Below are 132,839 nucleotides of genomic sequence, written 5' to 3'. Positions count from 1 at the left end.
CGTGCCATCCGATTTATTGCCGACAGGATCAGAACCGCGGCAAATTAAACGATTCAATTAGGAGCCTCCAATTGGTATTGTTTTATAACCGATATTAGGGACATTTGATCCCGTCCAAATTTATCTATGAATTAGTTGGGGGACAGCCCCAAGGCTTCATGCATTTTTGCTTTTTTTGGCCAGGACCTGCTATTCATCTTGGCCTTTGGTCATCGGCAACCTGTAATTTTCTTGTACTTGGCACGTGGGAAAACCTGCATGGACCGATGTCCCCAATTCCTATATATTTACTTAACTTTGGTCAGTTGGGGTGAAGGGTCGTTTTTCAGGGGTGAATCTTCCTGTTCATAGAGTCGAGCACACGCGAGGAATATCAATCTTATCTGTACAGATGTTATTTTAAGATTTGTGACAATGGGATTAAAAATCTCAAAAAGCCTCCCCTCGCATTTATCATAATTTCTTGCTATTGCTGACGGTACTCTATTTGGTCCAAAATATGCGTTACAGTGTCAAGTTGCGGGTAGGCGATGGCGCGTCTGCGTGCATGTCTTTTCATCCTCCCATTCTCTGGGCTTTTACTTTTTTTTCAAAAAACTTTTTTTTTAAATTGTAGAATTCTGATTATACGGGCATTTTGTTAAACACTCGCAGGTTTGATATGGTGAGCAATGAGTACGTATAACGTCTAGGTGACATTTCATTTGATACACCATATGGCCACATGCGGGAGGATGGTTTGACGGGGATCCTTTTAACTACTGTTTTATTTCCTCTTGTGCAATGATGATAGCGACTTCACTTCTCTGTAATTACAACGAAACAAGTCTTAAATTAGCCCCCTTGTTCTGGGTGAAAATTCCTAAATAGATACATTTGCTCAATAAGGAAATTTAATTTTGTATTGATTCCCTTCTTTTCTTAATTGATATTTTTTTTTCAATCGTTTTCTTCAATTAACCGATGAAATTGTCTCACTGAGTTATTAGCAGTAGTGAAATAAACATGGGGACTTAAGAACAGATGTACTAATATATATTTCAGTACATATGTTTATCAGCCTTCTTTCGAGAAGCAAAATTGTATTTGTTTGGCATATGAATTATATTTATATACATGCATATCCAATTGCTCTCTCTCTCTCTCTCTCTCTCTCTCTCTCTCTCTCTCTCTCTCTCTCTCATGGCAATTCTGATAAGTCGTTAACGAACTATGGAAAGAATCTATATGTTAATTCAAAATTTAATAAATAGAATTCTGGTTATGCATATCAGCTGACAATTCCACTTGCATTTGAAGAGGATCGGGGATGAGGGTCACATCGTATATGTATCCATCGCTCTTTTCTCTCTTTTTTTTCTAGCCTTCCTTTTTATATTGATACGTGCATTTTTTTTTTTAATATATATGAATGTAGACAGAACAATGAAATGTTCTCTATAAATGCAAAATAAATAATCCTAAAATTTAATATTTTAGGACAAAGTTACTTAATCATTGAAATCTGCCTTGAATTCCAAGGATGCGTTATTGTGTGTAAACTTAAGAGAACCACGCTTCAATGTAGTTAAAAATTTCTTAAAGGGGATGGAGACACATGTAAAACATGCTATAAGTGTTTGTCCAGTAAATATTGCAATATCAAACACCCCTCCTCAGTCTTTTAATGCTCTGTAGAGTCAAAAATCCGTCAATTATTACTAAGTCATGCACGAGGTTGCTTTGATATTGAAATAAATAAACATATTGCAATTGTCCATATGCAATGTTGAATCGAACGGGGCCGCCACTGCAAACAAAGTCATTTAATATTGTGCATCAACAGATCCCGATTTATGAGAGAGGACACAAAAAGGACCCTCCTAAACATTTAAATTTCTGTATGCTAATGAGGCGATGAATGGGAGAGAGTAAGAAAAGCCAGCGGACCCCCGCACTATGGAATAAATTGACCACCTGGTATTCACTTTGAAACTAGATGTGGCAAAAACCGTATTACCAAATTTTATATTTTTTAAATCTTCGATTTCACCGATTTAAATATTTTTTATCTGAGTTTTGTTTTTCCTCATAGTTTTGCAGAGCGTTTATTCTTTAAATCGTCGAATTCACACATGTTTTTTTTTTTTATCTGAGTTTTGTTTTCTTTCATATTTTTTTCAGCTAGTGTAGTTTTTAGTGTGTTTTGCTGAAAGAAAAAGAAGTACAAGCGAAATTTTAAGCTTTACTTGTACTCGCAACAAACCACATCAAACCAGTCGAGATGATTTCCGAACCGAAACGATTGAGAAACGGCATTTATCATTTGATATTAAAAGTCCTTACGACATTTATTGATTTTTTGTCGAAAAATTGTTTTAAAAGAGAAACAAATAGTTTATATGTAACTTCTTTTTTATTTTGATGAAGGCATATTCGATTTTCTTATAAGTTATAACGCCTTAAATATCGGATACGTAGTAATAACTGCATGTTTACTAGTAATTAATTTGGTAAAATTAAACTGAACGATTTGATTTATTTTGACATTTGCTTTGGACAAAGCGGTGTTGAAGTTTAAATGCGAGCATACTGAATCCCCTCTGCAGTGTAAATCTGTCGTAACGCATTGACAATCCAATCACTGAATTTCAAATAGATGATTAAAAATTGCTTTGAAAACGGTTCATCTTTCGCCTCTTCACGACTTCATCAGAATTAGGATTTAAAAGCCTAAAGTTGGTTAATCGGACGTCGATAACTGGGCATCTGGACATGCTTTAGAAATACATTCCTTTTTCTTAAAAGACTTCCATTCCAAAGGCACATTTTTGCGTGGCTCGCACATTTTCTTTTTATTCAAAAGCATGTTTTATCGATATTCTTTCTGTAGATAATTTTTTTTTCATTTACTTTAATCCCCCCAATCTTTTTGAATCCAAACACATGTATATTTTACGCAACACTTGCTTACTCTCTAATAATAATCATCCAACTTGAAAAAGGCCTCACTTTATTAGACACCGTTCGATTGAATTTTCAAAATGAATATCAAATAGAACGCGCGACAGGCGTAATTTTATACAAGCGATTTCCAATGTCAAAACGAATGTTTAATTATGAATTTATAATGTGTATCAAATTGTGCAGTGAAAGAAGTGCTCAGTGCTTTATGCCGTCAATGTTTTCACAGCGCGTGGTCAAACATTTCGCGCGAGTTGACCTTGATGACTTGAACGACAGCTACAGCGGAGACACCGCACGTGCATCTGGTTTGATGATATTTCTATTAAAACTTCAATTGTTCAGCGACATTTAACTTAACGAAAACCTAGTGCTTTCGTATGAATTGAATCGTTTGTGGTGACACAATTTGCGGATATTCATCCCCTCTTTTGTGTTACCGCTACTTGATTGTGGTAGAATTTCTGTACTTGCAACCACCAAATTTAATATAATCTATGTATAAAGATTATAGATATACATGTACATAATCAAATGACTACTTACATACACAACCTTTATACATTTATTCTAAATGTCTGAAGACATTTGAAGAGGTTTCCCCAAAACTGAAGCGTCTTTGCACTTAATTATTTTAAAAGTGAATGTATTTCGCTTTTTTTTTTTTACCTTTTCCGAGAAGAAAATGAAATATCAAGAGAAAAGCATTTCATATCCATTAATAACGAAAATCCTTCAATAGCGTTTGCATGTCTGCATGTTAGACAGGTCCCCTTATGAAACAGATGGACCTGCAGGACCTAAACAATAAATGTTTCAGTCTACTAGAAAATGCAACAAGGCTTCATAAATTTTTCCGACAAAGGACAAAAAAATATCTTAAAGATATCAGTTCCATTTGATACTGTTTGAGGAACAAGTGGTTTTTAAAAGCATTGATTTACCTGTACCGTTAGCAGGAGGGCGTGAAAGGTAAACCTTTGAGGGATTCACCCCCATCATAACTCTCACAATGCAAAGCGTAACCCGATACAGAGGGATTGTTATGACGTTAATTATACAAAAATTGGAGTGTAATTTGAATGAAACTACATTTTTTACATCCATTTTATTTTCAGAACGTTGCAGCTTAGAGATGGGAATAAAGCTATCTTGGCAAAGGGATATTCCTTGTTTCTTCCCTTGAATAGTCAGTTCAGGGTCTGTACCGTGTTCCGGTTGATCTGTTCTGTTTAATATCTTTAGATGACAAAAGATGGATTAGTTAAATACCATTTGATCAAGGGGACGTTCATAAAACGATCTATCCGATTCATTTGTTGTGATTTCAGATAGCCTCTTTTGATTCACTCTGTAAACATCGATATGTATCTCACTTTGACGTTTGACGTCTTGATTTCAATTCTCAAGCAAAAGAAAAAACAGTGTTCCGATATGCACGTATGTTAAATAATTACACGTGCAGAAATGTGATCCCCACAGAGTGGGTCTCGGGTACCTGCTACTCAGTTCTTAGCCTCACTGTATCCGTCGCCGCTATCTACCCTAGCGCCACGCGACCAACAACAGCTCTTTGACTAATGAGTTATGCAACTCCTTCGAGAAGGTTACCCAATCCTTTGCGTCTTTTCAGACCGTGATTTTCATAATAACCTTCCTTTTATGGCTAATCTTCGCCTTCACGCGCCTCTAGCACGAGTCGCTCTTTAAATAAAGGGAATGTATGTGGGGGTCGCGTTTGCTCTTCGTCGTCTTTGCAACGTAAACTTGGCTAGTTTTTGCAGTAACAATTTGTGCGGGTCCCGTATGGGTTCGTGTAATGGAAATGTGCCACGTCGCGTGCTGCAATGTGAAGAGTAGAATTCATTAAATTACTGCTGGTTTACACGTGCGTAATGTCAAAATTAGGACCAAAAGGCTAATTTGTATTTTAATACCTATATTCATGCGATAAATCATTGCTTCTGAAAGAAACCATAACAGAGGTTCATGGCAAGTCATTGGCGCATTATTTGTTTAGTATCTTTGTATTTAAATCAGTATGTTGTATTTGTATCTCATTCATCTTACTTCTAGAGTTATTTCCTAATTTTTATCTTTTTAAAGACAATAAATGCAGATTTGTAGCTATCAGTAGAATCAAATATTTCCTGTACATGCTTTGCATGAAAAAAATATCCATTAAAGAATCCTTTTTTAAATTTAAAAATCTACATAAAATTGATTGCATACATATAAATGTATATTATGATATCGTAATGCGTACTACATGTAGTAAGTATAAGTAAGACTTGCCATGAAACTAAAAGTAATTAGTTTGATTTAGTCACTAATGAACGGAAAAAATTCTGTGAGCAATTAATGAAAATATATTAGTAAATTGTCTTATTATATTTGAATATTTGCAAATGCCAAAATTTTAGATTTCAGCCTATTTGTGGCTAAAATGAAAATAGACGTACAGTTTTAAATCATTCATCTCCCCTTTTGGCAATTTTTCACATAATCGCATAGAACAGCTTAACAGAAATAAACTGCTATCTTCGGTAGGCTTCGTGTGTATGAAGGTACTAGTTACCTAGCGAACATCCTAGGAAAAATACAAAACGTTGACAAAATCAATATTTTTTTATTTGAACTTTGGTTTTCCTTTAAAACCTCGATAAAATTGATAACTATTATATTTATCAATTCTCATTAAATTAGACATTTTTAATGAAAATAATTTTTTTTAAAAGCCTTAAAAATAACTGACGTGCCTTCAGCTGAGGCAGAGTTACAATACAGAATTGAAAATTTTGAATGTAAGTTAAGCTGACTCGGAAAGAATGAAAGCGGATATAGGGTGATTTGAAAGTGATTTGAAGTTTGCTGCATATTGTGCAAGAGTAGTTTTGTTTTCGTTGTATACAATTCTGATTTCTGTACTTAGTTACGTTTTACTTGTCAACAAATTAATTTCAAACATTAAAGAAATATGTCAACTATGAACACGAAATGCGTATTTTAGTAATAATTCACGCTTGGACCAGACATGATATAATCGTTATTGAGTGAATGTAATCAATTGTAATGATTACGATTTAAAGTAATTGAAACTAGTCTGTAATCGAACAGATTTTTATTATTTGTAATTATACAAAAGACGAATAGTGCCATAATTGTTAACTCGTACATACAAAAAACATCTTATAATAATTTTTTATAAAGAGAAATCATCTCATAATCCCGAGAATTATCTTTTTATTTCGAGAAAAAAAAATGTCTTTATTATGGGAAAATGTCTTGAAATTATGAGATCTGGCTCTTTATTTTGTAGAACAGATATTGAACCATTAATTGCTTCGTTTTGCTAAAATAGGATTGTTTGCATCACAATCATAATAATATATCTACATGTGTATCAAAATCGGTATAAAAATTATTATTGTGTGGCAGATTCATTCATTTTGGAAATATTTACTTTATAAACATTTTATTTAATTATTACGTTTTTGAGTGGTAGTATAAGAGGCACGAGTTGGAATCTTGTAAGATTTAACTTTTTGATAATGACATTGGATTTGAGAGATTATCACCTTGCAGATTCGACCATATATGAAAAACTATGTACAATAAGATAACTGTTAGAACGTTATCTCGCAATAAGGAGACTAACATCTCGTAATACTACATAATTAGAAAGTATTCTATTTTTAATAATAACCAGATAAATGATTTGGTTTTTTATATGCCAATATTTGTCTTTCGTAAATAAAGAGCAGTATTTAGAAAATATCAATAAAAAACTATGAGTCGAGTTAATACTTTTTTTATTTTGACAATTAAAAATAAGCATACAAATAGCGTAATCACTGATCAAAATTGATGGAAATGGGAAACAAAATATTTCAATTTCTATAATGAATAAATGTGCCTCACAATCATTGTGACACAGATTTTGATGTAAATATTAATTTTAAAAAAATGAAACCTTAAAGCGATGTAAACAATCCAATTCAAAGAAAAATGGTATAAAATCTAGAAATATTTTTTCAAACCAATTTTTTTTAATGGACGAGTTAAACCTTATATTTTTGAGAAAGTTTCTTACAATAACCATATTTATTGTCATAATTACGAGATAATTATATCGAGATCTTTTTTTTTTCGTCGTAACAACTAGATATTTACTCGTTATATCGAGACAATTATCTCGTATTGCAAGACTTGTTCTCATTATATCAAGATACAATGTATTTTTTACATGACACTTTTCGTTTTCAAATCTTTTGTACCACTAAGTGAACTTTATTAAATATACTTTTAAAAAGATACTCTATGAGTTCATAATATGTAACCAAGATTTCACAAGTTGAGATATTCGATTATTTATCGATCACATCCTATATCGCAGGTTAACTCCCAGCGTGTTTCAGGTGGACTCCAAAAAATGTTGATAGTGCCTTGTGTGAGGACGCACTACTCAACATCAAGTGACCACAGCGGGACTTAAACCGGCGATCTTTGCGTTATAAGCTTCATGTAGAGTATAAAAGTGAATTTCAGACCAAAATAAGCTAAGATACCAAGTATTGTAAAAACATATTCACACTGATATACTGTATAAAAGAATAAAGCACACGAGAGACGAATATAGCCACATAAAAAAGTACATTTACTTGTAATTACGAGAAAAAGTCTCGATATAACGAGTTTATTCTCTCGTTCTTACGAGAAAAGATCTTGTAATAAGAGTTAATTAACTCGTTATTCAAGAAAAGATCTCGTAATAACGAGAAAAGATCTCGTAACACCGTGAGAAGATCTCGTTATTACTAGTTAATCATCTCGTAATTACAAGAAAATATATCGTAATTACGAGTCGATTATCTCGTAATAACGAGAAAAGATCTCGTTATTACGAGAAAAGATATCGTTATTACGACGTTATTATCTCGTAATTACGAGAAAATATCTCGTAATTACGAGTCGATTATCTCGTAATAACGAGAAAAGATCTCGTTATTACGAGAAAAGATATCGTAATTACGGGAGAAGATCTCGTTATTATGAGTTGAGAATCTCATATTTACGAGAAAAGATCTCGTTATAACGAGTAAATTATTTCGTTATAACGAGAAAATATCTCGTGATTTCGAGTTGATTATCTCAAAATTACGAGAAATGATCTCGTAATAACGAGTTGATAATCTCAATTTTACGAGAAAAGATCTCGTTAAAACGAGTTAATTATCTCGTGATTACGAGAAAAAATATCGTTATCATGAGTTGTTTATCTCGTAATTACGAGAAAAGATCTTGTTATTACGAGAAAAGATTTATATAAAATCGTGCGTTTCTGAAAAGACCTTCAAGTCGTCTGGTTCACTCTTTCAGTCTATCTTTTTCTTTCCAGAAACCTTAATTCAATTTTGATTAATTTTTAAATAACAACGGTCATTATTCAATAGTTTTTAGAAAAGTGGTCGGATTTGTCATTTTATCTTATATGACAAGGTGGAAAGAACTTCATGTAATTCTACTTGTTATCTTCTATATCATAATCCCGAAGTAAATACCAGGTAGTCTTAGTCGTAAAAACACAATTCTATTTGTTACAGATGACTTTAATGACTATATAGTTTCAATCATGGATATACAGAATTAACCCAAATTGTGTTTTATAAACCTATATGTATATTGAAAACAATTAATTTTGTATATTGACATTTTTGAGTCTAAAAACAAATTACATGTATCCTTCTGATTGATAAATAGTTTAATTAATTTATTAATCAACCTGCTTTGCCCCCTCTTCTGAAATATCTAAAAAACTGAATGGTCCGATTTTATATCAACTTTTGTGTATGCCTTTAAACGATGATTATGCTAAGTATGTGTATAATAAAAGACATTGCTGTAGTTCATATACTCCACATAAAGATCTTTTCTCATAATTACGAGATCTTTTCTCGTAATAATGAGATAATTAACTGGTAATGACGAGAGTTCTTCCTTGTAATAACGAGATCTTTTCTCGTTATTACGAGATTTTTTTATGGTAATGACGAGAACTTTTCGTTATACGTGATAATTAACTCGTAATAACGAGATCTTTTCTCGGAATAACGAGCTAATTAACTCGTTATAACAATATCTGTTCTCGTGATTACGTTATCTTTTCTCGTAATAACGAGATAATTAATTCGTAATAACGAGATATTTTACTCGTAATAACGAGATTTCTTCCTCGTAATAACGAGATCTTTTCTCGTTATTACGATATTTTTATCGTAATGACGAGAACTTTTCGTTATACGTGATAATTAACTCGTAATAACGAGATCTTTTTTCAGAATAACGACCTAATTAACTCGTTATAACAATATCTGTTCTCGTTATTACGTTATCTTTTATCGTTATAACGAGATAATTAACTCGTAACAACGAGATAAAAATATTTTTGTGGCCCTATTTGTCTTTCGTACAATTGAGATAAACAGTAAAACAAAAAATAACAGCACAATTCAGAGTAAAAGAATTTCATACTGAGATACGGATTAAAACAATTCTATTCAAACACTAATTTAATTAAGCGATAATAAAACTCCACACTGCGATATCGAAGAAAAAAAAGATCCCTTACAATGAGGTACTGGGTAAAAACAGTCCTTCAGATTTAGAAACTTAGTAAAACAAAACTATACAGCGGGATAACGAGTAAAACAATACACCAAATAAATACGCCACACTGAGATTATAAATTAAAATATATACCTCAGGCTGAGATACAAAGTAAAACAGTATTTTAAATTGGAAACTGAGTAAAAACAATACTTCAGATCGCGATACCGAGAAACAATTACATGTACTTTCAACTAAGATTCCGAGTAAAACAATGTTTAATACTGAGATACAGAGTAAAGAATATAATTCACTCTGGGATTTTGTGAAAAACATTAATGTTTCACACTGAGCTACTGAGTATAACAATACTTAACTCTGAAATACCGAGTCAAATACTTGAAACTAAAATACTGAGTAAAACAATTTTCCACAATGAACTACCGAGTTAAACAATCCTCACACTAAGATACCAGTAAAACCAATACTTTACGTTGAGATACAACTAAAACGTTAATTCACTCTGATATGTCGAGTATATACTTTTCATTGAGATTCTAAGTTCAAAATATACACTTTACTTCACACTACGAAACAAAGTAAAACAATACCTTAATTGAGATACCAAGTAAAACTATACTTCACACTAAGATACAGAGTAAAAATGGTAATTCGCACAGAAATACTTCAAACTGAGAAACTGTGTAAAAACTATTATTAACTCTGAGATACAGAGTAAAACAATACCTCACATTGAGATACGACGAAAACGATCGAAACTTCACATTGAGATACCGAGAATAAAATTGTTTTCCCGGAGATACCGAGTAAAATCATACTTCAGAATGAGACACTAAGAAAAAATAGATTTAAAAATCGAAAAGATAATCTTCGCTGAGTTTTAGGGAAAAAACAATACTCCAAACGGAATTACCGAGTTACACAATTCTTTACACTGAGATACCGAGTAAAACATATTTAAAACTACGGCTTTAAACAGAAATACCGAGTAAAACAATACTTCAAAATTAGGAACCAGGTAAAAAATACTTCATATAAAGATTCCGAATAAAAAGAATATATTATACTAAGATACTGAGTAAAACAATACTCAATACTATACACTGAAATACCGAGTAATACTATACTTTACACTGAGATACCAAGTTAAACAATTCCTCCAATACCTAGTAAAAATGATATATCACGCTCAGATACTGAGGAAAACATATTGTAAACTGGGACTCAGAGTAAAGCAATACTTTTCTCTGAAGTACCGAGTAAAAACAAAACTTCAAACCGAGCAAACTTAAAGTATATTTTACAGAGGAATACCCGGTTAAACGATACCTAAGTTGAAATAACATCATATACTGATAACAATAAAGAAATAATGAGTAAAAACATTCTTTTCAACATTATTTAAATACTGAGTAAAGCAATTCTTAAGACTCACTTAAAGGGGCATGGTCACGATTTTGGTCAAATTTTTATTTTCTGTTTTTATTATTTACAATGCTTTAGGAATGCATTTCTAATGATCAAATGAAATTTGGGTGCCAGTCAATTATTTTTAAGCAAGATTCAGGGCGCTCAATTCTTCGTCATGTAAACAAGGCTCGTGCCCTGTTTTTGTTTACATAGGTTCAATATACCGGTAAAAAATCTTTTTCAAACTGACTTGTCTATCTTCCTATTCATTTTAAGCATAAATAAACAGTTCCTTCATTTGAGGTCTTAAACTGGAATTTTCACTTCAACATTCAAAATAAAAACAAAAGATTTGTTTACATAGCGAAGAATTGTAAACTCTGTAACTCGCTTATAACTCAACAAATGACACCCAAATTTTGGTTGCCTATTACTAATGCCTTACTTAAGCATTGTAAACATTAAAATCGAAAAATAATTTTCGACCAAAATCGTGACCATGCCCCTTTAAAGAGGAAACAATCATGCACATCAACAACGACGATCTTGTTAAATAATGATTCAAGCTGATATATAGTTAAACAACAGTTGACAATCTTGTCCAACAACAATTCATGTTGAGATACACAAGAAAACAACATTGAAAATCTTGTCAAACAACAATTAAGAAGCAATGATGCTGTATAGATATTATAAAATACTAGGTAAAAACTTAAGAAAAAATTGGGTGGACAAGTCGTGTACAAGTACGGATAAGATAGTATATAATTAAAATATTAACAAATCTGATAATTCTTTTGATAAATCATTCAAAACAATGCATATTTCATATAACATCAATTTTGTAACCCTTAAATATTTTCATTGTTTAAAATACGTTGATTCAAACTAGCGTATGTGTATGAAAGCATCAGAAAAGTGTCATTTTTTAGAACTTCAATGTCTTTAATTTAAAGGAGTGGGTCTGTGCTCCATATATTTTTCATAGTCTATATTAGGTCTAATGGAAAACAAAACAAAATCGTGGAGAGATGACCCACTATACATCAAAAATATCATATTGTGTCCCAACAAATGAACATTTTAGAAAAATAATACAAGTCTTTAAATGCGTGGCCAAAGTTGTATACATGTACATGTATAGCATTTAAAAAAACGCAATTCGTTGTGACTGAAATGATTCGGTGGTTAGAGTACCAGACATTATGTAACCTTATAGAACAAGGGGTTTTAGGTTGTGGGTTCGATACCACCAAAACTTATGGCAATATCTCTTTTTCTAGTTGTTTGTTAAAATACTCAAAACTGAATGTAGTTCAAAAATGCAAACTTATGTATTATGATATTATTAAATTTTTAACCGGAATTGGAAATATATAAATTTAAAATTGTATTTTAAGACTGAACCAAATGGGCATTTGCGCTATCGAATTCACCCATCTTCTTTTTACCAAAGACTCTGCTTGGTAACATCTAAATAAGTAAGAGCGGATTTTGTTCAAAACTGTGTTTCTTCTTTCCTCCCGATCAGTTTTCTGTGGCGAAGGTTTCATTTATACAGAAGTTTTCAGAAAAGTATAGTGTATAGGGTGTGAAGTGAAAGTAAAGGAATATAGGATCACTACCAGATATATACATATCCTAGCATTCGACTTTAAGGAAACAAAGTGGTTTACAATTTACCCAACACAATCAGATGATTTTATAGTTATAAACTATATTTAGTAAAGAAAAGTTTCAAAAATATGTGCTTTATTTGAATGTTTCTCTATATCTTTATACGATTTTCATTCTCTTTTCGTCTCATTAAATGGACATGGAGCCCTAAAAATTATTTAGATGCATGCTACCTTCCTTTCCCCAGTAACAACCGAAGAAAGTATTTTATTGTTTCATGTTTAAGCGGAAAACTGGGGGGATGTGGGGGTGAAAATATGAATTTGGAAAAATGTCAACGGTTAGAGATAAATTCAGATAATTTAAAATAAAACAAATTTACCTAACTTGGGATTTACTTCATTGCAACAATATTAAGTCCATTCTGAACTTCATCTTTGTAAATTGGTCCCAATAATTTTTTTCCATTGAAACCTTTCAATCAGTACAGAGGCAACAAATGAAATTTTTGAGTTAAATCCAAACGTAATCACTACACTTTGGTTTTTGAAACATCGTCGCACAATTCTTAAACGTTATCATCAGGGCATCACGGCAATTTTCATTTTCATTGAATATGAAATAAAAATGAAAAACATGGTAAAAGATAACTGTTATAGATAAATTGATTATCGATTAGAACTCATGCAGATTCCAAGGTTTAGACAATTTCTTATTAATACTTGTATCAGGTATGCGTCAGCAAATACTGAGGACTTACGGATCATTAGATATGATTCTATATTACTTATTACATGTACTTGTAGTTTGTGTGTCCATTTTTATCCTTATGCCTTGTGTAAAGAGAGGTGTCCTCTTGTGTTATTCAACAAGTGCGCAAGGACAGTGCATGGAGGAGTTTAGTAAGTGTAATCGTTTTTGGAAGGAAGGATAAGTGTAAAATAGAAACTTCAAGCAGCCTTTCCACCGTCAAAAATTATTATTGGTAATGCATATTTATCAGAATAACGAATCAAATGGTTTTTATTGGTTAGTTGTAGATAGTCATCATACTTCTACCATTAATATGAACATATGCAGTCATTCTAAACTCTTCAAATGGCAACGGTATTATTTTCAAAGACTTCATTGCCATTTTTATTGTAGGGTCTTCTCTCCATATTTTTGTAAAAATGAACATTTTAAGTATGGTTAAAGAATATGCAGATCTTCATCTATACAAAAACTTGAGTAATGGCATCATTGTACATATCTTGTAGGGCATCTGAATATAATCATGTTTTGACTTTAATTGCTCATTTTGTAAAGGATGGGGGAAATAGATGAAAAAATGTCTCAAGGGATAATTTTGGAAGCATTTATAAGATTAATTAACTTTTTAAAAATAATGAGATCTTTTACAACATCTGGCAATTGTGCCTGATGTGAAATTCACGTGAAGCTCTTATAAAACTGACGACTACTGCGTACTAATATTTTGTCTTTGTCGTAATTTCACACACCGTACCCCCCCCCCCCTTAAAAATGCATGTTGTTCACATTCTGACGTTCTGTTGCATGCAATCATGTTAAGTAAATAAAGTTTTCAACAGAACGCATAAAACCAAAGGCCATTTTCTGGGTCTTATTCTCTTATATTCTTTGGGGGTAATTTGGAAAACAAAGATTGATAATTATCTTAAAATGTTGAATCGGTCCTTCACCACCCATTATGCTTGTAAAGATAAAAAGCTAATGGTAAGTTAAATAGCATCGTGTTTTATACCCACTGTGCAGTGTAGTGACCCTTTCTTTGAAACTACTTTAAATTTTATGCTACAAACGACACCCACTGAAAAGTTCTAGAGGAACAATCAAAAGAGTAAACAGGACAGCAGAAACATTTTTTGATTGAAATTTTTGAATGGGAGGGACTTGTTTGTTTGTTGTTTTATTTGTATATGGAGGAGGTGTCCTTTCGAAAAAATCTTCGCTCGTTTTGGGACGTCATCGATTTGTAAGGAATGGCGTCATATAAAGACTTGTTTGGATACATTTTTTGCATTTAACTCGTAATGCTTTCAGACCATTAATTTTTGCTCAGGGCAAGGGGGGGGGGGGGGGCTAAATAAATGGTTGGTTCAACTCACTTGATATTGGTTTCATTTGGACTTGACGAAGTCATTCAAAAGCATATTGGATAGTAGCTGCTTAAGGATATCTTTTGTTACTTTGTTACTCAAAGTACTATGATTTTTGGATAAAACTTAATTTATCTAAATTCTTGATATTTCTTAATGGAATTAAAAAAAAGTTTTGAGAGCTGTTTTCTGTCCCTTTCTTTTAATAACAAATATCTAAGTGTCGAATTTAATTTATTACTAGTATTTGAAATGATGGGCAGATTTTTTGTCGTAATTTCAAGAAAAATATGTGTAATGGATTAAATTTGAAATACTGGTACTTTAATTGTCAAAAAAGCGGTTAAGGTTAAACTCAACTTCTACGCAACTTGAAACAAAATCTGTTCATTGGTGTAACATTTTAATAGCATTTTGTCATTATCTTGTAATCTTAGGTGCCTTAATGGAGATAAAACCCTGATATTGCTCAGTTAATATCACCTGCAAAGAGCATCCTATTAAATTCCAGAAACTTATTGACTTTTGGGCCATATATCCTCTATGGTACTTCATTCTATAGAGGGTTTGAAGAATTAACAGAAAAAAATGGCATCACTTCTCTTTCTCCGTGTTTAAACAATAAAACAGTGAGATATAATATAGGAACCATTTGAACTCTTCTTAGACATTATTCGGTATTCAATTTTCAATTTCTGTAGTGTTTCTGAATTATCTATACATGTTTCTGTTTATAATTGCTGATATTCAATTTTATATTTTTAAAATGAAAGTTAGACAACCTAAAGATTCATTGTTTATGTGCTGTTTTATCAGTTGTGTTGATTCATTTTCCTTCCTCTCAATTTCACCGTTAGCCGCTAATTGTGAAGTTGAGAGGAAAAAAACCCGCGACCACTCAAATATCCGATGTCCGAAACCAGCCAAATGTAGAGGATTAAAATGCATTCAAATCATATCTTCATATATCATATACCCCAATGAAGACAGTTACAAGTATAGATTTTGGGGATTGATGAAATTTTAACTGAAAGTTCATGGATTGGAACGAGCCAGAGTATTATGCTGCCATTGTTAATGATGCGTATTGTAGGGTCACGAAATGTTGTGTAATAATTATAACCTTGTGAGGAGATATGGGGATAAAATGTGTCAGTGATTATATTTCTCAAAAACTTAGCCACCAGCAACGGAGCGGAAATTCGCAGTCACTGCATGAATACCCCTCTAAAGCGGACCAGTAGCGCGGAAAGGGGGTTGTCATAAAAAAAACGCCATTGGGTCCGAGGCAAACAATATTATATCAATAATTCATAACACTGTATCTATTGGATGATTTTGACATTTATTTGGCCTGGGATTTCCTCCACCCGATAATTACGGAGTGGGCTAATGAGGGGTGGGTGATTGGGTAACCAGAAATCACCTTGGTTGGTTACGCTGTATCGTTGCACAGGGACAATTTCAATTAAATCGCCAAGAATTCAATATGTTTCTTTTAAAGTACTTGACCAGTCAGGCGAAATCTCGTTATGATGCCACTCTCCGGCAGCTGGACGAGATTCTATTATGAACTCATTATCCAGTTATCCATTAAGGATACAATCTTTGGACAATCTTAATACTATTATATTATTTCTTGTTACATGAAATATTCGTCCCAAATTTAATTTTATTGTTATGTTAAGATATGCCAAAGCATCTGACCATAGTAATTTTATTCTTGATTGATGACGGAGTTCTTGGAATTTGATAAATGAAGTCGAGGAACCATTAGATTAAGAAACATTTTTTAAACAGATCAAAATTAAAAAAAGAAATGGGTAAAATTTTTGACTGAAATAAAATCTAAACATCAGAAAGTTCATTCTTAAATAGTATATATTACGCGTTAATTTTACTGCTTTTACATTGGTAAAAATGCGTTTTCAAAAGTTGTTGCACCAGTTTTTCTCGGGCTTTATAGTTCGGTACTTTTAATTTAATTTTGAATTAAGAATCAGGCACGTAGCATCGTTTTTGAAAGTGGGGGGGGGGGGGGGGCAGACTCATCCAAAAAATCTTACCAAGCAAAAAAAAAAAGAAAAAAAAAGGAAATTTATAATTCCCCAAAATCTTCAAAAAACCTAATCCGTGGGGGGGGGGGGGGGGGGGGCTGGTAGTATATAACTTCCATTTCACTCCTAATTTTCTAATTTTCATATCAATTTTTTGCATACTCCCCCCAAAAAAGTGGGGGGGGGGGGCCAACTCCATGATAATTCAATTTTTTATATGTAAATTTTAAAAAATTAGTTCCTGATGCTACGTGCCTGAGAATTTTATTCTTTTTTAGTTTTTCTTTATTTTAATTTAGAATTTTTAAATTTCATTATTATTATTGTAATTACATTTGATATAAATAATATGTTTTATTTGAGAACTTGTAACATGTAGAAAAAAAATCGTCTTAAAAAAAACAACGAAAAGGGTGCACTGAGGTTAAACGGTGTCGTCAGAAATTTGCGACATTTATTCAAAATGTCAGAAAATGGTAATTTAACCTGTAAAGGTAATGAAATCTCTACGATTTGTTGGCTTTAATTAGATGTTATAATTTAACATTTGTCACTTTTAAATGTTTCCTTGTCAGTTGTTTTGTTTACACTCCAAACAATAGATTTCAAGCCAATTGCATTCAATGAAAACTAACAATTTTGGAGGATGAATAGCAAATGTGGTTATTGACTTTATTGAGTCGCAGTTTCTCTCTCAGTCCTGTAAGAGTAGATCCATTTCATATAATGAAAAGGGGAAAGTGCAATGCCCTTATCAGATAAAAAGAAGAGGGCTGAGGAGTTGATTATTTTGCATCTCTCTCTCTCTCTCTCTCTCTCTCTCTCTCTCTCTCTCTCTCTCTCTCTCTCTCAGAGATAGAGGTGTCATTTCTTTAGTTACACGGTAATTATGAGATAGGGGATTCGAAACTACCAACCCCACCGCAGTGTGTGATTTTTGTGTGATTTTTATGCCTGAGACACTTGTTCCTGTGGCAAGGGCTTTTTCACCAAGTGTTACTTTGGTCACTTTTTGTGACAAAGTCCCAGCCTTCGTGTGTAGTTGCACTTAACTCCAGGCTTTGAAAAAGTGCCAATATGTCGGGCGTTCTATGCAGAAGCAATTTGCAGAATGCCCGTTTTCATTTTGTTCGAGAGAGCAGGTGATGACAGCTGCAGTGCTGATATTACCGATTTTGTTTGATATTAAATGATACTGATCACTTATTTCGTAACATGTGCATCTGATTTCCCGGCATACGTCGTTTTCAATGCAGAGGGGTCCCTACTTGTAACGGGTAAGATCTCGCTCCCCACGCGGCCTTCTGCTCTGCTTTTCTAAACACTGCACATTAGCTTGATATCTTTGTTTTCCTAGGAACCTCGAGTACTGCAATAAATCAAGACTAGGTTTACATGTGCATTTATTTGTGTGTTCTCCCTCTGAATTCTCTCGGTTTGCTCTTTGTTCTACTTTGTTCACCTGTCGAACCTCTAAAAACTCTTAACTTGTGCCAAGCAAATTTAACAATGGAAAGAAAAAGACTACTCAATAAATACCCTGCATTTGTTTTGTCTATTCCGTTCATAATTAGACGAAAATATCGGACATTACTGGCGGAACATTATGAAAAGTGCACAACAATGGTGGAGACAAGTAGCCCACCATTCTTGTAAGAAGTCATTTTACATAACTATCAAAACAGCTGCAGCATCACTAAAACAAGCCTAGAAAACAATATGCACCAAAATACCCTTCTTTCCGTCGGGCTGAACAAAAATAATGCAAGGCGGAATCAATACCATTGAAGAGGTACCCTTAAATCAGATTCTTTTCTGTTTTGATGAAAAACTATGTGGAAGTCACCATTGAATATGCAATACATGTCTTTTGAGGCAAAAATTTATGAAGTAATTACAACTTCTTATTGTTTTCTTTAAAGGTTTAATGCAGAAATGAAAAACTGCGTCTTGATATTTTGCGCGTGTTGTACTTTTCGATTTTCCCGCCGTTTTCTATCGATGTTCCGCAAAATATTTAGAGTTGCCGATCTTGAACTAAATATAGATTTTTATGAACGCTTGATGGCGCTCTTGTGTGACGCGTCATTGTTTACAAAGAAACTCGCACGTAGCAGATTATGGAAACATCCAACCCTTTGAGAGACCAAAATTTCGAGAAGAATCAACAAATTGATGTCGTTAAATAAAGCAGACAAAATATCTTAGGTCTGCAGATCGTTTTAATCATTGTAAAAATATCAGTCAAGAGCAGGCGTCTTCAACAGGTCAGCACGTGTACACGAAAACAGAACCAACCATATATCATTGCAAATTTATTAATGTTGTTATGAATAAATAAATTTTCAAAAGAAGTCTTGATTATTTCATTAAAATGTTTTATTTTTATATGTATCTATCTCTTTAACATCAAATAAGACGAACTAATAAGCTGATTTGATCTCGTATGTGGAAAATTCATTTGATAATTTGGAGGCATGACATCTGACATTTGCGCGCCTTGTGACGTAAAGTTCAAAGGTCAGGACGCAGAATAGGAAGTGTTTCGGTCGTCTGTCATGCCATGCTTGTTTACAAACATTCTGAACGCTGCAATTTCTTTGAGGATAAGTGATTATTTTTAGTAAGATTTTTTTTATTAGATATGTATTTGAAACGCAAGAGATTACGCTTTTGAATAAAATATATGCAAAGTTCCAAGAGTAGGAATTTCCTCACTGACATGTGCGATTGATCAGTTGATAATCGTTTACAACATAGCCTATATATTTGATAGTTACAATCAATAAGCTTATAAAACTTCAATTATTGGCGTGTTTAGCTGAATAAGATTTCGATTTGTAGATTTAAGACAGAAAATGTTCAACGCAGTAAAAGAATATTTAGAAAAAGGGGCAGAGAAGTGGGATGCAGACACTGAAAGATTTTTAAGACAGAAATTAGAAAATGCATGCGTTGTAAGTATAATTTATCATGAATTTAATTTATAGCATTTATTTTATGAAGAGGCCCGCATCAAGTGATTATTCAATGTTTATAATATGATATATATGGGTACTTTAAGGAATAATTTAAGTTATTTTCATATCTTGTGTATAATTACAGTTCTGTACTACCGGTATGATATTACATATAGTATATCGTTATACCCCCTACCCCCCCCCCCCCTTTGTATCGATATTCGTACATGTACTTTGATTTTTTAATTTATGCAGCAGTCTAAAAGATTTGGAAAGGATGCAGAAGAGCTTCGAAGTTTGCAAGAAATGCTGTATGTACTCTACACAACTCTATCAAACAGTGATATGGCCAAAAGGGTCAAGAAAGTTGGATTTGACAGAATGATAAGTATCTCTTTCAATTACATTCTTTAAAAGCGAATCCTTTTTGAATAAATGAGATTTCCAAGTTTGGCAGTAATTAAAGTTGTTTTAACTATAATATTGCGAGTCCAAGAGAAATGTTGAAATTCCGGATTTGATATAGAAGTTCTATTGTGAATTCAGCAATAAATACATATACTCAGAGCTATTCATGCATAGAATGAAAATATAATGTTTTTATTGTTTTTTTATACTTAGGAAAGTGTTTTGATGAAGCTCTTTCAAAAGACCACCAGGAGAGGAAAGAATGGGAAGTGATAGAGGAACAGCTCTTGGATGTTGTCAACGTATGTTTATTATCTTCTTAAAAAGCAATAAAATGACAAGTTGCTTTCAAGCCAATGGAAACATCCCACTTCTCATCTCTTTTCACATTTGAAAGAGTAGATTGTCACCCTTGGCTAGTGAAATTTCTCTCTGCCATAATAAAAAAAATTAATGATACATGAAATGTGTATAAAAACAGAATGAATAATTGCAGTAACACATAAAACCTAGCTGATATGGTTTGCTGGATACAATATTTTAATAAGAAGTTGCATTGTAGGCCATTGCAGAGGGCTTGACAGATGGTATGAATTGAAATAGTTCAAATTTAGCTTTAAGTTTTTTTTCTTGAAATTGAAAAAGTTTATGCAGTACATGCAATGTTATGCACTGTTTTTGTTAGAGTTTGTTGGATTTGCAGTGTAATTTTGTAACAAAATTAGACACAGCTAGGTATAGATATGAATTTACATTACAATTGTATAACAAAATTTCATTTATTGCTACTGACACTTTTTAATGAATTATCTTTATCTTTAATTTGTCTCTGTAATTGAATATTTTTCATGTGCATCCCGATGTTACATGTATTATCATCTGTGTGCAATTTAAAAATAGTCCATACATGTATATCAAATAGACAGAATTGTTTCAAACAAACTTTTAACTAGCTTGAATGCAAATTAAAAATTACACAATGTACATGCTTATATATGAATTATAATTTATTTTAATTCAGACAAAGACAGTTTTCTGTTGGAATTTTGTCCTAAGTGTCTAGACCTGGTCTTGAAAAGACAGACAAATTATCTTCATGGCATAGAGGTTTGTGTTCATGCAATAAAAAGTTTTAAAAACTAAATAATGGTTGTTGAATCTTATTGTTACAATGAACAATTTGTTGTGTCTCATGATTAACAATTGTTTGTGACTTTTAGGTTCTTAAAGGATGCAATATGATTCTTGAAAACTGCACATTGACTACCAAAGAAAAGATGTTACAGAGGACTGATAACGCTAACAAACTGTAAGGTTTAACAACATACCATAGCTATTAATTATTTCTTAGTTCTATAACTATCAACATGTTTTGGTACATTTTTTTTAGGAAAGCCATTGCAGCAAAATTAGAGGCACTAGGAGGTAAAGAATTCAATTATTTATGTCACAGAGCTTTGTACTTAAATGTTGGTTTGTATTTGCTGTGTTTAAGTTCATGCATAATTCAAAAAAAAAATGCATGTAAAATTGAATTCCTGGAAAATCTTTTGCAGATTATGAGTGTCAAGTTGGAATACTGGAGTGCTTGTTCAGAATTATTCCAAGGAAGCAAAGAAGAGAATATGCCACAAATTTCTTTCATAGCCAAACCATTCTTGACAGGTTCATGCTTATAAAAGATGCTCAGTTTGAAACAGTAAGTGATGCATATGATTCTCAATAATTTGTTTTCTGTGATAAGGGAGACAACTTTTTACATTTCAAACAAAGTCACTTTTACAATTGTTTTTCAGGACTGCAGAATCTTTTTGAATGAATACAATGCTTCCATACCCAACCAACTGTGAGTAGGAAGAAATATGAATTGTTAATCTATTTTTTATTGCAATTGTACTAAAGTAAGACTTAAATTGCTGTATAATGTATATTGCTATATTAAGTAATCAAATGTTTGCCTTGTACTTGCAGTGTTTATTCCATCCCTTGTACCCGTGTTGTATTAGGCAACAAAGAGGTAATTATAAAAGTGATTGATTTTATTTTGCTTTCACCATCAGATGGATATAGAAATTTAATTCTTTTTTCCTTTTAGCTGGTCAAGCCTAATGATGAAGAATATGAACAGTTTTGGGTAGATTTTAACACAGGAACAAAGAGAATCACATTGTTTTGTGAACAAAGCAGTAATTCAGAGGTATGTGCAATTGCTTTGCAAATTGGAGCATATTCATGGATATTAAGTACAGCATGCATGTACATGTATGTGAATAAATGTGTACCTGTACATTTTGTTTGTTTAAATATATTACTGTACAGTACCATTTATTTATTGATATAGTGTACACTTGATATTTTATTTGAAAAGATTTTTTCTTTTTTCAGAATGATTGTGACTTCTGGGAAACTATTTCTATAAGAAATGAAGATGTTGCAGAAATCAAACTGCAAAGTGTGAAAAATATTCAATTTTTATGTAATAGATTTATGTTATAGATATTTTAAGATACATGTACCAAAATACCAGATTCAGGAATAACTGTAGATTAAAAAAAAATGAAGTAAATTAAAACTTAAAGAATTGACAATAATACATGTATTTTCTAACTTCAGAGACAAAGATAACCACAGACCTTGAAATAGTGTTTGAAAAACCAATAAGAATTTTGTTTCCAAGTCAAACATCAGTAGATGGACAGCACATGCAAATCCACTTTGCATCTGAGACTGACATTGAGCTTGTGGTTGAACAGACTCTTCCAGATTGTTGTAATGTCATTCAGGTGAGAATTTCCCCCCACATTTTTATTATTTAACAACTGGATATAAAACAAAAAAAAAAAAGATATTTTAATTGCCCTCTGGTATTTTCATTAATTTGTCATGATTGATGACATCACGTATATTAAATACATGTATTAGCATTTGTCTGCTGTAGTAACAAAAAACTTTGACATTCTTGGAATAGATTTCTTTCATTGGTATAATATATCATTTGGCCAAAAATCACATAACAAATGTAAACAGGTAATTATTCTGTGAAAGGGTTATCAAGACCTCAGCATGACTATTCTTGGCATCCTATTTAACGTTTGAAATATTGATTAAATATAAAATGTGTACATATTTGAAACAATCACAGAGTTCACAAAAAGTTTCTACAGTGGAGTTTCCTGTAAAAATTCAAAGAGATTTCTCTCAGGTGAGCCTATACCTCTCATTAACTGCATTCCAAGTATGATGTGCATCATTTTTATTTTCTAATGTCTGTCAACAAGTATGCAGTGATTATAATTCTTTGAGCAATTTCTTTTAGTCTTTCTTACCGGTATTTATCAAAATATATAAATGAGGAAATTGGTAATCAATATCTACATGTAGAGGTTGATAGCAAATCTCCTGAATATTTCTTGCATGTAATACTTGGTTTACTGTTTGGGTAAAATGCACATTTAGATACATGTACAATGCAGATAAAAGTTTTTCTTACGTTACCCCATAAAGCTTTAAATATAGTTCCTTGCATCTGCATTCACCGCACTTCATTTTAAATCATCATAGGAAGTAACAATACCAAAACCTACGGAGAAAAACACACACAAAGCTTCCAGTCCCTGTACACCAATGCATCTTGTACAAGACAACTGGAGGAGGGAAAGAAAAGATAGTGGACCACTGCGCACAGATACTGAACGGGAGGAACAGAAAAAGAGACCGGTCAAACAGGCAGCAGTTAGAGTGAGCAGCAAGAAAGGATATAGTTCATCTGTATCATCAAAGGCATCTCGTACAGCATCTCCACTAAAGATATCATCAGCAACTTTCTATTCAAATGTTCAAAGCAAAAGAGAACATAAAGGTGTGACATTTTATATGTTTAATGCTTCTAAGAATTTTCATGTTTGTAGAATAATTTTACATGTATCTGTCTACATGCAACTTTAAACTTGTCTTCGACATATTTTTTTAACTTAAAAAAAATGAATGGTCATGCAAGGTCAAAGTTGATGCTAGTAAATGGTCAATGTTTTCATGGGACACACCATAGTGACTCTCAAAAACATTCTGTTGTAATGATTTTGTGTATTTTTTGTATAGTGTTTCTTGTTGTTGATTGGTTTGTTGATTCTTAATACAGTGTAATGCAATTTAATTAAAGTGACCACCCCAAAGATACCAGCTGTTGGTAAAAAGAAGAAAGTTAAAACACCTGTTGTAACTGTTACCCCACCAGTCAAAAAGTTTAAAACCAATGTTGAAGCTGGGAAAAGAGGGAGCACAAAAACTCTAAATGACAGGGAAAAGAAAACTGAAACAAAACCACAGAGACTTCAGAGTACATGTGAGTATCTTGTATAGAATGCATGACTAAAGTATCTTAAGTAAGGGTAAATGACAATATTTATAATGAAATAATTTCTGACTGGGTGGAGTAAAGAACATTAATAATTACATTTAATCTGATGCTGGAAAATTAAAAGAAACAGAATCTTGTTTGATCAAATGAAATGCTATAATTTTATTTGCTCACATGCTTTCCTGCAATTGACAATTTTTTCACTAAGGTGTTTTAGGTATTTTTGCAATTTCTGTTACATGTAATAGGATTGATAGTATGTTATTTTAGCCACAAATTCATCTAAAGAAAAGAAGGAAACAATTAGTAAATCAACATCCACAAATGTCCCTGAAGACAAGAATGATATGTCTGATTTAGACATTGATGAAGAGTTACTTCTCAGTGAAATGGATGATGCTGTTGAAGATCTGCAAATTCTTGACAAAAAAGAGCAAGGCTGGAAGAAAACTGACAGACCACAAACTAAAAACAGCAAAAATATGAAAAATATTAACTATACTGAGACAGGTCAATCAAAATTGAAGCATTCTAGTGAACAAGAAAAGGACACTGCTTTGGATATCATTGGGAGCAAATATTCAAATTCCGATAATCATATTTCTTCTAAAAAGGAGAATGTTTTACAAAAGGACATTTTTAAAATTCCTCCCAAAAAATTGTGCAACACTGGTACAGAATGTGACAAACTTGAAACAACAGTTTCCCCAGTGAATGACTGTAAAAGAGAAGTAAAACAAATTGCTAAAAGTGATGCAGAAGTTGTAGAAAATATGATTCAACCGACTGAAGTAGATTCTGTAGATTCTGATGCTGATGATTGTCTAATGACCAATGTTTGTGTGTATACAGAGTCAGATACAGAAAGTACCAGAGATAGTAATAGTCAACAAGAGACTGAAAACCAGCAATGTGCTGTAGGGAAAAGAAGTAGGAAATGTGTGCAACAAAATGTGTCAAATAACTCCGGTATCAATGAAAGTGAGGAAAAAGACAAAAAACTGCAGGGGAGAAAAAGGGGGCCTACCAAAACCTCCACTAAGAAGCAGATATCTCCTGTTGTAGAGTTACAAAGACTGGAAACAAGAGAGAGTTACCCTGTAAACAGTACAGTACCCACTAAAGATGAGGAGCCAATGGATAAAAAGTCTGTTCAACCCAGCAAGAAGCGTGGTCGACCAAAAGGTTCCAAGAAAAAAGAAGCAAAAGCACCCCCTGCATCAAGTAAAACACAAAAAAGCACTACTGGGAAAAGTCTCTATGCTTTAACAGATAAAACCAAGCAGTGTTTGGACAATCTTCCCATGACAGATACTGCTGTGTTTGAATGGAAAGATGAAGATGAGGAAGAAAGTAATGCTAAAGTTATTCAGACAATTTCAAAATCTGCTCCACTTGTGGATGTAGTAGATTCTGACCAAGAAAATGAAATAGATGTTATTCAAGAAAGCCAAGAGAATGCCAGATATTCAAATGACTGTGCGAGTAATAAAAGTCTGGCCACAGATCTTAGTTTTAAAGAAAGCCCTTGGTATAAGTGCATGCCTCAACATTCCAAATACAACACTAAATGGTTTAAGACATATGGCAAATTGAGGGGTAGTCAGAGAGTACCAACTGCAAATAATAAAGATGTTGATTTTTGTGGCGATAGCCCAGCAGTCAAGAAATACTCTCAGCAAGTCACAAAGACACTGTCAGTACAGATGACATACTCATCACAGTGTGTGTCCTCTCCAGGTGGAGATGCTGGTAATGACCCTTACATTTTTGATGACAATTGTTCAGAATACAGCAATAACTTAATGATGAACTCAAATAAAACCAAGCCAAAACAAATCAATCAAAAATCTGTGAAGAGAGGAAAGGGAAGGGGTAGGAAGAAGACAAATTCCCCTGATTATGTGTACAAAGATGTGCATACCAATAGACAGATTAAGTCAAACAAAGTTCATGGTGAGAGACAAAAAGCATCCAAGAAGGAAGACAGCCTGAACAGCTATGATGCTATAAAGCAGAGCAGGATCAGTAAATATAACCACACTGATGAGGAAAATATAGTTTCATTATATCAGATGGAAAATACCTGCCAATTGGAAAGACAACAATCTAAACCAAAGCCGAAGAATTCTGGTGCAAGTAAAACTAGTCAAAGGTGCAGTAACAGACAAAAAGAATCTGATGAGGATGACTATGCCATCTCCTGTATTCCAAGTCCTGAAGAAGCATTTGATGATGGTTCATTGTCAGGTTCTCCTTTGGAATCCCAGAATATCCCTGGGAGTTGTATGGATAATTGGAAACAAACAAAAGATTACTCATTTATGGAGGAAAAAAGTGAAGTACAGGTATGTGACTTTTGATGAATTAGAAATTTAAAGCAATTGGTGGATGTAAATCAGTTTATCATTAATCAATGAACATCAATGATAATGGAAATGTACAGTTCCTATCCTTAAATTTAATGAATTGCTTTGTTAAATGGAAGTATTATCAAAGATACAGGGTATTGCCAGTTCACCATACTTTTTTAGATGCTCAAACTGATCAGACTATTTTTAAAGTTTATAACACTTTCATACAATGACATAAACAACAAATCTAAATGTTTGCCTTGCAATCAGTGCTGGGATTTGGATTTATCTCTTGTAGCAGTATGCAATTTGATGCCTTGCACTCTTGTTTGTTGAAAGTAATAGTGGCCTTTTTATTTATCTTAGAAATATGCTGTTGATACAGGAGAAATGCCTAGTCCTTCTGAAAGTCCAGTCCCAAGGAAAAAGCAGAAAAGAAGGTATTGGTAGATCATGTACCGGTAATCTACAAATGTATATTTACAAATACCTGTAGCACTTATTTTGAGTCTTTGATTCACAGTTTTTGGTTTCTTTAGTAATAGGTCAAAGATGATACAGAATTCAGAAAACAGTCCAGCCAACACTGCCAAGCCTACAACCCCCGAGTCTATTTTATCAAAATTCAGACAGAGTTGTCAGGTACAGTAACTTAGAATTACAACTAATGAAGTTATGGCATAGTTAAAAGTTGCATAGATAATGGTGTAATGTTTGTTTTGTAGAAATTAGTCGAAGAATCATGTTGTTCAGAGGAAAATGTAGCCTCAAGGTATACTATGAGCAATTAAAATTAAACAATTTGAAGCATGTTAACTGTTTAACAAGATGCACTTCTTATAAATTAAATAACCATATTAGAATATAACACAGTACAGAGTACATGTTTTACTTATACTGTAACATTCTAGCCTTTGTAATACATTTATTGATGAATATTTTCCACAGACTGCAGACTCCCCTTCTAGCTGTAAGTCCCTATGTTGGGCGAACTGAACAAGATGAGGTACTGAATTTGAAGAGATTCTACATGTATTCATTATTTGCATCTGGATTCATATTGATCAGAAACATGTAGTAATGAACCAGTTAGGTCCATAGTAAAGAAAAAAATTGGAGTATGCATTCAATTGAACTGAAAAATCTTGCATATCAAAATTCAAAATCTGGAATATATCATGGATATACCAAATTGACTGAAGTCTAAATAGTTAAATTATTTCAATTTCCATTACTGGAATCCTCTGATAATTCAAAACCTCAAAACTTTTTTTTCAACTGGTATCCCCAGTGAGACCAAAAGTGAATTTGAATGTTATGGAGATGGCTTAATTAAATTCCGATGAATTACCTTATAGACAGAATATATGAACCTTTGTATGAATCAGTGCTTTACTGACTCCCCCTCCCCCTTCAGCATGGTATTTCATCTGAATTTATAAACATAAGGGGCATTCTAATTTTCTGCTCTGTACTTTATGTGCTTTTGCAGATAGAGAATGAGATTGATTGCTCCCAAAGATCAGAGAAAAGCCAAAGCCAAGGTAAATTTTGAGTTGTTACATCATTAGATAGAGATTTATGATGTTCACTGCTGATGAAATAATCATGTATACATCATGGACACTTTATATTCACCGGTATTTCTTTTTTCTCTTTTAGAATCCATTGAAAGTGAACCAAGATGTTTAAAAAGGAAGCACAAAATATCCTTATCTCAAATTTCAGCAGATTTCCGTTTATAAGTTGTTGTAGAAATTATTCAAAAGTGGATGCAATACTTTGTGCTTAATTTGCAAAACAAAATACTGATAGGAGAAAAGTATTTCTTATGTTCTTATCTCAATATTTTATCCAACAAAATGACACAATACTGGTGTTCAATTTTGTTATGTATCTTAATAAATAAATAGAGGAAAACATGGTAAAAAAAGAAAGAGTACAAAGAAGTCTCCTTAACAGTTTTAAGCAAAAGAAAACAGTTGTCTGACTGAGGAGGATATAGTTGTGGATAAAGGCTTGCAGATGAATTGGTTGCAGAGGATCCAGGCAGCACACACATACAAAACAAGTAAACAGAAATTAATTTTAATTTTCCAAAATGTAAATTAATTTATTATTGCATATACAATTTAGAAAATAATTTTGATTATTGTATAAATATGCTTTAATTGATAATTGTAGGTGATGATGACAAGGAAAATATGTCTATATCCATTAGTACAGCTTCATCCCAGGAAGTAGAAAGTGTTGTATCAGAAAAGATCAGTTCCTTTGGAGTTGAAATACAAAACCACATGCAGGCAAACTATCTTTTGAAATTTGATGACTGGTGCTTGAATGGTTTCAAATTCTTAGATCAAAGTTTCAGTATACTGGGGTTCAAGTGTGCATGTTGTTACCATATATCAAATCTTATGTTTATATAAGTACCTGTAGATAGTTAAATGTCAGTAGACCCAAAGAAAACTTAAGGTTACTGCTATATAATAATGTGGAATCATTAGATTTTTTGGTGATTCAATTTTCGTGGAATTCTTGGGTACCTTTTATCCAGGAATTAACATCCTCCATGAATTAATAAACTAGGATTATAAAGTCATTTCTAAAAGATAATACACGAAATTACATCCCCATGCATGAACCTGTAAAATTTAAGCAATCCACGAAAATTGGCCCCCATGAATTTTAAAGATTCCACAGTATACATGTGTATAGTTGTATATGTTACATTTAGTGTCTAAAATATTTGATTAAAATAGTTTTAGCAAGTTAGCATAGATTTAACTAACGGCACATTTTATTAAATGTGTCTGTTTAGGTAAACTGTTACACAAGAGATGTCCTTGATATAATGAAAGCTGCTTGTCGTTAAAATGTAAATACATGTAGAACACACAGTACTGGAAGTTTCAATGTGGTTGCCTTTATATGTGTTCTTCATAGTATGTGCTTGTTATCCTAAAGCCTTTTTTTTTTTTAATGATAGCACTTTTTATGTTTTCAACTGAATTTTTGTTTTTCTTCATGGTAGGCAAAGAAAAAAGAACTTGACTGCATGACAAAGGATGTTCTTAGATCTCTCATGAAAATATGTTCAAAGTCAAGCAGAGAAACAAGGGAACAGAGGTAATGTGTTTATTTTTTATTGATCAAGTAAAATGTTTATTACATGTAATTAAAAATCATTCCATATACATGTATGCAAATTTTTTTTTAAATTTACATTTTAGAACTATGTATATTGAAAAATTTCAACACATTGTGTTAGAGGAGCTGAAGGCAATAGAAAAGGACGTGTCAAGTTTGAAGAAAACAGAGGATGAATGCATGGTATTTCCTTGTTAAGTTTACTTGAGCTGAAGGTCAAGTTAGCTTTATTGATCTAAAATTGTCCGACTGGTTGTTGTTTTTGTTGGCATCATTGTTGTCGTTGTTGTTTGCGAACTCTTTACTAGTTCTTCTTTCTCCCAAGAACCACTGAATAAATTTGCAAAGTTATGTTAAATTTGCATAAAGCATCCTTGGGAGAAAGAAAAAAAAGCTTGTTCAAAATTTGTTCAAACTTCCAAATAGAGATGAATAAGAATGATATTTAAATGAAACTGTGAAAATGAAGTGAATTTCTCCTCCACTGATCTTAATTTCAGTCACTGGTTTAAAATTTTGTGCCCTCTGCGCAGGATATTGCACATTACTGTCATAAAAAGCAAATGCAAGGTAAAATTTTCAAATATACAGGTTATCATGTGACGTTTTTATTGATAAAAAAATACGTATCATAAAAATTACTTTTAGTGAAATGAATCATTAAAATAATGTTCAGAAGTATATATCATTTCGCCGCTTCTTCAAAATCGACGTTATCCATGTCGGAGTCTGACACCTTATGATGACATTAGTTGAGACTGACATTATCCTTCCATCGCTGAAATTTATGAGAAAATTGTATGTTTGTAATTTTTTTACATATGAAATTAAAAATGAAAACACCTTGTTCCTTTATAATCCTATATAAAATGTTGGGGATGATTCGAACATTCGACCAAAATTTGAGCGTGGCAAACAGATAAATTATCCAGTCAATTTACTTTATATTTTGCACATAGTTTACTTAGAAGTTGACCTTTCACTGTAAACAAAAATAAAAGGAAATCTTATGTTTGAAACATTCTCCCCTGTGACTCCTTAAATATTCTTATTGGCCATTATTAGAAATATTACTGAAACAGTTTTTCAACAAAAATACTCGGAACCTAGATTTTGAGAAAGACCAAACACTTTTAAATTCTGTCTGTCCTCCATCAACATTTGTACTTTTTTTTCTCTAACTTGTACATGTACCTCTGACCTTGACCCTATATCTGCATTTATATATATGTACTGTCACATTGACGGTTTGAGTGAAAATGAATTGATATAAAGGATCCTCCTAAATCACTAATATGATTTTTTGATAATTAATTCTTGTTATACTTTTTAAGACACTACATCACAAGATGGCGATTTAAACTTGCGTCGTGCGTTAACAATTTTACATTTTTAACATCTTAATTGTTACCTTTTTTGGTGTGAGGCATCTTTTTGGTAAGAGAAATCTAAATTGTGAAATTCATGGCTCTACCACCCCCGGGGCGCCACATGTGGGGCCAAATATGCAAAAAAAAAGCCAAATTTTAAAAAATCTTCTTCTCTACTCCCACACGTGAGGAAAAAACTGGTTGCATAGTTATGATGTCCATGAAGCCCTCTACCAAAATTGTGAAATTTATGGCCCCTGGGTCAGGGCTTCTGGCTCTAGGGTGGGGCCAATATGGCCATATAGTAAAAATGTATTAAATCTTAGAAAATCTTCTTCTCTACTCCCATATATATTTGTTAAAAACTAAATGCCTGGTTATGATGTCCATGAGGCCCTCTACCAAAATGGTGAAATTCATGACCCCTGGTTCAGGGGTTCAGGCTCTAGGGTGGGGCCAATATGGCCATATAGTAAAAATGTATTAAATCTTTGAAAATCTTCTTCTCTACTCCCATATATATTTGTTAAAAACTAAATGCCTGGTTATGATGTCCATGAAGCCCTCTACCAAAATGGTTAAATTCATGACCCCTTTAGGTTTTCAGGTTCTAGGGTGGGGACAATATGGCCATATAGTAAAAATGTTTTAAATCTTAAAAAATCTTCTTCTCTACTCCCACACATGTGGGCAAAAAACTGAATACATGGTTATGATGTCCACTAATTCCTCTACCTAAATTGTGAAATTCATCGCCCCTGGGTCAGGGGTTCAGGACATTGGGGGGGGGGGGGGGGGCAATTTAGTGTTAATGCATATAATGTTTGAAATTTTCTTCTCTATTCTCACACATCTGTATAAAAAACTGACTTATAATTATGTTTACCAGGAAGTCCTCTATTAAAATTTTAATTTTCATGTCCCCTGGAGTATGGGTTTTGACTATAGGGCAGGGCCAAAATTGATGTATACCGGTAGGTGTTAATGCATATAATGTTAAAAGATTATCCTCTTTACTCCCACATGCCTGAAAGGAAAACTGAATTCATGATTTTGTAAACCAGATCTTTAAGTTTTTCGCCAAAATGATAGGTTTCACTGTTCATTTTGAAAGATTTCAGGCAGGAAGGTGGTCGTCATTACAAATTTACAATTTTTCAACTCCAGAATGAAACCTAATTAATTAAATGCATATATGAGACTCCTCAACAAATTTGTGTATGGGTTATATGCTACTCAGGTGACTGTTAAGGCCAATTGGCCTCTTGTGAGAAATGAGAAACTATTTCAAAGTGTAGTGAGGCACCTTAATAAGGACATAATGTGAAGATTTTACATTTGCATGAATGCAAACATTGTTTATATATATGTTTATATATGATGTTCACCATGCAATATTTTTCAGCTTTATTTTGAGAAAAAACTGCAAGAGATCCAAAGACATACCTGTTCCCAAGAAAAGAGGTAAATGTATCCGAAAACCAATTGTATTATTTTGTTGAAAAGATGACACTTGTGCAAGATAAACATTAAATCCTCTTACCGCAATATTTTTTACAGTATCCATAATTTGATGGCAGCAAAAGAAGTATTTATGGAAGAAATGCATCAATGTGAAAAATGTACAGATAAATCACAGGTAACCTTGTGTTTAACTATATAAAATTGATAAGGAGTTCAAATTCAGTTGATTTAAGGTGGCTCACTATACCTTGTGAAATATTTCTTCAAATCAGCAAAAAACAACTTCATTATGATAGCATGATGTATGGGATGTAAATAAGGCAAATTGGCCAAAAAAGAGCAATTTTGGACACAAAAATGTTTTTTAAAATTTAGTACAGTAAATATGAACAAAAGTCTCGAGTAGATATATGAACTCAGAATCTGCAGTTCACGAACCAGATACTTTAACTACATGTAATAAGCTACAATGATATTTAATCAAATGATTAAAAAAAATCTAAAACTAAAGCACTCGTTATTTTAAATGATTGTACAGTGTATGTCTGTTTTGATGTACACTTTTGATGTACAAGTTTCCTTATTTGCAGTTGAAAGCACAATATTCCATCAAGAAAGAGCTTGAAGCAATGAAGACCAGATTAGTATCGAAAAATGTAAGGAAATATTTACCAGAAAAACTGTCAGCTCCTATGGTGATTATACGAGATAAATTATTTACTCAGGTCATATAATACGTACATGCATCCTTTTTTAGCTCACCTGAGCTGAAAAGGTGGGGCCTTAATTGGGGCTCGGAAGTTTTACATAGGAATATATAGAGTAGATCTTTAAAAATCTTCTTCTCAGAAACTAATCAGCCAGGAAAGCTGAAACTTGTGTGGAAGCATCCTCAGGTAGTGTAGATTCAAAGTTGTGAAAATCATGACCCCCGGGGGTAGGGTGGGGCACAATGGGGGGGGGGGGGGGGGGGTCGAAGTTTTACATAGGAATATATAGAGTAAATCTTTAAAAATCTTCTTCTCAGAAACTAATCAGCCAGATGATTCTTTATAATTGTTAAGACTTTGGCTCCTGGACAATTCTTTGGCCTTACAAGAAGGTTCAGAGTTTGATGTAGCTTTATATCCCATATATAAACACTCGTTAAGGATCTTTTTGAGAACTGCAATACTCAACATGTGATATGATTATAAAATCATCCTGTTAGAAAAGGGACTAATGATTAAAAACATAAGAATATCCAGGGGGGGAAATGGGTTATATTAATACAGGATCAACATGTATTATTGTACATTGTCCAGATTGTTTATATTACGACTCCATTAAGCTGATTTTATCATACCTATTGTTCCTCAGGTGAGCGATGTAGCCCATGGGCCTCTTGTCACATTTACCTGGGTTTTTCATGTTCTCTAATGTTATGTTTATTTATCTTTAGCAACAGGATGAGTTAGAAAACATAAAGAGATGTCTGCAGCAATCCTTCTCTGTCGGATGATAATGATCACAAAAGAGACAGACAAAATCTATTTGCGTTTTAATCATACTCAATAACAACACATTATGCAAGTATCTTGCATGAGAATCAATATGTTTTAAAATCACAATCATAGCAAATTGTATATCACAAGATAAGGTCTGTCGTGTTTCCAGCAAACAATTATGCAACTGAAAACTCTTAAGACTATATGGTAATGGAAGAGACGCAAAAAGGCCAAATTAAAATGTCTTAAAACTGTTTCTGATATCAAAGTTCATGGAGAAGGGGCATAGCTATAATGTTTACAATAATGTACATTTATTCACAAGTTGCAATTTAATTCCTGAAAGCTTTGTGCTGCCACAAACAACATTCCAGCACATTCATATATGTAAACATTGATGTATGTAAACATTGATTATAACGTTAAGAGTATGTATTTTTTACACTGAATATACAGTTAAGAGTAGGTATTTATATATGCGTATTTTATGAAACATGGAGAAAAAACAAATCTACATATAAATTATCTGTTGACTGATATTTTTTATTGTTATTTATACATGTCTTTTGTTTTTGTTTGTAGTGAATAAATTATACATAAAGTTTGTGATTCTGTATGTTTAATATGAAAATGAAAACGTCATTCAGTTAATTGTATGATCCTAAGTACTGGCTGTTGATGATGTTCCCCTTGCCCCACTGTCTGGTCGCCAAGGCTTTGCCTTTACTCTGTAGAATTTGGTTCCAACTGGTACCTTGAATCTATTCTGTGGCTGAAATTTCATGCATATTGTTTGAAGTAATGACTTAATTTGTTGAAATTAAGTTAAAATTTTCCAGTGTAAGTATATTGGTACAAGTTTGTTCTTCATAATTTTATAGCTTAATTTTATAACCAAAGATGTGTAGAGTATAAATCAGGGATTTTATATTTGATCATGTTTTTCTGGCCCTATGTGGACCCCTTAATCTTTCTCACAAACTAGAGACACAAGTCACAAATACTTTTTGTTTGGTTACATTGAAGTTCAAGGACAAACGTAGGTGTTAAAAGTTAAGGACAATAGTCAATTGCAACAACTCTAGATCTGAACAAATTATATCTTGGTTCAAAGTGAGAATAAATGGTTAGTTAATATTGCATGTACATGTACTTCGAACTTGTTTGTTTTCTGACATCATGAAATCCAATGGCTTGCCAACTGTCATATTTTATCTTATCCAACAACTTGTCCAGTTTGACAAAATAACTCCCTTTCCAAGGTATGTCATTTACTGTGCAGTTATGCTCTTACAAATTGTAAATGTAACCATGAGGTTATTGGTAATCAATACCATGCCTATCCCTCCATTGGAAACCAAGCACTTAAACATTTAGTATGAATTTAACCCACCTTTTTAGCTTGGCAGTACTCTTTCTCTGTGATTTCAGCTAGAACCCATGACTTTTTGGTTTCACCGGGATCTGTAAACAGTTTGAATTTAGTAGCACAAGCTTGGCTAATGCAAAACAAAGCATACCTTTATGTGAACTAAGCAATGTAACATCCTATGCTTTCTACTATTATTAATACTTACTGGGCTTTAGACCAAGTGTGTCTTGACAGTCGGTATGAAGGAAGTGAAGGGTACTTCCTATAGTGAACACAACATACTGGTCATGTCTGTCATCCAAACAAAATAGGGCCAGGTCCCCTACATTACAACTGAAAGGAAAAGCTGAATGAAAAATCCAACATGGTATCAACACCGTGATAGGGCATCTCATCCAAATGGTATATGTAGTATTACTGAACATGAAACATTTTTGTATCATTTCTTTTTTAACAAATGATAATTTATACGATTCTGTACATTTCCTTATGAAAGTATTTATTGTACCAGTAACTTAATATGCAGAAACAGAGGAGCATTTGTATCAAACTGATGATTGACCATGAGTTATTGTTCACTCTAATCATTATGTGTGACTGACCTTGTAATGGATACTTTATCTTCAGCAATGTGCCTAGTACTAGTGGTCATGGATATTTCCATCTAAAAATAATCATCAACAGTTACTTAAGAATGAATCAAAATGAAGCAGCTTTGATTAATATACAGAATTAAAACTTGTTTACTACGAACACAGATATAGCAAAATCTCAGATATAGCAACGATTTTTTGAGTCTCCTTTGAAATTCTTAGCAAATCCTTGTAAAATTTTACAGTTATAACAAGGTCATGTATTACGAATTTACGGATAAAGCGAACTGAGGTGAAAAATAATGAAATTTACCAGTACAACTTTTATAACATAAGATATTGTTTTAAATTGTTGAAAATAAGCAATAATTACAAGATACAGCAAAGTAAATCCAATGGGTCCTATGAATTTGCTATAACCAAGTTTTACTGAACTGTGTTGTGTTTATTTTTTAAAGATATATCAAATTCAATTATGAGATTGATAAGTTTTTGAGTGTTTTTTTATAAGACTGAAGTTGATCAGAAATAAATACCATTTTCTGCTGAAGTTCAGCAATCTTTTCAGATTTACTCTTTAACTCCTGCAAAATAATGAATAGATTCATTACGTAAATAATTGATGCTGTTTATGGGCATTTGAATTAATCTCAATACATGTAACCTTTTTGGGAGAAAAAACATTAATTAACCAATAAGAATTTCTTATACTTACATCTTCTAAACTTGCAATGCGGGATGAGTCCTCAATTTGACTACAAACATAATGGTAACAGATTAAAATCATGATTAAGTTGTTAACAAAAAAAATACAACATTATTTTCAGACTGATTACAAGCAAACCAAAGAAAAATCAATGAAGATAAGCTACACTATTTGTAGGCAAAATGGAAAAATATCCATTATAATTAAAAAAGAACTGAGGAAAAAAAGTATCCCTAATGGTATCGTGTCCAGTCACATAGAGAACTTGGACAAATTTTCTCAGACTTTGGATTTTCTCTGAAGCTTTGCTGGATGAACCTCTGGATTTGGGACACTCTGAATATTCCTACAGTTGATTCTTACCTGATCTCCATAACAGAGGGCACAGAGATGGTGGACATGGCCTGAAGCTGAGACTGGTACTGGGACAGCTGCTGTCTGGTCAGGGCCAGGTCATCCTCCAACTGTCGCCTAGCCGCACTGACACACAGAAAACAGGGTTAAAGCTAAGCACCATGGACAAACAATTTTTTTTTTTATTATAATCAAATTTGTTACATCCGATAGGTTTATAATTGAAATTATGATTGGAGAATGAAAACTGACTTCATAGTAAGAGTGATTTTGCTAAATGTGTGTTCATTGTAACCATTTTTTAACTGTATCAATTACAGAATGATAATGTACCAATTAATTTTGAATTATATTCTTTTTTACATGCTATTCCTCAGGTAACATGCAAGGTTTCTTATTATAATATATATAAATGTATATTAATACAATATGCTGTATATACATAATGAAAAGAATCAAATATTGCAAGACGTTCCCTTACTTGTATTCCCTTTCTTTGTCTGAGAGATGTGACATTGCTCTTGTTTTAATGTCTTCTAGTTTGCTTTTTTCTTCATTTAACTTCAGAATGGTTTCTATAAGTTAGAGGATTCAAATCAACACAATTCATTTTCAAAAAAATTTCCTGCAACAAATATATATAATTCAACCTACAGAAATGTTCACACAGTAAAACAAAGAGACCTTGGTCAGTAGACAACTGTTCCAGCAAGTCTTTTTCCTTAGCTCTCAGATCCTCAATGACTTTATCTTTATCTTGAGAAAGTTTTGTCACAGCTTCATTGAAAGCAACCTGAAATTTGAATAAACTTTTTAGTAATCAAGGTAACAATTGGTTAGCATTATGCACCAATATTCTGAAAGATACATGTGCAGGGAGGCACATTCGTTAACCTGTTTTTCAGCTTGTAGACTGTTATGGATGGCAGTCAGAGAGTCAGACTTTTCTTTTTCAAGTTTGCTGATCATTTCAGAAATCTCTTTTTCATGCTTCCGTTTTAATTCAATCAATGCCTGTTGAGAAACAGTTAATTTGCTCATTAATTTCAGCTCCATGTAGTTAAAACTACAAGCATATCTTTACACACCAACAAAGTACAACATTAAAACACTTTTATTTAGTTGCTAATTTGCATACCTTGTCTTTTTCTGCTGTCAGTCTCACTTCTATACAAGCCATCTGGTTCCTATGTTCCTCTTTACTGATCGCCACATCACTTTCACCAGATCTCATCTGAATTTCTCCTGAATCAACCGTTCCTTCCTTCTCCACATCTTCTTTGTTGGTTACATCAAAAGAAGCTTGATCCTCTTGCTGCTGGTTCATTTTGTCTGTCTGAGTCTCCATATCTGAACCTTCAACTTGTGTCCTCAAGGGCAAGCTTGTTTGTATCTCTTGAGAGCTCTGCTGTTTGGGTTCTGTCTGTGTTTCAATGTTCATACCTTCTGAACTCATCGACAAGCTAGTCTGCATTGCCTGCTGAACGATCTCTGGGGACTCTGTCTGAGTGTTGCTTTCTGTCCCATCCTGCATGGATAAGTTGGTCTGAGCCCCCTGTTGAACCACTGCTGCTAAGTCTGTCTGTGTGTCGACCTCTGTGCCCTCACTCATAGAGAGGCTGGTCTGAGCCTCTTGTTGAGCCACAGGTGTAATGTCTGTCTGGGTTTTCGTCTCTACTCCCTGCCATTGGTCTGTTTGCATTTCCGACTGACTTGTGTTGGTCTTGTCTGTTTGGGCTCCTTGAGGTATACTCTCTGTGCAGGGTGTTTGCGAGTCCTTATGATCATACATCCTGTCAGTGTATGAATTAAGTTGTAACTGAAGTTCATCAATCTGTTTTTTCATATCTTTTTCCATGTTCAGTTTATCCTCTTTAACTGTCAGTTCACTTCGTGTCTTGAATTCCTCCAAAGCTTTCTGGTAATCTCCATCTAGGGTCTCCTTTAATATTTCGTATGATTTTTCAAACTCTGCATTCAACTGGTGTGACAGAGTTTCAAGCTCATCATCTTTTTCCTTGGTCAGGGATTCCTTTTGTTCTTTCATCAGGTTTTCTAATTTATCACTGTGGCACTGTTGCATAGACTCCATTTCTTCTTTGTGTTTAGCTTCAAGTCCCTCTCTGCAAGCTTCAAGTTCTTTTTTCAGTTTTTCTTCATGCTCATCCTGCAATATCTTCGTTATGTCTGTTTTCTCTTGTTGAAATTGAGCAAATAGTTTCTCTTCCTCCTTACTTTTTTCGCTAGAGAAGCCTGAAATTTTCTCTTTTAGTTTGGCTTCAACTGCCTCTTGCTCGGATATCTTGTTCTCCAATTCTAAAATCTGCTCCTGAAATTCGGACCGTAATTTATCAAGTTCAACTTCAAGCTCAAGTGAATTTTCTTTTTTAATTTCTTCAATTGTATTTTGATGTTCCTCTTGTTGTTTTTGAAATTCTCTATTAAAGTTTTCTTTCTCCTTTTCAAGTTTACTCTCCGAATTGACCCACTTTTGTTTCAAACTTTCAATTTCCTTATTCATGCTCTCAATCAAAGACTCATTTTCAGAGAGCTTCTGTTGGAGCACCTTCTCTTTTTCATTACACTGAGCAATTAATTTCTCCTTCTCTACACATCTTTCCTGTTCTTCCTCCAATGATCTTTTAAATTTGTCTAAATTCTTGTCAAATGAAGCCAAACAACGTTTCACTGTCACAGTTAATGAGTCTTGTGTATTTGCCATCTCAGATGACATGACGGTTTTACTTTCTTTGACACAAGTCAGCAACTCCATTAAATCTGATTTCAGTCTGGCTGCTTCCTGTGAAATGTTCACTAATTTTCCAAGCTTGCCTTTAGACTCCTCCAGTTCATGAGTCAATGTCTGAACTTTGGCCTTTAGTACTGTCACTTCCTCTGGCTTCTCCTCAGGAATCAAAGGTTCTGGTTTTTGTTTTTCTCCTTTACTTGGTGGGGAGTCAGCAATGGAAGAAGGCATGGAGTCTTCTATGTAAAAATCTGCTGTAGTGAATTCTTGAGAGGTCTCCATGTCTGGGTCTGTTTGTCTCCTGACTCGCCTTTTCCCTGATGAAGCACTCTCTGAGGTTTTTTCATGTCCTGAGAGTTCACTCTCTGTGGATTTTAATTGTTCTCCTGAAGAAGTAGAAGCCCCAAAAGACTCGCTAGTACCTTCTACACCACACACAGATTTTTTGGCACTTACGTCCGTCTCACATTTTATTGCACTTTCCCCTGGATAAGTTTTGTGAAAATTAACAACATTTGAAGCACTTGGCATTTTGTCCTTGCTGCAAATTTTCATTTGTTTTGTTAATTCTTCTGAAAGACTTTTCGGCATTAAAAGTTCGGGTTTGTCAGCACAAGTTTCCTTCTGGATTTGAAGCAGAAGATTTGGATCCATCTCACTGCTTGCAACTTGCTGCTCCAATGAAAGACTTTCTTCTGTGGTTAGAAAGGTTTCCTCATCACAGTTGTTGATTATCTCAATGTCAGAGGTGGCCATGCCATGAGCAGGGCCCCCTTTCACAGTAGTGTCATCAAACTTAAACATTGATCGCTCAAAGAAAACATCCTTCATTAAGAAAGACACATCCAGTGGAACCCTACAAATCCAAACATCATGTTAAAGGTCTTATTTTGGAATCATATACTAGTACATGTACTAAAAATTTACAATGATAGATGACATAAAACTATGGTATTTAACTAATGTATACTCACTGGAGATCTTGGGCAAGTTCCGGGACCTCATTTCTCAGCATTGTAACATCATCTGGTGTAATTGGGGGCAAGTGTTGATCAAATGCTTTGGGTTCCTCAGTCTGAAAAATTGTTAAAGTACAATACTGTAAATATTGTTCCTGGTAAGGTGAAAAGGGCAATATATTTAATTAAGACATAAAACACCATTCAATCAGTTAAAACCTTGGGTGATAAATATTAATTTGTATCATCATGCATGAATTGATTTGCACAACTGTCTTACAGCAAATGATGAGGGTGAATCTTCCAGTCCATTGAACAGTGACTGAAGGAAATGGTTGCCTGAAACAGAGCAAAATACCAATGTAAACTATCTTTGCTTTTGAAATACCAGCTAGGTAACAAAATCATTTTCTGGAATTTTGTTTACGTAATTTTATTACATTTACACAAAAGGTTAATGTAAAAGGAAAGTGTCAAGTTTTTAATAGTACAAGAGAGTGGCCTTACCAACTTCTTTGTGGAACATTTCTCTCCTCTTCAATTCATCTTCATGAACATTCTGTGATTCAACAGCTAAATGGTTTGCCCACTGTAATTACAATTAAAACATATTACTTTATGTACTTCTATAATTTCAATAACTGGTCTATTTGTACATGCACAATTGATCGTGGCCATATTTAGACTATATTGGTCTCCTTTAGAAGAAGAGCTCTATATAAAAATAGAGGAAAATACCCAAAAGGAAAAAGATTAAATGTATGGATTTTTTCTTTTCTAAATACATTGTAATTGTTTATAGCTCAACAAATCATATCTTGAAATTTTAAGTAGATCTGGTGATTAATTTGTTGACTTTCCAGCCTCCTTAAAAAAATAATTTTGAACGATTCATAGCAAAAACTTTACCAGTTCACGCACCAACTTTATCAGTTATGCACTGTACACAAACAGTCAATGCAAATTACAAAAGTGTAATATTGTAGTTTTTCCTAAATAAAAAAAATTATACTGAAGCAATGTAGTAACCTTTAAGAACTGGGTGGAGAACTTTCTTCGGCGCACCACCTCCACCACCAGTTTAGCGTACACTTGTGGTGCCTCATGGATCTGTTTCAGAATGTCTAGCCTCTTTTTCAGTCGTTTCAAGTTTTCATGGTATATCATCAACTTTCCATCAACATCACAGATTCTTTTCTCTACCAACATCACCCATCTATCAAAACAGAGAGGTTGAAAAATATTAAAGATATCAGTAGATTTTTACACATTAAATGACCTATTACGTTTTTTTGGTTTTTCTTTTTTTTTTTTTTTTTAGAAAAAAGTGCATAAAAACAATCCATAAATCATTGCTGTCATTATAATTACCACTGTACATGCATTTTTAATCCCTGTATAACCTTAAAAAGTTATGTTGCAATATGATATTTCAAGAAGTCCCAACTACATAGATTCAGACATAAAAGCTGCAACCATAACTATCATGGCAGATATTACACATACCGGATCATTCAACCTCAAAAGGAAGCAGACCGAATGTCTGAGACATCAAACAAAATCACAGTACCTGAGTCTGGTGTGGAGATTGACAGACAACTCCTCTTTGGCCATCTTACACTTCTTCTTGGTTTCCTGGAGTTTTTTGTGGTTGTTAACCATGACAACCAGCTGTTTCTTGTGGCTGTTACAAAGGTCAGGGAGGATGGAGGTGTCCCTCAGGGTACTGACCCGCGTCTGGTTCTGATATAATGCCTGTAAACGCGGAGACAGTGTAAATACTATAACTTTATTCTATTAATATTCTTCTCCAAAAAAGTCTGAAAAAATAAACGAGGCCAGCAAGTATAAAAGTAGTCCCTGGACGGAACTCGTTTTCTTTACCTGTGCCAAATCACTCTGCTCCTGTACAATCTTTCTGGCTCCATTCAAAATCTGGTCCAGTCCATACAGCCTGTCCTCAATGCCCTTGACCTCTTTCATGCTGGGGTTGTCCACCTGTTTAAAGGTGTCAGTCACCTCCAACATCAGGTTGTCCAGTACATGCTGGTCAAGCTGCTCCGTGGCCTTCAAACACTGCTGGACCATGTCATGTAAACTGTGTTTGGGGTCCTGGTAAAATGGTAATTGGTTGGAGAATGTGGACTTACTAATTTACAGACTATAATAGTTATTCTTTATTAAAGATTCATTTATTCAAGATTGACGATTTTTATTCGTATGTTGGAAAACAATCGGTAAATGATTAAATGAGAGAGAGACAGAGACAGAGAGAGAGACAGAGAGATAGAGAGCACAATCAACCAAACAAAAACACCTTTTAAAGAAGTAAAGAAGTTGCATACCTGTGAGCTAATCCATTCAAACAAGTTCTTATCTGACATGGAGGCCTCTTCCATTGAGTGCAGAAGACATGGTAAAACTGGTATCTTTGATAGGAGATCAAGTGAAGATGCCACACTGACACGAAAAACAAAATATACCAATTAATGTGCTAATATCAGATTTTTCTCACTAAGAACTAAACTTTGCCTGACATAAGTAATTTTATACATGATTGAAAATGAAGATATGGATGTAGATATTATAACTTACCAGGAAAGTGTTGTTAAGTAATCCTCACGACACGTCAGGTAACCTGTGTAGGCCTCGGAAAAAATCTCTGATCTGTGTTTGAGGGCACTGTCAATCAGAAATAGAGACAATTCCTTGAAATTTGTTCAAACATTTGTTAAGCATTAGAAACCATAATCAAAGATAAACACGTAATCTAATCATGAACTGTAATGTTGTTATCCTAGTATATTTATCTCTCCATTTCAAAATCATCATATGATTTTATCTACAAGAATTTTTTTTCCTTTTAATAATTTTGATTATGACTCTTATCTTGTAAGTGTAGCCAAAAAAAAATGTTTTTGAAAGTACAAGATTGAGGATGTCACATCAAACAAATCATTTAAATATTGTCATCATTACATCGCTGTACATGTATAAAACCAATCTAATTTCAACCATCCCTATTTTTTATCTGTTTTCATAAAAATGCAAGTCTGGAAAGATTTCAAATTAATCTGTATTTAAACAGACAACAAGCTGTGTCTTTAAGTAGATCTCCTTAGCACTGCGGACTGACCTTGTGATGTCCTCTAGGTTAGCCACCACGGCCGCCCAGCCCTGCTGCTGGAGGTGTTGGTCATGGACTAACTTCTCACACGCCTCCACCTCCTCCTTGTCCACATCATGAATTTGCTGTTATGGATGACAGTCAATCAGCACATTCATTTATTAAAACAAAAATTTTTTATACTGTTGATTTCTCATTATACACGAGTACTTAATTCCATGATTCAGCTGTTTTCCATCAAATCGCGAACACCAAATATCTATCATAGTTTCATATAGTTTACAGATGTCCAAAAAATAAAAGCAAGATTTTGAAATTCGTGAAGTATGTTTCTTGCGATTTTACGCGGATATTAATTCCCCGCGTTTAATTAGGAATCTACAGTAATTTGCACTAATAAGCAATTCAGTATTTTTCTAATTGCCAGAGAGCGTACATTTAAAATTACATGCACATGTAGTTTATAAAGTTACATGTAGAAAATCGTGTTTCCATTATGAGGCTTTTTCAACAAAAATTTATAGTTTCTTTTAACAAAAACTCTCACAAGACTTACTATAGCAAGCTGAGATCTGGCCACAACTGTACCAAAGGTTGGAGGTAAAAGAAGTGACCCTTCAACTTGACTAGGAATATCCACATCTGGATTATATCAAACAAACAACAAGGTCAATGCCAGATATCTATCAAATATGCTCTATGCCTTCTCTGGATTTCTCCATACTTACCAGAACCATAGTGTACACTGGGTGATGGTGGGGTAGCTGCCTCAATTGCCATTTTGCTGAACAGATAAATTGGGTTTGTGTCCTGTAAATAAAATGTTCCTAGTGTACATCATCATTTACAATTGTTATATATCAGATCATAATTGAAATTTTCTCCTTCAAATGAAACCAAACCATTGTTAAAACTTTCTTCTACCTTCTACCAAGTCAGATATATAGTTACATGATTACAGAATAACTCACAGTGCCTGCATGGTATTTGTGGACCTGTGTGTTAGGGTCAAGGCTCTCTCCTCCACTGATCAGCAGCACCTGTTTGTCCTCTGATATGTGGCAAGCTTGACATATCACCCTCTGTAGCTCTGCCACACTGAAAGTTAGCAAACTGACTTTATACTAAATTTAAAGATGAAGACTATCAATAGATCTTTTGTGTTTATTTCTTTTATTGTATAATAAAGGTATTAATACTTGAGACTTTTCTCAATTCTAAATTCAACAGTGATAAACTGGTATAAATATACTTTAACATATAAATTGTCAGGAAGATTGTCTTTGTCATTAATAGACTCTTCTGTGGCAAAAATACATACTCATGACAAGGAAGTTCTCACATAATTCCTAGAAAAATTTTCTCATAAAGTTACCACATGTACATTAACACCCAAACATTATATCAGTTTCATTTATTCATAAACTATCTTTTTTTAAATGGGCACAAAGCTGTATAGAATGTGGAAACAAAATACGATTTTTACCTTCCAGCTAACAGACCCATGTCAAAGGTCATCATGGTCCCTGTGTCAACATGGAAGACAAACAACATCTTGGACACTGTCTGAAATCACATATAAACATTTAAAATAAGTATTTGGAACTATTTCTATCCTGTATGATGAATTGATACTCTGTCATAGAAAAAATTCCCTGAAACAGGAAGATTCCAGTAGAATTAGTATTAGTATAACTACACAACTACTGGGCTACTTATAACATGTGTAGTAGTTGGGACTATATATGGAGCAGGACCATGGATGTCGGCCTGGGTAGCTCAATGGTAGAGCTCCTTGTAGAGCTCCTGACTAGAGTTGTAGGGATCCGGAGTTATATTACCAGTCCAGGCCATATATATTTTTGGTATATGTTCATTAATCCTTTCCTACTCAACATGTGTAAAACATAGCAAAGAACAAAACATGTAAATATTGGTAGTATATCTACATGTATCACTGTGTTTTGTTTTCCTATGTATAATGGCTAAAAATACTTTTGAACTTTGTTGGATTATTTTTTTTTGGGGGGGGGGGGGGGGGGGGTTTGGGGTTACTAAATACAACCAAAAAATTTTAATAAATAAACTTAATGGATGTTACGTAATGGAAATTCAAAAATCTTTTATCTAAGTTCCATTTTGTTCATCAATATCTCAAATCAAAACTCATCAAAATAAAAGAAATCTGGCCCCAGATGATAAGACCTTGAAAGCCTACATATTGCATCAGTAATTGCAATAACACTAATACAAACAACTGATTGAAGGGTATACACGTTTATACATTATATTCATTATGTGTATTGTCCATTATATAGTAGACTAAATGGAATATCAATTACATTACAAAAATATTTCAATTAACTTTCTTAATTATTATCTGTTTTATTATTCTTTGTTGTTTAGATAGTACGTGTACAACATATATACAATATATATTAATTACTTCTTTTACAGCACTCTCTTTAATTAAAGGGTACCAGTATAAATATTGTATATATGTTATCAAATATGGAATTCTTTCCAGCTATTGGCCAATCAGTCAAAACAAAAGAAAAACGTCTTATAACCAGCTGTTTTTGTTACGTAATACTAATACACTCGAGGAGTCTGACACTTAATGTATAACAGATACTTTCTTGTATTAAACTTAGACATTAATTGAAGTTTAGTGAAATATTCCGTTGTTACCTTCTGATGAACTCGATTACCTTGGTCTGTTGTGTTTACAAATTCAGTCTTCTGATCGACCAGATGACGACAGCATAAAAACGAGTAATTTTCGCTCAAACGGGTGTCCCTTGCTTAACTACAAACATGCTAGTGATATTTCACCATTTTCATATCGAATACATCGCGACTCTATGCATTTATTTCTAATTTCAATTAGTAATATATATTTTTACTCAACAAAAATATTTGGGAAGACATTTTCCATGTTTACAATTCAACGCAGAAAAGTTCCTCAAAGGGCGGTAATTCTTTACTAACTATGCATGTAATCTTATTAGTGCCAGAAATTTTATACTACATTAATCACATTCATTTTTTTTTATTTGTTGGATTAGATCATTTTATTTTTATATTTTCTCTCTATTCTTATTCATAATTATCATTTTAAAGTCGTTATAATAAAATTGATTATCATTATCTTGTAATAAAACTAGGACTATCTTTTGATACGCAGTCATGGACGTATCGTTATTCATTTTTTATCTTTTGCAATGACATGTATTTTAACCTTTGGTGGTGCATACGGGTATGATAATCCAGTATAAAATCTATATTGAAAACACCAGGGACGTATATACTAAGTTAGTATAGGAAGTTAGTATATAAGTTTCTTATATTGTAAAGGAATTCTTTTTGTCATATCTAACAAAAAGAATTCCTGTACAATATAAGAAACTTATATGTAAATTAAGATTATCATCCCATTGTCTTACCATCGAAACTGGCAGATATAACAATGTTCCATTACAAAGACGTTTATGTCCTCTATGTACTTTAGATATAGAAGATGAATATCATTTTATATTGAAATGTCCCTATTACTGTAACTTAAGAGAAAAACTCCTTAAGAAGTTTTATTATATTAAACCCTCTGTCTTTAAATTAATTCTATTATTGTCAACACAAAATGTAAAGGATTTGTGCAATTTAGGTAAATATATTAAGAATGCTTTTGTAATCAGAAAACTTCATGTATAAACTTGCCTTTTTCAAGTGACCAGTATATGTATTATAACATGTGTATATTAATTGTATATGTCTATGAGCTGTACAGCTGTTGACTAATAAACAATACAACAATACAATATACGTCCCTGAAAACACGTAATCATTTTTATTAAGCACATGTAGATAATTATTATTTAGACCTAACGTAGTGCATTAACTAATATTGCAGACCAATGTGTAATGTTCTGCATGATGAGAACGTTTTGATCTATAACCATACTATATGCTCCAAAATATCGTATAATTGTTCATGCATGGGAATATATACATGTACTTTTCACCTAGTTTTTATATGGGAATATTTACATGTACTTTTCACCTAGTTTTTATATGGGAATATATATACATGTACATGTACTTTTCACCTAGTTTTTATATGGGAATATTTACATATACTTTTCACATAGTTTTTACATGGGATTATATAGATGTACCTTTCGCCTAGTTTTTACAAACACACTTATTTTATCACAGGGATATCTTTTTAAAATAAAGACTTCTACTATTTTTAAAACAAACAAACTTACACACTCTAAAAATGTTGGAAGAAAATTAATTAATGGCGTGTTCCAAACGTCGAATTGACTAAGCGAAATGGGGATCTACATGTTCTTAATGTTGTAGAAAGAAAATTAGCATGCATACATGTATGTTAACCCCTATACTTTTTTCAGCTTTCCAAGTGCAACAGATTTAGGCCTAAATCAAGATTTCTTTTAAAAAAAATAAAAAAAAATATAGCCAATCAACCATTAAATTACATAAATATGATATTTCAAATAAAAGAAATATCTCTTGCTTATTTAAAGGACTATGTGCGGTATGGTCAAATATCTGCCCCCGATTTTAACCAATTTTTAAATAGTATCGTATAAAAATAAAATCTTCACAAATTATTGTATAGAGGATGCCTATAACTATAATAATGATTTTAGTCATCATTGCTCTTTCGCTGTGTATCTATGACGTCACCTAAATGGCCCAATTCACGCAAATTTGCAAACAAATGAAAATATTCTCATTTTTGCTCTATATTTTGCATTCGGAAGTATAGAGCGCAGGTCTGCTCAAGTGCGATTTTAACATATGTTTTTCTTCAGATAGTTATACACATTATACTAAAATATGGTACTTGAGCAAGCCTGCGCTCGATGTTTCCCAGTCGAAAAACCATCGGAAAACACCCATATTTTGCTACAAAACATCAATTTATCAAAATAATGCAATATTCATGACGTCATTTCTACATTATGACGTCACTGTGGTGATAACCTTTTACACCTTTATTTCCAATATGATTTTAACTATCTTTCACCTTATTTTCAAGCTCTTTCTAAAACTTTGATTTTGGGGGGCAAAAATTGCATAAAACCGCACTTAGTCCTTACATAAATATGATATTTCAAATTTTGCAATAATTTTTATTTTCTTATTCGGTATTTTACCCCTGCAAAAATGTCTTCTTTTTTTTTTATAGGTTTATCGATAAAATTGACAACTGTAATGTGTTTTTCACATAATACTTGATTTGAAATATATATCTTAAAAAAAGATACCACGAAGGAAAATAAGTGAGTGAAATCATCAATAATACATGTATACAACTAGACGAGTGTATTAAGCTGAAGGGTCATATTCAACCTTTATGAGAGTTCGACGCGCATCTAGCTGTTCTTGCAGTCCGTGCATTATCAATGTACAATGAAAATTGATAACAAAATATTGAGATCTAACGAGTATGATTCCCTTTATTTCTTACGGAAACTTTAGTTATAATTCATAGCCCAGCCTCTATAGAAACTAACAGGACTGATATCGACACGCCCCGTTTATCGATTGGTCGAAACCTTCGGTGACTGAAACTGAAATCTACACGCCCCATTTATCGATTGGTCGAAACCTACATTGGCTACAGCGAATAGTGGGAGAAAAAATAGCGTTAGCGGGTTATCTAATTTTTTTTCTGGATGATCGCTACCTTCATAACCTGCATGAATCACTAAAAAAAGCATTTTATTGTTATAATATTTTCATCTTTTTTTTTAAAACAAATTAATAAGTTGTTTGTAAAAAGTAAGTTAAATCAACAATAATCTTTTAACTAATCAATAAATTGATTTAAAAAACTACCGTAAGTAAAATTCAATAAATTACTATTAGAACCATTTTAACAAGAGCTTGGATTTTCGGTAGGATGTATAGTACCTTTTTCGCGTCAAAACAAGAACTTAGAAATGACGCTGGTTTCAAGTGAAATATACACAAATTGCGTAGTCTTTGCTCAAAAGCCAGACAAATCTTGTTGATTTCAAAGAGCCATAACTGGGTGACCAGCAAAGAAATAGACAGACCTATCCTACATTGCTGTGGCACAACTACCCAAGTCCAAGCTCCTGTTAAAATGATTCTAATGTACATAAGTACGTTATGGGAATTTGAGTCTGACATCATCATGATAATTTCATGCAGTCTGTGATTTTTCTTAGGTCGCTGTACGTTTCGACCAATCGATAAACGGTGCGTGTGATTTCAATCCTGTCAATTTCAGTTGCTGAAGGTTTCGACCAATCGATAGACTTAGCGTGTCGATATAAAGTAGAAATCTGTTTTGGTTGCAAGTAACACACTATAGAGTTAAAAACTTGGGAGTGAATAAATGCATGGTATTAATACCTAATAAATTATGTCCGTTAATGTCAATAAGATGTTTTATTTTTTCTTAATGAAAATTTAAAAAAACCCATCTTTTGTTCATATCTTTCAGACATATGGATAAAATCGTTCGAAATGTAAGGCACTCATTTAAAAAAAGAAAAAAAAAGAAATTGAATCAGAGCGGAAAAATTAAGACACAAAACTGGGGACAGAACTAGAGATGTCTCAACATCATGCCAGTGATCCTTTGCCTTGGCATTAAATAATCATGCAGTCTGTAGATTTCTTTATCTTGTATACGTATGTTTCCATTGGTAAAGGGGCATGGTCACTAGAAAAATTGTCTTTTTCTCGTTTTAAATGGTTTACAGCACATGGTTAACCATGCTTTTTTTGATAATCAACTAAAATAAGAATTTCAGTGGTCTGGTTTCTAAACAGATACAGAGCTTTCAATTCTTTGTTATGTAAACTGGTTTGTGCTATGTTTTTATTTACATTTAGGATGCTGGATAGAAATTATCACAAGAGACGAAAAATAGATATTTTTAAAATATGTCCATGGTTAGCAAGCAAATAGAAAAATCATACTTGGTTTTCAAAGTATACAAATGATGTAAATAAAAACAAGGCAAGAGCCATATACCGGTAAACAAGACAAAGAATTGTGAGCCCTGTATCTTGCCTATTACTCAACAACTGATATCCAAATTTCAGATAAACATTAGAAATACCTAAATAAAGCAATGTAAGCAAAAAATATGGAAAAAATAAGATTTAAACAATTTCAGCTGAATCAGCTCAACTTGTGCAACTTGTGACCATGCCCCTTTAAGCTATTTTCCTATTAGTACTTTTCTGAACATCATATGAAGGAAACATTATATAGTCTGTCATGAAAAATTTAATCAAATCAATCAAAGAAAAGATTTCCATACACATTAAATATTGTTTATTGGATTCAAAGTCTTGGACTCCAATTTAGCTTTCCAACACAACATGTCATTTTTCCTTGGAAACAAAACAAATATTCAAACCCTTTTAATTTCGAAGAATGTACATAAGATAGGGGTATTCTAAAAGCTAAAGTTCTCCTTCCCATGTCTTGGACTGTTCTTCCTTAGGGTATTGTGGGAAATCGGCAGCACTAATTTCCTTTAATTGAAAGAAATGACCACAGAAGCATCGCTTGGGCTCTCCTTTATATAGCCAGAAGTACTGCATTTGGGCAGTGTCTTCGTCACCTAAAATTAAATAAGAAATCAATTCACCGTCAAGCATTTTACAAATTTGTTGTGATAATAGACAGGTATATAATTATGAACCAAGATACTCAAAAGAGTAATTCATAGTTTTGCATATTTATTCAAACAGCTACAGTACCAGTACTTCATTTACAATACACTTTTAAAAGCTGCTTGATCTGATTCTTCATATAAGATTTTTTACAAATGCTGTAAAAGAGCAATTTAATTTTGCTAGCTCACATTTCCCTTTCACATAACTTGACAGTGCAAAACCTTAGGAAAGGCAAATTAGGCATTAAAAGGGAGGGAAACTATAAATATGTAGTACGATATATCAATCAATTAACATCTATTGTCATTGTAAATCGTATTTATTTTCAATAAAACCCCCAAACTAATGAATAAATCAAGAAATATCTCTTGCTTATTTAAATTTCTCGCCATAATGAGAGCGGCCATTGAAGTCTAATTTATGATGCCACACAATCCATTCTGATTTGTTTTTATCAACAAAGCATCAGTATACTGTATAAGCCAATAACCATATTCGCTCCAAACTAATAAGTTGTAGAAAATATGGAACAATATTGACCTTATCTTTTGCATTTGACTTTCCGTTAAATCATCACCTTATTACAAACAGTATGTTCATTGACATGTCAAAATACATTCGTGCACGATTGTCATAGTGTAAAAGAAAATCCGCAAAAGTTGATGGAATATTGTAAACAGATGCCAACCATCGAAGAAAGTGTCTGCTGTCATTATTTCGAATTGGTAATATGGAATTTAGGGAATTGTGAATGTATTTTATAATATCCCTATTACAATTATAATATACTTAATCAGTTGGACTTGGATTTAAAAAATTACAAGGTAACAGATAGGGAAACCAATCAAAAGTTTAAACATAGGCAGGAGAGGTCAAACATGCAATATTTCAAAGAAAACGGGGAGCCAATAGGTCATTGGTTAGGCAGACTGAGAGTGGAGTCCGTAAACAATATCTGACTAGCAAGGATGCACTAGTACCATATTCTCTGGGGCATATGTCAATGTGCAGCATAAGCCATATTGCTCATTTTCAGACAAAATCTAGGACAAATCCTTAGACTAGCCGATCTGGGGTATAAGCCGATTTTCAATTGACGATTATTATTGTGAAGGTATGACCGACGATTAAGGAAGTTATCATATATACTGTAAGGAATATTGATGTAGAAAGTTAAATGAGTAATTAATATTGTTTAATTGACTAAACATATATCTTTTATTAAGCAAAAATATCCCAAAAATACGGTAGAACTAAAGTATTTTCTCCACATTTTTGTATTCTTTGATATAACAGGCAGTGAATTAGACATGGTACTTGACTGAGCATAAAGCAGATGTGCCCTGATATAACCTAAATGGTACTACATAGCTTATTGGCAACTTGAAGCACCGGCCTCTATCATCATTAGTTAAATAATGCTGTGACAATCCTATTATTCAAGTAAAACTTACATATACATCCAACTAGACGTCTGTCAAAGACAGATGGTACAGGAACTGGGTTTTCCTTGGTTCCAAAACCTTTAGCCCTAGGGTAATAGGACACACTATCTTCCCATGGGTCCTGTAAGAATCATAAAATTAATATAAATTACATTATAATTGAAGAATATTAAATACTGCAGTTAAAGCTATAATATATAAATATCTAAAGATATCTTATATTAATTCTTAAAGTAGAGTCACACATTCAAGATTATTTCATGCTTCTTTTAAAACAAATTAACAATTTTTGAATACAGATTTTATCATTCTTTGCATAATCTGATAGCATTATAATTACTGATAAAAGTAAAGTCGTCAACAGTACGAAGATTAACCTTATTGAAACCCTTAATACCTTTCCTTCCATACGACACAAAATTTCATATCGTTCTAGTCCGACAGCATGTCCTCCTTTGTCTGGAACTTTACCTTCCTTTTTGGCTGAAGAAAAAAAAAATAAACAATTTATGTCTATATTCTAAAAGTTCTTAATTATATAGAAGTTACCATAGTGATCTCCATAAACTTTTTGATGAAAAAGGAAGAAAATATAATAATGTAAAAATAATTTCATAAATAATTGGTCTTAAAAAATAAAAACAATAACAATTTTTTTCCACTACCAAACTAAAATAGATTCGTCAATCGAATGAATTCGCCGGTTAATCGATGATGAGGAAATTCGGACTTAAAGATCAGTGCATCATTTAGTACCTTTTATCATGCTCTAATTTTTTAGATGTCATTATTACATTACTCGTTAATGATGTTCAGAGTTTCTCTCTTACGCTTATTACCTGGGGATCAACATGTGTCATTGAATTGACTTTATATTTACAATTTTAATCAATTACCTATGTTTCCTTTAAATGAGTCCTTAAGACCGCCACCAAGACCTACGCCTGGACCTCCACAGACTGGTGCACTCGTGTGTAAGATTCGCTGAGGGTTTCTTACTGTACAGCTTACACTCCTCAGGAGAGGGAGAGTCCTACACAAGGACGAGGCCATTTTTTCAAAGAGAGTGCGATCAAGGTCAAGAATCTCACGTAGAGATTGGCTTCCGGTGAGTCAAATTAGTAACCAGTACAAAGAACTATTCGTACAAAGACATACACTGAAAATCCAACACCTGCAATCCTTGATCAAAATTAATAATACTCATTGCACGTGTAAAAAAATAAAAAATGAAATCTTCAAATTCACAAAATATGAGCTAAACATATAGTTCACATTTGATAAATTAGGTTTATCGACTGTTAACTATAGTTTACGAATAACAAACCATAATTAATGATTCGTTAACTATAGTTTTCATTTGTAAAACTATATTTAATGGTTGTAAACTATAGTTTACGAATGATAATCTTAGTTTATCCGCCTGCAAATAACGTTAACAATAAATATAGATTCGCATCTGTAAACCGTGCAATAAATTACATTCGTTAGCAATAGTTAAGAGTTGTTAATCATAGTTTCACGATTATGAAACTTACCATATTTATCATATGAATTCTTAAATGGTTATTTTCAATGATAATTATAGTTTACAATTCTGAAACATAGATGATCGCGTTAACTATGGTTTTCAGATGTGAAATATAGATTATATAACGGCGTTAAATAAATTTTCACAGATGCTAAACTAGGTTGATGGACTGTTAACTATAGTTTACGAACTCTAAACTATAGTTAACAATAGTTTATTGTTAACTGTAGTTTACGAACTGGAAACTATAGTTAACAATTCGATAACTATAATTAATTAAGAGCAGATACCTTATATGTAATACTGGTATTTGTCAAAAAATGACAAGGTTCAACACGCACCTGGTATTTTTTCCAGAAATCGTCAGAAATCAAAATCATAGCAATATGCACATCTCTGATATAATATATGTACAATTGATCTGCAAAAGAACAACTTCCTATCTTGAAAACTAGGAAAAGGAGGAGTTATCCATACAACAAGAATAATCTTTTGGCAGATGCCCGCCCGCAATATTCACCATTTCAATAGCCGCATTTTTCCTTTGGAAATTCTGGTTAAAATACTAAATTCTACTATCTGGTTTTAAACGGGGTCATCTCAAAATATCATATAATGCACCAAATTTTGTTACTTTTTTGGAGTGTTACAAATGTGTTACATCTTAAATTGAACTATATAAGAACTGCGTGAGTAGCATATCAAAATATGGACCACCTTATGTTATAATATAATATATGTGAACATCCTAAAAAATAATTTCATTAAATTTTAATCGCTTGATTTATCATGCGAATTCAAACTTGGAAGCCCTTCATCCAATGCTGTACAGGACCGTTACCAAGTTTGGTGGACGAGTGCTTCTGGAGAAGTCAAAGATGTTTACTGACAGACACTAGAAGACGAAGATGACAAAAAGCACACTTGAGCTTTCAGTTCAGGTGAGCTAAAGGCATAATAAGAGGACCAGTGATCAGTCGCTCACCTGAGCAACAACAGCCGCGTCTTTAGAGTATCAAATTCAAAATATCTGGATAATTTAGTAAAGTAAATCTTGATTTTCAAATTTTTCTCAATAAATATTTTTAAAACATTAAGCTCCTTTTGTTGTCTCAGTTTTTGAGAGGAAGATTTTCAAAGAGTTTCCTATATTATTTCCAATGTAAAAATTCAACCCAACCCTTGCCTCTCCACCCTAATTCCGGGGTTTATTATTTGACAAACACTATTTGAAGATGAGTCATCACATGTTTCAGTTTTTCTGGCCAACTGGTTGTTGAAAAAAAAAATTAAGGATTTTACTACATATATTTGACCCATCATTGTGGCCTCACCCTTGCCCCGTCTAGCTCCAGGTCTGAAAAAAATAAGATGGATGACCTGGGAGCTACAGTTTCATACGTGTTAAAAAGTTGCAATTTAAAGCGCACAAAAATTATGCTGGTTTTGGACTGATTAACCATATTTCCACACAAATTCTGAGGAAAAAAAATTATTATTAAATTCTTCAGGCAATCTACTACTAATGTCACTTTACTTGCCCCAGACTTTCGATCTCTTAAACATTCGACCTCGGAAAATGAACTTTGTTGAATTATGTGCAGAACAAGCGTTGCCATTTCTACATGTTAATAAAAAACTGCACCATGCACTTTAATTTGCGGGGCTGGTGATGGTGTTTAAAAAAATGTCAGTGATGATATATCTGAAGTAAAATGTCGAAGACATTTTTTTGGAATCAAACATGAGTACAGAATGTGTTAAGAAAAAAGATTGATCAGTCCAAAACTAGCACAATGTTTTGTACACCGTAAATTGCAACTTTTTTCACACGTATGCTGAAGGGTTGTTCATCTGTATTTTTTCCAACCCGAGCTACAGACCTGCAGCTAAATCCTGTGGATCACGATTTGAAAAAATTTGAACCTACACTACCTGAGGATGATTCAACATAAGTTTCAGCTTTTCAAACCAAATGATTTTTTAAACAAGAGGCCCATGGGCCACATCGCTCACCACAACAACAATAGACAAAACTAGACAACATTGAGATGGTGATCATCTCAAAGAGTCCCGCTTAATTAAATAATGGACTATAGGATGAAAAGCATTTCAGAGAATTCTAATATCTTGACAACTTAAAAATGTTCCAGCTGGCATTAAACATTAAATTCAATCTTATTACCCCTTATATACAAGCATTTTTGTTCAACCTGGGCAAAATTAAGCAAAAAGAAAATAATTTATGGTCTAAAATTGATTAAAGAGGTCCGCTATGACCTTCACATTGACTTGGTTCAAATTATAATGTCACTGCATACCATTAACCCAAAAGCTCTGTTAAAGTGAAGTATGAAGGAACCAATAGGGCTAAGTGGAGAATTTATTTGCTCTGAAAAAGAATTTGGCATGATCCAATATGACCTTAACACTTGACCTACAAACATCATTTAAAATCACTGCACACCCTTTGAGTATAAGCACTCTGTGAGTGAAGTATGAGCCAAATTGGACCAAGGGGCGGAAATATATGCTTAAGACAAGGATTTGTCATGTAACTCTGCTATGACTTTCATATTTGACCTTGAAACTTGGTTCAAGGTCACTGCACTTTACTTAAAAGCTCTCTTTGTGAAGTATGAGCCAAATGGGGCTAAGTGGAGAGTATATACTGTATGCTCTAAAATGAGAATTCTTGTGTGATCCAATATGACCTTGACCTACCTTCTTTCAAGTTCACTGCAAATTCTTGGACCATGGGCACTTTGTGAGCCAGATCGGACCAAGGGGGGAGAAGATATGCTACGGAAAAGGATTTTTCATATACCATATGAAGGGTAAGTTCTGCGGTTGTTATTTTCTGCGGTATTTTGCAGGTATGAAAACTCAACAGAGATTAAAATTGTTACAAATGAAAATGTGTAAAGTATACAATAACACCAAAGACAACTAGAGGTACTGTGAGCAAGCTCACAATTGATACCCCCCGCTAAGAAAAAAATCATAACGCGTGTATTTTTGCTATTATAGAAAATGTTGGATGAATCTATTTTACTGTCCATTTTCTATAAATAACAACTGCTTTATTTTTGAAAACTGTTAATTGTTAGCTTCTAATATTTCCATTAATACAAGACATGACACAGACAGAATTTAGCTTTTTTGAAACAATGACCTTGACCTTGCCCAAATGACCTTGGGTCAAGGTCATGACATACCCTTTAATCATAAGCAATCTTTGTGTGAAGTAAGAACTACAAATGTTTCCCCATAAGAAGGATATGGACCGGACACGAATTTTGCATTTTTTCTGCCAGTGACCTTGACCTTGCCCAAATGACCTTGGGTCAAGGTCATGACACACCCTTAGGTCATAAGCAATCTTTGTGTGAAGTAAGAACTTCCAATGTTTCCCCATAAGAAAGATATGGACCGGACATGAATTTTGCACTTTTTCTGCCAGTGACCTTGACCTTGCCCGAATGACCTTGGGTCAAGGTCATGACACACCCTTAGGTCATAAGCAATCTTTGTGTGAAGTAAGAACTTCCAATGTTTCTCCATAAGAAAGATATGGACCGGACACGAATTTTGCACTTTTTCTGCCAGTGACCTTGACCTTGGGTCAAGGTCATGACACACCCTTAGGTCATAAGCAATCTTTGTGTGAAGTAAGAACTTCCAATGTTTCTCCATAAGAAAGATATGGACCGGACACGATTGCACAGACGGACGGACAGACAGACGGACGGACGGACAAGGTGATTCCTATATACCCCCCCAAACTTTGTTTGCGGGGGGTATAATAACAGACAATAAACAAATGTGCCTTTGGCTCATGTGAGCTACACAATGATGTCCCTAGAACTAAGTCCTATCTACTTCTAATTTTATCAATGGTCTTTGCTGACAAAGCATCTTCGCTAGCCAAGAATTTTCAGTCCACTGGGTAGCGGAGTGGACCGAAAACCTTTGGCTAGGGAAGATGCTATCAAAGAGATGCATACAAAACAAAACCATATAAACCTCAAGTTGGAATGGGACATCTGTCAATATTAATGTAAATTAAAGTACAATATAAAAAATACTTTCACCGGTTTATAAATTTCAAAGTTTACAATACTGAATCAATAATAAGTTTTTAAAATTTTTGGAAAGGTACAAATCAGGATTCGAACTCATGGCATACAGATTCGTAGTAAACCCTTTAAGGTGGCTCTATACACCACTTTTTGATGACGCAGTACGCAAAAAAGTAAATCTGGAAACATGCATTTCCGGTACTGGCTGATTTAAACTGAGGTGAATTGTATGGGAACCGCTATTTTGAAAAATTTGTTAAATGGATAGATTTAATTTGATAATTGGAAAATTCATTACTTACAAGTAATGTGGTATGTGACACCTTCACGTTGTGTGGTATTATTTATCAAAATAAACAATAAAATCAAGTATAAATTTTTAAAAAGTTTCTTTAGCATCATCGATATGTTACACCGTAGCGCAGTGGGTTAGTGGGTTCACTACAAGCCAGTAGGTCATGAGTTCGATTCCTGTTGAGAACAATAAATTTCTATAACGTATTTTTTGGTTGAATACCGTGAAAGAAAAATCTAAACAGGTGAAAATATTTCAATCATAATATACTTTAATGCACATTAATATCGACACCTAACGGGGATGAGAGGGTTGCTTTGAATTTCTCTCAGGTTGGGATACATAAATCCTATTAGCCTAGTCAATGTTCCCCTTTATTTATTTAATTAACTTAGTTTTGCATTAAAGCGAATTTATTCACTTATACAGGGCAAAGTCTATAATGAAATATGTATGTATTTATCATTTCAACATTATATTTAGGAAATTTTCTTCAACTCTTCAACTTTTCTTCAACTCAGAAATGAAAAGTCCCAAGTTGTTTGGGCCTTGGGCCTTGGGACTTAGGAACGATAACCCTTCCATGAGGAACTTTCATACCAAATTAAATTTAAAAATTTTTTTTGTGTTTATTTGCAATGGTTTTCATTCAATTTTTTATGTCACATTTATTAAAATACATTTTCTTATAACATCAAGCAACTTTTTCAGATGATTTGTCGATGATTTGTCAACAGAGTAAGAAAATATGAAAAATTATGTTTTGGGGAAATACTAAAAAAAATTGCAATAATAACATTTTTGAATGTTAAGAAGTGTTATATTTTTTTTATGTGTCCGAATGAAATATCCATCATATGACAAAATAATTTCTCTCAATTTGTTGATAGCTGTCTTTTTAAAAAATATTTTATAAAAACACGAAAATACATTAAAAAATTCTTTAAAAATACCTATAGTATCCCTATCGTCATTTTAATATTTGATAAGTATATGTTTTGTGGTCTTCTATTGAAAATTGGAATAAACTGTGGGTGTATAGAGCCACCTTAACTCACTACACTACACTGTTAGGTGACAATTTTTGGAAATAAACTATTTATAAAATTACACTTAGTACCGGTAATTTCATAATTTAGATTAATAGAACGTCATAACGTGGAGTTGTCTCATACCACCTTAACTTTTGATTATTTTACTATTTCAAAACAAAAGTTATCTATCTAGTGTACAATGTATTTCAAACTAGAAAAAGAAAGTAAACACAGCATGATACATGTCAAACATTTATTTCAAACAGAGGTATAAACATAAATTAAAAACAGATTTGCACAGTAATAGAGATAAATCAATGTTTCATTTATTTCGGGTCTCCGAAAGCATCAACTTCTTCTAATCTGAAGAAAATCCCACACATACACCTTTGTGGTTCTCCCTTGTGTAGCCACATGTATTGAAGAGTGTCCGAATCCTCATCACCTAGAAATCAGAAACAGAAATTGCACATATACCAGTTACCAATTTCAGCTTCAACTAGAAAACTGACCAGTCAGGAAGGGCCCCGCTATGACAATTAATATAGAGAAGTGAAAAAAACTTTGAATTCCATCCTCTTTATATTAACAATGATGAAAAATAAATGCCCGGCAGAAGATGTAAAGAACTGGAATATATAGGATCTCGTGATTTGTAGTTGGATATGATTTTCATTCAACAATTAAAGTGTTTTTTTCTTGAGCCTTAGTGAGGGGATAAAACATACAAGTTGGATAAAAATCATATTATACTACAAATCATGAGATTCTATTTATCCCATATTTTATACACCGCAATCAATGTTTACACTGTTTATAAAACTCTACATTATTTTACTTCATTATGCCTAGGCAAATCCCATTGTAATGTCACAACTGTGGGATATCAAAAGTCATATCCACGGGATAAAGTGGGTTAACATGGGACGAAATAAAATTTGTTAAAAAAACAAAGAATTGATACCAATGCAATGATACCTAGGCTTTGCTTCTTTTCAATAAAATTATTATAAATCATTGTGTACGGTATTTTAACCAAAATAAAATATGAATATTTTATTTTAAATCCATATTTCAAAGAATGTACACAATACTTCACATCATTCAAAATTGACCTTAACTTCAAAACAAAGTTCATTTGCAGACACAGGCAGTGCAGTAATTAATCTCAATGTGACAGATAAAGATAAAGCTTAGGATTTTCTTCCTGTGGAAGGTTAATTAATCCCAAAGGACAAATATTGCACAGCCTTCCATGTATACAATGGTAACATTCTCAGCAGTTATCTCTCTTTGCCCATTCATTCTCAGCAGTTATCTCTCTTTGCCCATTCTTCTTATGCATAGTTAGGAATCTACCCCACCACCCCAGCTCCAAACCAGAAGACATAGAGAACCAAACTTAGCATCAAAATATGTATTTCTGCCTACTGAACTACCATACCAAATTTGAACTTGATTGGGCAACCATAAAAAAAGTTATTAGAAAAAAACAGGAAATTTGTGGACGGAAGAGTGACAGACGGACGGACAGAAGGACGGACGGACAGAGTGATTACTATAGGGCACCCGCAAATCCTTGCGGGGCCCTAATAAACAGAAACCTTTACAAACATATACCATAAGAGATATTCTAAAAGTTTACCAGGTACATTATTTTCTACTTACAAAGACAAGCAATGAGTCTTTTTTCTTTTGTTGATGGTATCACATGTGGGTTTAATATCTGTCCAAACTGTGGGGTCATGTGTATAACTCCTGTCATATAGGACTCCTGTAAACATCCAAACATAAAGACTATCAAGTCATTGAAATTATGAACTAAGCACAGAGAGCTACAAAAATATTTTTCATTCATCTTTAATGATGTTCTTTTAATGTAAATACCGTAAAACATTTAAAAATGATCATTAGACAATAATAGCAAATATTACTACAAAATAAAAATTAAACATAGAAAACCAAAGTTTATGAACAGAGTACCAGTACATTTTGATATAACTATTGAATTTTTTCATTCTATCAAATACTGGCATATTTATCTCTGGATTTTAAGAAGAGGAAACATGTTTATAAGCAAATCAAAGTACAATGTTTCACCTTTGTTTCATTGCTTGTGAGTGCTTCATGGTGTTCTAAACCGAGGGCATTCCCAGTAAACTCAGGAATCCCACCCTTTATTTCTGGAAGAGAAAATAATAAAATACTTGAGTTAATTAATCATACAGACTTCAAAACTCTTATTGGATATAATCATATAATATATTAAAAATGCAACATGTAAATATCAACTATCATATAGAACTAATCACACAGACTGTGGTTATCTATTTTGGAGAGGGGGTGGGGAAGGTCATCATTGTTTTAAAGGCTAATGTAGATTCTTAATTATACTCAAGGAATTAATATCTGTGTAAAATTGCGAGAATCACCCTTCACAGATTTTAAAATCTCGCCATTATTTTTGAGAGTTAAGAACGATAAAAATAAGAAAAAAGATCTGCGATTGAGATTTTATATTCTCTCAATTTGATAAAATAAGCAGGATAATGGAATTAAGTAATTGCATAATATAAGGAATTTAAAACAATAATAATATTTTCATATCTGGAATCCCTCTAGAATCTTTAAATATCACTGAAAAGAGTTTGTCATATCTAAAATGTTTTCAATGCATTAAAACATAAATCCACATATTAGTGATCAATAATCTGCATGTTTCAATCTCTATAGTTGTAATATCATTTTCTAACATAAAAATGGCTTCGGATTAAAATAAAAAAGTTCATTAGTATCACTTCGTAAAGATTAAAACTGATCAAAAGTATCATGAGTCTTAAAATTGGTTTACCAGAAAATTGAATGTCAATGAAGTTAAAGGATACTCTGAGGAATACATTTACACTCTGCGCAAGAGATATTATGCAATAAAAAATTAAATGGGTGTTATTACAATGCAGATTTTATACAGTAGGAAAGGAGGAATGAGTATAAAAATACAATGCAAACATATGGCTGGAATGGGAATCGAACTCGGGACCCCTGCAACTCTAGTCAGGAGCTCTACCACTGAGCTATCCTGGCCGATATCCACGGTCTATATAGCCCCAACTACTACATTCCTCCCTCCTTAAATAGTCTTTGACCATGAAGACCCAACACAAGTTCACCTTGTCAGGACTTATTAATTACCAGGTATATATATATGCCTGAACAAGGAAGGCCGCGGCACCATCTGTAGTAGGAAAGGAGGAATGAGTATATAAATACATGTACAATGAAAACATATGGCTGGACCGGGAATCGAACCGAGGACTCTAGTCAGGAGCTCTACCACTGAGCTACCCAGGCCAACATCCACAGTCCATATAGCCCCAACTACTACATTATAATAAATGACCTTACCGTTTTGATAGTTAACTAACTTAGTAAATGGATGTAGGCTATGCCTGTCTACTTCTCAAAAGAGAATATTTTTACACCCATCCGGAGCTAGGAGTTTATATACCTATCTCTTCTTACAGTATCGCATAGCCCCCTAACTCCGTCACTACCCTAACTCTGTCACTTTCGGGAAACTCCTCGCCGTTTGAAATCAAGTACGATTATGACGTCATTTTTTACATGTCAAAAATCTTTAATCAAATGTCAACAATTTGCAACGGTTAAATTTAAGAATGTGTCAAAAAATAACAGAATTAAACCTTGTTCATTTTATGCACCATTAATTGAGTGAAATCAGCTAAAACTTTTTCACGGGTGCACTAAAATATCGATATTTCTTACATGCGGGCCCATTCGATCATTTACGTTGGTCAGCCATTTTTAGAGAGGTCAAGATGAAACATTTCACATGTAATACATTTTTGGTTAAAGTACTTAATACATTTTTTTCAGTCCGCAATAGCCTTTATGCACTACTCTTGATGATAACGTCAAATCGCTCATGCCGATACTTTTCCCTTATGCAGGCCGATTGCAGGGTATAGATATATCCGGTATATCTCTATTTAGAATATGCTACATTTCTAGAAATGTAATAAATTAAATAATATAATAAGTAATATATTAATAAATGATATAAAATATTTGAAATATATATGTAAGGACATAAATCAAACGGCATCCATACATTCTGAAAAGGCCATTGTGATTGTTGTTACATGGACCCATTAATGATTTTTTATTCTGGCGATCATTTCATTTCGATGAAATTAAATACAATTTAAATTGTATGCACCATTTTTACTTATTATAAATTGGCCTAGATACAAATGAAGTTTTCACTAAATTGTTAATGTGTATTCATTCCCTGCCATATCATAGAGCATGTGGGTGACGGAGTTACGTTCATAAGATATAATAGGCACGCGTGATAAACGTCGTATTCAGAGGGCTTATTTGAATAAAAATAATAGCGAGCGCAGCGAGGCGGCGCGAAGCGCCGCTCGCGTAGCGAGCTCCATAGACAACGTGTACGAACGGAGGAAATTCGAGTTGAAATCTGCACATTGTTCAAAGAAAATTTTATGAGGCCACGTGAAAACGTTCTACTATCCCAGTGATCCTTTGCGGTGCATAGCAACATGGTGGAACAGAAAGTGTTTCTACGGAAAATTCTTACCTCTACATCGCATACATCATTAAAAAAAATCCATCTAAAAACATTACAGTAAACAAAGCTTACGTAAAAAAACTGAACTTTTGCTGACATATGACGTCATTTCCTTCTCCGAATTTGTCCGACAATTTACGAAAACTGTCGAGCGCAAAAGAATGTTAACTATGACGTCACAAAGATCTCGCGTTTTAATTTCCCGCGATACATTTAGAGGTGGATCAAGCATATGTACTGGATCCTGTAGGAAGTACTCAGTATCAGTGTTAACGGTGACTCTTTGGCTGATTAGTTTTGTTTTGATGATTTTTTTTTTGCTTAGTAAATACACATGCAAGTTCCATGCTAAATTTATTGTTAATATATATTGATTCAATCATATATGCATACGTTAGGTAGGTGACAAAAAATTATTAAGAAAGAAAAGTCTAATCATTATTAGATCTACGTGCAGCCACGTCATTTTGTAATGAATAGATAAATGAAAAGAATTAAACTGTTAAAATATCTACCGGTACATGTATTTGTTATGTAGTTGCATATGTGGTCAAATAATATTGGATATCACACACTAATAAAGGGGTGAGGGCACATGTCTACAACGCTTATATAGCGTACAAAAATTAAAAAGATTTAAAACAAAATTAATGTCACTGAGGAAAATAATTAAAACACGGGTTACAACAAGGAACAAAATGAGAAATAACAAACAAAATTTATTTTTACTGATTTTAATGATCATTATTAAAAGGTAAAGAAAAGATAAAACATAATTGTATCTACATAAAAAAAAACGGCGTTGTGTTTATCAAAATATTTTAATACAATGTAAGTCTGTTTAACATTTTATTAATGCTCAGTGGTAGTTTGTTTAAGTGTATAAGACTAGGAAGGGCCATTGGAATAAAAGTTTGATAATTTCGGGTTCCTTGCGGTGGTAAAAGTTTTCGAGACAAAGCCAAAGTTTTTTGGTTAGGACAAGTCCACGGGTTGCAGTTAACAATGATGACAGATGTGTGGTTCCTTCTGCGCTCGCCCCAACGGTCACACCGTAAAACATATTAATATTTTTGTTAATAATTGTTTCAGATTATATTTAGTGATTGCAAATGATAAAAACCACAAACAATAATTTACATTCTGCTTATGGTGACGGAGTTTGGGTACTCGGGGATATACTAAATTATAAACACTTTGTTGCCGTACTAAACTTATAGCGTGTACACGATTGCTTCTTAACACAACGTTAAAATACAGATATGCATATGATTCTTATGAAACTACCTGCATTTGCTCGATATATAACTTTAGAATCTTCTGGGGAGTGCAAGCCTTTTTCCTCTGAAAATGGTACAGAAACATCTTTGTGCTTTGTTGATTTTTCTTCCACAGAAGTTGAGTCTGCCTTTTTCGTGTTTTGCAACGTGTGCGCATACACAACAGGGACTCTACTCAACTTGACAAAAGTCTCTTTCAAATTACGACACAAGGTTGTGGCCATGTTGTTACTTAATATTCTGTCCAATGATGATTCCCGAGGATGTCTACGTTTCCATAAAAATACAAAAGGTGTTCCGAAAATACAAAAAAATTAAGTCCTTCCTTTACTGATTCGTGCGATTAAATACACAAGAGACCCGTGGGCTTTAACAGTCACCTGAGTATATCGGAAACATTCATTGCAAAATACTGGCTGTAATTGAAATTCAAAGATAAATCAAATAAATGATATGGTTAGGGCAGCAGATCTACACAGCTTTTTAATTATTTATTATACCTCCGTATATTTTTTCTGTGTAAAATTAAAATAAATTAGCACTACAAAATGTTAACTGAGAAATATACCCGTTAGTTTAATGGTGAATAATAATAGAAATTTAATTTCACTTAAATTTCATCTGTTATTATTGGAGTTTTTCTTTTTATCTCTTGATAACTAGACATTGTTAACCAACAACAAACTCTGCATTGCTGATAAATAAAGTTGTCATGAGCATAATAACATACCTATTTTCCAAGTATTCAGACAAAAGCAATTTTACTGCCCCAATCAAAAGAAAACATTTCGTGACAGAGGCATTAATGAGTTTAAAAACAAACGCATGACAATGAACAAAAACAGAATTGAGGTTCTAATAGGTCATCCTGAGTGACTCGATCAGGTGACGTCAAAAATAACTGCAAACATCAGAGTTCCATGAATTTTATTGTACAGCAATAAATAAATGGCAAGAGAATATTTTTCCCTTTTTACAACATGACATGTTAACTTTTGACAAATGGCGTGCAAGAAGCTACTCCACAATTGTTTCCATACTAAACTCTCATACTTCATTTACATGCATCCACAATGATCATGATAATGCTATTAATACCGTACTTTCAAAATTTCAGATTACACCTAAATATTCTAAAATAGTAAACCATTAAAAGTAAATTTAATATTTCAATGTATAAATGAAACACAGAAAAACCAAAATTAAATAAATTCAATATAATGTACAAATAAAACTTTATAGATTCAAAATGTTCAATGCTTTGTTACAATCAATGCAAAATTTCTAAAGTAAACACATTTGGAGCTGATGCTGTAAAGTGTAATTTGGTCCATAAGTAAGAAATTGTAGGTTGTTTTAAGTTTATACAAGCACTTCTTCGCTACAATATAAGGTGCATACCTTCTGGACTAAAGCAAGGCCTTGTGATGAAACACTTGTTTTGTGACCTCTGACCCTGGGGGTCTTTACTGTTGACCCGGGGTCTTGACCTCTGACCCTGGGGTCATAACACCTAATGCTTCCTTTTCCTGGTTACATGTAAAGAGAATAAACAGTTTCCAGGAATGAGTACAACCTGTTATTATGCACAGTCACACTGATATACAAGACAGTTAACTATCAGCTGAGACCACTTTGTAGTTTCACTTTCACTCTAGTCTTATCTACAATATCAAGCAAGTTCTTGGAATCCATTGCCAACACATGGGCAGCTTTCAGCATGCCCTTTCTGTACTCAACATCCATTGTTGTTGTGCTATATTGGATGGCTAATTTCATGGCTGCAATAATGGATGCCATGTCAGTCGATAAAACATTCTGGGCCATCTGAACCTGTAATCAAAACCAATACAACATTAGCAAAACACCTTTTAAGATAATCGAGTTAAGAGGAGTTCTCCATCATCAAATATGGTTTATCGCAACTCATTGCTGACCTCATGGACAAATGGTGCTGGGAGTGTAGGAATGAACTCGTCCACTGCACCTAAAAGAGCCCTCAGCTTCACACCGACATCCTACAAAAACAAGCAGGAAAACTAACTTCAATGTGTTGGTAATTTTAATTTTGATCTAAAAAATTTAACAATACATATTCATAGAAAAGTATTCATTAGAGGGCAACACTCTTGTTATTCATCCACATTGTACCCAGGGTTTATGTGATTGTCATACAAAGGTAGACATCATGTATGTATCAATAGTCAGCCAACTACCCCACTACCATGACACGTTAATCTTAAATAAAAAATAATCTTTACTTTGACAAGATTGGTGTACTCCTCGGCTTTCACGTTGCTAGCTTCCTTTGTCAAGACCATCACCGACCTAACAACACTTGTGGTGCTGTTATAGATGTTGTCATTGGATCGGTCTAGGTCAGGTAGTTCAGGTTGCCTTGGTGATGACAGACCATCTGACTCACTCGTACTACTGCTTCTGCTCCCACCTGGAATGAGTAAAATTCCATTTTTCTTTGTCATAAGCTAATGATTTAGAATCTAATCAAGGAGATTACATGTCTCACATTTTTAAATGGGTTATTTGTTTGTACTTTCAAACTGTGCCATCAGTGATCGTTCTACACTTACTTGAGGTGTGGCTAGGCACTCTGGTGACCACATTTGGATGGGGAGGAATCTGTGGGTTCTCCTTCTGTGTGGGGAGACCATCCGTGGGAGAGCGGTTATTCTGAACCCTTGTCTCCTGTTCGATTGCACCAGAACTTTTATCTCTCTTCTACAAAACACAAACCCAGCAACTTTTATTTTTTGTGTTGATTTTGTATTCAACAAAAATGACAATAGCTTAGTGACTGTAATCTACGTAAGGTTATAGATTTGTTCATTCATGGTTCAATCTTCAGGAAGAAGCATCATGATTTTGGTACGGTATTTTTTCTTGCAAACTACAGATGGTAAAAGATCGATCTTTAGATAGAAATATCACCATTTTGGCATCCTCTCTTAGGGAGGTTTTCCATTTCAAGTTATATGTTTTATAAACCAATTCACGCGTTTGCCTACCAGGTGTTTTTCCGAGTCCTGCAGCCACTTGGCGTCCTCCTCAGACTGTCTCTGCTGAAGGCGTAGCTGTTGTTCTATCACAGTCGTGTCTTCTGAGTCATTCAGAAGCCTCACCGGCACCGTCACTGCTGGCGCCCACTCGCTGTCTGGAGAGGCATGATTAGAGTGAGGATTCTGAGTCATAATATCTGATATCACAGTGGAATTGACAGGAGATGGAGGAGCATTCCTCTGGCCTGTAGACAACATTTCTGACAGTTGTTGGGGATTGCGGGGAACATTATAACCAGGGTAACCAGCTCCTCCCCGGCCCATGTCTGGAACCGACTCGGAGTTCTGATGGAGATAGTGCTGATGCTGTTGAACTGATGTGTATCCAGATGAGGAAGGGAAGTAATTCTGTAGGTTGATTTCTCTGGGTCCTTGATGCTGGGGAATTACTGACATGACAGGTGGGCCAGTGTGAGAGTGTATTGGGGGCTGCTGGGGGCTAGGTCCCAGGGGCGTGCTGTGACTGATGGGGAGATGAGTGGTGCTCCCCCATTGTGGGGGGAGGGAGTCCACACTGTGGTTATTGGAGAGGTTTGGGGTGGATCCAGCTGGTGTCATGAAATTGGGACGGGCTGGTTTTGGCGGGGGTTCCTCAATATCTGATCCACTTGATCCTGCTAAAAAAATAAATGTCAATTGAATTTTAACAAAAATATATAATATTTCACAGTAATTTAATAATAAACAATATTCCTGTAAAATTATTCAGGGCAACTCTATCAAAAAAACTTACTCCAATTTATTTCTTGTATTCTACGGTTGTCTCTTTTCATCTCCTCAACTTGACGATTTCTTTCTTCAGCTAAAATTTCTCTGTAAAAAGTATTAAACCATTGGTGACACACATGAATAAATAATCTATGAAACATCTCAGGAGAAATGTTACATGAATTCACAAGACTTACTGAAGGCGGACTTTTATGTCAGAAAATGAAGGCCTCTTGGAAGGTTCATATGACCAGCACTGACACATGAGATTGTACAGGGAGGGGGGACATTCCTGTGGGAGGGGCAATCGCTCCCCATTCTCTATCTTGCCAATCACATCATTGTTCTTCACTCCTTGGAATGGTTTAATGCCATACATTAAAATCTCCCACATACACACTCCTGGAAATAAAAAAAAATTAAGTCGTATACAATAGCTAATCTACAACATGCTTCTAAAATTTGAATTTAAAAGATAAAGCTCTTTGCAATGAGTGTGAATCTACATACATGTATCTTAAACAAGTATTGAGATTTTGATGTCATTTTCCAGTCAATCCAATACTCAAACTTACCAAACATCCAGACATCACTAGCTGTTGTGAACCTCCTGAAATTGATGGATTCTGGAGCCATCCATTTTATAGGAAGTTTGCCCTTTGAGGCTAAAATTGTACAAATTTTACAATAAGATGTCAACTCATTATCAATTCTGGCCAGTATTAAACTATACGAAGTCTCAGTGTTGCATTTTCCGTTTTTTTGTCGCATTTCAAACAATCGCAAAAAGCGACAAATGTGATGGGCAGCGCGAGCCCTGAATTATCAATTTATAACTCTTATACTGTACCTTTATAGTAACTTTGTTCATCCACAACCCTTGACAATCCAAAGTCGCCAAGTTTGACACAATCATGAGATGAGACCAAAACATTTCTAGCAGCTATGTCCCTGAGAAAGAAAAGAAACTGCAGGTCAATTCAAATGCATTTACAATGCTTCCTTAAAAAAGAATTTGACAAACAGAGGTTGACTTACTTCTTTATAAAGAGACAAACAAATTATAGAAAACAGTTTCAAATGTGGGCCCGTTGCAAACAGTTGATACTGTATATACCGTAAGTAAGAATTTGAAATAAACATATCTATGTGTATATATGGATATCTTTACCTGTGGACAAACTTCTTGCTTTCGAGGTAGGAGAGGGCCTTACTGAGCTGATGACAATACAGCATCAGGGTACACAGGTCTAGTCTGGTACGGTTGTTCTGTAGGTAAGCTCTCATCTAGACAAAAAAACTACAACCATCAGTAAATTCTACCACAATACATTATCAAATTAGTCTTGTGGACATACAATGTACAAACTGACAACCAGGTAATTAAATTGCATTTCCAGCTATTTCATTCCCATATCAGAGTCTCTTTGGTATATTTCTAGTTAAGCATCTGGTGACTATAGGTTAAATGAATTTCCTTTTCATCGGTACTTTGTAATATGGAGTTGACTATGGATTCACAATGATTAAATGATACAATAACTGGTAAGCAGTAGTTCTAACCTCTCCATGCTTGGCCAGCTCCATGACAATCCAGACAGGAAGTGTCTCGGAACAGATCCCGACCAGGTGAATGATGTGGGGGTGGTCAAACTGCTGCATGATCACTGAAACAGGAGAACAACTACTTCAACACAGAGATCAGGGTGCAAAATTCAATATGCATATATGGTCTGACTGGAACCAAATGTACATTTTAGCATACTGTGGGTTCATTAATATTCAAGGGTATCAATTTTCGTGGATAAAGTGGAAATCACAGTTTCAAGGATACGTAAATTCGTGGCCAATGACCCTATCAATACAAATTTTTAGTAGAAATCGCAGTTCAATGAATATTTAATCTCAAGGATAAACTTAACAACAAAAACAACGAAAATCTGTATTCAACGAATATTGATGAAACCACAGAAGTATGTAAAAATAATAAGTTGTTTAGACTGTGATAATATTTACCTATTTACGGATACCATGAAATAATTGTGAGTGCATGAAAGAAAATACTATCTACTGAATATTTTATACTATTAATAGAACTAGTAATAGGATACATACATGCTTCTTCTAGAAACTTTTCCATCATGGAGTCTTCATTATCCTCCTTGCAAGTCTTGACAGCTACAGCAGACTGAACTCCATCCTACATATCAATTATAAACATATAAGAGAAAATCTAAACTTCAAATACAGACATATACTAGGTAGAATATAATACCGGTACTCTTGTCAAGGAGTAACACTTAGCAAACACTGTGCAAAGTCAGGCACCCACCTTGTCTGTAAAGAGTCCTTTGAACACGTCCCCAAACTGTCCCTCCCCCAGCACCTCCAGGAGTTTGATGTTCTCCCGCTTAAGCTCAAAGTTACGACCTGGAAAGGGCAGGACAGTACATGTATTAGGTAAAGGGTAAAATACCATTTGTGCAAAATAGCATGCAAATCTGAGGCGTACCATAGCTTGCAACTGATTTTTTTTAAAGAAATAGATTGCAATGTATGTCTGAAATTCCAGGAAATCCAAAGATTATCACAAGTACATTATAATCACTCTGATTTATGATATCATCGGGACTTAGTATGCATTAGAGCCAAACTGCTTTTGGTCTTTAGATATCTAGTCTTGTTATTTTTACAATCGCATACCTTTTTCTTGAGAAGGTTGACATGCCAAATGTTAATTTTATAAATAAAATTCAAACCACCTTATAAATATAAAATTTTCATAATGCTGACCACAGTACATAATGTACCAGTTCACTACAGAACTATGCCACTATAAGGGTCATTTGCTTATCAATATTAAATCAAAATGCTCATGAACTAGCAGGATCTCCTCAGAGTTGACTTTATCAATAAAAACAAGCCATGCATTAGCCACATACGGTTGATCATGCCTTCTAATGCAGGGGATAATGATGGCAGTGGTCTCAATGATTAACCTCAGAAATATCTATTGTTTAAAAGATTAAAGTTTAGGACTTCACAGGCAATAGCCAACCATACTACATCGGAGTTGTAACTGTTAATTTTTTCATGTCCATTGTCTGATGCAGGTAAAAGCAATGGTTTTTTTTCTCTCTAAACATGTTTATCATGTAATAATGAGTATCAATTACTAAGATTCATCATGCCATACAAAAGCGGATTTATGAAATATATACATACTATATTCTTCAACTCCTAAAATCATTTTACAATTTGTTATAAACCTGTTAAATATCAAAGTTAAGTGATATTCAAAACAAAAGGAAAAAAACCCAGACTGTTCTCAAATAAAATTTGTGCTAATTATTCACAAATGTTTACAGGAAAGAATTTTCACCACTAAATCATGCTGTTACTTACTACTTCGTAGAATACATTTACAACAGGTTTTTTTTATGAAATAGGATGAGTTCAGAAGAATGATTTTTCAACCTCACTACAGATCTCTTTATGAGTTAAGGCAACATATTAACCAGGTGTACACAAATGATAAATGTACCCATTACACAACATCCAGCATTTTATCTCCAACAATTTCTCAGGGGAATTAAACAGGCTTCAAATATATTCATAATGACTATGATGTATATATATCAGCCTATATGTGTTTGTAGCTGCTGGGCATAAATAGTTTAAGATTTAATGCAGGTAAAATATCATAAAAATTAAGTTATATCATCTGGTGATGTAAACGGACCAGACATGCATGGAGATACAGATCATGATGCACTTGTTTGCACAACTCACTTTTCTTTCGTCGTCTGCTACCCAGAGGGCCTATGACAAATGTCAATGAAGATGTTAAAGACATAGCAGAAACCTTGCTGTGTTATGGAGCAGAGAATGAGAAAAATGTCTTAGTTTGAATTTTTCTTGAAAGAATACAATCAAAATATTATGTGAGGAGGAAAATATTGTTAAATATTGCTTTTAAAAGAAAAATTAAAGTCCTTAAGACTAATTAAAGGTAAACTGAACAAAATCAAAGGCAGACATCTTAGTTAGAAAAATTTGTGCTTATTAGGAAGTTTGAAGATAAAATGGTCCAAATCTGGCATTATATAATTTGCAATGAATGTATAATGATAAATAAGGAATTGTATGTTAAGACTAAATGTAATATATCTCACAAATTGAATGTCATATATTAGATCAGAGCTTCATTCTGGGGTTGTTTGGGATGATAAATGGCTATGAACATAATTAATAATTAAATACAACGATGAAATACTGATAGTTAAGGAATAAGAATATCAATGGTACTAGTGTTAAAAATCTCCAAGAGAGAGAGAGAGAGAGAGAGAGAACATGAGAACGAGAGAAAGAGAGGAAGAGAGAGAGGGGAAGGAAGTATCAGAGAGTTTTAAAAAAGGAAGAAAATATCAGAAATGCATTTTTGATGAGAAATGAGAAATGAGGCTGTAGAGAGTGGGTAGACTTGAGAGAAGCTTGGTTAGCTTTGTAATCTCACCTGCTGGTGTACTGTAGTCACCTTCATCTTCCACAATCTCAGCGTAATCTGAAATTCCTGTAACACAGAGCGGTTATAATGAGCGGTGACATACGATTACATTGTACACAGTGGAGTGATATGACAGTGTGATGGGTAGAACCACATGCCATGCACTGAATAACCACAATAATCAGGGGGTATTTTATAATACATTGGTTTTAGTTAACGAAAACTTTGCCATACAGCCACACACACCATCTAAATATTAGAAACATCAATAAGTAAATCATAATAATAAAAATCTCATTCCACATACAAATAATTGGGGCCAAAAATTACTATAATTATAAAGGCTAGTGAAGAGTAAATACACTGTACCAGTAACAGTCATTTTGATTGACTTGAGGGGTGGATCTACTTACTTTCGTGGTGGATGGCGTCTTTCTGTCCAGACTTCTTCATGCTGGACTTGGGTGTCCGTGGAATGCTATCCCCTGAAGTGGCAATAGAAACTATAAACATTTCATGGTCACATCACACGTATTAACTGGATCAAGCACGACAGGAAGCTGACAAAGGACATCATTTCCTGTGGTGTCATCTAACCTCAAGGAATGCGAGTAATGCAGCTCATGAACTTTGATTATGCAATCTTTGAAAACGTCCTTATGGTAAATTTAGATTATGATGTAATATCATGTACAGTGCATGTATATGATTATAAGATTTTAATCATTCATATATCACTAATCATAAGTAAGGACATGTCTACAAAATCTGATACTATTTATACATATTTTTAATTTGAATCAAACCACACATGCTGTGAATTCTTAAACAGGGTAAAAATCAAGGGACTGGTGCTGAATAATTGAAACTGCAGTGTTTCTTTTATATTTTAACCAAAACAATATTTTGGGGGTTTTTTTTTGGTCAACTTGTAAATTTCAGGAGATGAAAATCTGTGAAAATCAAAAAAAAACAAAACTTGAATGTTAGAAAAAGCTACTAGATATGTTGATTAAAAATACAGTATTTAAATATGTTAGTATTACAATGAATAACAAACGGTAAAAAGTAATGGTAGAGAAGGATTGAGAAGTGTGGCATGCATTGGCCATGCATCACAAACCTTTTTCTAAGCGTGTGAGCGCTTCTTCCACTGATAATTGCCAATCCATAGACGCTTAATAGAATCAGAGGAAACTTATATTTATAGAACACAGGTACCACTTTTACAACTTTTAAGTTTACAAAACAGATAACTTCACAGATTAATGTGGTACACATATGAGAGAGAGCCTAATTCATTTCTGTGTGAAAAAGTCGTAATACAATGAATATATATATAGAGAGAGACCAGTATATTTGTTTTGTTTCCTTAATATATTTCCTATAGATCTTAGATATTATTGTTACATTGTGCACATGTCAAGTCTAGAGTTACTCTGTATCAGGCACAAATAATGTATATTGAGAACACTTGAAATTTAGCCATATATGTACATGTAACATATATTATGTAAATGCTAAAAGTAAAATGCAAGTAAACCATAACAATTAAAGTTCCATGATTAGATTTCCTTATATTAATGATTTTTTCTCTAAATATTAAACATAAATTAAAATTTTATCATATCTAAATGCTACAGCACTTCTATTTTTGGTCTGGTGCTTTAATCAATGATACTCAAATTGGAAGAAAATGTCCCAATAATTTATATTAATTACAGTATCTTATTAGTAGATATACTTAACATTTCCTTAGAGATCTTGCAGATATATATGTGAGATTTGACCATGCAGTATGAACTTTCTGTGTAATGTTTATGCACATCATAGGCATAACATGTTTTGTTTCGTGTGAAAGTTAGACTAGGATCTACATTGAGAGGAGCTGATGAGCAGACATACTAAATGTGCCTTGTCTTCTGTACAATAGTTATACAGCAGTGTACACAGAAAGCCAAACAAATGACAAGACATTGTACAAACAGACGGAAATCAGAGCATTGAAGTGAACATACCTTTTCTTGTCCACAGCGATGTGTTGATGTCATGAACGAGTCGACAGTAGCCGTCAATAAGGTCGGCCATGTCTTCGACCTCGGAGGGCGAGGAGGTTATGGTCAGGGGGTCCACAGCTCCGGCGATACGAATCTGGAGAATCCCACGATCCTCCTGCGTAGTCGTCTGAATGGACTTCACTTGAGAGAAATCGGCCATGTGTACCGGCTGGAAAACATGGAGACAGATTAACAATGAATGCGAGTTTGGGTAATTTCCAAGTAGAAAACATTCAAATCAAGCCCAGGTGAACTTACAGATGAAGACTTCTCTGTCTGGTAGCTTATTCCAACCTCGGGTCCTATCACAATCTCCATAGAAATGCCCCAAGATGTTGTGGACTGAAAGTAGAATTCAAAACATGAAACAGAGCTCCAAATTTTCATATAGGTACTGACATCCTTAGGTAGCCTTCCTTAAAAAATAGCCTATACCCAGTTTTTCTTAATGAAATATTTTTCTACTTTTTGGAACTTTTGGATTTCTTATTATACAAATGGTGATGAATGTTAAAGTCAGCAATTACTCGTAGTTGTTGGTACAATACACTTACCCCAACATTACATCGGAACCGCTCCTGGTTAAACTTGTTCACGGTTGACAGAGTGTCAAAAAACTTGTACACGCACTCATGCTCCTTTAACTGGGCATACTGCTTAAAATGGTTCTGGATCAGCTTCCTTAGATTCTTCGACTACAATGACACAGGAAACAGAAGATTCATAGCTTGTTTGAAATTACAGGTACATGTAATAAAATCCCCATTCTACTTAATATTTATTTCTTTTTTCAAACACACAGTCCTTTCTTTTTCACCTTTTTTCCCTCTCAAAATTTCTGTACAATGAAACAAAATTGTCTTACCTTCATAGAGTCTATAACTGACTTGGGAAGAAATCTTTTAAAGCCAATTTCTTTTTCTAAATACTCAAAGTTGGATTTCTTGTCTAAGGCTACTTGTGGCATGTCTTTAAAAAATCGTCTACAATAGTAATAAAATTCAATATTTAATAGCTCTATTTATACCAATCAATAAATAACTGTAAACACTAGCGATTTTAAACTTTATTTACTTATAAAAAAGCATCTTTCTCAACAGTTACCCTTTTTTGCTAGTCCCATATACATGTATAAATATGTAGGTAAAATTTAAGTTATAAAATGTTTATTGAAAACATACCTCATTTCTATACAACCTAAGCGAATGGCAACTTCTGGTTCTATAGACTCTGCTATATCTCTCATATAATCATTGCGTATCTATAGAAAGACCATTCAATTTGATTGATTAAGTATAAAACATTTTATGTGATCTCTGATTTTTATATTTTTAAGAACTAGTAATCTCAAAGTTTATTAAAATTCAAAGGATTAGAATGAACAATCTATAAAGCATGAGACTTGGAATATGTAGGAAATCTGCACAGAATATATCATAACCAGACTTAATTAAACTCCTGTATCTATAATAAGATTTTCATGGTACAGAAAATAATTTTTTTTCAAACACATTTACTTACTTGGTCATATAAATAAAAGAAGGTCACTTTATCTCTCAAATAAAGATCAGAGAAGTTCTTTGGTAAGTATCTGACTCTTAGCTCATATCTAGAAAAAAACAACTTGATATTAAGTTTGGCATACCAATAGAAATATATAGCAGTATATGTAATAGTATGCATTTGATGATACATGTAATTTCAACAAGAAACTAACTATGAAATCTTTTACTGGATGTTTGAGCTTTGAATTTCCTCATAGAGGCCACTTAAGGCCATTAAGGGTGTATTCAACATGACTTCCCAGTGTTTACTAATCCACTCAGTTTCTCCATCCACCCACTCTTTAAGTTTATCTGATTTGGCTGGGAGACACAACATTGGCTGCACTAAGTGCAGTCAACTTGTAGCCATGTTGTTGGCACCATGCATATACATACAAAGCTCTTCAATCTCAAACCTGAACCATACAGAATGTTTTTAACATGCCTTCTCAGTGATTTCATATCATAACAGCTAGCACCTGCAATTATGATGATGATGCTAGTTCTGTCATGATAAGCATAGAGATATACCAGTATGACATGACATAACTACGAGTTTCAGACCGAGCGTTTGTGGGCGGTTACCTCCATTCCTCTGGGGGGTGAGACGACTCGTACTTCTGTCTGACCTGGTACATGGACAGATTGTTGTGGAGCCAGTACGACTCCTTGGACTGTAAGTGGACCAGTTTGAGGGCGTAGCATTTGGAATAGTATCTCTCTCCTGCAGCTAACCGGCCCACCACAAGTTTGATGATGTCCTACACAGAAAAATAAAATAATAGCTCGATTTTTCTATAAAACCAAAATAGCATACTCTGATAGTCTCCTCTCAGACTCTTAATTATCCATAATTTTCAAAATATTATACATGTACCTATCCTATTAATATACCCTTATTCCCTTTACCATCTCCACATTCGTTCTTTAGTATGATTCCAAGCACACATCATTTTCATTTTAAATATCTTTCTTTTTTAAGAAATGAAACATTTAAGGGGTAGTTAAGTTCATGTATCTTAACAAATGTGTCCATGCCAAAATCCAAGAACAATGCAAAAAGGACAGGTGCACTATAATACATGTAGTTTAGTTTCAGATTTTATCATGACACCGACAAAAATCTACATCTTCAACTTGAGTAACAAAATTTAACAAAACATCATATAAATATTTATTAAAAACACATATCAAAATGAAAAGTACAAATAAAAAATTTAAAGCAAGCCATGCATTCCTAACAGGTCACCATTGAAATGAAATCAAGAGTCAATTAAGTTCTAATAAATTCTACATTTTAAAAGTTGTGCAAGTACGGAAAATTTAAAATTGTTCTATTTTAAAGCGTTTTAGCATATGTTATAGTACAATGTATATTTTAAACCATAAATCTCTAAATATATACATGTACAAAGGATATAGTGGTACTGCTTAATCTTTTAATAACAACATTTTATTTTTGGCCAATATTCACATTGTTACATATAAATGTGATGTCTCAATTCAAAAATGACCTTTACAAAAGTACAAAAATTACAAACATGTACATGTATACTACCAGTATAGTATACAAAATTTAAAACTTCCTGTAAATATTTCAGAAAGTTTACTGATATTTTGGTGCTAAATGTGCAATGATGTGCACATAGGTGTAGAGGGTTTCAGGATAAAATACAGGTACCGGTAGTATCCAAATACATGTACCATATTATTTTAACTATGGTACCTGTTTGCTCATGCATACAGAATCTGGAAAATGTGCTTGAGTTCATTTTGAGAATGAAAATCAAAAACTGCTATTTCCTCATTTGACTTCCAACAAACACCCTACATGCAAATGACATTAGTTCACCCTCAAACATATGACCGTGGGAGATACACGTACAAATAAACCTGGGTCATCCTACAGGTTAATAGGGCCACAGTAAAACAACAACAACAATGGCACACATTTTGACGTTACGCATGCAACAACACTCAGCGGTCTGACATAGCTCGACCCTGCTACTTGTGGTTAGGCTCTGACTAACGTTTTACAAGACACCCTCACTTCCTCTAGTTCATTCTGTAAATACCTTATACCACAGGTCATCCTTACTAACTCTCAATCCAAACCCGAATGCTCTTCCCCCCTCCCCCCCCCCCCCTTTTAACTTTTTTTTCCTATCTTGAGAAAAAAAATTAACTGACCAAAACACTCCCCAGATAACTATGTGATCCATTAAAAAATATATAAACATTTCTAGGTGTTAAAAATAAATGGGTTTTTTTGAAAGGCATTTTCCATTTGTTCAAATGCCTTGGGCATTAAAGTATGGATGACTACGGTACATGTTCACTGCATGGATGATTAAACCAATACATTTCTCTTTTCTAGTTGTACCTGATTTCCTCTACTGTACTTTGAATGAGTCATGCAAAAACAGCTCCCATTCTACGAGTTTCTACATTCTCATTCTTCCAAGTTCAGTCCAAAATCAATAATGTATTATTAATGCTGCATCAATAATTAATTTTTGAGGGGAAGGTAAATGTATTCTAGGGGATGTTTAATATTGTAGATAATTTAATGGAGGATATTACGCATGGCACATCAAAAGGTTGTTTAAGATTCTAAGGTACTAAACATTCTATTAGAATGGCAGTACAATTTATGAATGAAATGATTCATTAATATAAAGTACAAGTCAACTCTTATGATATTAAATACATTACTTATCCATTACTTTGATGTTTTTCGTCAATAAATTGTTATATCTATTAATCAAACTCAGATGAAAGGTGACAATTTGACAACACAAGCTAAAACTTATATTTACAACCATTGTTTCTCAGAAAATAGCCCATCTGACCTACATGTACAATTCTGACCCAACTGCATGAATTACAAAGGGGCTGTATGAAATGGAAAATTGAAAAATACAAATTATTTTACAAAAAAATTTGGAGAGACCATATATGCAAGGAATGTGTGATTTACAATCTTGGACTGTCTCATGCAAATCTGTGACAGGGGGGAAAACTCAGCATGTTCACATCAAGCCAGTGCAAAAAGGTTATAAAATATACCACTACAATTTAGAAATCCCGGCTTACCATTATCTAGAAAGGAAAAATTAAATGTGTTTATGTGAGATGGTTAGCATGGTAACATATCAACATCTCTGTATACACATACATACATATTATGCATTTTAATTCTAAACAAAAAAATATGATGTTTTTGTACTAAAATGACCTTAGTGAATTAATCCACGAACAAGCTATAAGACTCTAAATAAAATGGAGTCTTGTAAATTCCAAGGTTCTTGGATGAACTTGAAGTGCTTTAATGTTATCAATGCACAAGAACTGGCTGTGCTAAGATAATGAAGGTGAAATTCTCTAAAATTCTAAACATTTCAGCATCTAAGGTAACATTGGCATGCACTGAATTCCTTGCCATTCAGTCATCTGTATTCACCAGCTAAAGTGTGTACTATACAGAGATCTGTTCAATGAAATCTGATTAAAAAGAGACATTTATAGGGATGCAAGAAAACTTTAACATCTTCCTGCACTACAACTTTACCCCCCCCCCCCTTCCCCTTTTCCTAAAAACACAAAAAATGTACTTGTATATGCACCAGTCGGACAAATTGTCAAAATGTACCCAATAATGAGCTATTGAATGCATGATTGTGTGATACCTGGATTGTATAAAGAGAAGCTTAATTTCTACAGTTTCGGTTACTACTAGCATACACTACAGTACAGCCTGAGTATAGCCCTGTATCTACACCACCCACCTTTACATCCGTCGCATCGCCATATTTCACCATGTTGAACCCCCCATTAGGGAGGTGGACTTTTAAAATGGACCTGTCCATCAGGAAACGTTTGACACGGAGGTCGCTCTCGTTTTCTGCTTCAATCAAATCCGAGCATTGCTCACATTCTTCATCTTGTATAATCTTCCAAAGTCTACTCCATCGTGCAATCTACAAGAGCAAAAGAAAACCGTTAATCGGAAGGAACAGTTTTCCATGTGTTACTCAAACTTACACATCTCATACTGTACTTGTGCAATTTCTGACACAAAATCAAACTCCAAACACACCAAATACCTTTGGACAATATCTGATCGTAATGTGTCTGTCTAATGCTCAAAAGCAGGGAAAAATATTATGTTCCACAATAAACACATCAGTATATAGAAATGGTATGGAGATACTGGTATGATTTATAGAAAATGAACAATGACATTAATGTGGTAGACATATGACACAAACAAATTGGCATACACAGTGCAGTTCTTGGTTTTACCTCCTTGGTTGCATGGGTACATAATAAAAGTGTCGGGTGGACGCAGACATAACTAAGGTTTGGTTGCCAGACTATCCTTTTAAAAATTCAACAACAAAACCGCAGAAAGAGGAATAGGCAGGGTTCGAAATCAGCAGGATCACTCAGACAATAACAGTACATTTACTGCATGAATGGTTAACAGTTTTACATATACCGATCAAAATATATCACATCAGTCAAATACATACTGAAAATCCATTTTATCTATTCATTCTGTGGGTTAATAACACTAGGATTATCATGTGCTTGTGACAAAAGTTCAATTACATGTACCGGTACACATACACTGATTACTTACATCAAATAACAGGTAATCAATGAAGCAGTAAGCTATAAGTTCACATCAAATCCTGGTGATTTGGGTGGGTTAAATTAATTTATCTTATCAGTCACATTTTCAACTTCATCCCAATATATATACCGATATATCCTAAAATCAGGAGAGTGTAGTTCCTCATTGTTCTAAATCAGTTCATCATTTAATCCCCACTTACATGTACTCGGAAATCTTCAAAATATGAGTATACTCCAAATTCACTAAAAAAACAACAACTCAAAACATCCCACTGAGTATGTTCTATTCAGAACTAAAGATGAGCCGAGCTATCTGGGCTCTTCTGTTGATAACATATAGTAAGACTTGATGAATGACTAAACATGAGATAGGTAACACAAAAACCACACCTTGCATGAATACACACACAGAACAACACTGGCACATGTGGAGATTCTTGTAACACGAGCCCTTCACACATCTGTGTAAGTAATCAGTTCATTACACCTGGTCAGTTCTCCCTTTACCGCTAAATTCCTATGACACCATTCCAAGTAGTTCAAATACACAAAATGTCAACAGGTAAACAATACTTACAGGAATCACTAACCATTCATATCCCCCCTGTACAAATAACTTCCGGAATATGTCTGTTGACCCACATTTCGACTGGCTCCTCCCACACCAGTTATGTATACTTGTATATAAGTCACAGACCCATGCATCTCTGATGGCTATAAGGCTTGACCCCTGACCCCTCCAGATTCTTGATGCTAAAGAATTTTGCCAGCTGTGATTGGTAGGGGGTACTTCACTAAGCGCTTGAAGGGGGCACCTGCTTTATTGCAGACAAACTGTTTTGACAGCCTCTTAAAATACACCAAAATGTTTCCAAATAAATACCAGTATGAATGGCAACTTGAGAAGTGATGGATTACTATTACTATAGAAGAAGAATGGCATGCAATTTCCCCATGTACAGGTTTCCTCAACACACAGTACACGCACACACAGAGGTAAAAAAAATTCAAAACTTTGAAGGGAAGGTAAAAAGAGTCAAAATCTAATAAAATGTATAGCACATTGCCAAAACATTGCAGGGAAACGCATCCACGTATGACTAACAGTTGAAATGATGAATGTGTCATTAGTGCATCATTATGAGAGCAGGTCATTAACTAGGCCACTGAGTACAGAATGCAGGTATTAACCAGCGAAACATGCTAACATCATCTTCCTATTCGTAACATGCCAACATCATCTTCCTCTTCACTCTATTACAGTGAAGCAATGAAATGAAATTGCAACAGCTCAGTTGAGCAGGTTTTCTAGAACATTCAATTTATGTTTAATATACCGGTACACAGTTTTTAGGCTTATTAATTTATGTATACTTTGCAAGTGTTTGAAGTTGTTTGGTTACAGTAATTAAGGTTCATTATCTCATTTAATTAATATGAAATCAACAAAAAAGTCCTCATGTTTTCAAATCAATGCATTTCAACTCATGTAATTTGGCTGTAAGGTAAAAAAAAAAAAAAACTCTGAGGGACTGACAAAAAAAGAAAATTCAATAAGAAAAAAGACACACCTCATCATTCTCGTCGTAACAGGTAGGACAAAAGCAGCCCAAGATCATACCAATAGCAGGGTTATTTCCAAGCAGAGTCCACAAACCTACCGTCGTCAACTCACGACTGTGAACGTCCTCACTTACAGTACAGGGGAACCAGCTGAGCAAAAGAGGTTTCAAATTGCAACCACTTCACCTCTATTGTTTCTAAATTCCTTTTCACTTACCGTTTAGAGTCGTCACAAGTATGTGGACTCGATCAATTGACACGCTGACCTATGTGCAATATCTTGTAATTGAGGAAATTATTCAAACTTACAGATGCCTTATTCTTATTTTTTTTTCATGATAAAAAAAAATGAAAGGAAAAAATAGAGGTTATTGTGTAAATAAAATGAAGCTTCCTCAATATTATGATTGACAGAAACCAAATGGCATTTTCCTGATAATGAATTACACGTATTGTCAACTACCAAAGAGAGGCATCAGTGTCTGTGTTGCAGACATATTACCAGTACATGTATTTATTCAGTTATTGAAAATAATGTTCATTGACAAGTAAAATGATTGTCGGTTAATTTATACACTAAGATGTACTAGTAGCTTTCAGATTCCAAGACTGAGCAATATCTCTATCATTCAAAACTAGTATCCTCTCTCCCCTATGTTAATTCTGGACAGGCATCAGACAGAGGCTACAGACACAATGTGCTATTTTATTGACATCACGAGACACATTATTTCTCATCTGACTAAACAAAAAATAAAACCAAACAACCAAAAGCCAATATCTCATGAGTCAAATGCCTAATATGGGAGTTGTCCAGATTTGGTTTTATCAATCCGTCATTCAAGTGAGCATTTATGACATGCCCAGGACACTATACAACAGGAGATTGTTGCTAAGAATAGTGTTTACAATGATATATTGACCTTGTGCTATCCCCCACTGCTACTGTATGCACCAAACAATCTTATAAATAGCAGCAGGTAAAGCTAATTAATGAATATGAGGGGGAAAAAAGGTGGTGGTGCCATCGAGCACCACAAGATATACCGGTAGATAATATATGAATTATGATGGGGGTGGGGGTGGAGGGGGAATTAAAATTCAATTGATGCACCCAATTATGGAAGAAGTTCAAAGGTATGCAAATATTTGAAGATTTGCTGATTTGACTAAAGCACTGCAGGAGACATTATTGAATGGGGTTGTTTGCAGCAGGTCAGTCAGACCTACGAAGCATAATCCTGTACACTTTTCACACATACTGGTTTAAAGGCAAGGTACCTGTACCCACTAACAATGTACCTCTTTATTGAAGTGAATAACATAAACCAGAAAAATACTTTTTAAGTGGCCTCACCAATCTATTTTTTTGTAATGTGCCAATTTTCTTCAACTATCCCATTGGACACCACTGAAAAGAGATTTGCATTACTTTTTATGATTCATGACAAAGCCCTTACAATGATCAATACGAAGTGAAGCTCAATAATGCAGTCCCCGTCTGACAAGCAAAGAAATAACACATTATAAATATTGATGGATGATTAGGTTTTGGAAAAAGAGAGAACAAAATAGAAAGTTCATGAAATAACGTGAAGCCCACATTTTTTTTCCTTACACAATTATGTTGCTGTAATGTTCAGCCACTGCAAACCAGATTTTTTTTTTCTCCTGACAGAGTATCCCGCTGATTTTGGAAAGCTGGCAATATTACCCTCAAAACCTAACACTTTCTCCTTGTTCTACAGACACACAAACAAACAATAGTGTAGCGAGGTGATAAATATCCAGTTAGCTCCATGAACTTTTTTAATTAAACTTCTTGGAGTGCAGACCCATAAATCTTGGCCCATTATGAGATAGGAAATTAAAAACCCACATAAATCAGTTCATAATGAAAATTTAAAGTGTGCATAAAATCAGACCTCTAGGTGAATGATCAAGTAGGATTCTTGAATTAACGATCAACGATCAATGCATACCATTCCTATCAATTAGATAATCCATTCATCTTTTAGATCTGTTCAAACTTATCACTGATATATACATATAAGTGGAGGGTCATGTGGAACAATGTGCTTTAATATTGTAATGTGAGGTCTTCAATGCTTTGGATCAGAAGTCTGTTATTCTATGTAATTAATGGCTGATGCTTTAAATGTACATATATTTTAGTAAATACATGAGAATGAAGCAGTCAAGCAAAACCTGGGTCAACTGTCAAATGAAAATCCCTTTGGATTTTCTAAGGTTAGTGTTTCCTCGAGAGGATTTTCTGTTACAAATCACATTATGTGTAATAATTGCTTGCCTTTGTATGGGAATGGAATTAAACTTCAACAATAGATAAACAATGGAATTACTTCCCAAGCACACAAATTTAATCTGCCCACAACCAGACCTGGGATGGTCCCATCCAGCCTTACAAACAAATAATAAGGAAGTCTTATATAGACAATAAACCCTAAGCCTGGTGCTAGCTAATGCCTCAAAATAACTGCCCTTGTACACAAGGGTTTAATATCATGAAATTGCAAAGTAATCACTAAGGTCCAAATGGAGTGGAAATTCTTGAATAATTTATGCACATGCAATGAAATACTGTGAGGCTATAAATCAACAACATTGACAAAGAGGTCCGACAGTTTCAAGATAAATACCTGGTACCCTGTTACCCTCCACATCCTTACCCCCGCCCCCTTCCCCCCCACACAACATGTGATCATACAAGCTCCTATATACCTCAGAGAGACGTTTGGAGATCCCTTTAGCATGGGACAGTTTCATAGTCCTGTTAAAATGGCAGCAGCAGCATGAGTAGAGCCAGCCCCAGCAGCGCTGGGTGGAGGTCTGGTCGGTATCGTAGGACTGTAGAACCGGGCGGTGGGTACAGATACTGGTCAGGGTCCCCTCGTGGGTCAGGTAAACCAGGTGAGGTAGGCCCACATCTCCTATAGGGTAAGAAGTTGTTGAAGAAGTGGTCATGGTCAATTAGACTGAGCGTTTCTCACCTCAGCTATTGTTGTGACTGTGTAGGTACAAGATGAGATAATGTCTGTATCCCCTCTGGTCAGACAACTCCATCAAAAACAGTAATTATCCCTCACAAACAAGGTCAATCAGATGGATTGTCACCCGATTATTACACATAATCATTATTTCCTCCTTCTGATGTTTGGCTTTCATTAACTGTCACAAAGAACATAGTATAAGACTGGAGGATATCCTCACTGGACAAAGCCGTTCCAGGAAACACAACATCACTCCCTATCAAGACAAATTTCAGCAAGAAACCATAGTGTCATCTTCACTTGTGGCGCAATTACTTTGTTCCCTCATCCTAAGCCGATGGGAAATGTGAATTATCCAGCATATTGATTTCTCCACCATAATCAACAGCCGTCTGCTTAAACTGGAGAATGATGCATTTTGTTTCGACTCGAGTCTGCCCTCTCTTTTTTTTCTCTTCTCTTCACCAGTGTGTAACTATTGTCTTTTTAATAACATGACATGTGCCTTATTCAAAAATCTTCATTAGTGATTTAAATATCAATTGGCTTGATCGATTTACCTAGTGTAAAAATCTGCATTAGTACACGCTCATTCATCCACAAAATAGCCTTGCCCGTAGGTAAACAATAGATTTTGTGCAGTCATATTTGGATCAGACAATATACTGCAGTGTTTGTAAGATCGGATCCCGTTGGGACTTGGAGCTATTACACATTCACTGACTCCAGAGTCTTGCTTGGGTTTTATTGACATAATTAGTGTGATAAATACATACTGCACCTTTTATATTCCGATGACAGGTCATTAATACAACCAGACAGTCATTTTACACTCCATGTTTACGACTTACGAGTCCTCGCTCCTCACTTGTTCCATCCTTTAAAGCATTTTTCACCTTTTACTGTGCCAAAATATTTCTCTGTGCCTCAAAATATATATATATCCATTTCTGAAATGTGTGACAGTTTTATTCAGAGAAAAAAATGTGTAACTTTATATCATAGTGGCCTACTTTTCAATGTCAACTATAAAAATTGGGCCAGGTCGAATACAACAAACCTTAGAAATGCTTATTTGTCACATTTCTACCGAATTTCTGGCATTAAAACTATCGCAAAATCTGATCAATAAATAGGTCACAGGTTCAAATGATGTTGTACTGCTTTGCTCCACAGGAAATTGTTTTGTTAAATCAATACATCTGATATGCCAATAAAGCCTGTTCTCAGTCATCCTGATTATCAGAATTCTGTACACTGACTAGGTAAACATGTTTGTTGTTGACAGGAGTTTTTCATTACAATTATGAGCTTTATCACTAATAAACAAGATAAATGATGAAAACAGATTCAAATGAAAAATGAACCTGGTTCACACATAGTCTAGTTTTTACCAGATTTTGACCAATTTTTAAATCATGGCATACAAAACTAGGATTTTTTTTAAAAATTGTAAAAAAGGGTATAGACAACCCCACTGTCACTGAATATAGTTTTAATGCTTTTAACAACTGTTTGTAATATATATACAAAACCATGAAAATTGGATTTTTTGTTTCTAGTCAAGAACTCTTGACCAATAAGCTTGTATGATGATTTTGTTAGTTTTAAAGGGTTTTGTAAAAAAAAAAAAAAAAAAGCTTAAATTTTACATAATGTTTCTGAAGTAGAAACAATTTTTCAAAGAACAGTAATTAAACTTGTACTTCTGAGCTATCCAAATTTGAAATTCCTAGAAACTGTACTGAAAAATTACAGCATATCAAATTACCAGTTATCATTTTATCATAAGTTACATGTATCACACTTATCAGTACCTCTTTTACATTAACACTCCATTTTATACTCAGTGAGAGAGAGAATGAATGAGAATTTGAGAATGCGAGAAAGGGAGAGGAACGGATGTTTTTAAAGGGAAATAACTTTTAAATCTGCATATTCTCAAACAGGAAAAAGAAATCATATTTGTTTAATCATGCTACTTAAAAGCATTGGATTTTTAAGTGGTTTTACTTATATTTTTATCTTTGAATCTTGGCTGTTGAAATTTCCTTATTAACATGTGATAAATGTACATGTATTTGATGTTTATTTTTCTCCAAATTCTTACTACAGTCATTGTTTGTTAATGCAAGATTTTGGCATTGCTTACAAAATATGATCTCAATCAAACATATCGAAAATCCCAATTAAGCTTACAGCAATCAGATGTATTAAGTTGTTACTGCATAACGTACATCAATTCGTGCTGAACAATTGACCTATAACACTTTTCACGCGTAAAGATGATAGCAGGGAGCAGATGAAATACATGTATGATGCTGAACCTATATTCTATCAGACAAGCATCATGATAGCTTCCAATGAAAAATTTGTATCTACACATCTATTAAATTGGGATTACAGGGCCCATATTTCCAGGGGTTTTCCTCCCTCTTACAAACAATGTCAACTGTTGACTGTCAAATATAGATTAAAACTCAACCTCATTCCTGTCAGAAACACAACCAATAACCATGAAGATAAAACGTATGTACCAAAGGTCAGTTACCTCCGATTGTTGGGTCTATGCAATGTCTGGTAAAAATATGTAACACAAGAGAAATACTAGCTACAAGAGAAGAAAAGTCATAAGTGCGACCCATTGTTGCTATCTCTCCCCCCCAGAGGATGACAATAATGGCCAGTTATTAATAAAGAGGAATACTCACAGAAGCGTGACAGGCCAGCAATCAATGATGGTTTTATTCCTGCATGCACTCTGAATTTCTGCCTCTGATAATGCACAGCCAGATTTTTACATCCACATGGTTTTACTTCATTGTTATCAGTAAATCTACACAAATTCCGCAGCATTTAATGTTGCCAACATCTTATGTTAGAGAGAAATCGCCCCTTGCTCCAACCACATTCCCTCTTCCCACTACGATTGAAAGCCACAACAACGTATGGATGACATTTGTGCCGAGCCCTTTGACTTTTTGTCGTTGTATTCTCTCTTTGTATTAATGTCCAATTACCGTACGGCACAAATTGTATTAATGAAGCGAGACCAATGTGTTCAAAGCACCAATGAATTATATTTCAGCACACATACCAGCTAGGGTATATGAGTGAATAGCCTTAATATTATTTTTTTTTGTGGAATTTTTTTCATAAGGAACGCCACAGAAAATACCCTTAATTGATGTATTGAATGATTCATAATTGGAAAATTATGTTCTGGATACATGTATTACTTTAAATCTCCAAAATGAACAAAATTATGTTCCATTGAATGGATCAAAAACTTCATGGTCATTTCCTTCTATAGATCATCAGTAATGTATCTAAACCCTTTTAGATGTAGTGCTTGAAAACATTTTAATGCTTTTATGGAAAAGACAGAAATTAGACAGAAATTAGACAAGGCTTTAGGAATGCCTTTTTTCATGAAGGTGATAATGGCAAAATTTAAGTTCTTAAATTTTCCTAATTCTTAATTTCAGTTAATCAAACCTGGAATTTTTTTTTTTGATCTGTCAACCCCTGAAACTCAATCATCAGGGTCTGATAAACTTCTTACAAAGTATCTTCAAGAAACTTTTCTTTATTTTCTGTACATTTTCCCTTCATTTTTCGAAACAGCACAGAATACTCAAGTAACTTATTTCTCAAACACTATAGAATAATAAACTGAAGAGGTTGTACTTAAACAGATACTGTATACAGGGAAATATTCGCCCCTGTTTTATTTTGGCCTCTTTCACCCTAATTGTCAGATGGCAAATTTAAGACTGCATGGGCGAACTCATGTTTTAAATTATCTCTCTTTAAACACAACTGTGTCTGGGCGAATTCAAAAACGGGGCAAAACTGTTTGCAAATGTAGAAGGGCAGAAATTACATGGGGGCAAGAATAACCTTGTATACTGTAAATCAATAGTGCAAATAAAGAGTATTGCTAGTACAAATGTACATGGAAAGTATGTAACCTTAAAAATGGGAAAGGTTTTAAATGTTAATTACTGTATGTTTTTTATAGTTTTATAGAAAAGAAAATTACTACTTCATTTGATAATGTAGATATTTTTCAATAATAAAAACACTTTCTGATTAAACCAGATCTTTCATCTGCTCTGACTATTTTATGCCAAATTGGATTAAATAATATTGATACAAAAATCAACTAAACCCGCACACACCTGGCTAATTCCATTGATAAAACACAGCTCATTGACAAACAAAATAAGGAGATGATATGACCAATGTAAGCTTTATTATAATAATAACTTGTATTCAATCATATTGCCTTTTATATATTGCCCATAGGACAATTCAGAATCTGAATAGTCATAAATAGCAGTATGGTCTTACCATGAAAAATCAACTTTATACCTGTTAACCTTTTAAAACTACTATGTGCAAGAATCTCCCACTTATTAACTTGGCTTAAGGGGGGGGGGGGGGGTTGCGTAAACAACATTTTCTCATGTGAAAAGTTTTAAAAAAATGAATTCAAATACATAAAAAATTGAAAAATACCTTATTTTACAATGGTAATGCATTATACACTGTACATGTATTTGCAATATCATTTTAAATTTTATGATTTCTATGGCTGCAACAGCTTGTGTTAATGTTGCTGTGTTGATCGAACTTTCAAAATGCTCCTTTAAAATTCTCATAAAGTATTATTTGAGTTTGTCAAAATATTGTATTTATGAACTTTTGGGCTTACTTTGTATTGTATAACAGGTGTAATTTGAAAAAAAAAAATAATGTATAGGCATAAGACAAACGCATACCTGCTGTTACTTTAGGAATACTTTGCAAACGGATCTGTCCGAAAAGTGCTCCTGGTGAAATCTTGGGTTCCGACAGATCTTGGAAAAATATAAAAATAATGTTGTATCATTTATCATACATATTACATTAAAATTAAATAGACGAGAAATAATAAAACAAAGGCATTTCAACAGCATCATCTGCAAAAATCAAACCTGGATACTACCTCATAAATGTTTTTTTTCTTCTTTTTTTTTTTTATTCAAGATAAAAGAAATTGCTATATTCCATCATTTGCATGACACTTTGTTTTCTGTTTGATCATTTACAAAGCTTTGAGACAAAGTATAATTCTGTGTGCATTATATAGCATTACCGGTATCTTTTAGCTGTTATCTTATTTGAATTTCCTTGAAAACCAATGTGATCAAGATGTAAATGTATGTGAACGGGGAAGAAGGAAGATTTTTATTTACAGTCAAAAAACAAAGTTCAAATAATATTTCTAATGAAATTCTGTCAAAACTGACATCTCTTTTAGCACGGTAGGTGTATCTTTTATTAATTTGTATGACCTTTACTAACAATTACTTATATTGCAATAGAGGAATTTTAAGATGTGTTTTAGGGTACCTGTATTGTAATACTTAAAAAAAAAAAAAAATACATTATCATATCCCGTTACATCCACACTTCAGAGTCATTTGTAGCTCTTGACCCATGCCAACAGCTGTTTGATTACATAAACAGTCAATTGTAAACTTCTTTACCATAATCATGTAAATCCATTTCATTTTTTGAAAAAAATATTTTATCTATATACCGATATATATATATTACATGCAATGTGCAGTTGGATAGTCAACCAATGAAAATTGTCTTATTCTATCAGTTGCTAGGTACACAAAAAAAGAACATCTGCATGAGCAGCAGTGATGAATCAAAGTCCATATTGGAAGAAAAACTGTTCTTAATATGTATATAATCATCATATATGTACATTAATTTCATACTTAAAAATAACAAATGGAGTATCAAGACGGACAGGTGGTTCTCAATTTACTAAATAACTATGACTTTGACCTTTGCACTATCATATGCAACCATTCACTTTTTCTTCTTAATATAATGTAACTGAATTTAACCTATACCATATTTTAGCCATACCTCAGTCATAAAATATAATCATCTATTTATATACCGTCTGGTATATTGAGATTACAACAAGAACCCGGTAGTGAATAACTCAGTTCTTCTACAAAACAAGGAAAGATTCTGTCTTTTATTAAATTTCATTTTTCATATAAACTATGTTCACATGTCTGTTTTATATCTGAATTCTGTTCACAAGGAACTGTTTCAGTACAAAGTCAAATTTCCAATAAGGAAAATAAGGATACTCCAGTCAATACTATCAAAAACAATGCTAGTAAATCATATTGAAGCAGCTAACTAGGAAATGTTGTTAGCATATGTACTAAGAGATATTTAGTCATGAAGGTACAGGACATATATCACAAAATACAAAAGTTGAATTTTTGTGCAAAATATACGTTATAAGTTTTTTTCCAATGGCTATGAAATTGGTTTCCCAGGACGTACATATGCCATCTGTACTTCTTTTATTGATGGCACTTGTATTGAATTCATGATAAATAAAACAGGTTACATATACTTTACAGTTTCATTTAACCAACCTCTAGACCATTAATACATGTATAGTAATACATGTAATTATAAATGGTACCTGCATTTTTCAATATTTTTATATATGGTGTCCAAATTAATAGGATGGACAATTCCCATGCTTTACAGGAGTTTTGGAAGGTATTTTTTAATAATGTGATAAAAAAAAAAGAGGGGTGAATTGAAACAGATTTGACTTTAAGATATCACAGCAGTCATTGTTTTCACTACATAACACTGTACAAGAAAAAAATTCTTGAAAAATCAGTTTGCATTTTTCTTGACAAAATATTCATGCAGAGAAAATAATGCTATTTGTTATCTATCTTATCAGCTAACCCCCCCCCCCCTCCCCCCCCCCCCCCCCCAAAAAAAAAAATATCTAGTTCCAAACAGGTCTACTCTCAAAACCCAGGGTTTTCCGTTTGTATGTAATCAGACTGCACACTCGATCCTCAGGAAGCTGCTGCATGTGCCTTGAAAGAAGTAGTCCCTACGATATAATACACCCAGTTAAGCTAAATAAAGTGTGCCCATAAAGTAACAGAAAATTAAGCTTGTGTGAGATAGTTACTTTAACTTTGTCAATATACTGTAACCATTATAGGTATGATTCAGACTATGGAGGATTGAAAGAACATATTAGTTTTTGATTTTCTTGCCAAAAAAACCCAAAACACTTAACACGTACTTGAAATTGAACAGGTTCATTAACACATCATGTTCATTATTTGCTCTATATATTTTTGATAAACTGGAAGGTAGAATTTATATTAAAATCATAGCAAGTTACCGGGTAAGTGTTAAAGATATAAAGATTTCAACTCTATTCAGCACTTTGCACTAATTTACATGTTCATCATTTCTTTAATGCCAAACCTATCCAATTATTGCGCTGTTAATTGTCAACATTTGCCAGAAAAAGGCATATATATATATATATATATATATACCCCAGTTGTGCTTGTGTAAAAAGTAGTGTTCACACTTCGCCACTCCAATGAAGACAGATCACCGTTATAAAATTTTATCAATAATTCAGTCTTAATTTTTGGTAATGTATTACTGAGGCAGCGACTGCCGTCCATGCCACCCATGTTCCGATGCCCTTTCTTTATGCATTTGAGTGTGCTTGCTCTGATAGTAACACAGTAAACATACTATTATGAGCAATGCTTTTTTTTTTTTTTTTTTTTTACATTTTCTCAAAGGTTTTGACATTTAATGTACAATTGGTGCACACCCTGAGGCACAGTGATTAATAATTTGATGTTCGGACCAATCAACATTGCCAGATAGCTAAGCTAGTACATCAAGGTAGCCTATCTAAAGATTAAAGGAAACTTCATTCTAGTTTGCTCTATCATTCACCTGGTGATACAAATACAATCCAAAATTATTGAACATGATAAAGTCCCAAGCTCAAACATTAGTATTATAATAGTAAATATCCTTGATATCGAAGTATTTTTTGACGTTAAAAACTGGCTTAAGGGATGAAAAATAAATTTAAATTAGCAAACTTTGTGACGATTTTATACCAGCTGACACAGATCAACTGGTGTTACTTACTATGAATTCTTATGGAAGTTTGACAGAGCCAATTCCGGTTAATAATTTAAAAAAAAAATTTGATCATTTACAATCAAGCTTTATTTTACAATATTTTATGAAAGATCCTGATTGTATTGTCATATCATTTATTATTATCTCATAATATTGAACTAACATACCGAGCAATATATGAATAATGAATTTTTATTATTTAGCTTAGCCTACCTGTTTCACGGACGAGTTGTCTAACATATGCAAACCGGAAACAAGGTTTAATTTGGGCAGATAACCGACAAGACCACTCGGACCATGGACCAAACTAACAAGCTCTTGAAAAATTGTGAGTGTTCATCTGTAATATTTTGTAAGTTTATTTTTATAGTTCATAAGTTAATATTTGCTTCGTATAATTTCTATGAAAACAGCGATTTCTGCAAATCATGGAATGGGGTGGGGGCTAGCTTGGGTAGAGATGGGAAAGCGTCGTCATTTTACATGGCTAATGTAGTTGTGAGTATCTTGCATCGTAAAGATACTCTGTATGATGTATGTTATAAAGTAATTAAGTGACTTTGCTTTAATGCAGATCTGTGGAATACAGATTATAGAAAGTGAATATATGAATGAATTCTTTGAAAAATCAATATGAATTATGACTTGCTGATATGCATCATATTTTGAGTGTATGGCTGTTAGAGATTGTACATGGATATCTGTTTATTTTACTTTTCAGCTTTCAAACTATCCATCATGAAACATAAGCGACACAATTCTCTCCTTAGACCAACAACAACAAAACATGATGTCCCTGTTTTATTTCAAGAGCCCCATGTTGAAACTGGATTCAGACATCCTCATCAGCCCTGGTTCTACTACATCTGCAGCATTTTTCAAAAACACAATGAGTGCATGAATGTATGGACACACCTCATTGGTTTACTTTTGACTGTTTCCAGAACCATTGAGTTCTCAAATGAGTATGACCTAATCGGAAATCCGCACATGTGGCCCCTGAGTGCTGGGCTGATAACAATGGTTTTAATGTATCTTTGCAGTACTTGTGCTCACTGCTTCTCTCATAAGTCTGAACTTGTCCACTACACAGGATTTATGATAGATTATGCAGGCATTGGCATATTTGGTTTAGGAAGCACAATTATTCATTATGCCTACTGTATCCATGACACCATGTTGAACTCGTCCCTTAAAATGCTATCAGTTCCAGTTGGGGTAATTTTAGGTGCACTGGTCTGTATATGCTGCACTGTGTCTAAGGTCTTTTACAAACGTCCTTATCCATTTACAAGGAAGATATGGCAGATTGGGTCAGTGGGAGGCATTTATACCTGGCTTTCCTTGCCGATTCTTCATCGCCTGTTTCTAGACAAAGATGGGGAGGATGTGAGTCTCTACCACCATACATCTCAGATGATCTGGTTTGCCTTGGCTGGGTTCTTCTTTGGATCTGATATACCTCAGAGGTTTTTCCCAGGAAAATTTGATTTTGTTGGGCATAGCCATCAGATTTTTCATATCTGCATCATTCTAGTCACCCAGAAACAGCTGGATGGTGTTCATTTAGATATTGAGAAATATCACAGAACCCCAGCTTTTGTCGACGAGCCTTCATTCATGGAAACGTTTGGGGCAGTCATCAGTCTGACCATTGTCTGTTTCTTAAATGTCTTTATATTTCATAACGTAGTTAAATACAGATTAGGCAAAGAAAATGTAAAGCAAGAGTAAAATAGGTTATTGATTTTTGTTGGGTTTTTTACTAGTCATTAAAGTTATTACTGTATATAGGGTTATCTTTGTTCTGATTTTTTTTGGCCCCTCTACATTTGCAAACGGTTTTGCCCCGTCTTTAATATGCCCATACACAGTTAGAAATAGACACTCTTTCTAAATGAAACAGTTATTATTGTTTTGAATTGGCCTAGACTTAAAGTCTCCAGCTGACAATGAGGGCGAAAGGGGCAAAAATAAAATTGGGGCAAAAATTTCCCTGACACAGTATCTGGTATGTAGTACATGTATCAGTATATCAATGAATGATCACTGTAAGTTCCTTTAAGGAACATGAATATCAATTCAATTTGACGTGTTCTCATGATATTGTAATGTAGTCCCCTTACTTTTGATGAAAGGCATAATTAAGTAATATTTTAGATTTTCTCATTAATTTCACTCTCTGAACCAAATAGTCTCTTTTCCTTGTTATTGGTCTTATTTTGTTAAGTGTTATCATTGTTCCAAAGGTTTTGTTGTTTTTTTTTTGTGTTATATATATATCCATGTGTATAGTTAATATTTTCTTATGGAAATATTTTTAAACACAGTAGTACATGGATAAATATTACACTCCTCTTGCGCAAACTTGAACAGTTGATGAATGGTGATCTTATTTTGTTTTAGAGGAAATTGTGGAAACAAATGTAATATGATCTACCAATAATCTTTTAAGATATCAAAAGCTTACACTCAAAATGATTGTTGTTATTTATTAGGAAAAGGGGAGGTGTCCCTGAAATAGATTATGTCCTCAATGAATTTGAAATTTTTCACTGCAGAAATTTTAGTATGTTAATATTTAATTTCTTTTTTTTTGGTTTAGTTTACTTTTTATGTCTTATACAGTACATCTACAAGACATTAATTAAACATGTGTCTGGACATTGTTTTTTATGTGTTGACTACTTATTTCCTTTTTTATAGGACTATTTTATATTATATTGAAATTCATCATTTTTTTACTGAATATTCTTTCACAGATTCATTCAATAAATTGATACATGTATCAAATACCTACTACCAGTAAAAAGGAAAAAAGTTAATTAACTGTAACTTTTTTGGTAACATTTACTAGCTTTGTTATTCTATTTTTCAAACTTTTAGATAACATTGTAACTTGTATTAAATGTGAATTGGAGAACAGGGAATGGTTGTCTGATTTAACATTACTTCTGAATTCACAACCTACCTAAAAGAGAGATGAAATTCAAAATAAAAAATGTTCATCGAAATTACGATAATATTTATTTATCTACCAGTACATGAATCAAAACGCTGCAAATGTTTGGGCAATTCATATTAAAACTACATGACATTGTAATTGTTTCTGATTGGCCTTGTCATTTATAAATTCTCAGCTTAACAAGTACCCTATTTATCACCCACTAAGGGCCTAAAATGTCTTGTATTTTAACAGAATGAAGTTGAATTTTGCATGTTAAAACAAAATTGGGCAAGAAATTTCTGAAAGTATAGCAGATTGTTGGGTTATTTTGGTTTTGTGTATCAAATCACCAATTTTCGCCTATTTTAATATATATAGCAATCATTGAAGCTGTTCTTTACATTTATATGTACTTGTGGTATATATTATTTTGTATCACATATCCCATGATCTGTGATTTTGTTAATGTCAAGAGTATAATAATCATAATGTTTTCTCTGTTTATGTTTTAGAAATATTTTTATTAATTATTAATATATTATCGTTGATTGTATTGTGTGGTATTTTAACAACTATTTACACAGACACTGTTTTCTTTTTTATTTCTTCAGCTGGACTTTAAAGTGATCAAAATGTTTTATAATCCAGACTTTATTTGTTTATTGTTTTCTATCTGTTCTAAATAAATTTCTATGTTTAAAATTTTCATCGACTTTTTTTTTAATTAGTAGAGTACTGTCGGAGTTGCTTCTCTTTAATAGAAGCTCTAAGTTTAACAAGCTATTATACTGCTGTGTACAATAGATATTATAAAGTTTTTCTCTAATTATAGAATTTCAAGCAATCATGCAACAAAGTAATTAGATCATTTATAAATTGGAACTGATGGATATAATATAATTTCTACAGAAGGTAATAATGCCAAACAATTTAATGATATAAAAGTTCATTCTTTTTTTTTATTTTTAAATTAATGTGCAGACTATATGTGATTACTAAGTCATACATGTATATATATTTCTATTTTGTTTACTAGTAGAAAGTTTGAACTGAATGTAGAGAAGTAGATGACATACTTCTATCTAAAATTATATGCTCCCATCATTTCCTTATTTTAGATGTAAAGGAATTCAAGAGTGTGTATACCAATGTTCAATAATTGATTAAATAATACCGGTAATAAAAAATTAATCATCATTTTGATTCATTTTTAGAAGGAGTCACCTATATACATGTACTGGTATTATCATCTTATTTTGATTTTTAGTTTTCCTTTCAATATACATTTTAACACTGGAAGGTACAGATATTTAAAATTCATAAGTTACAAAAAAATGAAGGGACAAATTTGCTTTATTTAAAAAAATTTTTTTTTTATAAATATGCAATCGTATAAATGTGAGAAAACCACCAACTTGCAAAGCCTGTAAGACTTCTTGTAAGAATCCGAGTATGGTCTGTATCATATATCAGCTGAGACTGTAATAGACTCATCTTCTATGTAAATATAAACTATCATTTAGAAAACTTCTCTCTCTCTCTGTTAGTGTGTAGGTTATTATTAATTTTTATTTTTTTTTTGGTTTTTGTTTTTTACATGTACCTTTGTATGCCCAAAAGGGCCCAGAATTAGGAAATAAAATTATCTTATCAATTTGACAAAATTAATGGAAATCACTATTTACCCTTGGATTTTTTTAATGTAAAAATTTTCAGATATGTTGATGTTAATTTTGGCTTGAAAAACATGAGTAAAACTTGATAATTTCATCTCGACCGAGTAACACGACGAGGCACGATGTTGCAGTAGATCTACATTGAGTTGAACATGGGTAAAATAAAATTGACAAGTCAAGTATCGTTTGAAAATTTTATCTTGAAGTTTACCAGTATTATTTTACCGAGTTAAAGATTTTTCTCCATGAAATGTAAGAAAGATTGAAAGGTCCGGTTAAATGGCGGGTCGACTGCAAGTGGGAGCGAATTGTCAAGACACCGTTCGGAGACTTTCTGGTATTTAGACCATCCTTGTGATCCAAAACTTTTGGAAGAAAAATTCCAACTTCCAGTTGAAGATTTCAGGTAAACCTCTATTCTTATTGTTTTGTGATAAGCATGTGATTATTTAACAGCGTAATCGTATTTACAGGAATGTGTATAACGTTACCTCGCTAACGTTATATTTTGCATTTCACCTGAAGGCTGATATTTTGTCTGTTGACATTTTGATAGAAAATAACTATACCGACTTTACTCTGTTACTGATATAAGTCCATGACATAATCTGAAAGGTCTGTTGGATAAGTCTTCCTTATATAGTTTAATCTGAATCGGACAATTTTGATGTAATTGGGCTCAGAGAATGGAATAGGTGGCGGATCCAGAATAAGGGATGTGTTCATGTCCAACCAACCCACACTAAACACTGCTAAATACTCTATATATACTCGGTCCCAGGGTTTTTTTTTGGGGGGGGGGTTGTGCAGTTGACATATGATTTTGTTTTGAATTTTTTTTTATCTATTAATAATATATGCCTAAACTATGTTCATTCGGTTGAATTAAGACCAAGATTTTTCTTGAAAAGTCAATTCTTAAATAAAGGCAAAAAATAAAAAGTACATGCGTATACAAGGAATGTGCCTTGCATGGCTATCACAGAACTTTTTTGGTACTAGAGGTAGGTTTCTCTTAATTGGGAAAACCATTGACTAAAATTTGCCCATAAATTATGTCACTATTAAAAGAATAGCAAGTACTTTTGATGTTATTATATACCATGTATGTTACTATTATTCTATAGTTAATATTGATATAGTCTGTCCCAGGTAACTGCTTCCATCAATTTTTGATGATTTTACACAAGAAAACACATTGCTAAAGAAGTACAATAAAAATCAGTATAAGGGGAAAAATCCAAGATTTCTTCATTGACACTTCGTTCATATTTAAACATGAGAAATTAACACAAAAGAAATCAAATTTCGTACGGAGATTAATGATAGGAAATGTTTACATCTTTTCTCCATTCGTAAATACTTTGGACACCTTACATATCCCCATAGAATTTCTATTGTTGGTAACTTGGTAGTGTATTGAACCTGAAGCAGAAGAAGGGGTGTTTCAAAATAGAAATTGTGGATTTTTTTTCATTCTAGTGGATGAACACAGTTTTGGCACAAAAGTACCAGTATTTATGATTATCAAAATTTTAGCAAAAAAAGGTGGAAGCAGAAATTTGGGACTGGGTGTAAAATTTTTGGTTTAAAATCTTCGCATTCGCAAACCTGTGATCAGTAGATTTTTTCCTCTTAACAAGCAGCACTAAGATATATATCTTTCTTCTGAGCTGACATCGCCCTCTGCAGCTCTAAGAAAAATATACTTTCTGAATTCTTCATAAATTGTACTGTACATGTATTTATGTCACATAGAACTTTTATTATAAATATTGAACAGTATTCAATATATTTTAAATTAATATATAAACATTTCTATCTAGTAGCATGTATGTTTAATTATCACCATATTAAGTTGAATAATCAGAATTGTATTTGATTCTAAATGAAAAAAAAGTTAACTTTACACAAATACAACATAGATTCAGATGATGCAGAAAAGGATTTCTTCAAAATTAGGAAAACAATGAATATTTGGACCAATGTAAGTTAATTAAATATTTATACATCTCTTTCAAACATTTAGACTACCTGGTAGAAGACATACAGGTAGCCTGGCATTGTAGTTTTCTCTCCTTTGTATTACATTGAATTAGAAAAATGCAAAAAATGTAAAACCGATAAATACATGTGCATGTATTTAGACAAAATTTATGTCTCAGATTGTTGAACAATTAAACATTCCTATGTTGAATTCTTGCCCTCTCCATTTTACAACTTTTTTTGGTGTAAAATAGATTGTAAAAGAAAGCATCTGAAATTCCAACAGATAGTATGCATACCGGTATGTAAATTTTCATGCATTAAACTATGCACTTCATTAATTTTCCTGCTCAATGTGTTTTACCAGGTATATACCGGTATATGCAGATATAAATGTTTTTGACAAAATTCCAAGTTTAAAAAATGCTCGTATTGTTTTTACCTGTAAAAAGTATTGTTTACATTTTTATATGTCAAATCCCATGACCAAGAAGGTCACAAACTTGTTTTGTTTGGTCCCATTGTTATATGACATACCGGTACATGTTGTATAACAGAACTGCAAAGCGGTTTTTTTTTTAGATAAATAATTACCAAAAAGCTATCTCAAATACATGGCAGCTATTATATGAAATGATGGTAGTTAGTATTCATTTAGATAGGTCCAACACAAACAGTATTTATTATTATATTTTTTTTATGTGTACAGACAGTACTTACCGGTATCACTTTTTTTATGTGCAAGTTACATTTGCATGTGGATTTTATTTTTCTGTCATCAAATTATTTTGTAACGTTCATGCACATGCACTAGAACATGTAAATGGAATTTTGAAAATGTATGATATAGTATTTAAAATCATAAAAAAGAATGAAATTTATTAACCACTATATTGAAAAAAAAAATTATATTAATGAATTTGTCCCCACACCCCTTGGCCCTCCCCCATCCCCCGCTCCACATTGTTTCTTTATGTGCTTTGTTGAACAAATTTTTGAAAAAAAAGTACAAAGGAACTTTATCTCTTCTCGTAAAAATGGATGCTTGTTACAGTTCTTTAAAATAAAGGCTGTCAAAATTTAATCACAGGGTGTGTGATGTATAAGGGCAATGTATTACACAGATAGTTACAGGGCTGACAGCCCACTGACAAAGCTACCTCTTTATTAGATACCTTTGTATCCACATTTTTTATTGTATGAAAGGAAACTTGCTTCTCCTGATGGTTATTGTGATAAGGAAAGGGTAATTTTCAATTCAATCTGTCTGGAAGCTTTTTGGGATATTACATAATCCCAGACCCAATTGCCTTCCTCTCCATACAACCCACAGTGATTGCTATGAGAATCTGTTTATTGTTCATGTGTGCATCCATGCAGAAAACTGGTTCCGATGCTTCCCTAACCAGCATATAGCCCTGCTTGTGTACAAGAAAACAAGGTGCATTAAGAAAGAAAAAAAAAGTTTTTGCTACAGGGCATAGTGCAGTATAAAGGTTGTTAGGAGTGGAGTAATTCTCAAAGGTTAGTCAATCTGCACAGCAGGTGGGTGGTAGTATACTTGTTTATATCAAAAAGGCATTCCCCAACAGCTGTGATTCATGAGGTCAGACAGTCAGTGGGGTTAGAGGTCACAGAGGTAGGATGGGTCACAGCAGCCTTGTTTGGAGGTGTAACAGAATCTCAGCATTCAAGATGGAGGATCATCTCTTCTAAGTGTTAGGATTTTTTCTCTTTTTCAGAAACCAAAATCTTCCTTTTAGGTGAGTTTTTAAATAGATTGTAAACACAAGGAAAACAAGTAGAACAGGTTTTATGTGTGTGGGTTACCTATTATTGTGACATTTAGCTTTATCGGTTGTGATTAATGCTGCGGATACCTGTTATTATGAACAAGTGTGCATGTGTCTTCAATGAATGAAATATTTGTACTCTTTCATTCTGTGAAGATTGGGCTTGTGTGCTTTAGGAAGCCCTTTGATGCTTTGACTGTGTAAGTAGTCAATTTTCAAGTAGATTTTTTTCTTTCTGAATATGAGATAAAGTGTATTGAAGCTTAGAGATTTAGGTGTATAACATACTGACTGTGTGTGCTTGTGATATCAATCAAGGGGCGTTTACTCAGTATGCCAGCCTGGGGGCCCAGCTATTTGTTATCAGGGCCATCCTTGCATCACAGTATTCTGTTGCCCAGGGGGGAGATAGGTGTTCTTTTCTCTAACCAGAAAAAAAATTGTACATCAGGTCATCTGCTGTATTTTACTGTCAAGAATTTTTGTGTATTTAATTTTTTTTAGCATTGCTTATCATTGATAGACTTTTGACCTAGATTAGCTTTGGCAATCAAAATGATAATCTCCTGTCTTGAAGGCCCATCACTTAAAAAAAGATACATATCTATGAGATGATAAAGAGGAGACTAGTATATTTTACATGATAAAGGATTGGATTATTACAAAAGAAACTCAAGAGCCAGTTTTCACGTATATAAGTTTTAGGTTTACAGTTATATAATGAATTTGTTTGAATAATTTATTTCTTTTATTTACTATGGCCAGAAATGAATGGAATACACTTCAAATATAAAGCTGTGTTTTGGAGTGCCAACATTTCTTTGTTAAGAATCACTCTGCAGATTGCCTTTTAATAGCTATTAAGGTAGAAATACAGGATAGGTTTTCTGTGAAGTTTGAGAGTTGTTTTTGTCTTTAAGATTTAGTCATTTAAATCCCCTTTAAGATACACATGTGTATAGAAAGTAATCTATGATTGAATGAATACAGGCTACTGTAATCAAACAGCCATGGATGACACCACTTAAAAACAGTACATGTACTACACTGTTTAAAAGTTGCCCCACACACCCACTCCATCTCTCTCTCTCTCTCTCTCTCTCTCTCTCTCTCTCTCTCTCTCTCTCTCTCTCTCTCTCTCTCTCTCTCTCTCTTGTGTGTCAAACCATTGGTATATTAGATTCATTCATATTGTGTATGCTAATTATATTTAATTCAAATTGAATATGGTGCTATTGAATTTTGTTGAATCAGTTCAAAAGTATAAGAAAGTTTGGTTTTGATGAAATGAAAGATGGATCTTAGCTAGCCAGCTCATTTTATCTAGCAATCGTTTATCATTTCACAGTGTAAATGTATATAAATGAACATTATTTCACATGCATTTCATGAATGGAATTTATTCAAAAATTTGAAATCTGCTGACTGATGTCATCCTGCCCACGCACGTAGCATGTACTTACTAGCCTCTACACAAGTAAAGCAAGCCACCGATTGTACAAAGCACTTTCGTCAGGAAACCTGTGGTCTGAATTTATGCAAAGGAATCAAACCAGTTCTCTCACCAGCAGTTCAAAACACTTGATTTACTCTGTGCATTCCTTGTTGTTAAGATATTTATATAAATCTGATTGCAGAGTTGGCAGTGTGCATTCAGCTGTTGGTTCAGAGATCTTGGTATGTATTTGTGAAACTATCAGCTTCTATAGAGAAACACTCTCTGCATGGGTTTCTGGTGGGTCATAGTGGTCAATGTTTGGTAATTAATCAAAAATTCCTCAGACACCATATTGTCTTCATTTCTTTCCATGGCAGCAACTGTTTAGTTGTTCTATTTGAAAAGTGTTTAGGGAAGGGAAAAAATAAATCATTTGACAGCAGGATATCAATTACTGAGTGAAGTGAGGCAGCAGATCTCTCTCTCTCTCTCTCTCTCTCTCTCTCTCTCTCTCTCTCTCTCTCTCTCTCTCTCTCTCTCTCTCTCTCTCTCTCTCTCTCTCAGAGACAAAGTTCTTAAACATTTTTTGTTATCTTTGACTGATTGGTCTAGCAAGTATTACATGATGCAAAATGTGGTAATATTGAGAACAGATATAAATAGAGAAGGAGCAAGCTTTTTATCAGTGGCATATTTCTCAATATGACTCACTATTATATACACAAGCTTCTCTCTGTCTGTAGACGATGGAGATCTTCTCTATCAGCCGCCTTGAGAAATCTTCACAGCTGTTTATTCTGCAGTTACATTTTGGCAGAGGTATAGCAGTGTGTCATCAGATTTTTCTCCAAAGAATTGTCCTCCGATGCAGACAGCTTACAACATAAACTTTATCCAATCCTCTTTTTATTTCTTGGCTTGTCTGCCAATATTATGCTTGCCTCTGTATTATTGGCAATAAAAGCAATGTTGTTTTGCTTCTCTTACATTACATATTTTTTTTACAGTATTTGATAAATGTTGTTTTCTTTTTCAGAAAGTAGAATAAACAAAAGATGAGGGCACTTTTGACAGTGCTCACCCTGGCCAGTCTTGGGGTCACAACGACCTTGGCCTTGTCTTGTTGTACCTGTGATGACCTTGATGTCACTGGAACCTCTGCAGAGCCCCAGATTTACCCCTGTCCTTTTATCATCAAGGTCAACAAATTTGCCTACAAAACCAATGATCCTGAGGAATTTTTGATTGGTAAGTGAAGCAGACCTAAAATTCTCTTTAAACGGTATACTTATATGCTAAACAGGTCCAAAAATTTAATTGGTTAATGTACAGGGTTCATGCTGACATAATATTTTATCTGGTCCATGAAAAGTCATCAAAATTCAAAAACAACAAAGACAGGGGGAGATGCTTGTATTAATGGGTATAGTGCTGAAATTCTTGTTTGTGCTGCTTACCATTCTCATTTGGTTAAACTTTTTACAGATAAGGAAAATTTATTTTTGAATTATTAGAGTTTGTGTTGATTCTCCTTTTACAAGTATAACTGATACCAGTTAGTGGTAAATCTTCGAAAAAGTGTGTGTTTGTAGAATTTTCTAATTTTGGAAGTAGGTGTAATACCGTAAACCAACATTTATTCGCGGCGACTTTATTTCGCGATTTACTTCCAATAAACTGGTTCGTTACGACTAATATTGGCGACCAAGCCTTATCCAGATCAGTAATTTGTTATAACAACCATACGATAAAGACTAGTTTGCGGTGAGAAATATTCGTGACAATGAGGCTCTCGCGAACCTCACGAAAATTTCTCGCATGCGAATAAAAGTTGTTTACAGTACTCTTTTACTTCGTTTTTGTTTAGAAGAAAACACATGATAATATCCCAAAGTACTAAAAAATGACTTTACAGTTTCCTAAAAATTAATGAGACAGGGCATTTCGAACCCTGAATTAGATTCACAACAAAATAATAATACCGGTAGATCAAAAACCGAAAGAGACTGTAAAAAATTGGTTTCTACTTCAAGTTGTCTATGCTTGGCAGTGATTCCTCCTTTTGTCAATGTATTGATGCTGAAATCATAATCCATCCTTATAGTCAATCCTAAGTCTTAATCACACTTCACAGTGGTAGATATTTGTCAGCTAGGAAATGAGAAATTCCTCCTGGCAGCTTCTGGTTGTTCAGCAGATTTGGCAAGGGATACGGCCAGTTAACTCGTTCCCCGCTTTTATTGGCAATTATGATCAGTCTTTGTGTACATATTTTTTATGTTTAACACACTCTCAGTGATATTTCTTTACCAGCATTAAGATTTGCTATAAATATCACAAGGTTTAATGTGATTATCAAGAGAATTCAGAATTGGCAATTGGCAATCAAGAAGTAGAAATGCTTACATAGCCGAATATCTGTCACAGGTTATATGCAGTAAAGAATTTTATATTTGTACCTTTTATCCTGTTCATAAATTATGAAAGTAGAAGTACGTGTACATGTTGAAATAAAATACAAAATTCTTGAATACAGTAAAACACGCTTATAACGAAGTCCCAGGGACAGCCAATGTAACTTCGTTATAAGCGTAATTCGTTATATCCGTCAAGTTTACAACATGAAATAGAGATTAGGGGAATGAAATTCACTTCGCTGTAAGCGTCAATTCATTATAAGCGTGTTCGCTTTAACTGTGTTTTACTGTATATTGCAAAATTCAAATACTGTTTCTGTCTTGTAGTTACACTGGAGTCAAGGGGTGGTGGGCGATATATCAACCAGTTCATGTTACAAGCGGTCAGTATCGATAGCATGGGGAAAACCACTGTGGCCAACCCCGGGGACAATGGTGTCCAGGCCTTCACCCAGGTCCCTGTGGAGGGGTACACAGTCAGCACCGCCACCGACTGTGAGGTTAGTATCAGCAGTCAGCCAGTGAGTGTACTGATGACTCAGACAACTGTAGATTCCTAATTAATTGATATGCACATAAAATCACAAGAAGCAACTATCACTAATTTTCATATGAACTCTTTTTCGGTACAGTTCTAAACTAAATAGAATTGAATCAAAAACTTGGTGCTGCAATTTTATATTCTTGCAATCTGATACAAATCAGTGGAATAGTGGAATTAATTACTCATGTTAAATAGTGATCTTCAGTACTGGTGTTGAGGGGACCTGCTGTACGTAATCATGCATGTATTCCCTCAGACTAATGGTAACAGTGTGTAGAGTGTAAGATAAGTGAGGTCAAATTATCAGGGAAATGTCAATGACTGTATGTAGAGATTCTGATTTGATAAGTGAAATGTTCAAGGATTAGACTTTCCTCTGTAGCAAAACTTTACCCGGTAATTGGTCAAAGTAAACTTGTTCAATGAACCATTTGCATAACCTTCATTTCTGTAGTTTGTTGCAAAAATTATTCTTCAGAAGGAGGGAAATAAAAAAAATTATAAAGGGAGAAGAGAAGTTGAAACTATAAACCATAAAATTGGTTGTCTAGGGTTTGTTAGCAGGTGCAGTGGTATTCCTAATGTTCAGCCTCTGGGCCATCAAGAATTAGTAATTCTCTGTGATTCATAATGTAAATACTTGTACCAACTTGTGGTCAGTTATTCGGTGTGAGACAAATACCAGCTCACATCACAGAATAACTGTGACAATATACCTGGTAGTGAAATATATTATTTGTTGGTCATGACAAATTAACTTGCTGGCAATCTTGCAGGTGTAAAGGGTTATTACAGACCTTTCATTTTGATTCAAAAATATGTAAAACTAATCATACTCGGGAAAAATTCAGACATATGCATTTGTTGGGATTTTGTTTCAGAATAAGCAAATTCTTATACCTGGTATTATGGCAACAATCACAAAAATATGTTTTTGGTAATCAATGGGAATGAATATACTCTTGTTTTTATAAATATCTAATGAAGCTTTATTATTTGAATTTTTCTTTATTTCTCTACATCTTTGTTACAGGGAAAAGTTGTGAGAAGTGATACAAATCTCAAATTTGACAGTAAAGCCACCAAAATTCAGTTTTCTTTTGCTCCAAGACGTATTCAGGGACCTATCAAATTTAGGTAAGATACTTGAATCAAATTTCCAAGAAGATGCCATTTCATAACTGACAAGTAACAGAGTTCAAAAATACAATGTATGTTTTACTAAACTTTTGTTACCTGATTAATGTGATATTGCTGAGTTTCATACAGGGCTAGAAAGACTGAGAGTCAAACAGTCCTATAATCTTGGTGCCTCTTGTACTAGGGATTACATGTATTATAAATATGACTGCCTTTTTCTATCAGAGCCACATTTGTGGATGACCAGGGAAATTTCTGGCTGAGGGAGGAGTCTGAGCCCATTGTACAGATAGGAGGACCTTCACTGGACCCATCCATTGCCAGGCAAAATGTATGAACAAAAACTTTGTTTCTCAGGAGAAATAGATAAATAAAAAATCTATTGAGTTCCATTTTTCCATTTCACAGTGCTTTTAAAGCAGTCTAGACATAAGTTTTGAAAATTTTAATACTTCTTAGAATGTACTTAAAATGTATGACTCAAGCATAAAACCACATTACATCATAACAACCACTGAATGCCTCAGTCTGACATTCCTTTGCAAGTTTTGTAATTTGTTGGTTGGAACACTTGATATTTCAAGCAATATGAGTGGTACTTTGAGAAATTTATTTTGCTATTTTAATTTGGTATTGTGAAAATTCTACTTGTAATTTAAACCTTTATAAGGAAAAACCCAACAACTAAGCCTTAGATTTTATCGGATAGAATAAATTGTATTATGTAAGTAATCAATTTTTGTACAGGATGACAATGATGTAATTTTGCTTCATATAGCCTCTACCTGTAAATAGTTATCCCCCATAAATGTATACAAACCTTGTTATTATGTCACTGAAACTTTTACAAATAACAACAAAAGGAAATTTTTATCACAAAAATTGCAGCATATTTTGCCTAAAAATTATCTATTTAAATAAACTGATGGTACATGTATTGTGTTGTCTTTAACTGTAATGTTCCTTTATCTCCCTACACAGGCTCTTCCAGTGATTGACCCGATTCACACAGACAAGTGTGGGATAGAGAAGGGTTGTTACCGGGTGCCTGAGGGGTGCTGGGAGCCGTACTGTGATTACATCGCCACCTGGAGGCCGCTCAGCAGAGTGGGGGTGGAGTACATGATTGAGATGAGTGCCCGCGTGGACGGCATCACAGACAGACATGTTTCTCTCGCCCTCTCTGATGATATCAGATGGGTGGGTCTCCAATCTTTTCCATTATTTCATTATTTCTGTCCTGATTTTTGAGCAGAGAAAATCTTATTAAAATTCATGATTTTTGGTAGTGTTGTAAAGCTTCTGAATACGGGTAGTTATTATACATACTTCATGTTCTTATTACATTTATTGTGAAAGTCTTACCAGATTGTTTCTTTGTGGTTATAGGGAGATGACCATGTATTTGAGTGTGTACATGAAGGTGGTACAGGATTAACCAAGGTCTATCAAGCCAAGAGCATTGCCCACAGCACAGAGAGATTCAGAAATGTAAGGCAAAAAGATACCATATGCAGATTTGGAGCCTTTTAGCAAAACTTGTCCTTTTTAACAATGATTTAGAATAACATGCAATTTATAAAATGTTTCTATTCCCTTTCCAGTCTCAGAATGGCATAGATGATACCTGTAATCTGTTTGGTCTTAAATGTGGCGGTCAGTTCATGGAGGGGAGGGTGAGGTGCCGCTTTGTGGTCCGATCCAGTCGCAACATCAATTCTCTGCCCCTCTCTGGATCTTATCACCTGTTGATGTACAGTGGCCCAGCCGAAAATAGTAATGATCTTTAACAGAGATAATGCTCATTAATATTCTTACATTCTCAGCACTTGAGATTAAAGCAAGAATGTGGGAAAAGGACAAAAACATGAATATTTTTATATTTCAGCTCTGACTGCCCCACATAAGTATGGCTATGGTGAATACCCAGTGGCCTCCCCTGATATGGTGTCTCTTGGTGATATTTCGATCAACATGCAGGGATATGCTCGCTATCCATTGGTCAAAGCTCACGGTAAGGAAACAGTGTTCCGGAGTTCTTGATGGAGTTTTGGTACTTCAGCATGTGTGCTTTGTGTACTGTACATATTTACACAGAATGAGATTAACAAAGAAATATTTATACTTTTCAGGAATCCTGATGATCTTGGCTTGGTGTTTCTTTGGGACTGTTGGACTTCTGATGACTAAGTACTACAAACCTATGTGGCCAAACAAGAGGTTCTATGGACACCGATACTGGTTCATTGTAAGTCTTTTTTGTGTCAGAGCTAAATAATTTGAGTGATTTTTTATGCAACAACAACAAACAAAAAAATCCCATTTAAAAGTACTGATACATGTCAAATAAGTTTAACCTTTGAAAAGTGATTCTTTGGTAGTTAGATAATAATAAGTGTAACATACATACTAAGCACTGGAGTACATGAAAAATATGTTAGTGATTATATGTAGATTGCAACAAAACTCTGTCTGTGTAATGAGCATTAAGTGTTCTAGGAATTCTCAATGTTAATGATCTCAGCAGCCTCTTTTAGTGTCTCTTTGGAATTCCAGGCTCACTTTAACTGCATGGCTTGGCTGTTTATCTTCGTGCTGATCGCCTTCATCCTGATTTTTGTGGAAGCTGGAGGATATAGCAAGGTTGGTGAATTGACTGTGTTACTTGCAAGTTTTTTGTTACCCTTAAGATAAGCAGCATACTTTGATTTTTGGGTTGTTTTTTGGAATCATTATAGTTCTTCATTTTTACAGGTTGATTACTTCCCATTAGATGCCCATCCTGTTATGGGAATTATTATCTTCTGCTGTGTTATTATCAATGTAAGTTTGATCCAAATTTCTAGAATTATCTTTTAAGTGTTCACAGTTATTCTGTGCTGATTTTGTGGATTAAAATGTAAAATTAAGGATACCCAATGTATATTCATATCTCTTCATTTCATTTTCAGCCAGTCATAGCCTTACTTCGTCCTGCAGATGATAATGATTGTCGGCCATGTGTCAATTGGGTTCACTGGGCATTTGGAACTGTTGCTTGGTGTTTAGCTAGTAAGGAACTTAAAGACAAAATAAACATTTTTAAGAATCGTCTTTAACAAAATATGTTGTTACTTGTTGATATAAAAATTGGAAATCAAAGGTTTATTATATTGACATCTCACTGGTTGCTTTTGAATTACAGTTCCTAACATGTTCATTGGAATGAGTTTTGGGAAAGCTCATGTACCATGGTGGGCCACATGGATCTTGTTTATTTACATCCTGTTCCACATCATTGTGGAGATTACACTGGAAATCCACCAGTGCTGTACACACAAGAAAAACAAAGGTACCATTGTTGTATTCATTATCAATTTATGTAAATAATAAAAACTAATTTAGGTATATTTGGGGTTTAACTCTTACTTTACATGTTGCAACTTATTTCTCTTCCTTTCACATCACAGAGAGACGGAAAAAGTATGAATTTCAAAAACGTGAAAATCCGAAGGCCAATATTCCAGAGCCTGAACCAGCCGTAAGTACCTAAATCTGAACATACCACATAGTTCTAAAAATGTGTACATTAATTGTGTGTTTATATATTCTATCAGAATTAACGCATAAAGCTTAATTTTCATGTCTGCTGAAATTATGAAAAAGAACTATGAAACTGATGTCTACTTTATTTATTTCAGGGTCGTATCTTTAAAAGGAACATGTTTATAGCACATTTCATAGTGACCTGTATTGTTGCTTTTATAATGGTCATCGCCATAGCAGCCGCCTAAATAAAATCAAAGAGAGGCTAAGTTTACCATCCATCCAAGTCTTCCATCAAGAAATCGACATGAAAGGAAGTGCAATCTTCACGAAGAATCTCAGATCTAAGGATACTCATGCTGAAAGCCGCTACTGAAAAGTAGCCTCATGATGAATCTAAAAAAAAATGAAATGGAAAAGTTTCTGTTTTTTTATGATGTCCACAAATTTTGTCCCTTTGGAGTACACGGGGAACGCATGTGTGAGTGAGAGTGACTGAGATATTAAGGAAGAATGTGTTTGGGCAGTGATTGTGATCAATCAAAATGTGCTTGGATATCAAAGTGTTTGTGATATTTGTTCTGTGTAATCAATGCCATGCTCTTGTCATCCCCTTATAACCAGCTTCCAAATATATATACATGTACACTGCTTTAGTGTAGTTTATCTTATCAGTGACCCCGACATAAAAGGTTGTAATACTATATAGTCCACAAGATTAAATACAAAAGGTGCTAGAAAGAAAATAGTTCTATTGTAATGAAAAAGTTTAAAATATCTGAATTCAATGCTGTATATACATTTTATACATGTAGTTATGCAGACTTTTATATGAGTTTTTACATATTTCAACGATACCAGTAACTGGCTGAATGAGACTTGTACTTATGTTTTGATCAACTGAGCTTTCAATTACCATACACACATATCCCTACACGCATTACAATTCCATTGTTACCAGTCTGTAATCTGTATATAGAGCTTGTAATAGTGTTAATTAACTGATTTTATGGTGCATCATTTATGTAAATAATTATTTATTAAAAAGTATGTACAAGTACTGTATAGCCATACATGTAATTTTCATTGGCTATACGATAAAATGTTTGTATATGAAAATAAGAACTTGTATGGGTTTAAATAAAATTTAAAAAAATCAGTTTCAACATCCTGTATTATCACAAGTTAGTACATGTACACAGTGTAGTTTTTGTTTTCAATCGTTTTTAGATGAAAGTACCTTTTAGTGTAGTATATGTGATTTGTTGAGAGAAATTTTGACTTGTGCTCGGTCAACAGGTTAATGAGTGATTCAGATGTGATTCTTGTGTGATTCATAGGAGCATGTTGTCATATTGAGACAACAAAACCTAGAAATCTGAATCTTAGATGTTATATATCTGTAATTCTTACAGTGCTGTTGGTAGCTTTGTAATGTATCGGGGGTTGTTGAGTAATGTAGGGATGTTTTGTTTGTATAACTATGATGACTCGTGATGATGTAGATTTATTATTAATATTTTTCATTTTATTTATAGGCAGGGATGGTCTGTTGATGTATACAGTTTGAAAGTGATTATTAGTTCTTGATGTATATCTGTTGTTTAAGTGTGATGTTATTTTACATGTCCATGTATTAATAATGGTAATTTGTGCATGACAAGGTTGTTTTGATTATTATTAAGAGTTTTTAATCTTTATTATATATAATTATACTAAATACATGTATTTTGCTGAAAGTTGTTGTCACGTTTCTGTGGTTTTTTTACAATGGATACCCCTTTTTACAATTTTTACCGTGTATTTGAAATTTAGATGTTAATTTGAGACTGATATTTTGGTTGAACATCTTTTAAATTAACGGTACTTTAGATAAACTGCAGGTTTGAAATTTTAATTGCTTTACAAATAAAATACTTCATTTTCATGAAAGAGCATATTAAATTATCTCTTTGTATCTTTTTATTTTTGCATCATGATTTGAATTATGAGGAATGATCAATAAAAGAAAGATTTATTTAAGTAATGAACTAATGACAGTCTTTCATTTTAATATTAGATCCCATTATGTTATGCCAGTGGTATACACAAATAAACCTGCTTTATATTTGTAAGAATAATCTTGTTGTTTGTTTTGGATTAATTTTCTTTGAAGAAAAAGATTGATTACCAATTAGCCTTCGCTCAGCTGTTGATGCAGCTATGAAGTTTCAAGTTATTGACGTTCGTTACGGGAAGGTTTTTATAGCAAACCGGAATTTGAGCGATTGGGTTTCAGATTTTACAATATTTGTTTACATTAACTTCCGGGAGGAGCAAGCACAGTGGTGAGCCGGGGAGAGATGCTGGTTAGGAGAGATGGCTAGTTATTTGACAGTGATAGCTTGTTTTACGACCCTTTTGACATGGAATATAGCAGAGAACACAAATAATGTTGTACTAGTGGCTTTTTTCCAAGGTAAGAGGTTCTCTAACCCGCAAGAGTTCAACGTGCTGCTGAAGCTGAAGGAAAGGGTTGTTAAAATTATTTATTTCTTGGTGTCAACTTGGGATTTTACTCATATTTGTGCGAAACGGAATTTTTTCTGATATTTTTATGTTAAAAAAACGTCAATTAAAAGATTTGGTATAGATCTGGCATTTTGATGAAATATCTATCAAGCTTTACCAAATTAAGTTTTTAACAAAATTCAAGAATTTTTCACCAAGTTTTTAGACCTTTTAAAACTGTTATCGCTTGAAATGAATGGTACAAACTTAGATGGCTTTATTTATTTATGGATGCAACAAAAAAAAAACATTGCTCCAACTTTTACATATCATTTATCGTACAAAGTGCAACACCATATAATACACCCCTTCACGATAATTGCGTTCTGTCTTTATTGTAGGGCAGATTGGTACGCTTTGCAGAACTTTTTTTTAAATAGATTATTAAATGACGTAAAAAAACAATTGAGGTTAGATCATTATTCACAAAAACTATGTCATTTTGCCTTGCAAAAAACATGAGTGCTGCAGTTACCATGAAGGGGTCTATGATTAATAGATGTAATTAAGGATGATAATACCAGTCTGAGAGAAAAACATTTTGACTTGAAATGCAACTGTTTGGTTGCTTAAAATTTTTAATTTTCCATAAAAAAATAACTAAATACAGATTTCTTTGGTTCTTTAGAAGTAATAATAAAAATGGTAAGGTTGCATTAATTAATTGCATATTTAAAATAGAAGGTGCCCTCTCATTTCTATTGCAGGGGGTTGTAGCAAAGATTCCGTTTGCCAGCATGTTTGTGTAGACATAGACAATGGATATTTCTGTAGGTGCCACCCAGGGTATTCCATTAATAAAGATGGAATCTCATGTTCAGGCAAGTTTTGTTCAATGATAAATTTTGATACAATCAGTAATTTTTCCCTGGAATGTATACCCTTATACATGTATACATATGCATTATACTGCAGTAAATGAACATTAAAATACTCAGTAATTTACTGTTGTCAGGTATGTACCTGTATATATCAGAAGTGCACATTATTATCACTTACATGTTTCTCTAGGTATTACTGGAATATTTAAACAACACATTGTTAGTGTTGGAGAGAGAGAGAGAGAGAGAGAGAGGAAATATGCCCTGACAAGGTTAGTGTGACAAGCTCAGGAACACTCTGTGGTGTATTGATTCTATGTAATGGTGAGCCCTCGTCTGCTCTTGTCTTTGAAAACCTCTTCATGGCTGTTAATTATCCTCACACTTGCCAGCTGCCTTCAGAGGAGAGATTGAGCCATTATTGGAATTTTTTCTTTATCTGCATTCTCCTTTGTTTCTGTGGATTGTCTTCAAGCAATCACCACCAATTCCCATATGTTTTGAAGCATGCAATAGCATTGTTTTCATAATTGAATTTTGTCATAATCTAAATGCTATTGTACATTTTCCCTCATGTTTACAACAGTCATAAAAGGAAAGCTAAGCAAAGATAAAAGGAATCATGATAGAAATCACTACAGTTCTCTCACTTCAAAAACATTCTATGGGACATGGTTGATGTTAATTTATATCAATTTTCCCTTGGAAATTCACATAGCCGATAAAATGTGCTGCATTAGATGCAATACATCCTAAGCCAGACAATTGAAGTATTAACACAAATAAAATCAGTGAAATGGCCAATGGAATGAATATTTCATCATTTGGTAGTGCACTTTCAGAGATAATGGAACAAAGCCAGAAATTCCCCACTTCCATTAGTTAATGTAGTGTTACTGAAGAACAACATGCAAACAAATAAAGTGACTTATAATCAATTTGATGCATGGAATGGACAGAATGATCAAAGATTTAAACATTGATATATATAAGTTTTAAAAAGGCTACATATGAAATTGAATTTGCTTTGAATGAAAATCAGATTAGATTGTTCTGTGTTGGTTTTTAATGATTTAATTACTCAAGTTACTGTTAACTTGAATTAGAATATTGTGTGACACTTTAAAGTAAATCATGGAATTGTGATTAAAGTCGGATCATACTATGTTGCACTAGCTGTCTCTACAGACCATTAAAATTACTGATGCACCAACTGCATGTGTTGGTTTTATTGTTTTTATTGGATTCTATTTGGCTTCAACAGAAAGATTCAGTTCTGGCATGCTTTGAATGAAGGGAGGGGGGCTCACTGTGCATGTTTACTGCATTACGGGATTTAGTTGTTTAACTTGCTTACAAAACTTTCCAAATCAGAATATTTTTTTAAACACCCCCCCCCCCCCCATTCCCCATAAAAAAAGGAAATTGTATGAAATGAGAAATTCTTCATGATCAAGTTTTCACAGTAGCATGTATATCAGTATCACTTTGCGGAACAGATGTTGGTGCAAGGAGGTCAGCAGTGTACATGAGTGAAAATATTTGTACAGGACAATGCAATTTATATATAGAGATTTTTTTCTTTCCCTGTAGGGTCACCTTTGGAAAATACTGTTGACACAGCTAATAATCAGTTGTTTTCCAAAGGCGGTGAAAATAAAACCCTAGGTAGCATCCAGGATGAGAATATAGCACAGAATTCAGCACAAAGAAATGAAGCTTCCATTAGTCTACATGAAAATAGTATTTTAGGACCTGCGTCCCTTATGATGTATCCAACATGTCGGAGAAAAATTTGTAAGAACTACGCCAAATGCTCCATTGAAAATTCATTGGTCAAATGTCATTGTCCATTGGGTTTCATTGGCAAATCTTGTGACAAAGGTAAAACATGTTTATTTAAAAATATTTTTATGTTTGTTGTTAAGCTAGACAATTCAATCTAGAAGTTCTTAAAGAACCAAAAATGGCATTTGCATTAGCCAACATTCCGGTACTAATACTGTAAACCAACTTTCATTCATGTACGAGAAATGTTCATGTGGTTTGTGAGAACCTCACCTTGGCAAATAATTCTCACCAAAATCTTCTCATTCCCGTATGCCAATAAAAATGACACAGGTAATAGATTTCGCTTGAAATTAGTGGCTGCAAACCAGTTTATCCTCCTGTAAATTGTGAAATAAAAATTGTAGCAAATAAAAGGTGTAAACTACGGTATGATATTGTTCCTTTACCTTCATACTTTATTATATTTTTGAGGAACAATTTTTTGAATTCAGATGCTTATTTTGGAGATTTGGTCTTGATATATATAAACATGGACATTTGTGTCAATTCTTTCCAGTTCGGAGAGTAAAGTACCCACAATTCTCAGGGGTAGACAGCTTCCTGACCCTGCCCAGATTGACCAATGGATACAAAGAGTTTGAAATTTCCATGGAGTTTAAGCCATCATCAGATTCGGGTCTCATTCTTTTCACCTCAGAACACCCAACAGGGAAAGGGGACTTTTTCTCTCTTGCTCTTGTCAATGGACATGTAGAGTTCAGGTGTGTTTTCCTACTGGCATAATGTTACGATTTATAGGTACATGTATCATATGTGCCCCAATCTTTGTAATATTGAGGAATTGAGGGAAATTTTACAGTGTTGTACAATTATGCTATTTTGATAAAAATAATTCAGTAAGTATGAGCTATTTATTTGATTCTTATGTACATGAATTTGATACATGCTTATGAATTTCATGGTTCTGGTTTGATAAAAATAGAAAATGTAGGAATTCTGGAGAAAATCTGAGAATATAAGATTAAAACAAAACCAATACCAGCAAATATTACCAGTATATATACCTATAGCTGTTGATGAAGACTTTTATTCATAGATTTGACTGTGGAACTGGATCTGCAATAATACAGAGCCCAAACAAGGTCACGATAGGTCAGTGGAATCAGGTCAAGGCCAAACGAATGGAGAATCAAGGCTGGCTATGGATGAATGGCCATGGACCTATTTCTGGACTTGCACAAGTAAGTTATATCTATAAAGGTTGAAAAAAAGACCCATAAAAATATTGATGTTATTTGGAGAAAAAAAAAGTTTATATAAGAGTTTTCAAAGTAATAATATCGATTTTTACTGCAGGGAGCTTACACCAGGATAACACTGAGGACAGAACTCTTCCTTGGAGGACACAGAAGTATGTCCTCGGTTCAGAACAGGGTGAATACAATGGGTGGATTTAGAGGCTGTGTCCAGAGTTTAATTTTCAACCAGCAACAATATGACTTCAGAAAGGCAACACAGCACACGGATATGGGGTTAGGACCAACACATGGAAAGACCCACAGTCAGTTAGGACAGAATGTCAGTATTGATGCTGAACTGGGGGATGCAGTAGATGGGCAAAATATAGGTAGAAATTCAGGGGTGTTATTCATTGTACCATAACAATTCAGATTCTTTATAATTTGGATTTGCATGATTCTGTAGAAGCAAAAATATTCATTCAGGATTTAATTTTGTTATTTTCATTGGCAGTATAAATCAACATTAAGGAGTCTCGGGGGAGAATGTTTCAAACATACGATTTCCTTTAAATTTTTTACAGTGAAATGTCAACTTATGAGTAAACTATGTGCAAAATATAAAGTAAATTGACCGGATAGTTTATCTGTTTGTCGCGCTCAAATATTGGTCGTATGTCCGATTCATCACCGACATTTTATATAGGATTATACAAGAAAATGAGGGTTTTCATTTTCAATTTCATATTTAAGAAATTACAAACAAACGATTTTCTTTAAATTTTCAGCGATGGAAGGTTAACGTATAAGTAAACTTTTTGCCAAATTAAAATAAAATTGACCGGATGGTTTTTAGGCTATCCGTCCTCATAGTTTGATCCTATAAACGTGCCGTGCCAGCCATTTTACATTATAGAATTGTATAAAACAAAAGGATGTTTAAGAATCAAATTTAATTTTATTTGTATTAGAAGAAAAAATACATTTCCACTCACACAGAACGTAGAAGGGTCGCGTATATGTTTTTATTTTGCAAATTATAGTTTTGATTTTAATTATTGACGCTGTTATAAAAAATGCATGACGTTAATTTTTATCAATTGTTGCGTCAGTGTCTCAACTGACGTCATCTTAAGACGTTGACTCCGACGACAATAACATCGATTATGAAGAAGCGGCGAAAAATTAAAATACTTCTGACATTATTCTAACCATTCATTTCACTTAAAATAATTTTTTGATAAGTATTTTTTCTGAAATAGAAACGTTACATGATAACCTGTATCATTGAACATTTTACTTTAAATTTGTGTTTTACAACAGTAATGCGCAATACCCTGCGCAGAGGGCGCAAAAATTTAAACCCGCTACCGACCTTAAATCCATGACGAATTTTTAACCCAAGTATTAATAAATACAGAGTTGATATGCGATAAATTTTAAGGATTACGATATGATGAAAATGAATCCCAACGAATTTGTATTTGGTTTAAAAAACAAAATTTCAACCCAACAAAAATATGTGTTTTTACAGTATGTTCAAATACAGTTGAGAAAATAATGTGTCAGCAATTTTTTGTTTACTGACATTTTTACAAGTTTTGGCATCCTTTTGGATTTTTGTTTAAAGAGATGTAACTCTGTCGTAGAATTACCAACAGTCCTGTTTTAAATTTCAACAATAAAAGTAAACATGGCTTAAAAGACCCTTTTTTTAGTAGATAGATCATTTTTAAACTGTTTAATTGACATTTATGGGGTTTTTTCTTGTAGAGGATTGCAGTGATGGAGTGTGTGATGATATAGTTTGTCACAATGGAGGGTCGTGTAAGATCATCTCACCCGATCAGTTTGTCTGCCTGTGTCCTTTGGGATTTTATGGACCAGACTGTGTTCAAAGTAAATCAAACATCAGTTACCATGCAACATATTCATGTACTGGTATATGAAATAATAACTTTCTATATTTTTTTGTATTTTAAATTCATGATAACCATTATTAAATTCCTTCACAGATGGAAAAATTGAAGTACCTGAGTTCAAAGGTCATTCAGTGCTGCAGTACCAAGGGCTTGGCAGAACCAGCTTGTCATACACAGAGATAGAAATAACATTCAAACCTACATCCTCAGAAGGACTGATCCTGTATAACGGATACACAACCAACAAACTCGGTGACTACATCGCTATCCTGATGCGTGAAGGATTTGCTGAATTCCAGTTTGATTTAGGAACTGGACCTGCTGTTATCAGGTTGATAACTGTATTATGGTGTTATGATAATTAATTTTTGTTTGTGATGTACAATATTTTAAAGAGATTTTCTTTAATTAAGGGATTTGAATCTTTAAAATTTTGAGTTGTCTCCCTTTAGCAGACTGCTCAATACACCATCCTCATGCTACTCCCTAACCCCTAGCAAACTTCCTAGGATATTACAAATTACATTTATCCTATATTTCACAATTTTTTAGGAGTTCTTTGCCTGTAAGTCTGAACAGCTGGCATAGAATAAAGGTATCCAGAACAGGCTTACAGGGTGTGTTAGAAGTCGATGACCAGATTCCTGTACAGGGTCTGTCAAAAGGTGCCTACACCCAGCTTACGCTGCTACAGCCTCTCTTTGTTGGAGGTCATCCTGATTTTGACATCACTTCCAGGCATCTTAATCAATCCTCATCCTATCAAGGATGTGTTCAGAAGGTAGTTAGTTGTATCTTTATAGGCATGTACAATTCATATCTTGTTATAAATTTTCATTACAAATCAGGCACGAACATGTAGAACAGTAATGTACATGGTATGTGTTTCACAGGAATTGCCTAATGTGTTTTTACTTCTTTCTTGAATTAACTAAATACTGTTGAATCATTTTTATTCGAGGGGGTCAATGTTCTTGGGTAGCCAAAGTTTTCCTGGTTCGTGCGGATGTAATTTCGCTGGTAGTTTAATCGAGATAATTTTAATAAATATTAAACAAGTGATTGTGTATAGATTAGTAGGGATGTAACTTCTCGGGCAAGGGTTACCCATGAAAGCCACCAACATTGGTCCCCCATAAACAATGATGATTACACAGTAAGATGTGGTCATATTGTTGCATTGTATTTACTATGTAGCTGCTTTTGAATGGCCGCCCGGTGCGTCTCATGGAGGAAGCTATACATGGTTATAATGTAGAGCCGTGTCCTCATCCCTGTAATAGCAAGCCATGCCAGAATTCTGGAAAGTGTGTCCCTGCTATGGGACAGTACAGATGTTTGTGTTCTGTGGGGTTTACAGAGGAGAATTGTCAAAAGAGTAAGTATTCAACTTCAGTGTTTTAAGTATAAATCATGAATGTCTGCAGAACAAAGTTTGGAGAAAAATGAATTTTTATATTTATTTGGGAGAAGATTATAATTGCCAAAGAATCAAGTGATGCAGTCCAATTTTTTAGAAAGCATGAGGTTTGAGATATTTTTTAGGGGCAAAAGGAGGTGAGGTCCACTGTAGAATCCAAAAAGAAATTTTAGAGATATGGAGAACAGGTTCTCAGTGTTATACATGTGTATGATACAATATTTAAAAAAAAATGATAGATTTGAATCTTTTTCCTTTCACAAGGTGTGCAATTACATATCTGTTTACTTACAGATCTGAGTATCTCCACTGCAAAGTTTAGTGGATCAAGCTTCCTGGTTTATGACAGTAAGGATATCAAGAACAGGTACCATACATATATTTACCTACTGATACTCAATATACATTGTAGTGGGTTCTTTTTAGCTTTTTTTACGCACCTTCTACCTTATTTAAAGATGTTCTGCTTGTATTACCGAAAGGACTTTAGCCCTAATATTTTTTATTCTGTACTTGTAGAGTTTTAATTATCTTTTTTTTTTAACTAGTGTGCGAGCGAAAAAGAACGAGCTAAAACTACAGATTCATCATTCTGGAAAACAGTTAATTTAACCTCCAAATAAAGATTTGAGGAAACTCACTGAGAAAACACTTTAGCCCCAATATCTTTTATTCTGTACTTGTAGAGTTTCTGGAAAACAGTTAATTTAACCTCCAAATAAAGATGTGAGAAATCTCACTGAGAAAACACTTTAGCCCCAATATCTTTTATTCTGTACTTGTAGAGTTTCTGGAAAACAGTTTAACCTCCAAATAGAGATTCGAGGATACTCACTGAGGGGCCTTCTGTTTTGGACCAGTGAAAACCTCCCTCTACATGAGGGTACAGGGGATTTTCTCTCACTGGGGTTCAAAGGGAATGAACTTCTTTTCCAGTATAATCTTGGCTCAGGGAGAGGAGTCATCTCGTACAACAAAACTCAACTATCTGATGGGAAATGGCATACAATCAATGCACAAAGGTATCAGATAATTTTATTACAGAAGATGAGAACATTTTTCATGTAAAGAAAAATGTAGAGCTATTTTCAAAATAGAATAGAACTCTGCACATGTTATTGATTCATTCAACAAAGAAATGACTATTAACAGCAAATTTATTGAGTTACTGCTCTTTGATATTTACCTGTACGTTTAATCACTATTATTTGGTTTACAAAACCTTTACTCTTCCAGCACTGCAAGCAAATGTAACATTCTTTTTTAACTCGAAATTTCACAAACTTGTATACATGTATATGTTAAATTTGGTGCACAAGAATGAAAAACAATTTATCAAAAAATTTTCAAATACAGATAAAGGTATAAGAGTGAAGTTATGCAAGTTTTAATGGTTAATGTTTTCAATACTTTTCTTTCATTGATTAATTAAACCATGTTTGAAAGTAGAGCTAACCTTTTCAGGAATGGAAGATACAGTAGCCTAACAATTGATGGTACTCAAACAGAGGAGGGAACATCAGTAGGAATGTTTAGTATTCTCAATGTGAAGGGTCCAGTCTACATAGGTAAAATTGTTACAATAATTCAATGATGAAAGAATTGCATTCACTTTAATTTTCTGAATTCTGTTTTTTTATGTGAACTATTGGAATAATTTTATTTGATTTGAAAGTTTAGAGTGAATTTTAGATTTGAATTCTGGCACATTTACTAATTTTATGAAAATTATTGTTTGTTTCTTTTTTTTCAATTCCTCTTGCAGAGGATGTGGTAGTTTATGAAAGTTTTTGGCAAAATTGAAAGAGATCCACTTTACTTAAGGAATGAATTCAATATTTATTAGTTTTATATGGTATAAAATGGTTTAGGGCAGTTTACGCTTTATAAACCGCGAAGCGGTTTATTAAAAAGCATAAACTGTTCCAAACCATTTTGATATTGTATAAAACTAATAAATATTGAATTCATTCTTATAATTTAATTTTTTTGCTATCAATTGTTGATAAAAACAGTCATTTGATCTCTAAAATGACATTAAATTGTACAAAATTCAAACGTAACATCAGTCTAATTGATACGTTTTTGACGTTTGTCTTACTATGATGTGGGCAACATTCTTTATACGATATAAAATAATTTTTCAACCACTCAGAAAGCGTGTTACAACCAGAATTAAATTATATCATTATAAGTTGAACACAATTTATTTTTATGAGGTTATAGCGAACACGTTCCAAAAACTTGTCCTGTTGCAAGAGGATGCTAGGTCTGGTAGTGCCTTTTTTATAGTTTGTTTGTTTATTCTTTATCTTTCAGTCTTTTTGTCTGCTCACAGCTTTAACTATGGCCATATCATTTAACCTACACAAAAAGATGCCTAATATCAGAAGAATTTTTTTTCAGGAGGACTTCCAGACGTTTCCCACAACACCAAGAGTATGTACAAGACTGGGTTCCAAGGGTGTATAAGAGATGTGGTTTTAGCAAATGACTTCCCACTAAAGCTCACTGAATCGGCTACTAGCGGACAGGGAGTCACTCAGTGTCCTGCAGACTAGAAGAAACATATTTGATATCAGGGTATCTTTCTAGAATGGATCTTTCTAGAATGGGTTGATGGAGTCGCGTTTTGTAAGGTTGGAAGGGTGTGTGTGTTTTACATTGTGTGGATTCATGAAAAAAAACACAAACAATGAATTACATTGGTGTTTTTTTACACATCCTAAGTGAAGTGTGAGAAAGGTTTGCCCAATTACTTTGCTAGATATACTCTAAAAATCCCAGTTAAAAACAGTACTTTCCAATATTGTGTGTGTGGAATCATCAATTTGTAGAGGTTCAATTTTCCTGGATATCTTAAGAACCTTTACCCACAAAGTAACATTCTTTAAAAAAAATTAATGAACAGTCTGATACACATAGGAGATATTCAAGGAAATTACATTCAACAAAATTGGTAGAGTATAGACAATTCATGAAAATTCTCCTATAAAAATATAAATGATTCCACAGTTTGTAGAACTATACATTTATTGCATGCTGGGAAGTGAAATATGAAGATTAATTCTCCAAGAAAAATCACATTTCCTGAGGGCTTCATTGTGCAGTAAATGTTTTTTATTCTGAATATCTGAATTTCTAATAATTTTATTACTTTTGGAAAGCAAACCCATTGTGATTGTTTGCTTTTCTATTTTACTGTCCCTCTTCTTTTTTTATAAATTCGAATCATAAATAGTAAAATTGGTTTTTGTGATATAAAGAGAATTAAAATACCATAATTAGATCATTTTGATTGAATCATATTTGTCTGCATTGTATGCTCAAGATCGTCTTTTTCATACCTATGAAATGAAAAATCCAGAGCAGAGATTTCTTAAGAGGTTGAATATGATATTTATTTCCGGAGAGACACAATGTTTTGTTCACCCTGTCACATTACTTTCTAGATCATTCAGATGTCTCGTTAAATGAATGAATCATATTGAGGTTTAATAACGTTAACGTCATTTAGATAAAACTGAAAATAAAACCTAGTGTGAAACATTTAGGGAATTTTGCACCTCTTAAAAACTGTCTTAGACAAAAATAAGACAGATTTGATCATTTTAAAGAAATATCAAAATTTAAAAAATGTATTTTAAGGAAAATTCTTTTCCAAGTAGGAGAAAATAGACAAAAGTGATTGAAGATGTGATATAGATAATTTTCTTTTTCTGTTGCTATTTTGGAATGAAAAATAAGTCTATTGTTTGTTTAGCATTGACAGTCCAATGGATTTTGATGTTATTTAAAGTTGAAGTTAGATATAGTTCATTGGTTGGTCAAATACTTGTTCTTAACTGTAGACATCAAGGTCTTGTATTGTTATTAAAGTTTACTTTAAAGAGAGAAGATTTAAGTGTGAATTCAGAAGATCAATATTTCCCAGTAGAAGGCAGTATAGCCATACATGTTTACAATCTCAAAATTGTTTTGACCATTGCAGGTCATTTAATGGAAAAAGTTGTGGAACTTTCCACGAACACACTTTATAACATTTCCAGTTACACAAATCATATTTCTTATTGTATTCAAGTGAATTACTCTTCTCTTTAATGAGATTCTGACTAATTTATAAGAAGTGAAATTTCAATATGTAGAACAGCAGGATTATGTTACATTTAAATTTAGAACATGTATTATAAGGTACTTTATACTTTTAGTTGGGTAGTTGAAGCTTAGGGTCCAAAAAGGAATTTGCTCTGCCTTTTGCAGAGCATCTATTTTTTCCTTGGTTCTTTTTTTTCAGCCTAGGTTGATCTTTAAACATTGTTGCAAGCCATGGCCTTTGTGTCCATTCTAAGATATTCAGGGCTTAAAAACTGTAGATTAACTGTGACAATGTTTTTTAAAGGTCTTATCATTCATAACATGTGGCAACATTGATTTAGGACATATTTGTGGTATAATGGCTCATGTAATAATGTGTTATTCCTTCATTGATTTCTCTTTGACTTTACAATTTTCAAATCATTTTAGTATCGCATATAATCCATAGGTTAAAAGTTGAGGCATTTTTTTTTTTTTCATTCATAACTTTGCTGCAGGATAGTATTTACTGTTGATTACGATACCTCGGTAAAAGACTTAGATGATTGGTCAACGTTAAAGCTCAGATATATAAAGACCATAAGTAGAAAATAACTGGATATGAACTGCTACCATTATATAGAATTATTTCCTGTTTTCAAAACACATGTTCTTGTGTGACCTACATGTATATATTTTGTCACCTTTTATTAATTTTTACCTGAGCAGCTTTCTTAAATAAAACTTTCAAAATTATGTGGTATTTGTGGTAGCCTTAGTGTGAAGAATAAAAATTACTTAAAAGAAAAAAAAACAAAAAACACTGTTTTTCTGTAATGTGTTTCCTATTCATGAGGTAGCTATTCATTCATAATTTCAATTTAAACCTGAAGTGTATTGGAGTATGTTCTGTTTGATTGCACAAAATCTGTTGTTCTAATTCTTGGTCTCGATTGCTAAATATGATTCATTTGGGCTAGGTGTTCTAGATATTGTCTCCCTGAGAAATTCCACTTATGTTCTAGTACCTCAACCGAATTATTCTACATGTACTTACAGAGTTTTGTGCCATGTACTGTAGAAAACTCTACTTTTATATATATGTGTCTTTTCCCAAGTCCTAGAAATGCCTTTGAGGCAAAGTTATAATCATGTTCAACATCACGTAGGTGCATTTTACCATTTCTTCATGTTTTAGAACTTGAACTTGGATCAATGGTTACTTGGAGTTATAGAGAAGAATAAGACTTATTTATCATGATTACTGCACCAGTTGTTCGAACAATTACATTTTGTTTACAAACAGGGAATAACTCGAGTATGACAAATCCCCTGACTAGTCATGTTATGTGCCATTCTTTTGATACCCTGTTTAATAATTATAGGTACCAGTATAAGATAAAATCTAAGAATACGGTAATCTATACAAGGACTACATTCTAGGAATGTATTTTACACCATAGTTCTTGTGTAAATCTCTATGGGAAAAGATTTCTCCCTCAACCTCAAAATCTCTCTCTCTCTCTCTCTCTCTCTCTCTCTCTCTCTCTCTCTCTCTCTCTCCATACAAGTTGGTGTGATATAGATGTGGTTGTGATTTTTACATATCAAGTGTGTAACTTTCATGTAATGTTTACATGGCCCTCTCATGAATTTAATTGTATTTAGGCATATATATTCAGTTTTTATATTTTTTTTTCAATCAACTATCATTGTAAGTTGTCATTTGTATTGTATGATTTTTTTTATAATCTACCAAAATGTATGCTTTTTATATTATGGTATATAAGGACCGACGTATATAATTTTTTGTTTATTTGTGGAATTCATTTTATACTATATATTTTATGAATTACTTATGTGTTGTATATCATATTTACATTCTCTTCTACGTTGATTATATGATATTAAAATATGATAAAAGTCACGAAATAAACAATATTCCTCTGTACAGATTTAGTGTTATTTCTTTTTTGGACTTCAGCTTTGAGCTAGTTTGTGTGGTGTGTATTTTAAGCAGAGTATAGCTCTCTGCTGTTGCATGTACTTCCCGGTTGTGCATCATTTATCATTAAGTTACTAAACAAAATACATGTATTGTTGCAGTAGCACTTACTAATAAGAATTTATAAATTCATGAGCGATTATATGAGCCTTTTCTGTTTGATATTGTAATTAAACACTTGCAGTCTTGTAATTTTTTACCTTATTGTTAGCCAATAAAAACTTTGAATCATGAATTTTTATTTGGTACATGCATTACAGTACGCAAAACTATAAAACTCAGTCCTTTGATGCAATTGACTTAACTGAATGCCAAGGGTCAGAAGCATTTTATAAATCGTCTCCAAACTAGAGGCCCAGATGCCACATTACTCACCTGATCAACAATAGCAAACTGACTGTGAAATTATTAGAATTCGCGGTGGCTCAATTTTCGTGGTATTAATGGGTAGCCCCCCCCCCCTTCTCGAATCATCCTTGATGAAAATAAATTTTTGAAAGAGTTAGATTTCTTACTGAAACTGAAAACTGATGCATTTGTGAAATTACATCCCAACAAAGAAGCAATTTAAAAGTTTACAGTAACTTAAATCAAATATGAAAATATATGTTCAATTCAGCAGATTTTTTTTTCTTGGCGCATTTTTAACACTGAGTCCTCTCAAAAGATAAAGATTTTGAATTACATTATATGTATAAAAAAAATGTGGCATTATGGCTCCATCTTATTTCCAGGAGTAATGATTTGAAAAAACTTGATTAAACTACCTGTTTCAACTTTTCTTGCAAAACGTTCTATGAGGAGATTTTTATATCCTTCAAATATTCCTGTGTAAAATCCCCCCCCCCTCCTTAATTTTGACCCCACCCTACCTCCTGGAGATCATGGTTTGAACGAAATTAAATCTACATTACCTGAAAAAGATGTCACATCAATTTTAACTTCGCTGGCCAAATGGTATTTAACAAGATTTTTAAAGATTTTCTTATGATATTCCAATGTTCCCACCCAGGGATCATGATGTGAACAAACTTAATTCTAAGCCATCTGGAGATGCTTCCACATACGTTTCTACTTTTCTGGTCAAATGGTTCTCAAGAAGAAATTTTTACAAGATTTTCCATTTAAAAGCCCTGTGTGGCCCCTCTCTTCCTCTGGGGGATCATGATTAAACAAACTCGAAACTACCCTACTGAGGAGGCTCCCACTTATGTTTCAACTTTACTGTCCTTTAATGGATGACAAGATTTTTAATTAAAAAAAAAAAAACCTTTTTACGACAACGACAAAAAAAAAAATCATCAGAAACGCTCACTTGAGCTTTTGGCTCATGTGAGCTAAAAGTAGATGGTCCAATCGGCTCCAATAGATTTTTTTCATTAAGATGTAAATTGATTAAAAAACCTCATTTCCTTCAACATGACCCAGTGTTGCAACGCACCTGAATATATTACTATGAGTGTGTTTGCTAGTAGGTCTTGAGAAACTTTATTTGGAATAATTTATTTTATACTTTGTATTTTGGCATATATGATATACTTACGCGTGACTATCCAATTCTCTCTTCTTTTCAGTGAACTGCAGTTTATTAGTTCATCTCTATACCCACAAATGGATACCCATCATGTTCTTTCTCTATATGGGAAAGAGTATTCATTATTAAAAAGGATTTTAATTGATACTATACAAAAATACAATTCAGCATTTTTAGCATTTGGAGCGTTAGCTGAAAGAAATACGTCTTCGTGAAATAGTTGAAAATGAAATGAATTTGAGAGTTAATCGAGTTTAATTCGTTAAGAATTAAGATAAGATAAGAGTATGTTATCTCTTTTAATATATACTTCCCAGCATTAGAATTAGTTAATGTGTTTACCAAAAAAAAAAAAAAAAACACGATTTATCATATTCGGACACTACCTATAAATTGTACAAGATAAGTACAAACAAGTCGTATTCATTCTGAAAAAGAAATATCTGACGTTTTCTTGGTATTCTTTAAAAACAATTTTGATATTTTACTTGCCAGGAAAATATCAAAATTGTTAGGCGAAAAAACTTGAAATATATCAACGTGGTTAAAAAAAACTATCAGCTATTTCGGTCATGTAAAATATTAAAATCGTTGTTTTAAAAAAAACAGAAAAGTGTCAGGACTATGTACTACATTGCATTAGAAAGACAGATTGCCTATATAGTATAGGCCGCAATATAGCAGAATCTCATAAAGTGCACGTGCAAGAATATATGTATGCATTTTAACTGCCAATCGTTTATCCCCTTGATATCACGTGATGTTATAATGACATTACGACACACGTGACGCAACAATCCTGTGACGTAACAATAAACGAAATAGTGCAACAACGGCAGAAACTACCATAGATGCAGTTCAAAAAAGTGTTTGGAAAATGGATAAAGCTTGGAGTTGTTTGGCAGCTTACAAACCTCCAAGTCAGGACGACGATCTGCCGTCTGTTCAAGGATGTTGCGACGACTCTGAGTCCAATGTCGTTTTGGAGCTCTTTCCTGGCTCTGTTTGTGTTTTTCTTCTTTCTGAACTATGCGGTCTTACAACAATGTATGAACATCGTGTTGGCAGAAAAGAAGGACAAGTCCCTCACACGGTCACCCAGACCCCGAGTTTGGAAGAGGAAAGATCTTAGGAAGAAAACCCGAAGTGGCTGCGTCTACGGCTAAACTTGAAAAGACTTTTGTTCATTCAATAGAAATAATTCATATATATGTATTTTAAGATTGTCATCGTAATTTTCACCTAGAATTATATTTGTTTGAAGCAAATACTTCGATATTCTTATACCTGTGTGAACATTTTGTTCACAAATTTTTATATACGTGTTTTTCTATATTATTATTCAAAGAAGAAACCACTAAATGCATTTTAAATATTACCCTCCTTTTTCTCTTTTCTTAATTTCACGTGGATTGTAATCAGTTTAGTTGAAGAAGTCATATTCGGACAAATAAGGGAATGCTGCATTTGTCATATAGTAAAGATCTCCCGTGCTGGATGCCTTTGTTTTAAAAAAAATATAGGTTACAATTGGGATCTCATGGATTGAAAAATAGAAAAATATCATGTCCAATTTTGTTATTTTGACACTTGTGAAAAGAAAAGTTTTACAGTGCCCAGGAAGATTTTTCTTACATTTACATTCCTATCCGCTCATTAATTAAAAAAAATATAATCTGTCACGTTGATATTACTTATTATGCCCGCCTTCGAAGAAGGAAGGGCATATTGCTTTGCTGCTGCATGCTCGTCTCTGTCTCTCTGTCTGTCGGTCCACAGTTTCCGTTCATTTTCTTCGCAGAGACTGCACATATTGAAATGAAATTTAGTATACAGATTTTTAATAAAATTATTTTGGTCAAAATTAATTTTGGGTTCTATCGGACAATTTTCGACAGAGTTATGCGCCTTGGACTTGGAAAAAATTCCATTTAAATATGCAGTTTTTGTTTTGTTTCCAAAAGGGGGCATAAGTGTTTCATAAATATCTCTTGTTTTGTTTTACTATTTTTAATTAAAGCACCAAGTTCCAAAAGACGAATTATGAATCACACTACGTCATCATCATACTTAATATGTTCTAGTACGATATTTTTTTTTTCTTTGTTTTTATTTTGTGGGGGCGAGCTACCGGTAATAGGCTAAGATATGCCGAAATGTTCGAGCAATTACATTTTGTGATATTATTTTACTTCCATTGCAGACAAAATGAAAAAAATGAGAGGGGTCGCGGAAACAACCGGAGGTCTTTGTGTGTGTGTGTGTTTTTGTGTTTTTTTTTTGGGGGGGGGGGGGGGGGGCTGATTTCTTTATTATTCAATCGACGCTAGATTGGATGTGTATGGTCATTCTTATTACTTATATCTACGACCGTACCATATAGATATCATATCATATAGATATAGATCATATACATGTAGATCAACAACTCGTTAACATTAGATGTAGTTCGTTAACATAAACCGATTCCTGATATATAACTCTATCTAGTTCTAAATATCCGGGGGAAGGGTATCGAATGTAATGACATGTATAGTATAAGCATTGAACTTAGTAATACTATATAATTTACAAATGGTGCATGTAGCTGGTATTCTTACTTTTAAAAACTTTTAAAAAGACGTGCGTGTAAGGGGGGGGGGGGGGGGTTAATGCAAATGTAAAAACGGAAAGATTATCAAATGCGGTTTACAATTGAAATTACTTCTACAAGTATACATGTATAACGGGGCG

The 132,839-nt window shown here is 33.5% G+C and overlaps 9 protein-coding genes across 42 annotated transcripts; 5 read left to right on the top strand and 4 right to left on the bottom strand.

The window, feature by feature from the left end:
• The first annotated feature begins 18,867 nt into the window (after positions 1–18,867).
• On the top strand, positions 18,868–29,317 carry LOC105318402 (synaptonemal complex protein 2). 8 transcript variants are annotated; one of them, XM_066065420.1, is made up of 26 exons: positions 18,868–19,041; positions 19,619–19,731; positions 19,990–20,118; positions 20,352–20,444; positions 20,705–20,729; positions 21,164–21,249; positions 21,363–21,451; positions 21,533–21,567; positions 21,699–21,841; positions 21,939–21,988; positions 22,114–22,159; positions 22,238–22,339; positions 22,528–22,594; positions 22,756–22,925; positions 23,285–23,344; positions 23,704–24,001; positions 24,302–24,484; positions 24,770–26,847; positions 27,220–27,293; positions 27,393–27,495; positions 27,579–27,625; positions 27,802–27,859; positions 28,346–28,397; positions 28,516–28,559; positions 28,822–28,924; positions 29,038–29,315. In XM_066065420.1, the coding sequence occupies exons 2-26, from the start codon at positions 19,633–19,635 to the stop codon at positions 29,280–29,282; spliced, it is 4,479 nt and encodes a 1,492-aa protein (XP_065921492.1). In that variant the 5' UTR covers positions 18,868–19,041; positions 19,619–19,632; the 3' UTR covers positions 29,283–29,315. The 8 variants fall into 8 exon arrangements, with proteins under 8 accessions (XP_065921492.1, XP_065921495.1, XP_065921494.1 ...); XM_066065423.1 differs by lacking the exon at positions 18,868–19,041 and adding an exon at positions 19,240–19,397 and having other exon boundaries at positions 19,993–20,122; positions 20,356–20,444; positions 29,038–29,317; XM_066065422.1 differs by lacking the exon at positions 18,868–19,041 and adding an exon at positions 19,240–19,397 and having other exon boundaries at positions 19,993–20,118; positions 29,038–29,316.
• Positions 29,318–29,778: 461 nt separating this feature from the next.
• LOC136269876 (synaptonemal complex protein 3-like) lies at positions 29,779–34,930 on the top strand. 2 transcript variants are annotated; one of them, XM_066065444.1, is made up of 6 exons: positions 29,805–29,982; positions 30,087–30,186; positions 32,779–32,837; positions 32,934–33,012; positions 33,428–33,493; positions 34,279–34,930. In XM_066065444.1, the coding sequence occupies exons 1-6, from the start codon at positions 29,912–29,914 to the stop codon at positions 34,336–34,338; spliced, it is 435 nt and encodes a 144-aa protein (XP_065921516.1). In that variant the 5' UTR covers positions 29,805–29,911; the 3' UTR covers positions 34,339–34,930. The 2 variants fall into 2 exon arrangements, with proteins under 2 accessions (XP_065921517.1, XP_065921516.1); XM_066065445.1 differs by lacking the exon at positions 30,087–30,186 and having other exon boundaries at positions 29,779–29,982.
• Positions 34,361–47,149, bottom strand: LOC105318403 (RB1-inducible coiled-coil protein 1). 3 transcript variants are annotated; one of them, XM_034456849.2, is made up of 25 exons: positions 46,873–47,149; positions 45,668–45,747; positions 45,153–45,279; positions 44,910–44,991; positions 44,738–44,823; positions 44,191–44,306; positions 43,650–43,736; positions 43,400–43,514; positions 42,939–43,166; positions 42,625–42,809; positions 42,084–42,270; positions 41,562–41,643; positions 41,335–41,393; positions 41,070–41,170; positions 38,488–40,951; positions 38,244–38,363; positions 38,034–38,142; positions 37,831–37,924; positions 37,359–37,475; positions 37,005–37,044; positions 36,826–36,873; positions 36,299–36,360; positions 35,902–36,029; positions 35,718–35,788; positions 34,361–35,096 (listed from the first exon to the last, which is right to left on the bottom strand). In XM_034456849.2, exons 2-25 carry the CDS (start codon positions 45,733–45,735, stop codon positions 34,986–34,988), a joined length of 4,887 nt encoding a protein of 1,628 aa, XP_034312740.2. In that variant the 5' UTR covers positions 45,736–45,747; positions 46,873–47,149; the 3' UTR covers positions 34,361–34,985. The 3 variants fall into 3 exon arrangements, with proteins under 3 accessions (XP_034312740.2, XP_034312739.2, XP_065921491.1); XM_034456848.2 differs by having other exon boundaries at positions 46,893–47,148; XM_066065419.1 differs by lacking the exon at positions 38,244–38,363 and having other exon boundaries at positions 46,893–47,149.
• Positions 47,150–51,514: 4,365 nt separating this feature from the next.
• Positions 51,515–54,425, bottom strand: LOC105318401 (cytochrome c oxidase subunit 5B, mitochondrial). Its single transcript, XM_011415510.4, has 4 exons — positions 54,218–54,425; positions 53,719–53,804; positions 53,331–53,442; positions 51,515–51,821 (listed from the first exon to the last, which is right to left on the bottom strand). Exons 1-4 carry the CDS (start codon positions 54,372–54,374, stop codon positions 51,661–51,663), a joined length of 516 nt encoding a protein of 171 aa, XP_011413812.1. The 5' UTR covers positions 54,375–54,425; the 3' UTR covers positions 51,515–51,660.
• A 6,090-nt stretch (positions 54,426–60,515) lies between these two features.
• Positions 60,516–66,430, bottom strand: LOC105318400 (cytochrome c oxidase subunit 5B, mitochondrial). The gene is made up of 4 exons (XM_011415508.4): positions 66,166–66,430; positions 62,364–62,446; positions 61,932–62,037; positions 60,516–60,708 (listed from the first exon to the last, which is right to left on the bottom strand). The coding sequence occupies exons 1-4, from the start codon at positions 66,380–66,382 to the stop codon at positions 60,590–60,592; spliced, it is 525 nt and encodes a 174-aa protein (XP_011413810.2). The 5' UTR covers positions 66,383–66,430; the 3' UTR covers positions 60,516–60,589.
• A 638-nt stretch (positions 66,431–67,068) lies between these two features.
• On the bottom strand, positions 67,069–95,559 carry LOC105318395 (focal adhesion kinase 1). 19 transcript variants are annotated; one of them, XM_011415501.3, is made up of 28 exons: positions 95,499–95,559; positions 92,054–92,131; positions 81,840–82,031; positions 78,637–78,812; positions 78,029–78,116; positions 77,689–77,768; positions 77,373–77,490; positions 77,062–77,202; positions 76,766–76,849; positions 76,469–76,676; positions 75,574–75,627; positions 74,864–74,935; positions 74,460–74,516; positions 73,736–73,765; positions 73,169–73,183; positions 72,276–72,373; positions 72,059–72,143; positions 71,507–71,610; positions 71,115–71,230; positions 70,794–70,894; positions 70,519–70,608; positions 70,141–70,345; positions 69,969–70,048; positions 69,185–69,852; positions 68,750–68,897; positions 68,420–68,607; positions 68,096–68,176; positions 67,069–67,991 (listed from the first exon to the last, which is right to left on the bottom strand). In XM_011415501.3, exons 3-28 carry the CDS (start codon positions 81,918–81,920, stop codon positions 67,779–67,781), a joined length of 3,381 nt encoding a protein of 1,126 aa, XP_011413803.1. In that variant the 5' UTR covers positions 81,921–82,031; positions 92,054–92,131; positions 95,499–95,559; the 3' UTR covers positions 67,069–67,778. The 19 variants fall into 19 exon arrangements, with proteins under 19 accessions (XP_011413803.1, XP_011413804.1, XP_065921499.1 ...); XM_011415502.4 differs by lacking the exons at positions 92,054–92,131; positions 95,499–95,559 and adding an exon at positions 89,978–90,196; XM_066065427.1 differs by lacking the exons at positions 92,054–92,131; positions 95,499–95,559 and adding an exon at positions 86,998–87,922 and having other exon boundaries at positions 69,185–69,849.
• LOC105318399 (membrane progestin receptor beta) lies at positions 92,482–98,938 on the top strand. 2 transcript variants are annotated; one of them, XM_034456846.2, is made up of 3 exons: positions 92,482–92,578; positions 95,489–95,613; positions 96,007–98,938. In XM_034456846.2, the coding sequence occupies exons 2-3, from the start codon at positions 95,583–95,585 to the stop codon at positions 97,017–97,019; spliced, it is 1,044 nt and encodes a 347-aa protein (XP_034312737.2). In that variant the 5' UTR covers positions 92,482–92,578; positions 95,489–95,582; the 3' UTR covers positions 97,020–98,938. The 2 variants fall into 2 exon arrangements, with proteins under 2 accessions (XP_034312737.2, XP_034312738.2); XM_034456847.2 differs by having other exon boundaries at positions 95,489–95,637.
• A 1,242-nt stretch (positions 98,939–100,180) lies between these two features.
• LOC105318394 (putative ferric-chelate reductase 1) lies at positions 100,181–114,781 on the top strand. Of its 5 annotated transcripts, XM_066067436.1 has the most exons (17): positions 103,494–103,657; positions 105,325–105,364; positions 106,162–106,373; positions 107,870–108,042; positions 109,120–109,223; positions 109,452–109,557; positions 110,208–110,426; positions 110,616–110,717; positions 110,831–111,002; positions 111,115–111,240; positions 111,359–111,474; positions 111,783–111,869; positions 111,981–112,049; positions 112,178–112,277; positions 112,411–112,557; positions 112,676–112,746; positions 112,907–114,781. In XM_066067436.1, exons 3-17 carry the CDS (start codon positions 106,181–106,183, stop codon positions 112,997–112,999), a joined length of 1,878 nt encoding a protein of 625 aa, XP_065923508.1. In that variant the 5' UTR covers positions 103,494–103,657; positions 105,325–105,364; positions 106,162–106,180; the 3' UTR covers positions 113,000–114,781. The 5 variants fall into 5 exon arrangements, with proteins under 5 accessions (XP_011413781.3, XP_011413783.3, XP_065923508.1 ...); XM_011415479.4 differs by lacking the exons at positions 103,494–103,657; positions 105,325–105,364 and adding an exon at positions 100,181–100,314; XM_011415481.4 differs by lacking the exons at positions 103,494–103,657; positions 105,325–105,364 and adding an exon at positions 103,251–103,418.
• A 209-nt stretch (positions 114,782–114,990) lies between these two features.
• On the top strand, positions 114,991–128,516 carry LOC105318393 (pikachurin). Its single transcript, XM_011415477.4, has 14 exons — positions 114,991–115,209; positions 116,009–116,122; positions 117,716–118,006; positions 118,470–118,674; positions 119,010–119,154; positions 119,270–119,540; positions 120,925–121,050; positions 121,167–121,404; positions 121,626–121,854; positions 122,271–122,451; positions 122,788–122,860; positions 123,279–123,515; positions 123,958–124,061; positions 124,900–128,516. The coding sequence occupies exons 1-14, from the start codon at positions 115,110–115,112 to the stop codon at positions 125,052–125,054; spliced, it is 2,469 nt and encodes an 822-aa protein (XP_011413779.3). The 5' UTR covers positions 114,991–115,109; the 3' UTR covers positions 125,055–128,516.
• Positions 128,517–132,839: the final 4,323 nt, after the last annotated feature.

Source organism: Magallana gigas, chromosome 7 (genome assembly GCF_963853765.1).
Source record: "Magallana gigas chromosome 7, xbMagGiga1.1, whole genome shotgun sequence".
Classification (NCBI taxonomy): domain Eukaryota; kingdom Metazoa; phylum Mollusca; class Bivalvia; order Ostreida; family Ostreidae; genus Magallana; species Magallana gigas.
This window is presented reverse-complemented; position numbering and strand designations above follow the sequence as displayed.

Bases quoted from the DNA above. Each gene is read 5' to 3' on its own strand.
- LOC105318402 (XM_066065420.1), top strand. From the start codon at position 19,633: ATGTTCAACGCAGTAAAAGAATATTTAGAAAAAGGGGCAGAGAAGTGG. The intron at 22,595-22,755 runs GTGTGAAAAATA...TTCTAACTTCAG, and splicing joins TGCAGAAATCAAACTGCAAA to AGACAAAGATAACCACAGAC. The intron at 22,926-23,284 runs GTGAGAATTTCC...AAACAATCACAG, and splicing joins ATTGTTGTAATGTCATTCAG to AGTTCACAAAAAGTTTCTAC.
- LOC136269876 (XM_066065444.1), top strand. From the start codon at position 29,912: ATGACAAAGGATGTTCTTAGATCTCTCATGAAAATATGTTCAAAGTCA. The intron at 32,838-32,933 runs GTAAATGTATCC...TATTTTTTACAG, and splicing joins ACCTGTTCCCAAGAAAAGAG to TATCCATAATTTGATGGCAG. The intron at 33,013-33,427 runs GTAACCTTGTGT...CCTTATTTGCAG, and splicing joins AATGTACAGATAAATCACAG to TTGAAAGCACAATATTCCAT.
- LOC105318403 (XM_034456849.2), bottom strand. From the start codon at position 45,735: ATGTTGTTTGTCTTCCATGTTGACACAGGGACCATGATGACCTTTGAC. The intron at 42,810-42,938 runs GTAAAGAAAACG...CCGCGTTTACAG, and splicing joins AGCAGAGTGATTTGGCACAG to GCATTATATCAGAACCAGAC. The intron at 37,045-37,358 runs GTAAGAATCAAC...TTATGTTTGTAG, and splicing joins CCCTCTGTTATGGAGATCAG to TCAAATTGAGGACTCATCCC.
- LOC105318401 (XM_011415510.4), bottom strand. From the start codon at position 54,374: ATGGCCTCGTCCTTGTGTAGGACTCTCCCTCTCCTGAGGAGTGTAAGC. The intron at 53,805-54,217 runs GTAATTGATTAA...TTTTTTCTTCAG, and splicing joins CTCATTTAAAGGAAACATAG to CCAAAAAGGAAGGTAAAGTT. The intron at 53,443-53,718 runs GTATTAAGGGTT...TGATTCTTACAG, and splicing joins TGTGTCGTATGGAAGGAAAG to GACCCATGGGAAGATAGTGT.
- LOC105318400 (XM_011415508.4), bottom strand. From the start codon at position 66,382: ATGGCCACAACCTTGTGTCGTAATTTGAAAGAGACTTTTGTCAAGTTG. The intron at 62,447-66,165 runs GTAGTTTCATAA...TTTCTCTTCCAG, and splicing joins TATATATCGAGCAAATGCAG to AAATAAAGGGTGGGATTCCT. The intron at 60,709-61,931 runs GTAAGTAGAAAA...TCTGATTTCTAG, and splicing joins AAGACTCATTGCTTGTCTTT to GTGATGAGGATTCGGACACT.
- LOC105318395 (XM_011415486.4), bottom strand. From the start codon at position 87,240: ATGACCACTTCTTCAACAACTTCTTACCCTATAGGAGATGTGGGCCTA. The intron at 78,117-78,636 runs GTAACCGCCCAC...GTTTTTTTCTAG, and splicing joins CACCCCCCAGAGGAATGGAG to ATATGAGCTAAGAGTCAGAT. The intron at 70,346-70,518 runs GTAAGTTTGAGT...TTTTATTTCCAG, and splicing joins TAGTGATGTCTGGATGTTTG to GAGTGTGTATGTGGGAGATT.
- LOC105318399 (XM_034456847.2), top strand. From the start codon at position 95,583: ATGGACCAAACTAACAAGCTCTTGAAAAATTGTGAGTGTTCATCTGTA. The intron at 95,638-96,006 runs GTAAGTTTATTT...TTTACTTTTCAG, and splicing joins GTGTTCATCTGTAATATTTT to CTTTCAAACTATCCATCATG.
- LOC105318394 (XM_011415479.4), top strand. From the start codon at position 106,181: ATGAGGGCACTTTTGACAGTGCTCACCCTGGCCAGTCTTGGGGTCACA. The intron at 108,043-109,119 runs GTTAGTATCAGC...TCTTTGTTACAG, and splicing joins GCACCGCCACCGACTGTGAG to GGAAAAGTTGTGAGAAGTGA. The intron at 111,870-111,980 runs GTTGGTGAATTG...TCATTTTTACAG, and splicing joins AAGCTGGAGGATATAGCAAG to GTTGATTACTTCCCATTAGA.
- LOC105318393 (XM_011415477.4), top strand. From the start codon at position 115,110: ATGGCTAGTTATTTGACAGTGATAGCTTGTTTTACGACCCTTTTGACA. The intron at 116,123-117,715 runs GCAAGTTTTGTT...CTTTCCCTGTAG, and splicing joins AGATGGAATCTCATGTTCAG to GGTCACCTTTGGAAAATACT. The intron at 118,007-118,469 runs GTAAAACATGTT...AATTCTTTCCAG, and splicing joins TGGCAAATCTTGTGACAAAG to TTCGGAGAGTAAAGTACCCA.